This window comes from Perca flavescens, chromosome 15 (genome assembly GCF_004354835.1).
Source record: "Perca flavescens isolate YP-PL-M2 chromosome 15, PFLA_1.0, whole genome shotgun sequence".
Classification (NCBI taxonomy): Eukaryota; Metazoa; Chordata; class Actinopteri; order Perciformes; family Percidae; genus Perca; species Perca flavescens.
In genome coordinates this window covers 18,121,589-18,253,541 of record NC_041345.1, presented here as the reverse complement: position 1 = coordinate 18,253,541, position 131,953 = coordinate 18,121,589, and the positions used below count along the sequence as shown (strand labels likewise).

Below are 131,953 nucleotides of genomic sequence, written 5' to 3'. Positions count from 1 at the left end.
CCCGATGCCCTCCACATGCCAACCTCATGCTACATCGGTGGCAATCCTCAGACAACAATATGCCAACGATGGACCTCTGCTTGGCCCAGTGTGCAAATCCCTAGGTGGCAGGCACCGGGAGACACTGTATGGAAGTGGAAAAGGTCAAAAGTCACTAGCGAATTAGGGTTCAAAGACAAATCTGTCGTTTTGGTTCTTCTTCAGTGGGTGCAATTAGCAACGAAATCCAGCTCCCAAGCCTCGCTTAAGCTCTAATCTCAGAGTCTGTGGGTTCCTTCCAGTCTGCCTGTCTAGCAGCCTGTCTCCCACCAAAGCCCCTCACCTCTGTCTCTCTCTCCTGATGCCTGCTGGCACTTTGGGAGCAGTGCCCCTCCAATCCCTGTACCCCCCCCCATCCTCCCCTCCCTCTAACCCTCCTCCTCCTCTGGATGCCAGCCGACGGCCCTCACAGTGTGGCACGCCATCTGCTGCCGCCCGCCCCAGCAACCCATCCACCCTTCCCCTCCTCGCTAACTCTACAGCCCCCCCCCACCCCACCCCAGCAGACAGCAGCTACCCACAATCCCCCTCTGCCTCAGCCGCGCGGCACATAGAACAGGAGGCTTTCACACAGATCACTTCACCCCCCGATGCCCCCGCCAGAAAGGAGGAAGCTGGGTAAAGTGTGTGTGTGTGTGTGCGTGTGTGTGTGTGTCAGGGACCTTACAGACAAAGTAGTCAAGCTTTTAGTTCTGCTTGTAAATAAAAACACATGCACTATAAAACACACGGTACTACTACCATTTTTGTTTTCTTGCTGAACATGCATTTGTAATCAGAAGTTATCTATTATCTGTAAACATACACTCAGAGCCAAACACACCTTTTAATTTGGAAGTTTTTTTCAGTTTTTTTTTGGTTTGCACGTGCGCGCACGCGCACACACACACACACACTATTTGAACTACTATTTGGCTTCCTACTTAAAGGGACAATCAGTATTTTTGGACAATGTATTTTTACAGAAAAAGGAAAGTTTGACCTATAGATGCAAATTAAGATTTTTGTTTCTTTACTGATCAGAATTGGAAATATCCGTCTGTTTTACTGCCGTTTTATCAGAAAAAAATTAATAACAAATAAGATTTATTTGTTTATTACAATACCAGAAAATCAATTTGGGAATGAGAACAGGTTCCTGTCTGTTCCTACCTTTACATTGCATTTGGATCCCAGAATGTGCCTTTAAAGTATGTTTAAAATCTAGATGTTCTCACTGTCATACACACACACAATAATTATTTAGTTTTCCTATTTTTGCTGAACACAACACAAGATGCCTGCCACTGGGGTAGCTGACATGACAGTGAATCATAGAACCTCTCTATGGATACACACACACACACACACACACACACACACACACACACACACACACACACACACACACACACTGCTGCTGTTGTTTGGGATCTGATAGAAGCTTTGTGGCAGAGCTCTCTGATCACTGTTTAGCTTTGAACAAGAGAGAAATAAGATGAGAGACATCAATCTATAGCAGTAACATATGAGAGAGAGAGAGAAAGAGAGAGAAAGAGAAAGATAGAGAGCAATCCTCCATCCATCTTGTGTGGGTATGGAGCCTGATGGCTGGCACTCTATCCATCAATGAGCGCAACATTAACTCTCTGGATCAGAACCAACATCCCCAGATCTCTCTCCATCTCTCTTCTCCTCCCCTCACTCTGCTAAATACACACACACACCATTACATTAGTATTCCACTGCTATCCATAAAAAAAACTCAACATCCACCTCTACCTTCCCCTCGTACACACACACACACACACACACACACACACACACACACACACACACACACACACACACACACACACACACTTGTTTTCTGTATACATCCCAAACTCTCCCACTATGTGGAAAATCCAAAGCATATTTTTATATTTTTTTATAGTCTCTTGCCATCGTTACACACCTTCAGCACCTAAACAGCTAACCTCCTCAGCCCCTCTGATGTCTAGCTTGTCTCGATTCACCTCCTCTTTTCTCCTCTCCAGATCTCCTCTCCGCTGAGCTGCCTGATCCGCTCCTCTCTTTGTCTCTCTCCCAGTTGGTGTTAATAATTTAACTACTGAGCTGCTGCAGAGCTGGCTCCCATCCAGGCCTCAGATTGGCACTGTCTGTCTATTTATGACACTGTGTGGCGGCGCACATGTGTGGGATGTGCAAGAGTGAGAGGACTGTGTGCGTGCATGTGTGCATGTGTGTGCGTGTGTGTGCGTGTAGGTGTTTCCCTATTAGACTTCAGCCAAAAGCAAATTAGCCTCCAAAGCCACAAGACTGTCGCCTGAAATTGAAGTTAAAAAAAAGAGATGTGTGTTACAAACCCTAATTCTTCCTCCAGATTTCTCACTGTCAGACTGTATTACCTAACTTATACAACGTGGTTTGTATTAATGTGGTGAGTAGGGGACACCCATAGCATGCTGAAAATGATACTGTTTAAAATAATAACGCTGACATTTACAATCTAAATTTAATTTTTTAAATACTGTGTTAAAATGTGATGTCAATTATATTCTCATGTGTACTCTCCCCCTCAACCTGACAGATTCAAATCAAAAGGAACATTTATTACAAGAGAAATAAAAAAAAAAACCTGCAGAAAGACACCAAAACAATAAGGTGCCAATCTTTTGTAAGATGAACAAATTCATAGGCCAGATGAAGTGCTAGCACAATTCTTCATTGAATTTCACAGAAGAAATCATAGCAATCACAGATCAAGGTAATGGATAGAAAAGAGAGTTTTTTTAAGGGAGGAAAAGTGGAGCATAAGGCACAAACTTAAGGTCAGATTTGTAGCTACTGAGCATGGAATGTCCAAAAATCCAAGCAGCGAAGAGGAGAGGTTTTCATCATGCATCACAGAAAAATAGAAAATCCCTGATTTAAGGAGTAGCTGAGCAGAGAAGAGACTAGGTGACCTCCAAGAACAAATACGTTTTCCAATGACATGTACAAATATGCAAAATATAGTATGCAATATGCAAAGGACAGTAGTGTCATATTTTTTAGAGGAAAATAATAATTGATTTTGGAATATTTTTCTTGACTGACATGGATATATATTTTGAACAGTTTCACATATTCAGATTATTAGTTTATTCATACAATTATATTGTTCCACTTTATCTACAAAATTGCCCTGCAGACAGCCTCCCTTCACTAAAAGAGGTTGTACAATTTTGTAGAGATGTAACTTGTTTGTAATTTACCACAGAAATAATAAGCACTAAATTGTAAAATGCATCACTTCTTTCTGTCAAGACTCGCTGTGATGATCTCAACAACAATTCTCCCAAATCTGGTCCTGCGCATTACCTGAATACACTCAACACACCATGGATTCAGCTGATCTGAAAAAAAGAAGTGACATTTCAGAAGCAAGTATGTGACATGGTGTGAATCTTGATGACACCTCCCACACCTCTCACCCTCCTACAGTCCTGCCCACAAGAGATCTCTGCTGGGTAAAATCAGTGCAAGCCGCTCAAGATATTCATTTATTCATCTCTGGTATCATCAATCATCCTTAGAACCAGCAGTCATCCTTTTTAAACATCAGTTACATTACTGAGTAATGAACAAAATTTGTGAGTGCATTTCCTCAGATCTTCTTCTTCTTAAATCGTAATGCTGTAAACCCAAAGAATGGGAATTGTAGACTTTTTTGGATGTAATTTTTTTACCTTGCCTTATTTAATCTTTGCTTGCATTGCTTTACACTTTTACACTTAGGATTGTTTTGTTTACCACCAATGCATCTGTCAAAGTCTTAAAATATCTGTTCACTTGCAAAGCTGGTGTGGTGACTCAATGGGTTGATGTACTGTTAAGGCCTTCACGGGAATTCATAGTAAACAGACATATGCAAAGCCGCCCACCACTCCACCTTATCTAAATTTGATATTTCATAAGGGCCTTCCGCACTTGCCGGAAAACATAAACACACCGGGAATTGCTGCATGCACACGGAAACCTGCACTGTCATTAATTTCAGAGATGGAGGGAGGTCAGTGTACCAGGTGGTGTTTGTGTGTCTGTGTGCAGGCTCGCATGGCAGTAGATGCGTGCTCACATGTATGTGAGTATGCACGTCAGTGGGGGAGGGAAACATGCATGTGCGCACGCACATACATACACACACCGGTGTTGACAGGTGGCTGTGGTAAAAAGGTGGTCCCTGAGCTGGGGTCTGCCTGTCTCTGGCTGAGAGAGAGAGGAATAAAAAGCTCCCAGCAGCTGTCGCCCTAATTCCTCTAACACGGTGCTTGTGCTCTGATTAGAAAACAGATCTGGCCTCTAATTTACTCCTGACACCAACTAATTCTCTATATCTCAATCGCTCCGTCCCCGCTCGCCACTGGCCTCTATGGCTGGACACACACACCTAGTGACTCGCAGGGCTAAGAGACAGGTATAAAAGCACACAAAACACAGCAGCTGAGCATGACAGAGAGCCATGTACTCCTCAACTGGTATCACCTCGACATATCATATCACGCTCAGACCCACAACTATTAGTATGCTACTCAGTTAGCAACATAACTAACCAAGCCTGAAGAGTCAAGTGTGTTGCTTCATGGCAGCCTGAGCTATCAAATTCCTGTATGTGAAACCACTGCCACAAAAAATGTCAAAACTGTTAGAGCAGAGGTTCATAAATTTTTTTTTAGCTTGTAACACCTTAAACTAAAGCTATGTCTACTTTCAATACTTAATCAAAAGTTGTGTATGTCTAGGATGATTTCCTCTGATTGTTTTATAATATTTGTGCTCTAAAACATACCTTGCGGTATATTACATAATTCATTTGGCAGACACTTTTGTGCAAAGTGATCTCTTGACCCCACATTTTCAAATAAAACAAGCCCTTTATTTCAAGGGCTCACAACCCAAAGAGGTTGGGAATTGCTAATCTAGATTTTAAAGGGCTACATGCTGGTGGGTCTATCTTTTTTATTAAAAGCAGATTACTTCAACCCTATAACCCTTTTTTAAGAAATTCCTGTGGGAGACAGTTTAAAAAAATGTTAATACAAAAAGACAAGAAAGGAGAAAATATAGTTGCATATAGAAAAGTTGAAGAGAATGTTTGAGAGAATGGTAAGTAATCAGTGCTGCCAGTTTTAATGCCAGTGGAGGAGGAGGAAGAGAGGCTGGCTGGGTGTTTGGGTGCCGTGACAGGGTTGGCCCAGCAGGGGGCAGAGGTGTGATGCAGGGGGTGGGAGGTGACAGCTCAGTGTCACACTGCTCACTGGGTGTCACCTCACCAGGCCTGAGAGAGAGAGAGAGAGAGAGAGAGAGAGAGAGAGAGAGAGAGAGAGAGAGAGAGAGAGAGAGAGAGAGAGAGAGAGAGAGAGAGAGAGGTGAGAGATCTATCTCAATCTGTATGTGTGAGCATTCTTGTACTTCTATTTTTGTGAGGACATTTTGGATGGTCTTAACTTCTTCAAAAGGCTGTTTAAGGGTTAAGACTTGTATTTCGGTTTAAGGTCAGAATTAGATTTACATCAAGGTTAGGCAAGGGGAATGCATTATGTTATTGAGGTGAAGCTATACCTGATGATGTTACTGATAAGAAAACATACATCCCACCACCTTAAAAAAAAACCTAGCTTAATGTGTGTAAGCGTGTTGCTGTTTGGGGTTTGTAACAGACTTCTAGTAGGCTAGGTTTTTCTTTGTGTAAGTGACCGCGTGTGTGTGAAATCCTTTTTATTTCCTCTTTCTTCTCTCTCTGTCCCCGGTATCTGTCTCCAGGGACTCACTTGGCATCTCTCCCTACTTTTAATTCTCGCTCCGCAAACTGCTGCTGTCTGACCACAAGCTGGCAGCACACACACACACACACACACACACACACACACACACACACACACACACACACACACACACACACACACACACACACACACACACACACACAGTTGGACCCCCCTCCTCCCTCAAATAGGCAATGAAAGACACCCACACAGTTGCTCCGTGTTCAGTTACATACACGCCTCATTTTCACATCACTGTCATCTGAAATATTGGAAAGGAACTAACAAACACATACGAGGGACATCAATGATACAGTGCAAGTTGAATTCAAAGAGATAAACACAAAAACACACACAGTGATGAAAGACTGAGATGCTTAAAGCCTCCCAGGAAACACACACTCACTCCCAGACACACACATTTCATCACTGACAGTAGCTGAGAGACACAGAGAGACAACATCTCTGCCTCTCAGAATACAAATCCAGTGTGAAAGAAAACACAAACACACACATGATGAGCCCTTAAAACATAAACAGAAATCAAGGAAGTCAAAGGACATGAACATTCCATATGTATTTGTTTATTTCGATCACTACTAGCTCCTTTAGTTTCAAACCGGCATAATAACACAACTGTCAGCAGTGCTCACACAGCCAGACGCACGCATATAGGTTCTCACAACATACACTGACAGGCAGACGAGCCTAACTTCAAAAGCAAGAAATAAATAAATAAAAGACAAGTCTGATAGGGATGAATAAATAACAAGAGGAGAGAGAGACGAAAACAGGAAGGAAAGACGGAGTAAGAGAGGAAGCAAAGAGGGAGATGCAGTGATTTCTGGAAGGAGGCTGGAGGTGCAGGCAGAGAGAGAGAGAGAGAGAGAGAGAGAGAGAGAGAGAGATTGTCACACATACTTCTAATCTCGTTTAAGTTAAACTGGCATGCAGAGATGGAAACACACTCCAGAGATAGATATCTGTGTGCAGTTGAGCGTGTGCTGCAGGTGGAGAGTGCCTGCAAAACTCAGCGTGAGGCCAAGTGACTTTCTTGTCATTTGAGTTTCCTACACTTTGTCTTTTTTTTTTTATTATTTGGAGAAGGGTGTGAGTGTGAATGCAAATATGCAAATGTAACGGTTATTATTGCATTGCTCATCAAGCAGCGCGGAGCAGACATTAATAGGCTGATGAATATGCATGTGAATTTGTTAATTAAGTTAATTATTCTGCTGAAAATGCATTCGTCTTCCAAGGACATCTTCCCCAGGATTCCAACCTGCTCCACTCATTAGTCATGCGATATTTTACATTGGGCGCTGGGACAAGAGGTAGGAATGGGAGGGGCAGGAGGGGCCACTGAGGTTGAAATGTATACAATATAAGGGCATCATGAGTTTCAAGTCCACTTAAGAACGGCAGTAAGAGCCTGAGAAAGAGATATTATGGCATTATAATGACGCATAATCATTCATCAGCTCTTCAAAACTGAAGGGTCAGTGAAAGAGACAAAGAACGGAACCCAGCTACAGTAGGGAGTACACACTCTTAGTGGCCAGCCATTCGCTCCATCTCTGCCTTTCTCTTTCCTCTCCAGTAATTCCCCCTCTTCGCTGCTTTTCCTCTAATTGCTTATTAAAACCCTCTTAAATGAACTTTTTGTGCCAACTTTCCAACACATTAATTAATTGTTGTAGCCAATTAAGTGTCGCTGCGCAAATGAGCTTCAGCACAAATGGTCCTGCAGGGCCCGTCCACCCCCCCCACACCAGCACCAACACCACCCTCCTCCTTTTCCACCACCCTCACTGACTGCTTTCCCACCAGCCCCTCTGCCCTTAAAGCGGCAGCATCCACACAGACAGAGAGAGACAATCATTTTGCCTTGCTAATGAAGCTCTTTCAATTGAATCGATAATGAGATGCTTAGACCTTGGAAAAGTACTTTGGTTTGCAAAAGTGCAGCATCATGCAGAGAGGGTAATATGTCTGTGGCAGAAGTGGAGAGAACTGGAAAAATGTCAGAAAAAGATGTTTTTAAAGCCAGTGTCTTCTCCCTTTTGAGCTTTTCCCCCATTATTGATTATATTATGGAGCAGATAAAAGACAAAAAAACACTTCAGTGTAGGTGGAATTTAAACCAAAGGAATTAATATGATTATATTTGGCTTTATGACCTGCCACCAGGGAATCAACACATATCTGTATCATCTGGCCAATCCAAAAGCCTCCTAAAAACTCTTTGGTTGGACCCACTGCTGTTGAGCGATAAAGAAATTACGAGTGTGTGTGGCAGCAGTTTCTCACAAAACTATAAACTGGGTAGAAATGGAGATGGTGTTATGGCATCAATAAAGCACACTGTTGCAGCACTAAAGCATATATCACTGCTGGGATAAAGTCAATCAATTTTCGAAATATCACATAAATAAGGATGTAGCCATAAACGAAATAACAGACATAAAATTTTCTTTGATAGAAGACAACAAGGGGATCTGATGAAGACAGCACAATTAGCTCACTACCCAAAATGCATTCATAATTAAATGTTTTTTTTTTTCTGTTGTTCAACTATGGGTGAAAGGGTGTAAATGTCCCTTCAAATATATACATATTTTTTTTTTATCTGTTGATTTTTACATGTTCAGTTTACTATTCATGCTCTCCATTAGCTGATCACTCTGCATGTGTGTGTGTCTTTGATATGGGACTGCAGGAGTCCCTTTCTCCCCTCACTGAGTTTACACATAGTCACTGATCAAACAGCCTCAGTCATCAAACTCAACATCAAACCATAGCATGGCGCAGAGAGACAACAGCGGCCCAGATTTACACTGCACAAAGGAGCCCACACACACACACACACACACACACACACACACACACACACACACACACACACACACACACACACACACACACACACACACACACACACACACACTTGGAGCAAGAGATATTAAATTCTTTTAGTCAGTTAAGATATTTTACTAGTGCAGATCCTAGTTTTACCTTCAAATTAAATCTAGAATTTTATTACAGTAAGGAGTAAAAGTGATAAAAAAAATTAGTGACTGAATTTATGGAGTGCTTCAGCTGCAGAATTCATAGTTATGTTTTGTCTGAAGAAGCCTGCATCAGACACATCTCCAACTCAAACTCTGCACTTTTGATTGTTAACCTGGATTGAGTTAATACATCTGAATGTGAAAAGGAATGAGACTTATCTAAATACTATATAAATACATACTGTCTAAATGTTGTAAAAAGATTTTTTAAATGTTTCCATCCACTGAAAATTGAAATGCAGGATTACTTACTTTTCCTCTTCCAGAGCCAGTCAGAATTTGCCCTCCTTCCTTGTCTATCAATCTCGCTTTCTCCATCCCAGTTTGCCCTCTTCTGTTTTCTGCCAAATTAAAATGTAGCACCAGTTGAGACGGACTGATTTGCCAGGAGTTTTAGATAGATTCTTACATTGTTTGTTGTGGCAAGCTGAAAAACGATAATGAACTTTGTGGCTTAGAAAGTTTCTGCATCTGAAAAGTTACTATCCACTTTCACAGCTTCAAGTCAGACTTTCTACAACAACAAAAAAAATAAACTATGATTGACTGCTAGCAATTCTGGTTGTGAGTGGACATATTTCCCAAAATCCATCAGCATTTTGTCTAACGGCTGGTGTACAAGAAGGATACACATTCTTATGTGCTTTGTACTGTAGTCAGTCGGGGTCCAGGCAGATGTGTAATGTGAGAGCTGGCTGGGTACACCATTTTACATAAATTTAGAAGAAGCTGCTATTTGTTCAAGGTTGCCAGATTTCACATAGTGGACAAAGGATAACTAGCTGCTAAGATGGTGGTAAAATATGTTCCAAATGTGTGCTCTAAGAATCAGCTTGCACATGGACTGAGAAAATTAGACCAAGAAGTGATGCAAAAAAATACAAGTGCATGAATAAAATTTGGATGATTTGACTGAAAAAGACTGTCAATGCATTATTTGTCTGGAAGTCCTCCAAAATCACTGTATCTGACAGTGAAGCGACAGCATCCAAAATGGAGGCTCCATTTTGGTTGCCGCCTTCGCCTGTCTTTGCCATGGCGAGTACGTGCTTCAGACTGGCAGCGTGGCACATTTATGGGCATTCCCCATAAGGTGCCTTTCTGATTGATGGCGCAGCCTCGTGCACCTCCCTCTCGTCACTCCTCAGTCCTGATTTATTCGTCTAGTCTCTGTGACTTGGCACTGGCATTGCCCACTACTTCTGGAAACTCCCTGCGGGCACATTCACTATTATTTGGAGTCCCGATGGGCAAAAGCATCAGACAGAAAGATACACACCCGACACCATCTCATCTCACTCACACTGGGCCTGTGCTAGAGGGCAGGTGAGCCTCCCACTGCCTCCACTCTGAAAGGATCTTTCACCCAGAGGGTTCAGCTGCTTGGTGGGCCATAGGGGTAAGCAGCTCTGTAAGCCTGCCAAGTGAGGAACTGGTCACACACACACACACACACACACACACACACACACACACACACGTAGTTTGATGGATGTACAGCAAGGAACTCTTTGGTTGGATATTTTTCAGCACTTTTACAGCAGTTATTATCTACATCATTTAGAGCAATATTAATAAACGTTCAGAAACCCTGCAGTCCTTATTCTATGTATGTCACGAGTGAAAGTGTGTTTGGAGCCTGGAGCGATTATGAATTTTAGAGTTGACAGGGACTAAAGAGATGGAGCCCAGAACTTTGATCTAGATTGCAGCTGAGCACTTGATTTTCATATTAGACATTTGCCACTGGGGAATTAAGAGTTGGTGATTGACTAACAGATGCATCTTAAAGTTGCCTATTGGGACACCTCAAACATAGTTCTTGTTAAAACTTTAACCATTGTTATAAATGACAACACAAAGTATAACTGCAGGTAACCATAGTAACAGTGCTTTGTCACACACACACACACACACACACACACACACACACACACACACACACACACACACACACACACACACACACACACACACACACACACACACACACACCTCTTTGCCAATCGGCAGTTTATGATCCTTATCTGCCTGTCGGGATCTTCAAAAAGATCAACACAAGTGGTAAAGGAATCAACACATAAATAAGATTTATGCATAGGGAGCACCTTGCATCAGTCTGACAGGGTCAAGCTCATATACTTACAAATATTAGGCAGTGTATAGGAAACAATTAATTATAAAACCTACTGTTTCACAGGAAAAATTAAACTACACTTCAACTGCCACACATATCGTTAGTGTTTTAAATAAACCTCCAATCATGTGTTCAAAAGCCAAACGCGATTTGTAACAATAGTGTTTACCTCCGAGCATGATAGCAGACAGATTATGTGTCAGTTAACAGAAAAAAAGGACATACAACAGATTGATATTCTTAAAACGTGCAAAACTGTGGGTCTTAAGTAATGAAATGACTGAATAAACCACTTTGGATACGACAAAAGAATTAAACAAAATTAAAAACAACTTAATCTAACCTTAACTCTTTTCCATGTTTAAAATGTAGTTATGCATATTCTTTTAGATTTAAGTTATTTAGATTGTATTATTTTATTCAGATATGAATTAGCCTACCTCTACTTTCAATTCAGTTTTAGTCATTGTACTTGTTATTTGTATGATCAAGAACTTTCCTTACTTGATAAGTTTCTAGTAGACTGTAGAATGAAACATGAGTTTCCAGATTCTAAGAGTGATAAGAAACACTAGAAACGTTGTGTGTAATTTGGCCCAACTTAGATCAGGCTTTGCCAAGGCCCGATGGTGAAGACTTCCTGTGGTTTGAGCGGTAGCATGAGTGAATGCCTACCATCTAGTGGCAACGTTAGAGAAACATTTAGAGACGCCAGGATAGACAATTCAACTGGTCGCATTACTTCCTTTAATAAACTGAACCAAGAAAACACATATTACAAAATATTTTTTTCTTTTTACAGACACCATGAAACCATCCTCCCTTTCCAAAGCAAAACAAAAAGAAAAAATGAAAACATAACTGTGGACCATTATTTTTTTAAGTGTGTATTATTTTCTTTATGTAGAAAATAACTGCACCAAAAAAAGAAAAAGCTTCTGTTGCACAACTTGGCTGGGAGGCAATGACATATTAGCTGAGGGTTTCACAGCCCACCAGGAGAAGCCGGAAAAGTCAGTTTCTGTGTGTGTGTCTGTGTGTGTGTGTGTTTCTAGCTTTATACTTTAACTAGCAGTATAGCGTGTGTATGATGAAGCAGTCCGTCGTAATGTAGTGGTTTAATCCATATTCAAGACAGGAAAGTTGAGTACTGTAGGCTTAGGACACAGAGGTTAGCTGTATGTAAAGGAAGGAAAATATTCATGTGGGCCGAGAACACATCGCAATTCAGTTGAGTTGATGACAGACAGAATATAATATGGAACAGCCTTTGGGTAAAAAACAAAGAAAAACAATATACAGTCCTGCAGATGTACACTGTTGTAGGTGCCATCCAAAGCAGAAACTTAACCTACACTTCCCCGCTAGGCCCAGATCATTCAGGGGTTGCTGGGGTCACAAAGGAGGCACAAGGCTGAAAACAGGGGAGCTAGCCAGGCAGCATGTAAGGTTCAATGGGAAACTCATGGTCCTCCAGTGTTCTTATCAGTGTGCTCATTGCCTCAAATATACCCATACACAATATTTTAGCTCCACCTAATCTTCTATCACACTGTCACATACATCACTCCATCACAGAGTGGAGGACAGGTACTTCATTCTCCAAAACACTGATAACTTGGTGAGTAAGTGGGCACTGCAGTGGACTGGACAATCATTTGTTTTCTTTTGGAGAAAGAAAAAGAAAAAAGATCACAGCTGCTTTCTAAGTTGAGTGTCAGCTGCATGGCACTCAATTTGGAAGCTAAACTTCATTCAAGTCAAGACCTTCAGTGGAAGGAAAGAGCAAGGGATTGCAGGTGGTGGCTGTCCCTAAATGGATTGTTGAAGGTCCTACCGACCCCAGGTCCAAACACTCCCTCCGATACGACAGCTTGTTCAGAGGACAGTGAGGTTCATGACCTGAAAAGGCCCTTAATCTCTTTATTTCAGACATTCAATTTCAAAATCTTTGATTCAACTTTAGCTACCTGCTCATGGTCCAGTGATTCATAATGTGTAGGTGTCCCTCTGCATTCTTCCTCTGCCTTTCTCTTCAGGCCAGGACTGCTGGATCTGTCCCAAGATACCTAGGTCTGTCTCAGTGGGGGACTGAGGGTCAGCGGTCAGCTCCATGGGAAAAGCGGAGGTCCTGGTCCTTAGGGAACTGTGCTGCAGTGGTAGAAGCAGCAGTCCCCAGTCCTGCTGGGGCCTCAGCTGCTGCTGATGGTGTAGGCGAAGAATCTGCAACCCAGGGTGGAGGGGGCTGTGCCCGGGCCAGAGCATCCACAGGAGATGGGTCCTTGCTGCGCTGAGGGGCCCCAGCTTCCGAGTCCTGCTGAGAGATGAGCTGGAGCAAGGCAGCTGCCACGGCAGGGCTGATGTCCTGGCTGGGTTGGGTTTCAGACCTGGCCCGCTGGACATTTCCAAGGAGGGGAGCTGATGGAGGTGGCCCAGGTGGAGAAGGTGGACGCTGCTCACCAGATGGAGGTACCTGGTTGGCCCCAAGCGGTTTCCTTTTTGATCCTGCACCATCTGAAGGGGCCAAACAGGACAGAGGACAAAACGTTAGGTATCATTTGTCAAATAACGTTTAAATTCAACGTGGACTATCTATACAGTAAGCCTTAATCTTATTTGTCATCTATGTCTGATTTGCAGTTGGGGAAAAGTAAACCGGTATTTTTGTCAAATGGGCCTGACATGGAGTTACACAATGTTGACATTCCCTACCTTCACCACAAGAGGGGGAGCAGAGCACTTTAAGTGCATCTTCAAACACTATGAAGTACATTTCAGTACCATTATAAAGGAAAACGTATCTGTCAGTATTGTTGCAATAAAGTTAACTTGTTAACCAATAGAAACTGCATCGATATGGTAAAATACTAAAAATATTAATAGCTGAAAATAAATGTAATTCTAGCCAATTAAAAATCTACAATCATGCACCTATTCAGATATATCGCAATGTTGAAAAATTGAATAAATGCTGTTTTAATGTGTCTAGTTGTCACTGTTAAAGAATGTTTATTCAAACGTAGTAAAACATTGAATTTATTCCCTATGATTCCAAAAATATAATTGCATTAATGTATGCAAAAAAAAAATAAGATGCATCTGTATGTTTTTCCTCCAAACCACCTTGAACAAAAGAAAAAATTTTGGCAATAATTGAGAAAACATTAGGAAGGGCATGTACAGCTGGATGAACAGAAAGGGTGACTTATGTAGGAGCATATTAAGCATTATAAAAAGGTCATGACCGAATTACTAAACTTTTTTTTTTTTTTTTTTTTTCAATCTACAGGAGTGCAAGGTAAACCAAGGCAGAAAGGGTTTCAGAGGCCTTAACAGGAGAAATAACCAGAAGAAAACAGAACTGTTACCATTCCAGTGTCAGCAGCATAGTCAATCGTTTTATTCAACTTGCTAATCACATTTTTTTAATTAATATCGGAGTCAGAGTGAACAGTTTAAAACAAAACAAAAAATGTGTGACAAACCAAAGTTTAAAAGAAACGCATGCAGGTGAGGTCTAAAGATTCAAAACATTTATTTTCACTTGATAATTTATTATCACTTTCTTCATAAAAAGGCTGACATTACAGACCATTTAAAGCAACATCTCTTCCTGTGAAGAAACCATGACACCTGCTTTATAATGAAAATGAAGTGAGAACATGTGTGGAGATGGGACAGATACAGAAACAAAGACTGTGAGAAAGAAACAGGGAAGTGGGAGAAAAGTGGAAGGGAACAATATATAGTGTGAAACTTCACTCAAATTAATAACACTTAACTTTCTTCTGGTTTATTGAGTACACCAGAGAGACCTGTGCCTGGTTACCAGGGCCACATGACGACAAACGCTCCACAGACATTTTGTGAGGTACTGCATTTTTCAATATGCGAGGTGGTAAAAGGGGACAATAGTGAGCGTGTGTGTTTAAGGAAACGTGGGGGATGAAGTAAGGGGGTGGGTGATGCATAAGTCTAATGACCCAATTCATTTGGTTAATTGATAGTTTCGTTGATTTCATCAGGTAGTCTAAAGTGTAATTAATTTGATAGATATTTTGAAGCATACAGGAATTTTGAGTACAAAAACTCAGCTTCTGTTTGTTCTCTGCCCTGCTCTCCTCATTCGTGCAGTCTGCAGAGAATTTCACCTGACCCTGGTTTGGTTCCCCCCCTTTTTGCCACTCTCTAGAGACTAAACCCAGACTTGCCCTTGCGATCAGTAGTAGAGGCGGACGAGCCGCGCATTAATGCCTCCTCTGATTGGACGCCATTGCTCTCATCTCCTTGCTCCTCGGTTTGTGGCTTGATGATGTGGCCCAAAATGAGAGCCAGCAGGTTGGCCTGGTCTTCCTGGCTGAGTGGTGGGTCTCCAGATGCCGGCGAGAGTTCCTGGGGTTCAGGAGTTGGCTCTGGGGGCTGAGACCTGGGAGCAGACTGGGCCTGGTCCTCCGGAGCCCCCTGGTGGTCAGAGGCCTCACTGAGGGCAGACAGCGACTGGCTGAGAGTCTCTGGGTTGGAGAGAGTCTCTGGGTTGGAGAGGTTGAGGAGCTGGGCCACCTGGGGCAGGCTGAGGTCCGTCTGTCCCTGAAGAAGGTTCAGCAGCACGGCCAACTCTGTCTGGTTCAACTGCTCTGCAGCAACTCCCAGGCCTAAACACATTTATGCAACCAGAACACAAACTATGAAAATACAATACCATGCAAACAAAAGCTCCAACATTACTTCTACATCATATCTCAGTTACTTTTCACCTGCAGTGAAACAGTATGTCACCATACTGCACCCCATCTCTGTCAACACAGGTAACAAATAAGTACATATTTGGCATAAGATGGGACAATCCAAAAACATATGATATATATATATGATTTATATGCTATAAAGTGGGCGCCCCCCGTAGTTGGATTTTCGTTCCATCAATGTTACCCCGAATCTACAAATTTTTCCAACTTTGCCTTATTGTTGGTGAACAGAATATTGAAACATTTAATACAAAGCATATCTTATGTCCAGATGTGTTTCTGCTAAAGGCTTTTAAGATGCAGCCGTTACCTGACAACTCACTCTCTAAGTTGGCTGTGGAGGGCGGTTTTCCTGGTGGAGGCGGCGGGGCTCCAGCCGGACTGCTTTGGGTCCGGCTGTTCTCTCCGCTGGAGGTCCCAGTCACATCCTTACGGGGCACTTTGGGCACAGGCACATCCTCGGGCACCCCGCTCTGACGTGCGCGTCTTCTCTTCTTACTCCACAGCTCGTGGCAGTCCTGATGGTGAGGAAGACTGGAGACACAGCCAGTAGGTAGACATGCAAACAAAAACAAAACATTATAGCACAACCATGAATTACAAATCTGTAATCAAATAGAATTATCTATCGATCTATCTATGACACAATATAGATGAAAGGTGAAAGCAGGGGCCATGGGGCTACTGACTCTGGTGGCGGCATCTTGCTTGGCTCAACATTACTCAGAAAGTCACTGTTGAGAGCGTGCTCTGATGTGCAGCGCCGTGCAGGGTCGAGGGTCAGCATTCGGTCCAGCAAGTCCAGGGCGGGAGTAGGTAAACTGTGCAGAAGGGAAGAGATTTTTCAACTGTAGAAACAGATGAAGGGTTGATCACTGCTACTTTGGGGAAGCTCAGCATGGCTACATACAAGGCAAACTCCTCCCGCAGTCGCCGCCTGTACTGCTTCTTGGGTTTCATGGTGTTGAAGAGGGGAAGTTTAATGACGTCAGGCCAGGCTGCAGGACAGGGACTCCCGCACAGACGGCTGAGGGAAATGACAAAGAAGTGATGAAGAAAGAGAAAATGGGGTGTGAAGGTTGCAGCTCAGGTTACTACTTGAGGTGTTGTTTTCAGGAAAGGGCGGCCTACCTGATGAGCTCCAGCTGTAGAAGCTCCTGGTTAGCCTGGAAGATGGGCTTCTTGGTGAAGAGCTCTCCCAGGATACACCTGAGCATCACAGAGAATGGGTAGAGGTAGTAAGAAAATATACACTCCCACTCACCAAGCTTAAACTAAAGCATAAAGCAGTGTCAAAGTGTGAATGTCTCTGTCAGACAGGATGATTGTGACCAATAATTCATACTATATTTGATTTATTAAAAGGTGTGTAGGAATTTCTCCAATCTAGCATTGAGATCATATATCGCAATCAACTCTCTCGCACCACGCAGTTCAAAGTATGTATTACAGCTACGGTAGCCTTCGCGCTTCAAAAAGCCAGTCTTTCAATATCCTTTTTCTTTTTCTGGGCGAAGAAGAAGACTCCTGTTGCTGAAATTTGGATTTTGAATATGTGCGTGTGGTCCTCCATGTTTCCTTCTTCAAACTTGCTGGGGCCGGGAAGCTACGATACCCATTAGCAGCATTAGCAGCACCTGTGAGTTCATCATGTGACAGCGAAAACGCGAAAGGCAGAGCAGTAGGTCCTGTACGTCCCTTACCGGCTAACGTATTTCAAGATGGCGCATGAATATGGAGCGTATACCCAAAGGGGGTAAGCGAACATCCACAAAGCGTAGCTCCTATGGCGCCATTTTGATGCTACCTAGAACTCACCCGCCATTAGCATTCCATTGACTGACATTCATTTTGGCAGCGAGTAAATTTACATCTGAAGCGTTTAAAGACTCAATTTGTCCATTGTTTATTTCTAAAGAAACACAACAACGTATAAAAGGCTCCATTACCTTGTATCTCACGTTATGGCTCCGTATCAGACGTTTTTATAAAAATAAATAAAAAACAATTGTGTCATAACCAAGCGACTTACTGTTGCATAGTAGAGGAATTACCATATAGTACAGGAGAAGCTCGCAGGCAGTTTCGACTTAGCTGTTTAAGTTTAATTATTATTGTTAACTAGCATTTTATTTAGCAATAATTAGCCTGTGCCCATGTTATCTCCTTACATATACCTACGCTCTACGTCTCTGCAAGATTCCAGGGATCACAGATGTAAATTAGCTGTATAGCCAACTCTGGTACAGGGCCTGAACTGTGCATGGTCCCTGACAAATAAACTAATAAAATACAAAAAAATAATTCATAATGATTGAGATTTCTCTTGGCACAGCTACCAGAAGACTTACAACTTTCAGACAGGTTGCTCACGTCACATCTACGTCAGCAAGCTCAGTTTGCAGCTGCGCAGTAACGCTCAGCGCTCACCGGAAAAGTGCTTCTAATATCCTTCACTGGTCTCCATCCAGAGCAACGGGATCTGTTGGTCCATTTCTTGAACCGTCTATTGTCTACCCCAGTTCACACGAATGCAAATGTAAAATTTCAAGCCAAAAAGAATACTTTGAATTGATGGTGGTGGTAAATATTCCTGAAAAAGGTTTGTGAATGGGAGACACAGATTTTGATAATTAACAACTAAACATGTTACACACTGGACCTTTAAGATATATTTCCAGTTATACACCTCCTATATCATTTTTCATTTAGATTCTGACATAAGATGTGAGTATGAATACAAAAGAGTAAAGAAGCTGTGTGGAAGTGTATGCCTAGTGCAAAGGTTCTGACATTGTTTTTTACATACTGCTAAAAAGATTTCTGCTATAAACCAATTTCAAATTGGGCATCACAGCACACAAGTGAAAAGAAAATCAAGTATCACACCTGACTGAGCTTAGTTTGCCTTTTGGTGCATACGGTGCTTTAGGATTAAAAAAAGAAAATAACAGACTCCGTGTGCTGCAAACATCCAACCTGCTCATATTGTTAGAAATACAGTTGCTTGCCTGGCAGAATAAAAAAAAAAAAAAAAAAAAACATTAAATAGATTTATTTTTTTCTTCTGTTCTTAAGTTTTCCTATGATTCCATAAAATATATCACAAAACATTAATTAATGGTATCAGTTTACCATGGTGAGAGGGAAGCTTTCACCTAGTAAGAGGATACCGAGTAGGAAGATGTTGACACACTGACAAAAGGCCATCTGTGAATAACCTTTTTAAAAACAGACCGTTTTCTCATTTACTGCTTATGGACTTATTAAGTGATATAAGTATGAACATGTCAGATTTAATTCCTATTTTCCCAAAATGGGTAACTAGACAAATTTGAATGAAAGGCTGCTTAAACCAACAACAACGACATTAGTCCAAATCTACAGTTCATAAAGCCTACACATAAATCAAGTAGTATGTATGTAAAAAAGTAAATATGAACAACAACGATGTGCTACCATAACAGTAGTCTATATCGACGAGGATTTATTTAGAGGATTGCTCTGGTGCCGCCGGAAGATCCACCTGATGTTCCTCACCAAACCCAGACAGCTAGCTAGACTATCTGTCCAATCAGAGTTTTCTGTTGCACGACTAAAAACAACTTTTGAACCAGCACCTATTCCACCAAAACAAGATCCTTCCTGAGGCTATTTTGCAGAGGCATTGGTATTGCGTCCGACGCTTAGTGCCACCCATGACGATTTTGATTGGTTTAAAGAAATGCCAATAAACATGTTTTTCTCCTATCCCAGAATGTTGTGTGGACTAGCCAGACCCCCCTCCTCCTCCTCTGTGGAGGTAGGTCTGGCAATGCGAGACTACTGCAACAGTAGTCAGGTTTCCATCACAAATTTTCATTGAGTTTTGGCAAATAAAATGCAAAAGAATGCTGGTTTCCATCCACTATTGTTATGGGATTATTGGGAGTTGGTTTATCAAGATAAGCAGCAAGTCAGAAAATAATTATCGCTTGCTAGCGCACCAAGAGAGTAGTGGAGCCTCTTCAGCTGACGGCGGCAGCACCGGAGACCGTCGCTGTAGCAACTCAAATTCAGCCAGTTGAGCACAAAACCCAGCACCTGGTGGCCAACAGCAGGGCTGGCTGAAAGTTGCTGATCACAAACTTTTCCACCTCAGTCCAGCGTAAAAACGTTTTTGAGATATTTCAAGACTTATTTGAAATTACAGCGTTTCTACTCAGGTTTCTTTATGCGCAAATTGAAAATGCGCATTAAAAACAGGTGGATGGAAATGCACCTAGTGTCATACTCACCCACAGCTCCATACATCAATGGCTGGAGAGTATCTCTCCTCTCCCAGCAGGAGTTCAGGGGGGCGGTACCATAGTGTGATTACTTTATTAGTGTACGGCCGACTGGGGGCAAGAAAAGAGAGAGGACGGTGAGACAATAGTTTCTTTTCCATTCCCTTATAATAACTATGGTACAGTAATAGTACAGCAGGCAGTACATGTGACAAAAGGTTCCAAAAAAAAAATTTATTAGTGGACATTTCTGAATATTAGCAGTTACATCTTCAGAAAAAAGTCGCATGACTGAGCAAAAGCACATTGGAGAATGACAGCATGTTAAGACCTACATTTTATTTAAATTTCTTAACATGAATCCAACATATTAGCAAACATAAACCCCACTGATGTTAGGCTGATTGGCCTATAGGTAAGGTAGTCACTAAGATAGCCATTCAAAGATACAGTTAGTGTGGAGTGTTCACTGTGCCACATGTATTTTTTTTTTAAATCATGCCAACAAATATTTTAATAGCTTAGTATTTTATGCACTAAAAAGGTATGGCATAAAGGCTTTGGTCCACCCTACATGTTATTGCGGGCCCAGTTTAAAATGCAACTTAATTTTATACACTATATGTAGTAGGGGGTCCCTGCTCCGTCTCTCTTTCAGTTAAAGGGAAACTTCACCGATTAGCATTAAGCTTTGTATCAGTAGAAACCCGGTAGTATTTTTGAATGACCATGCTTCTCTCCCTCATGTCCCCCTGAGAGGGGAGATCTCTGTATTGTGGGTCTGGAAAAAAACCTCAGATGACGCAAAATGACGATTTTTGTGTCATCTGAGGCTTTTTTGCCCAGAGGCAAAAGACTACAGCCTGTATTAGGAGCCACTTCCGCATAGCCTAAAGGGGGTTGGACTGTTGGCTTTTTCCAGAGATTGCTGAGGAAAAAACGAGTGTCAGCCATCTTGAATCCTCGCTTAGGTTCTCAGCAGGAGCGTTCATCCCGACGGAAATTTTGGGACGCGAGCTTTTATTTTGAAAAGTAGATGGGACGGCATGATATGGGACGCTCCAGGCTGCAGCCATACAGTCTTGGTAATTTTTGAACAACAATTATGTGCATTCAAACTACCGCACACGTGTACCACCGGGATACATTGGAACACATCGGAGAATATGCAGGACACTTTATTACAGACGGAATACTCCACACACTACGCGAGCTTCGCCTGAACCGAGACCAGCGGTGGTGCTCTATTCCTCTGGCCGGTGAGGAGACCTCATCAGTGGGGAGCGTTGAACAAGTGTGCCGGTGGAAAGCTAACGCTAGCCGGCCACTTGTTCCACCAGTCCTGCTTGCAAGTGTCCGCTCATTAAACAAACTGGACTACATCCAACTTCCATGAAACTCCCAACGTTCAGAGACTGCTGTGCTGGGTTTTTGTTGTTGTGGAAATATTGCTGTGGACAATCCAGCCTGCTGTCACCGGGTAAGACTACGGTACTAGTGGAGGTGGGCTGTGTTACCCCGGACTGCCTGTTGCAGATATGGGTTGATTTGTATCCAACTAACTGCTGGTGGAGTTTGTGACTGTAAAATGCCGACAATTCTAGCTACATCCCACGCAAATGTACGGCTGTGTTTATACTCGATGTTTATACCACAGCCCACCAAGAGCTAATGCTAGTAGCTATGTGTTAGCCTTCTTTTATTACATGGCTTGGTTGAATTCTAATGTAGAATGCGGTATGTTATTTCTTGACAACAGACCGCTGCTAAGGATAACACACCGTTGCCATGCATAGCAGAGCGTTGCCATGGACACAGTTCTGTTCACTCTGGAGCTATCAATCAATCCGCTGAAAGAAGTCCGGATAACGTATCAGCTGTGGCCAAAAATAGCATGTTTTAAATGTGTAACACCACTTGAGCCACGGTGAAACGTTTTTCGTGTATATGGTTGAAATGACAATAAAACACACTTGTTGTGTTGATCGTCTCACTGTCTGTCTGTAGTAGGCGTGGCTTGGGAGTGGCCTCATACAGCAGCAAAGCAAGTGCATTCTGGGATTTGGTGTCTTTCATCCATATGAGCCAAAAACACATTTTCTGGTTTATCTCGGCCTAAAAGGCACCAATTTCAATTTTCTTTTCACATTTCTACTACATAAGTGACCCAATTTAAAGATATATTCAGCTTTCCAGCGGTGAAATTTCCCTTTAAGGGGTCCTTGGCTTAAAAAACGTTGAAGACCCCTGCTCCAAAGGACAACACTGTGACAGACACCACCATCTAGTGGTGACTCATTGTAAATGAAGAGGAAAATCCATGCTTAAAGGAACACGCCGACTTATTGGGAATTTAGCTTATTCACCGTAACCCCCAGAGTAAGACAAGTCGATACATACCCTTCTCATCTCTGTGCGTGCTGTAAGGCTGTCTGACGGTTCCAGCGGCATCAGGCCAGCACAGAACCTGCAGGTGACTGGTTCCAGTAATCCTACTGCTCCGAATAAGTGACAAAATAACGCCAAAATGTTCCTATTTACATGTTGTGATTTATAGAGTCACAGCGTGTACAAAAAACAACGTAACATGAGACACAGCCGTCCTCTAACTGTAAACAAACCGGGAACTATATTCTCAGGCGGAAGAATATAGTACTTGGGCGGAGTGATATGCTCGCAGCAAGCCTGTCTGAGAATATAGTTCCTGGTTTGTTTACTGTTAGAAGATGGCTGTGTCTCATGTTACGTTGTTTTTTGTACACGCTGTGACTATACAAATCACAACATGTAAATAGGAACATGTTGGCGTTATTTTGTCACTTTTGTCACAATTGGGAGCAGTAGGCTCGTTGGAACCAGTTACCTGCAGGATCTGTGCTAGGCTAAGCTAATGCTGGAACCGTCAGACAGCGTTACAGCACGCACGGAGATGAGAAGGGTATGTATCGACTTGTCTTACTCTGGGGGTTACAGTGAATAAGCTAAATTCCCAATAAGTCGGTGTGTTCCTTTAAGGTGAGGTTTAATTACTGCTTCAATCATCAAGCATCATAAACACATGTAATCATATAGCCTACTTAACAGAAGCAAGCAGATGAGGTTCCCATATATTGCATACATTTATGAAGAAAAAAAACACTCTTGTCTTACCTTTCCTCTGAATTGTAAAGCCGGGCCAAACCAAAATCAGCCAGTTTAATCTGACCTCTGTACAAAAAAAAGAAATCCAACATCAGAAGCAACACTACCAAGCATGACAAAACAAGCTCTGTCAACAACTACAAATTACTGAGACCGTAATCGCGCTTTCCCATTACATGGTACCTGCTTGACTCGCCTTTTTTCGTTTTCCATTATGAAAAAAAGTACCTGGTACCTGCTAACAGGTACTTTTTTTTAGTACCACCTCAGTTGAGCTTCCAAGCAAGCTGAGGCGATACCAAAAGGTGACGTAAAAGCGACAGAGGGGGGTGTCCTGAACAAACCCACCATTTTTAAAAAGTTTAGCCTTGGGTGTTTTTTTTTTTTGCTGCCTCCAGCTTCATTTAAAACAAACCGTGTCTTCTGGCTGTGGCAACAACAACACACCTTCGACGTTTTGTGTGTGCGTGTCGCGTTAGGTCATGGCAGTTTACTGCGGCGCCGCAATGATGACCAGCCACGCTGAGGCGGTACTAAAATCTGCAATGGAAAACGGACAGTGCGTCAAGGCAGGTACCACCTAATGGAAAAACGCCATAATTTAGGAAGGCAAGGAAGCTTATTTTAAATAACTAGTTTGCATTTAAACAAAAGAAAATTATACTGGCTCTAAATGCTCCATTCCACAGCAAGACCCACATTCCAGCGTTTTTTTTTTTTTATTAGCGTCTTAGCTATAGCAGCTCGTTCATCCTTGCATCCTGTAATGTTTTAGCCTCGTGAGACCGTCCTGATCTCGCAAGCTCCAGTTTTCCACTCGCAGATCAGTCTGGCATCTTGAGGCAGAGAAAATTTGGAGCAGTTAGCCAAACGACCGGGCCAATCAGCGTTGGTTTTGAGGTGGGTTAGGTGGTGATAGACCGATGGTTTATCCAATCAGCTAACCAGTATTATCAGCCAGCGGTAGCCCTAATTCTGTTAGCCGCTCGCTAATGCTTTTTTTCTCTTGGATCCTTCTTTTGGAATATGGTCCGGGAACCTGAAATGGTGCCTTTTATTCCTAAATTCTCGTTACACAAACGGCAAATCTCCTTTACCGACATGTTGCTTGCATGCTGAGCTTACGAGCTATGCTTTGCCTGCAGCAGCAGGGGCGGGCTTGTGGTTGTATTTTCATACGCTTCGTGGATCTGATTGGTTGATTTGGCCCGTCTATCACCAACATAGGTGATAAACAGATGGTTCATCCAATCAAATAACCAGTATTCCGCCCCTTCCCAAAAGTTCTCCAACGGAAAGTTCCCAGATGGATATGCCGAGCAAATGCGAAGCAATCCATCTGGCGGAGTCAGGTTAGTAATGTTTATCCATTGGATGCAGAATTAAACTGAGCAAGCATCTGGGAGAAGTTGCTGTACTCCTTTCATTGCTGTTATTTGAAGTGCCCAGTTTGTAGCAAAGTAATTAGCTTTGGTGCTGACGCACCTCAAAACACTTGCACTGCGATCATTAAAGTTAGCTTTCGACTGCTTTTGGTTTTGAGTTTACAGTATTTTCAGACTACAGCTGCATTTAAAACCATCTGCAGGAAAGTTCCAAGTTGTTGTTATGTTATTACAGCAGATATTGTAAATGTCCATTTGTGTAAGGGGATCAGAGGTACTAAAGTAAACAAACAAACATGAATAAAAAGTAGATCAAAATATCTGTAGGGGATAATGATGCATTAAAATTCACCTGAAACAGCAGTTACTGCTAAACAACTGATTGGTGATGGCCTAGCTGTTACTGCAAATGAACCACAACAGTCTACATAAAAGGACAATATTTTATTTCTGGTGTCCATGTCTTCGGTTTCTTACCTGTTGTTGAGCAGTATGTTGGAGCATTTGATGTCTCTGTGCAGGAAGTTGTTCTTATGGCAGTAGTCCAGACCCTCCATCAGCTGGCGCATGAAGCTGCGGACGTGCTCATGGGAGAACTGCACCAGGCCCGACTCCAGCAGGCCCATCAGGTCGTGGTCCATGTACTCGAACACCAGATAAAAAGCACCTAAACAGGGGAAGATGTATTCAGAAATCCGTAACTATTATACAGACATGAACCACAAGTCTGGAGGTTAGAAAAGTAAGCCTGTGATGAGATGGTTGCTATATACAGGGCTTAAAGTTTTAAAAAAAATCTTGAGCCTGAACCCTTTAGATTTTCATATAGTCATGCGGACTTTTAATTTTTTCTAAAAAATAGTCATACGCCAGAAATCCGGCACCAGGTTGGAGTACTTTAAGCCCTGGATGTACTATTACCAGCTTCCAAAATCTAACCTAGCTTTAGATTTGCTTCTGATCAGGTTGAACAGGGCAATTATTGTGCTTTGTCACAACTGCAAAGCCAACTACAGTACAACGCGATGTACATTTTTCAAAGTGTAAATCAGCCCTGCTCAACAGTATGTGGGTTAAAACTTTAAAAAGGGATGCTAAAGTGAATCATCACTGTGACCACATGAATTTCATCTGCTGCCAAATAACCAAACCTAACAATGGTAATTTTATCAGTCCTAGGTAGAAAGGAGAGTTCTCCGCGCTTCTGCAGACCACAACAATCCGGTGCAACCAAGGCAGGACACAACAAAAATTCTTCAGTTACTTTTCAAAATCCACATATCACTCTTCACATCAGCATGAATTAGATCCACCGCTTATTTAAAAAGAAGATATGCAACTTTAAAAGCTGGTTTAACTGTTACTTCCAAAACAGTGGTTAAGAACACCAGGAGCAAAACCCAGAATTACATTTTTTATTAAAATAAGATTTTTACTGGCATGTTAACTGCATGCCGTTAGTGTATCATTAACAATCAAGCCTGTCTCTAACAGGTAGGCTACCGACAATGTTATCTTCACTTCACTCGTTTCTCCTCCACTTGATCCGTGTGGAGAGGCTACTCGGTGAAAACACAAGCTTTCAAAACAACCATTAACCAATAATCGACTGCTAACGGTGGCAATGTCTGGGTGTTTGCTCTACTATGATACCAACAAGCTCTCTGTAAAGAAAGTGGAGACACTTTAATCGTTCATGATCTAATAATGTCATACACCACTACTTTCAACTGTGCATGAATTTAAATGTTTAAAGGACAATTCCGGCGCAAAACGAACCTAGAGGTTATTAACAGATGTGTATCCACTTGATCGCTCTCTGGGACGTTTTCATTCTGATCAAATGTGTTTGTAGCTTGAAAGAAGCTAGCGTGGACTGCTAATTAGATTACAACGCTAGTACTCGGGGCACAGGGAAAGTAAAAACAAATCGCTATTTATACCACTAAAAAGGCTCAAAATATCACCAAACTTCAACGATAGCATAACGAGGGTTCCTAAATGTTAACCGAAGCATTGAGAACATTGTGATTGTACAGACAGTTTATTGAACGAAGAGCTGCGGGAGCTTCGTGAAAGGGCTACGAGAGAGAGAGAGAGAGAGAGAGAGAGAGAGAGAGAGAGAGAGAGAGAGAGAGAGAGAGAGAGAGAGAGAGATATACCGGTAGTCAATGCCGCAACGCAGCCTCGTACTTCGGGAAACTGGTGGACATCGTGAAGCTATGGCCACCGAACAGGAGTGTCTGTGCTGCATGGAATGGGACCTGTTGCGTCGCGACACCCAAGACACGCAGTGTTTTGTACAGTCTGAAGATTTCCCCTCTCTGATAAACAGGGCTGTACTTGAAACTTTTTTCCATGTCCCAAAACTAAATTGGAGACGGCGACCCAGACCGGAGGGACCAGATGGACAGTTATCCACTGAGTAAGTAGCTACACTAGGACAAGTTATGTTTTACATTGGTGCGATTATTTCAGATATATTAAGCAAATTGCTTTTGATTTTAGTTTGCATCGCCAGCTGTAAGTCATGACTGGTTTTCAAGACGGAAGCCGCATGTAAACATGAACGCGAGTGTCTTTATATTCTATCTTTTTAATAAACGGCCTGTACACTTACAATTTTCTCAATGCTCGGTTAACATTTAGGGACCCTCATTATGCTACCGTTGAAGTTTGGTGATATTTTGAGCCTTTTTAGTGGTACAAAATAGCAATCTGTTTTTACTTTCCCTGTGCCCCGAATACTAGCGTTGTAAGCTAACCGCGCTAGCTTCTTTCAAGCTACAAACACATTTGATTAGCATGAAAACATGTCCCAGAGAACAATCAAGTGGGTACACATCTGTTATTAACCCCTAGGTTCATTTTGCGCCGGAACTGTCCTTTAAGTTTTAACTGACAATATCTATAAACAAAAAAAAAAAAAATAAGTGTAGTAATTTGTTTTTTGGACACCGTCTGTGGATTTTAAAAACAAGGTGTTGTCACAGGTCACATTATTATTGCAGCCCTGAGCCACATGCACAACGCTGGTGGAAGAAAAACCACACCATGATCAGGCCTGTTCAGACATGTTGCCATTCACAGCTGGTGTTTTAACTGACAGCTGATGGAAAACATGTCCATGTGTCACTTATTATAGCTAGAAGAACATGTCTGAAAGTTTCAGTCAGACAGCAGTGGAGCAGCACTGTTATTTTTCCATTTTACCCAGCCCTGGCAGATAATATCTAACCCGCTTACCTTTGTCCTTTTTAAAGTCAAGTGCATCCTGCTTGTCTGTGACAATTTCCTTCATGTTGACAACACTGCGGTGTTTGAGCTGCCGCAAGATCTTGATCTCTCTAATGGCTGTGATGGGGAAACCCTCCTTTTCATTGTCCAAACGCACTTTCTTCAAAGCCACCAGTTCACCTGCCATTTTGAAAAGAGTATTTTAAGAACCAGTCCCAATGAGATTTAGGTTTTTGCTTGTTTTAACAGGAAAAAAAAAACATGAGTACTACTAATACTACTAATATTCCCTTACCAGTGTCTTTGTCCTTGGCCTTGTACACTTGGCCGTAGGTGCCTTCCCCTATGATGCCAATTATATCGAATTTATCTACACAGCGTTTGCCCCAGTCACTCTGGGTATGCTTGCGCTCACCATATCGCGGGCAGCAAATCCTGTAAACCATCAAAATGAAAAACAGATTAGATTTAATGTGGGATTAAGAAAAGTAAGATTGGAAGTGGGTGAGTAATAAAAGAAACTGAAACTGACTTTGGTCTCTTCTTAAGGACTGCCTGGGGTAGCGGTGTGGCCTGGCGCATGGGGGACTGTGGGGGTGAGGAGTCACCTCCAGGCAAGGTGGGCGGTAAAGGAAGGTCTATGAGTGATGTCCGGCTGCGAACTTCCTTCTCCTTCCTAGACGGCCTCTGAGGAGGGGTGGACTTCTTTGGACTGACGGTGCAAAATACAAAGCGTTTTAGAGAAAAGTACAATTGATTAAAGAGACATAAGAGAAGCACATACTAGATATGTACTTGAGATGCACTCCTTGATTGTGTACCCAAAACACCATATTTTCACCCAGCTCACTCGCGCAGTTCTATGGGTGGGGCAGAGAAGAGCATGAGCCTTAGGGCGCTTTCACCTACAGTTCAGAAGACTTGGTGAGATTCAGGGGTGAAGTTGCAATATTGCTGCATTTTTCATTTGTTCGGTTTGCGTTCAAACGCACCAAATTTTGTAAACAAATGTCATATGATTGAAACAGTCACTTGTTTATTTGAGTGAAACTCGCAGACACTTCCTGGTATCGAAAACACTTAATTTATAACTTTTTGGTTTTGCTTTAGCGTTTCTAATATTTTATAGAAGGCGAAAAATATGAGCAGCTGACAAGACAGCGAGCGAAGAAGAGGGTGAAGAGCACAGAGAGAGATTTAGATTTTTTTTGTCCCACAGACAAGGAGCGATGTATGGTCATAATGGGTTATCGATTTGAAAAGTGATCATCCCTTAAATCATATATAAGCCCGCAAATTGTGTGCAAGGTTGAAATTGCTCGTCAATACACTGTATTTTGATCATCAAACTCTAGTGAGCTTCGAATGAACTCTTTGAATGAGCTTTCACACCACGCCAAATGAACTGACTAACCGACGAAACGCTCCAGGGTTCGGTTAAAACGGACCAAACTGCTCATGTGTGAAAGCAACCTTGGAGCTTACGTTAACAGGAGCTTTGTGACAATATTTGATCAAAGTTATCAGGTGCCTCTTACTCTTCGTTTATGGTAATGTTTATAGTAATGTTGACCATAGGGGCTCAACATACAGGAGCTTCCGTACAGTAAATCCAAAAGGACAAATTTGTGACATTTACAGAATATAAGTAAAATGACAACATTAACGCTTATTTGTGAAAGTCTGTTATGATCTTCATGCCAATGTGCTAATTGAACCAAATTACAAACAAGCAGTTCAGAACTGTAGCTACAGAGTGTGTAGTTACAGGAAAGTTAATGTGACCTTGTGTACCAGGGTAATTAACTAGAGAGGCACGCAAAGTGCCACCAACAAAATCATATGTTTATTTCCCCGGCAGGTTTTAGCCACAGAGGGAAATCGAGGGTGTCACTTTTATCCAGACTTTCCATTATCTTTTTTTGTAATGTGACAGTTATCATAATTAACCAACGCTTAAAGCCCAGTTTAGACCAAAGATTCTTGATGAGACAAATTGAAACTTGCAACTACTTGCAATGTGCGGGTCTGCAGCGCTCTGAAAGGCTCCTCGACGAAACGGTGTATCATCTCCAATGCAACGACTGTTGTTCCGTTATAACTTCTGACTTTTTTGTAGCTTTTTTGTAGTCTTAAAATATGAATGAGGATAGTGATAATGAGATTATTTCTACAGTTGCATTTCTAGTAGTGATAAAAAGGCGAAAAACATTTTTATTTCTCTGATTCACTGCTTTGTTTTAACGCCACTCCCTCTCTTCAGTCACTCTCTAGCTCACTTGACCATATACCGTGCTTGCGGGTGCTCGTTGAGCCTCCGTCCAAAACTCTGCCATTCCGACCAGTTGACAGTTTGTAACCTTGACTGGTGAACTTCGCTACTGGCTGTGGAAACGGGTGACGTCTATCTATGACAAGCTGAGTCGCAGGCACCACCATCAGCTGACTTGAGTCGAGCTGAGAAGGGCCAGTTCAAACCGCTGCAACTTTTCCCTGCAAAGTTCTAAAATGGTTTTGTCTCGTTGCAAATCTTTGGTCTAAACTGGGCTTAAAGTAGGCATACATAATACCATTTACACATCACAAGTTACCATATCTTAAAGTAATGTCCTTAAAGTTCTTAAAAATGTCTTTATTAGGGATAAACTTATTATCGGCCCTGGACGATAATCGGACAGTTTTTTTGGCAGTTTGCAGATTATCTGTATTGCCTGATTACCGATAAAGTCAACTAAGTAAAAAAGTGCGCTACTTTGGCCCTTTGCTTCGGTTTCACTCACCACTGAATCTGACTTAATGTCCCACAACACCATCGGACTATCTTTTACTGGGTATTATGTTGAAAGTTTCTAATTTATTAAATAATTAAATATATATCAAATAAAATCTTTATTTCGATTTAAAGATTTTCATTTTCACTGTATATGCATATTGGTTCCAAATATCGGTTATCGGTTTTATTGACTACTAGTAATCATTATTGTCTTTTAAAAAACGTTATCGGTTGATCACCTGTCTTGACATTAGTGTTGATGAAGGTATAACAACAAAAGAAAAAGTGATTATTTCCGTGTTCTATGATGTATGTACTGTGGGCTATATTTTAAGAGCAAAGATGAGCATTGCACAAAATGTGACCTTTACTCCGTAGAGATGTGCATGTACTGGGTCTAAATGTCCAATGTCTGTCTGTATCCCAGTTGGGGGGGGTACTCACCTGTCCTGAGCGTTTCCGAGCAGTGCAGGTGGTAAAGGCAGGAGAGGCAGAGTCGACGTCTTGTGGAACGGGATCTGGCGGACAGGGCTGCGTGTAGGAACCGGATCTGGCGATTTGGCCTGGGATGTGGTTGAGGGTGTAGGAGGCTGAATACTTGTTTCTGCCTGAGGTGGCGGTGGTGGAACTTGGATGGCTGAACCGGGTGGCAGAGATGGAGAGGGCTGAGGAGGAGGTGCAGGGGAGGTGGAAGAGGAAGGTAGAGGTGCAGTAACCTGATCTTCACCACTGGGAGCATCCTGGGGTAACAGCGCAGGTGGTGGGGGCAGAGGTTCTGCTGCTGCCGTGTCTCTCTCCGGCTGTGGAGCCACCGCTTTAGTGGGCTGTAAAGAGGAGGAGCCTGCAGATTTACGTGCTGGTGGAGGAGGGGAAGCACCACCACCACCACCACCACTAGCACGAGCAGCTGCCTCTGCAGCCTGGCGTTCCTTCTTCCTGCGGCTCAGCTCCGCTCCCAGGCTGGAGTTAAGTGGCAGACGGGAGGAGGGAGGGGAGCGGCTAGTTGGCCGGCTGCTGTGGGAGCTGGCCCCCGCTGCAACAGAGGAAGTATGCCTCTTGCTACGGGAACGAGAGGATGAGCGACGAGAAGACGAGTAGTGCATAGGGGAGCGACTCCTGGAGCGGCCAGAGCGGCTAAATAAAAAAGGAAAACTTTTATTTTAAATGCCATAAACAATGCCAAAAACATTTAATTCATGAAGTCAGAGAACAGGATACAACATGTTGCATGCTTTTTGAAAATATTTATTATTTTTAAATTATGTTTTATATTTAATATTAAGTCCATCACTAAATGAAATGGCAATTGATCACATCATAATGAAAACAGAACCATGTGGGCCTTTTGACATGGAATGTAACAGAAGTTAATATAGATATTTAGCTGAACTAAATAAATTAACGGTTGCTCTCAAAACTGAAGGGCAGATTTGATCTAAAACTTTGAAAGACGCTGGTTCCTTGTCTAATTTCCTAGTTTGCTTTGACTCCATTCCAGTCACAGATGTATGCCACTGTACTGGTCATTCAAAGAAAATATTTGAATGACCAGACAAATTATTTAAGAAAATGTATGCGACTTTCCCAGACTCACTCACTGCTATATTATTGGAAACTGGAACTGATGACTGGCTTTGTATGATAATGGGGGAAATATGAACACAGTATTATACATCTTATTATATATTATCTTAAGTGTTCTCACAACCAGATGCCAGGTTTTTGTCTTAATTTGTCTTTGAAGAGAACCATGGCTTATATCTACTGTACAACTTAAAATGTAAACATGAATGCAAAAGTCTCTGATCATTACATTAAGGCACAGACCAGGGCTGCTGTGCCCTTGCCTCATTATGGTAGCTAAAGCCCAATGGTTTACTGACATTTTGCACTGCAAAATAAAATGTCTGAAGCTGCCTGTCTTGACACTACCTACCATCCCTTAATTTGACTTGCTATGTGTGTGTGGCTATACAAAACACTACTAAAAGATGTCTTGATGGGTAAATTGGTCTTCTGTTCTATAGAAAAACTCATCATGGCCTCTGATATTCTACATATCAGCTATGGAACATATTCCCCAAGATTTTAGGCTGCTCTGCAACATATACTCACCGAGACATGGGGCTGGTGCTGGAGGACCTGCGGGTGCCATAGGGGCTGATGGAGCGTCTCCTTGAGTAAGGGCTGCTGTCCCTCTCATAGCTGGAGGACCTGTGTCTGCTGCCGTAGGGGCTGTCTGATCTCTGTCTGCTGCGGCGGGACATATCCCCATAAGGACTGGGACTCTGCTGGGCCACCCTCCGCCTGGAGTAGCTGTCATCCCCCTGCTGCCCATACCCACTGCCCTGTGGACTCTCGCTGCCAGCCCCTCTTCTGGGACTGGGCGAAAGAGCAGAGCTGGGGCCCTTTCTGCGAGGGCTAACCCTACTCGAAGACTTGCCCTTAGGGCTTGACTTGTGGCTCTTGGAGGACTTGCGGTGGTTTCTGTCTGCTCGGTTTCTCTGGGAGGAGCTGTGGCTGGCCTCCCCTCGGCCCTCTCTCCGCTGTTGCTTGTCCTTGCGAGCCTTCCCTGAGCGGCTGCTCTCCTTGCTGCGAGATGAGGACGTGGAGGAAGTAGTGCTACCTACACTGGCTGCAGGCTGTACCTGGGTGGAGAGCATCAGCTCCCCACGTTTAGACTCAACCTCTGGCTGGACCTGGCGTTTGGATGAGGGGCCTGAGGAGACCGCCTTCTCCTTGCTCTTTCCAGAACTCCCTTTCTCGCGGTCTTTGCTGCTCTTTTTCTTGTAACCACGTTCACCATTCCCAGGGTCTTTAACTTTGTTAGGGTCCTTAGACTTTTTTCGGGAGTGTCTGTGGCCCCTGTTCTCTCTACCGTCGGCTTCTCTATCGACACCGTCTCTATCGTAGTCTGGTGAGGGCTCCAGTCGGTCTCCGCCCCCCCTCTCTGAAGGCCTTGAGGACGGTGGGTCTGAAAAAGTGTCCGAGTCGGAGCTGATATCATCGTACTCCACCAGAGGCTTCACCGTGTTGACACCAGGTGGCGCCGTATCACCGAGGGTAAAATATTTGGGTCCCGGTGCCGACGAGGATTCCCGATTATGTTTGGTTGATTTATGCCGTTTGCGTTTTGAAGAGGAAGAGGACATTGAAGCTTTTACCTGCACCTTGCCATCTTTGCTCGTCTTGTCTCCCGCAGAGGTACGAGTCGAGGCCTGTGTATGGTGTGGCACACCGCTGGTGCTAGATTCCGGCTTCCTCTTGGTCCCATGGTGTCGGTCCGACCCAGGCATCCCTCACGCCGGCGTCGGTACCTCTCCTGCGACTTGGCCTCGGTGGTCCAAGCAATTCATTCACAGGAAAACAGTAGCTACTCCAAATGCCAAAACAAAAGTGTTACTAAGCAGAAACAGGGCAAGAAAATACACAAAATAAACACACCAGGCCGCTCACGTCCAGTCCTCCTCAACGCCAATTCATTCCATTGAGTTCGCCAACATAGTTCGTCAAAGCAGAAAAATGCCAAGGTGGTTCTCCAGTGCTGTAATGTATGTATTTAAGTTTGAATTAGTCAGTGAATGAAAAAGATCCCAACCAAACATCGAAGCATTGTGGTGTCGTATCCGTCTCAATTTAGCTAGCACCGCTAGCCAATGCTCGGCGGCTAGCGAGCTGACTCGTAAAAAAGAAAAAGTCCCTTTGTGAAAGGTGTCCTTGTCCGGTGCCAAGTTAAGTAAAGGTGCTTTTATTCCACAGAATTACGGTCTTAGCATTCAGAAACAAGCAAATGCCTTCATTAAAAGACGCTCGTTTCTCGAATAAAATGAAAACTTGACCCGGTTGGTACTGTTTACATGTTCCCTTTAATGTAAGTTTTATCCCCTATAAATTCAATATTGATTAGAAATCATAGTATTTTCGTGTGCAGTAGATGTTCCAGTTTATTATCAATGGCTCTGGGAATCAACCAGGCCTATATTTAGGGCGATGCTAGTGGATTTAATATCATCCACAGCCCTATCTGAAGGAGACTACAAACGCCATTGTGGCTCCTGTGACTAGCAACTTCTGCGCGCACAGCGGAATGAACCGGAAACCGGAACGTTGTCAATCTTTGGCGTATCATAGCAACGACCTATCGCAACACACAGCCCGCCTACTGTGGTCGTGGTCGCGCGCCAGCATCGCAAAAGAGATGCATCAATCTGCACAAGTTATAACAAGAAAATGTTTTAAATATTACATGAGTTTCATTTTAAATGAAAGAACACACAGCATCGATCTCACGGGAAATAGAAATAGTCTATCAGGATCATGGTGGATTTTAAATTGTAAACATGGCAAGGCTGTATTACCAACAGGCAAAGTGGGCAACTGCCCCTGGGCCCTGAAAGTGAGTAGGCTAGTGCAAATGGTGCAAATAAACAAAAGGTTTTCAAAAACCAAACCTTCACAATGCCAGAAATGTGAACGTGTTAACAGGTACAAAGACAAAAATATACACATGCCAAAAGTAAGCAGTTAAAGGTTGATAAGTTGCAAACCTAAACAGAGCTGAAAAAGGCAGCTGGAGATACCCATGGATGTATTAATGAAACCACGTCTGTCTCTCTGCGTGAGTAGATGAATTGTAGAGTTTGATACAGTGGTAGGAGTGAGGAGTTGTATGGAGGCTACTTTTTGATATTGCACAAAATATTGTATGTGACAAAAGCATATTTTATGTCTGTCTCAAGTCACAAGTTAGGTCTAGTAGGAAACAGTTAAGTCAGACTTACAGGGAAGAGTGGAAACAGGGATATAACATTTAAATACAGTTTTTCTTCAAGGAGTTCAAGTTGGTTTTGCAAACCGAATTAAAAAAAAAAAAGTTCATCATGCATTAAACATCAATTGGTTGAACAAGTACTATACAATAGCATGCTGTTTAGTATTTACTAGCTACTTTATAAAGTGAGCCAAGTCAAGTTGGTAACATCGTAAAATTTCCCACACTGGTACTAGATTTGTACTGTTGCAGTTGGGCCTTTTATTACAATGGCAAAAGCCAAGTATGACATCATATATTGCATTCTATTTATTCTAAATAAACATTTATTTCTAAAACCAGCACGATAGTTTCACATGCAGCAGCAATTATGCAATTATTTTAGGTGGTATTTCAAATACTAGAAACTAACTCAGATTTTTCAAAAGTGGGGAAATAAAACACAGAACAAATAAAAAGTTAAATGTCCGTCAAGCGTGTGATTACGCATTATGACGAGCTGCCGCCCTGGATGCTGATTGGCTCTGCTGTCTAACTGGGGCGTGGTCAATGAGAAAGAAGGAAGTGGCGTTTCCCACAGTAATAACAAGTTACAATCATTGACATATAGTTACAATCCTTAATACATCCATGGTTACAATGTATGTTTGAGAACAATGAATGCAATAGAATAGAGTTAATACGGTTTTAAATGTCTAATGTGTCAAAAAAGGACAAACGTTTCGCTTCTGTGGCCCTTATAGTACACAAATCTTATTGTGACAAAAATTATGAACGCTTAATTGGTCCACACTTCAATGACTGGCCATCATACTTTACCATATTACACATACATGCTATTTGTTATTTCGGTTATATCGGTTAAAGCATCAACTAGGCTATGTAGGCCAATATAGTCATAATCTCTCTTTGCATTGTGGTGTTAAAATCTATACACCACCTGGGATCAAACCTTTTTTTATTTTTTTTTATTTCATAGCCTATCTAGTCATGAACCCAGCTGTTGCTAGCCAGGTATTCGTGCTACGGGGACTGTCAAAAGGTTGACACCCCGCTTTGATATCTTTGCTCCTGCAGCTTTAGGCTACGCGGCCTGCACGAAGGAGCAGTCAACAGTAGGCTATTAGCAAGCAGACGTTTTTTTGTGCTTGGGCAATATGCATTAGCGCAGTTTCATTATATTTATTATTTCTAAGTGATGTAGGCGTAGTAGCCTACCAGCTCCATTTTAGGCTGCCAGGTCCTATTCCTGTAGGGCTATTGTGTGGATGGATGGAAACCTGTAGGGGGAGGAGGAGGTGACTGCGAAGCGAGCAGATAAGAGAATTGGCTTATTGGCTTGCTCCTGCCTGGAGCTCCTATTTTATCAGGAACAAGAGGTATTGCCGTTTGTTTTACAGGCCGAAAAACTACGACATCGCATCCAGCAGCATACCGAGAGGACGGTAGCATGATAGTCGTGGAGGGGAATCGGCAGGAAGAGGGCCCGTATCTGCATTTTACTTCGCCTACACCGAATTCATTGAGTCGGTAACCAGCGTCCGACATGGGGAAGGAGGTAAATGGTGTTTCGCGGAGCCGGTTTGAGGTGAGTTGACCATTAATATTACCTGACAGTCATTGACACACATTCAACGTAGCTGTTAAACACGTTAGGATATGGGCCTACATGGTGACTGTCATTGTATTTAGAGTAAAACTGCGTTTATGGTGAGGCTGTTGCAGCTTCCGCAGTCAATGTTTGGGATTAGGTCAAACGCTGTTTGGTTGAAAGAAAAGAAAAAAGGCATGTTATTTCAGTAAGGACATCCGTCGGTATTTTCCACCGAACCTATCGCGTTATTTATTCATAAAAAATTGAGGGCTTTTAGGGTCCTAAAATGTTATCCTCGGTTCACTTTGCACCGTCAAAACAAAGAAACTGAGGCTATAGCACGCCGAGGACAGCTCCGATACACATAATTTACCAGGAAAATACATTTGTTGACTTCACTTTTCTAAGAAGCTGTTTTAAAATTGTCATGATGTCTGCCGGGATGTGATTTTTATACTTTTGTTGGGTTGTCTGATGAGCAGGATTGTTGTGCATGTTCATGGCCGCTGCGGTTGTGGGGGCCTCGGGTTTTGTCTGCCATGCACCCCGTGTTAGCAGAGAAACGATCAACAGATAGGCCCAGACTGCCACAATATAACACACACCATAACCCATACAGATAGTTAGCAGAAAGGCCACGTTGACACACTAAGCTAATGTGTTAGTTCTGTAGCATTTACCATTGTGCAAACTTTGTGTCGCAGCCGCAAGCGTACGTAGCTAAATATTTTGGTGAACACTTGTATATCCGGCCGTGACATTGGGCTGTGTAGCCTGGACACTTGGTGTTGTTTAATCTCCAGCTAGCGTGGGATTTGTGTGTGGTTTTATTTATTTTTAACGGTGCAACAGCTGACTACTCAAAAGATTCAGGCCGTTACCTTCTGGCCCAACAGCTGCGGTAGAGCTACTGTGTCAAGTTAAGCGGATTTGGGCCAGGAGAAAACCGGAAGTGGCGCGTCCTTGACTTTAAAATAAAAGTTGCACATTTGCTATTAAATTCCTGTTGAGGAGGTATCTGCGCCATAGCTTTTATTTAAACTGGAGTAATTACCAGTCTTTCTTCAACTTATGGTTTTTAGTGAAAGGTGATTTAAATTGTCCATTTTGACACTGTATAGATTTAGAAAGTTACAGCCCTTGTCCCAACACAATTTCTTTACACGTAGACACTGTACGTCTAATACATGGACTGAATATTGATATGCCCATGTATAAACCTATTTATGCTTAGTCAGTCACAATTAGTCTGATAAAGGTACTAATCTTAAACAGCAACATTTTAAGTTTCTCTGAAAAATGCATGCAGTCAGTGACATTTACAACCAACATGATGGATGTGATACAGTTTGGTTTAGTCTAGTGTTTTTATTATAAAAGGGTCATTATGCTGTCAGTCCATAAGAAACATTTATTTAAATCTGATTTTGAAGTTACATGTACTGTACTGATTTTTTAATTTTTTTAGCATGTTTGTAATGTAAACATGCCATTTTCATTTATTAGTTTATTTGTCAGGGACAATGGTAACTATTTATTGGTGAGTCTTTATTGATGAAATTTAATAGAATTTATCCATGCACTTTAGTTGAAGGATATGGTATAAACACACACTACAACCTATTAGGTTATTTCAATAGAGTTAGCCCAGAAGGCTAATTGTATAAGAAGTCTGACAGTAAAGATAAAATAGTTATTGTAGGTCATCAAAAATGCACAGTGGTCAAACCCAATTGCAACATTGTATGCTAGGGAGAGTTTTATTTTGACAGGCATTTCCAGAAATGTCCTCTTGTATTTTGTCTAGCTTTACTGCTCTGCTGTAGATAGTGATCTGTTGTATACTAGCCTTAAACAAAGGACAGCCCTCTGAAAAGTAGACAGGCATTAATGAGACTGCTGCTATTAATCACACCACTGTCACTTCATTAGCACCACTCACTTTATCATGTCATCTGTCTCCAAATGCTCTGTATAGTTTATAGTTTCTATTTTTTTAATTCTATTTTACTTTATGTACCTTATTTGTTTTTTTTCTCTTACTTTCTATACTTATTTGTATTTTTGTACAGTATTTCCGTTGTACTGCTGCCAAACGAATTTCCCCGCTGGAGATTAATAGCGTATTATCTAATGAGCCCTGATTATATTTCCCCAATTAAAAGGAATATGAAAACAGTAATCATATTGTGATTGACATTACCACTACGTTGTGTATACTTGGGTGTATTGATGTAATATTTGTTATAGCAGTTTAAACTGTAGGCCAAAAAGAAGCTGTTAATTGCTGATGGCTTGTCTTCTGGGTATATTATGTAAGTTGTCCTTAACTACATCTGTGGATGTAGGGAAGGATAAATTAAATATCTGAACCAAATTTAGCCACTGCTTTTAATGTCAACTAATAGTGCAAGTCACAGTTACAAGTGTCAAACTGATTTGTCTTTTCAGGAAACAACATAAATAAGTGTTTTTCTAAAAGTATTATGACTTTTTTGCTTTAGCTGGAGGTTACAGCTCACCCAGTTTTTTTTCCTCATGTCTCACTGGCTATAGCTAACCAGTGGAGAAAACATAATGCTCACATTCATGCAGCATCAGGTTTATTTTATGTTTGATTACAAAAGGGGACAGTTTATGTCCGTTGAGCATCTGGTTCTTTGGAATTGGCCCTGGATTATTTGGCCAGAAAGGTGCATGTCAGACAGACACGGAGAGGCTTTGACCCAGAGCTGACTGGATTTCTAAAAAGGCAGACCTGTCATCTGTTTTTATGAGCTGATCAATAAGTTTTTCCATCAAAATCTGAATGTATTGTAAATGAGGTTTTAGGATAGACACACATAATCAAAATAGCACGCAGTAAACTCCAAGACCCATTCATTATTTATTTTACAACCCAAATAAACATTTCATTTATTTTGAGATCATGGAAGCTTCATATTTGTACCTATAAGGACATGCAAATTCTTTTTTGATCTTGTAACCGATGTTTGCCTCCTGTAAATAGCATGTGCACTTTTTATTTACACACTAAAGCCCCCACCTCTCAATTACCCTGTCACTAGTTTAGATTTATCTTTCTAAATATATGGAGGAAAATGGATTTGGCCAGATGTTGCTTCATTTTCAATTTTGTGACTGAGTGGATCCACCCAAACGTCTTATATTTTGCAATCTGGCAGAGTATTATTTCCCATAAATTATGGGAACCCTGGAGTGATCTAAGTGTGTGTGTATCTAAGTAGCTGTGTCTTAATAAATGCTAATTTATTTTCTCTTTATGTACTGAGGCCTTTTCTGTGGATGATAGGCTAGTTTTGCACTTACACAGCATGCGATAATTTGTGTGGAAATCCGTTGGTTATTTGCAGAATCTGGAGCAATTTCGTCTGAGAGTCACAAATGACATATTGTAACTTATTCCAGTGTACATGCTGATGTTTAACAGTGTAAACAACACAGTCAGGAGGTATGGTGAGAATATGTATGCAGAAAAGATCATATGAAAGCAGAGGCCATCCCAGCTCTGTAGTCGACAGTACAAAGTCCAATTCTGCTGATTTTGCTTAGAAGACACAAATCCCAGTCTCCTGTGCTGCTTTATCTTCGGTCACCCGAGTGTTTTCCAATACTTTACATTGAAGCTATCTCAGCTGATGAGATTACGATCATTTATCTTTGTTTATATGCTGGGGCCATCTTTGAGTGAGGTGAGTGGATTGAGGGGACCCTGGCTATGGTAAAACTGCCAGGACTAATATTATTCTCTGCACCCTTTTTAGATGTTCACAAACAGTGATGAGGCAGCCATCAATAAGAAGCTGCCTAAGGAGCTGTTGCTACGGTGAGTGACATTTCAGAACCCTTAAATCAGAATCTCTGTAGGTTTTTTTTTTTTTTTTTTTTTTTTTTTTTTTTTTTTTTTTTTGCAAGCAAAAATGGCATGTTGCATACTTACCTTCTTGGCTTCACTCCCAATCATACAGAGTCACAATTGGCCTTGCATCCCCCTCCTCCCTCTACAACTCCCAAACACAGACACACACATTGCACATCTCACAATCATATACTGTATGCTCACTTGCCTTTTAACAAATATTTCAACTAAACCAACCACCAGGATGCAAGTTTCCCCTCATTCCCCACCCTACTCTGCTCCTCCAATTCTCAAACTGTAATTTAAAAACCGGTACCTGAGGCTATAAAGCATTCAAATTGATATCCGGCAAAAAAAAAAAAAAAAAAAAAAAAAAAAAAAAAAAAGATCCTCTGAGCAAACAGAAAATGAAGGCCATAACTCAAGCCTCGGCCTTGCCAGCCAAGCTGCCTGTACTGCTGACTCTGTGCTGCTTGGCCAGGTTCAGTGCCCTGATTTGTGAGGCTGGCAGGCTGTGCTGGGACTCACTGCATCCCTGCTTCAACCCATATACAGTTTTTGCTGCATTGAGGGATCTTCTAGTTAGTTTCCAGCTCTGTTCCTTAGAAGCAGATTGTGTGTCTTCCTCGCCAGGACCCTACTTTGAGTAAACTCATTCATCCTGCCAACAGTCAAAGATAATATTAGCTGATTTACTCACGGCCCTGTGCTGTAAGTGAAAGCTGAAGCAGGGTTGAGTTGGTCAGTTTAGTGCAAAGAGGAAGCTTCTGGCAGCGGGGATCAGGGTCTCTAAACCGTCCCTGTCTGTCTTCCAGAATCTTCTCCTTTCTGGATGTGGTGACACTCTGTCGCTGTGCCCAGGTCTCACGGGTGAGTCTGTGTTCACAAGGTGTACGTGTGTATGCATGTGTGTGCGACTGTGCTTGTTTGTCTGTGTGTTTTGGTGTGTGTTCCTGTGGTATGTTTGAGAACAAACTTGACCCTAAACGTCCGTTTCTCCCTCCCTGCTCTCAGTCCTGGAATGTTCTGGCCTTGGATGGCAGCAACTGGCAACGAATCGACCTCTTTGACTTTCAGAGGGACATTGAGGTGAGTAAATCTTTGCTGTGTACTTTACCCCTCAAACTTTACTTATAATGTGTCATTCCTTTAAATGGAGGTGTAGAAACCAACACAGCAGGCTGAGCCGATTGTTTTTGTTACAGGGCCGGGTGGTGGAGAACATCTCAAAGCGATGTGGGGGGTTTCTTAGGAAGCTGAGCCTGCGGGGTTGCTTGGGTGTGGGTGACAGCGCCCTGAGGTGAGTTTGTTGAGAACTTGGCCTGACAGAAATTGTAGTTTAACTTCAGACCCTGGGGAGAGCGAAACCGACAAGTTCTGATTGACTGTTTTGTTTTCTTTCTGTAGGACTTTCTCACAGAACTGCAGAAACATTGAGCTGCTTAGTCTGAACGGCTGCACCAAGATCACTGACAGGTATGTGTGTTCTTCTGGGATGCCAGTGTATCATAATGCCACTTCTCCTTCAAAACGCTCATTGTCTTTCTCTTCTGCAGCACCTGTAATAGCCTCAGTAAGTTCTGCCCAAAGCTGAAGCACCTGGACCTCGCCTCCTGTACCTCAATCACCAACCTGTCCCTCAAAGCTCTGAGGTGCGTAGGGTCAACGTTGTGATGTATACTTCCATTGGACATACAATCCTTTATTCAACACCCTCTGATACCACTTATCCTCCCTTATTGATTTCCTATGTTTAACCTACACCAGTCACACATGAATTAAAAGTAAATACTTAAATGTTAGCATTTGATTTTGTATGTTGGTTGTTCAAAATTGCTGTCTTCTTTTGCAATTTTTTTCCTACCTCTCAACTGTCCTTTTTCTAATTTCCTCCTGTCAGTGAGGGTTGTCCCCTGCTGGAGCAGCTCAACATCTCCTGGTGTGATCAGGTCACCAAGGATGGCATCCAGGCCCTGGTGCGTTGCTGTCCTGGACTCAAAGGCCTTTTCCTTAAGGGATGCACACAGGTATGGTGTGTACTTAGTATGAGCTGGAGATGCAGACCAATGGCTGATGGTGTAGGTGCTTAGAGCATAAGGAGTTGCAGATGATTTAATCCAGTATACAATTTAGTTGGATAAATCTGAAAAGCAACCTCATTTGTCGAACTTTGTTTGGTTCCATTGGTGACTTCTTAGGTGCTCTGTTCTTTTTGCTCAACATGCACTCGCTCATCACACTAACTACCAAGTTCCTCTTATTCCTCATTCCAATAGAACACAGTTGCTGCTACCGCAAACATGAAATGCATCACTTCCTGTGTAACAGAGGATTTTTTTGTGGAAGGGCATGCCAGACACTGTTTACAGCAAATGTGAACGCTTTAATATGTAGCACTATCCTGTTCTAGTCAACACTATGGTGTGAAAATACAACCGCGTATTCCGATGAAGATGTCACAGATCATTAATTTAAAGGGCAAAACAAATCACGTGTACTGTCAGTTGCCAGCGGTTTTAGAGGTTGATTTGTCGTGCTGTTGGGTTGTATTGCGTTATGCCAATAACAATCAGCAATCCTTTTTTAAATCCGTGACAGTAGAGGGGTTTGGTGGGAAAATCTTAATGTGCTTGATTATACATTTAATAAGTGTAGTTTAATGTCAGATGACTTGTTTTCTCTTCTCTGTCAATCTCTTCTGCAGCTCGAGGACGAGGCTCTGAAGCATATCGGGGGTCACTGTCCAGAGCTGGTCACACTCAACTTGCAGACATGCTCAGTAAGTACGCTTAACCATGCTAGAAGATGAATCCCAATAATCTGGAAAAACACAACAGTTTTTTGCAATTTCAATAACATTCTGTAGTCTCATTACATATTGTCTAAATTGAATGCATCGCTGTAAACATTTGTTATAAAACCCCTGCATCTGGACTTTTGGCATAAAGTACACAAACACTGTTGGTTACTTTCCAGTAAAATTCCCCTCCTTCATCACCACCTGAATTCTCTTGTCATCCTCCTCCTCCCTCTCTCCATCTCCTCCTCATCTCACACCTCAGGAGCTCGTTGTCTCACCTTGTCCCAGTTGTTCCTCCTCCTCTTCCTTTTCTCTTGCTTAGCTATTTCTTACCTGTTCTTCCTCTGCCTGATCTCCACAGAGCAATACTTAAAACAGAAAATGCAGGAGAAAAGAAATTGCTCTCATTAGCTGGGTGTTAAGGTACATGAATATATGTCAAGTCACACACTGATTGCGTTTGATGCAAAGTTACCAGTGAGCACAGGAAAAGTTGGTATGTTTTCACATCTTACAATTGTTTGGGATTTAGGTGACCCCATCACACACACACACACACACACAAATACACTCTCTCTTTCTTCAAGCAGCAGATCACAGATGAGGGTCTCATCACAATTTGTCGGGGTTGTCACCGCCTGCAGTCTCTCTGTGTGTCGGGCTGTGCCAATATCACAGACGCCATCCTGCACGCCCTGGGACAGAACTGCCCTCGCCTCAGGTAAATGTGCACGCAAACACACACATCCTCACTCTGAACTTAACTGTGCACCGCTTCCCAGACCCTGCAAGAGACCCTAAAAAAAAAATCTGTTTCCATTTAGTCTGAAAATCTTTTTCGTTTTACTTACTAAGTAAGTCATTATCCACCTTATCCTGTGAAGCAATTTCGCTTGAGTACAGTGTACTTAAGTTGATATATTGACAATCTTGATCCTGGCAAACGGATGTTGTAACTTTCTTTAAAAGACTTCTCACTTCCAATTTTTTTGCAAACTATTTTTTGCAAGCTTCATTTTAAGATGAAATGGCTTGCAGGGATGGATTGTCATTGTAACATAATTAGCATAAAAACTTGATTATTTAATCCTGCAGTAAATACTAAGGTAATAATGGAGAGGAATATAAATGGACCTTTCTGCAGTTAAAGTTATCTCAAGCCTCGCTAGATCCAGTTGAAGTCCCAAAAAGTGACAGACTTCAAGTGATGCCATTGTACAGCATAACTCTCTGCTCCTCTTTCTCCTTTTTAGAATATTAGAAGTGGCTCGCTGCTCTCAGCTTACAGATGTGGGCTTCACTACATTAGCAAGAGTGAGTGTGGCATCTACTTCTTGGTTGCATGACTTTATGCTTACAGGTTCAAATATTTGAAGTTGATGTCACATTTTGTTTTATTCCCAAAACATCTTAAAAACAAAATATTTCAAGATTTCACACACTAGATCATATTGTTTCTCTCTGTTTGTCTCTTTCTCCGCTGCAGAATTGTCACGAGCTTGAAAAGATGGATTTAGAAGAATGTGTGCAGGTAAATAAACCGAGCAAATAAAGTCCGAGCAACACACAAATACTGTTTCCACCGTCGTTGTATGGAGACTACAGTTATGACCTTTTTCTTTTTGCATCAGATCACAGATGGAACACTTATCCAGCTGTCTATCCACTGCCCTCGTTTGCAAGTCCTGGTGAGTGTATGGCTGCCACTCCTGTAGTATTTACAAGCACCACATCACAGCTTGTTCTAGCAGACAGTTGAGTAATGGAGCTCCTGTGTTGGTACTCTCGTAGAGTCTGTCTCACTGTGAGCTGATCACCGATGACGGCATCAGACACCTCGGCAGTGGCCCCTGTGCTCACGACCGTCTGGAGGTGATCGAGCTGGACAACTGCCCCCTGATCACAGACGCCTCCCTGGAGCACCTTAAGAACTGCCATAGTCTGGATCGTATCGAGCTCTATGACTGCCAGCAGATCACCCGCGCCGGCATCAAGAGACTAAGGGTAAGATGCGTTGGCTAACAACAAGTAAGCACTGATTCATATGTAGAATGTACTGTAAACACCCATTTTGTGAGCTCATCATATGTCATTCTGGTGCAAAATTGTATCCGATCAGTGTCACAAATGTATACATTTTAATTGGCTTTATGCTGAATGATGTTAAGATGGTTTGGGACCTCTAAATGTTAAAGCTCTGTTTTATCTCTGGCGCTGCCCATTGGTTGTAAGTCCGGGCTCAGCCATCCAGGTTAGTTTTAGACTCTGGAATGGAGTACAGTAGACCTTGCACAAAACAGCTTCCCACTGCGTATAGATGATTAGTAGAAGTCAACTCTTTACCTCCATAAAATCACATCTTTTGTGCAGCCACTGCACCTTTGGTAAAGGCATCTCACGGAGCTACATAAACACTATCCCTGATCAGAATTGGGATCATATTTATTACCAAAGTTTTCAATTGCAAGGATTTTGCCCTGGTGTATTTGGTGCATGCAAAAAAATATGGAAAAAGGGAATAAACAATATGGCAAAGTACTGCTACAGCCAACAACATAAATACAGAATAGATATATTACAATTTAAAAAAAAAAAAAAAAAAAAAAAAAAAAAAAAAAAAAAAAAAAAATATAAAAAAATATATATATATATATATATATATATATATATATATATATATATATATATATAATAACTTTTAGAAAGGGAAAGAAGAGGATGTACAGTTTACTGCAGGGTGTGCAAAAATATTGATCAGGGGATGTTTAAAGTTTACAGTATAGATGTGCAATTGTCAACGAGAATGGTCAGTGTAACGTGTAGTGACTAAGGGTGGGGGGGGTTGAGAGTATGTCAGTGGGGATCCTGGGCCTTGTTGATGATGCCCACTCCAAAGGGGAGTGTATCAAAAAGTTTGTGTCCAGGGTGGGAGCGATCAGGCACAATCTTTCCTGCACGCCTCAGGGTCCTGGAGGGATGGCAGATTGCAGCCAATCACCTTCTCAGCAGAGCGGATGATACGCTGCAGTCTGCCCTTGTCCTTGGTTGTGGCAGCAGCGTCTTGGGTGGTGATGGAGCAGGTGAGGATGGTATCAATGATGGCAGATGATGTAGAAGTGCCCCATCATTGTCTTTGGCAGGTTGAACTTTTTCAGCTGCTGCAACTCCCCCTGTTCAGCCCCCCCTTAAGGTACCCTGTGGACCCGGTTTCTGACCTCTACTAGAGCTATCTAGCAGTTTTTTGGGTGGGTGGGTCCCCGTTTTTGTTTGCATGTATGCACAGGTGATATGATATACGTTCCTGCCAGTGGTTTTACACTATTCCACTGATCAACAGGCGAGAGTAACCCACCAAGAAACTCAGTAATTCAACGGCTAAGGTAGAGAAGAAGACTGCTTGCAAGTAAACATGTATATTAACAATGAGGTTTTTTTAATTAAGAAAACAATCAGCTTTGCAAAGTGTTATAAGGAAGGAAATATGTCGCAAGGGGAGCACAGAATGTAAACAAAACTTGTTTGTTTTAAAGGAAACGCCACAAGGCACTTGTAGTTCCTTTTTACTGTAAGGCCATCCTAAATACAAACTTCTTAGCGACCTATGAAACATGTAGCATATTTGATGCAAAGGAGTCCGAGTGATTTTAATTGAACCGAACATAAAATTCAAGATGGCACTTCATTCCAGCAGCATGTCACTCAGGGCTGCCACTAAATGCTGTCTTACAACAATACTAAGGTGAGAGCAAAGAGCAGAACTGCTGAGCAGCACTACAGTCTCTGCAGCTGTTCTTCCTGGGGTCTGACACATATTCACAATACATTACATAAAGAGAACATTAAAATCAAACAAAAAGAAGTAGCTTTAAAACAGAACCAAGAAAAGAAACAAAACGATACTAGAAACAAAAGATCAATAAAATAAAAAGATAAATAGACAATTCTATCATTAACACAGTTAAATGAAAGGTTATAGTCCTGCGGACAAGATGATTTTCATCCCTTATAGTCCCAAACCTATCAACTGGTGCTGCGCAATTCATCAACTCCAAACCATACACATACATCACCAATAATAGCCTTGTGTTCTCAGAGTACCACCAATCGATCTCAGCTAGTCGATTATTTTAAATAGTTGTTGTTTGACTAATGGTGAGGAAGCAGGAGTGTAAGTGGAGCGTAATAGGCAGTATGACGGACCTGGATCAGGGCTACACAGCCACATATGTTTGGGCTGATTAGATATATATGTTTTGTCCAGAGTAAACTCTGGTGTTGGAGTCACCGCTCCACCCACAAGATGTGATGGATCAAAACTAAGGTGTGAAATGCAAACAGTGAGTGATCGCTCTGTCCAGAGAGAACTGCTCTCATCAGCATTAGATCTCATGCCTGTCTTTAATTTTAATTTAAATGAATCACAGCCTGACTGGAAACATTTGTTGTAAATAACTTACATTTATTCAAAGTATTTGTATGATCCATTAACACATTTCAATCTGTTTTTCCTTCCCTCCTCTCCACAGACCCACCTGCCTAACATCAAAGTGCATGCATACTTTGCTCCCGTCACTCCGCCCCCCTCTGTCGGGGGCAGCCGTCAGAGGTTTTGCCGCTGCTGTGTCCTGCTATGATGTAAAGACAACAACCCCCTCCTTTCCTCGTACACGCTCCCTTCAGCCTGTCACTTGACCCCTGACCTGCTGCCCCCCTCCCGGCGCCCTGTCATAGAGTACGTGCTGGTGTGTCCCCCCTTTTGGAGCTGCAGAGAGAGGGACAAAGCCAAAACATGCTACAAGGTCTTCGGTAACGTTCCCAAAAACATTCCCGAATCTCTCCACCACACAAATACAGTATAGACACAACATACTACCATGCACAGATTATCTCTTAAAAGAATGCCAGAACATTCCTGGTCTGTGTTCAGTGGACAAATCAGTATTACAAAGAGGGTTATGTAAAAATCAAATGTGGTCACCACTTTTAAGGAATTCAACTTTTCATCAAATGGAAGTAAAGAAGAATCTTCACATCTAAAACCACTGTTCTGTATTTTAGGGGAAGTGATCCTCTTCTCTTATTCAACACTTTGAGACAGATTACAGGTCTAGCCTCTAAACAGAATATTGAAAAGGCTGAAAAATCCCTCTTAACCTCTCACACATAGTTCCCTCTGTGTTGAAGGTCACTTAACAGCTACCTCTAGATGGGAACTGCTTTGTTCTGCTGGCTGTTTATTTCAAAAAGGAGCAGCGATGCAGCCAGTAAACTGCAGACACCTCCAACACACAGAAAGCAGGAAGAAAGCCTAGTTTGGGGGATTAAAAAAATAAAAAACATACTTGCAGCTATTTGCACTTACAGTAAAGCAATGATGAGACACTTTACAAAGACAACCATCTCAGAATTCAAGACTGCGATTTACTAACACACACAACACATCTTCATGCACACACTGAGCTTGCTACACCTGTACCCTCACCTCTCTCTGTGTCTCTGTTACAATCAGAAGCTTCAATATACTGAAGACAAAAAAAGACAAAGTTTAATATTTTTCTAAAAAAATAAAAAAAAAAAATAAAAAGAATGGACACCAATTTAGACTCACAAGTGGGGACTTGAGAAGATGCCAAATGTTGCATGTAACAACTCTAGTTTTTTAAAATCTAATTGTAAATATATATGAGGACTGTGGAGTCTGAGAGTCGAAGCCAGCTAAACGACAGATGATGATATGAGATGGGGCAGAGATTTCGGTCGATGGGTCTTTCAGAGGGAACTATGGTGAAGCTCACACATGTTTGTTTTAAGTGTGTTAGATTATGTGCTGGAGCTTTGGACAGTCAAAATGAGCCACCACTTAATCTGGAGTTTGACAGAAGAACTGATGCTGGGCTGGGAAAGCTCATGTCAACAACAGAAAAGTTGAGTTCTGACAGAATGGAGAAAAAACAAGTCTGACATCACTACATGAATTCATGCTGTCAGACCAGAACAATGGAAAGAAAAAGCCAACTGAAAACAATCAAAGTTCGTCTATTTTCAGTTGGGGAGATTTCATTTAGTTGCTCTTGTTTTTGCATCGGTGACGGTTCTGATGACAAGGAACTGGTGAACCACGCACAGCAGTGAGAGGATGTCGGAGTGGCATCAGCGACTCCTCGACTCCTATGAGGCCTTGCAGGGGACAAAGTGACAGCGTGTTACACCCTGTTACCACCTGTTCACTCCTCCGTCTGTCTGCTACCAGTGACGCTGCCGGAGGTATACAGCGCATCAGACCAATGGAGTCACTGAAAGAGGAAGTCAGCTGAATCTTGAGCGCGCAATTCTGGCCTGATATGACAGACTGATTAATGGACTTCGGCCCCCCCGCCCTATAAAGTATTGAAGCCTTTTCTTATGGATTATCTTCTCCTGCACTTGCACCTGCTTTATTCTCTTTTTTTTTTTTTTCTTTTTTCTTCCCATTTCCTTTTTTATAAATGTCTTTTACTGCTTTTCTTTCTGATTCCCTCTGGATCTCTACCTTTTCTCTTCTTTTGCATTTCTGTTTTGGTGTGGTTTGAATTGCGCCTGCTTTGTGTTTGAAGTCATGAGTTCAGTTTCTCCAAGTTGAGTTTGAGCCCTCTTCCAGTCCTCAGTTTTGATCTGATGGTGTTTGTGTTTTTATTACGAGTTTATTGTTACTAAATGTCCAGAGTGTAGCCTTTGTCCAAGGTAAGAGTTGGCGCCAGTGCAATTGTAATAAATGTTGAAATTTGAGTTGGATTTTTTTTTTTTTTTTTTTTTTTTTTAAATGCAAGAGTTGAGAAGTTTATGTATGATGTAGGTTCTACTTATTGAATGTTTCCATCAAGGAGAAGACCTCGGGATGGCTGATCTGGCATTATGTGCCACTTTAGCAGAATCAGATTTTTCTCCCATATGTGGGCTTTCCTCTTCGTAAAACAAGACTGTCATGGGTAAACCCAGTGTGGAATATTGACCACTCACAAATGTCCTCGTTTTGGTTTTAAGATGCAAGCCAACAGGCAAAACACTGAATGCTGATTCTATTCAGTTTGATATTTGACAGCTATGCCAGGCTGGAGAATACAAACTGAGATGAATCCGGTGTAATCCAGTCTGATCTGTTTTGTTGGAATGGGGATTTATGGGGGATTAAGTAACAACTAAGAGTCAAAATGGCAGATATATCTAATGTACTCTGTCATTGTGCTCCGGGGTTAAGACCGTTAACTGGAGGTAAAAGGAAAAGTCATAAGCTTTAGACTGAGCCTGATTGTAACACCTGCTTGCCCTTGTCATGCACTGGATGTGTGGCACAGGCTGAGTCATGAGTGCAGACATGTGCTTTTAAGGCAAAACACTTTGAATGGATTACAGGTGGTAATATTCAACCTGCTCCTGATGGTTTCATGTGTAGAAAAGAAAGCTGTCCTCAATCTTCATGGTACAAAATACTCTACAGGCTCTACAAAGCAAAATACCAGATTTATTCTTCCTCAAGGTATCAAACACCTCCTTGTCCTTCTGTCAGACCTTCACCAGTTTACACAGAAGTCACGCTACTATGCTCTGGATGCGTTTGTTTCATGTCCTAATGCTGGACTAAGGTTGAGGATTAGAACTATAAGTGGTGAATCTACAGTGTGTGTGTTCATGGTAGAGTGACACCTGAGAAATTTCAAAAACAATTTTGACAAGGACTGTAGTTCATACAATTACTGTAAATCTTTTCCTTTTTGTTCTTTTCTTTCATCATTTTCTTTTTTTTTTTTTTTTTTTTTTTTTTTTTTTTTTTTTACAATTAACAGATTATAAATGAATATGTACGTATGAATAAATATATACCTATATTATTAAGCCTTGTCTGGTTTTCTCTCTTGTTGAGCTTGTGTTCTCATTTCATGGCTAAAGGTTGTTTAGCAGCTCGGAGCAGCAGATGGCAGCAACGAGCCAGCAGTTAGGATTCCTCCATCACTGCTGGTCTGATTTCAGCTCCCAGCTGGTGGCAGGGCTCAGGATCTATCAGCTATTCAATGAGTCAAATTTGAATTTGCTTTCAGGAGTAAAATGTGGAAAACCACCAGTTCGCAGACTGGAATACATTGTTTATTTTAAAGGAAATCATTAAAAGGAATAGTTCTCATATAAAGAACCAGGCAGTTAAATAATTTTTATGGTCAGTCCTAGTATTACTATTTTGTTTTTTAATTTCTGTGTGTATATGGAGCTATTCTTTGAAACACCACTTTGCAATGTTTGTTAAATAAAAATAAAAAGCGTGTTAATTAGATTTTACAATTTCTTTTTCTTTCTTTTCCCCTCATTTAACCAGGGTAAAGTTGCCATTGATGACCAGGTCAGGTAGGCTAAGCAGCATCAGAACACAGTGGACATGCTTAACTTTTCTTTTTCCTTATAGCAATTTAGATGAAACTATAGTGCTTCTGTGTCTCTTGCAAGATAAGAACTGGCATGGGGTGAATAGATGCTGAATTGAAATATTTTCACATTTGTTCTAGTCTTTTAAAAACGATAGTCAGGTGCCCATATGAACATTGAATCATTTGCTTGTTCTAGATATTCCTCCTGTTCATATTGGCCAATAAAAGATTCCATTGTAATACACTTCCAATGTAAGTGATAAGGAAGAAAATACTGCACACAGTCCTCTTTCTGTGCAGGAGCATATTCCAAAGTTAATCTGAAGATAATGTGAGGCTTCATCAGTCTGAATTTGACAAAGCAAGTAGATATAGTCTTTTTTTTTTTTTTTTTTTTTTTTTATTAAAAGAAGGGTTTAAAAGGTCTGAATTTTGATTCAACATAATTTACTCACAAGCACAGCTAGCTTGCTAATTTATCTGCAAAAGTCCTAAGAGCACCACATTTATCAGATGGGTGTGGTTAAAAAATGTGACTCTGGGTGTTTGTGACATGATAGAATTTTGGAGCTGTGTTTTTGTGTGCTTACATACACGTCTTGAGGGTGAAAACACAGATGAACAATCAGTATCAATTTATTCCAGTGGAAGGAGCAGCAGCTCTGGTCCTGTCACTGCACCATGACGACCGCTGTCAAGGCTGGGATCTGTCTTCCGCCGCATGGGACTCATTTTGTTCCTCTCATCCTCCTATTGTTTCCACTGTTTCTAAATCACCGAGAGATCGATGTGTTTCCACTCCTGTTTTAATGTTCATTTTTAGCAGCCGTGTTCTGGCACCTGTGGGATCACATGAAGGATGAAAAGTGGGTGGCTTAGAGGGAGACATTTAAATGTAGCCTGTGTGTGTGTGTGACTGTTTCCCTCCTTCAGCAGTTTCTCAACTTTTCTGGGTTTAAACACAGACGGATCAGACCACAGCTCACTGCACACCGCCCCACCAAGTCACCGTGTTTTGGTTTATTTTTGACAGCAAAGCCACAGCTACACACACTAGAAAAACTTTTGACTTGGCTTTTGTTCTTTTCCGCAGAGTTCCTTTCCGCAGACACTCTGCTATCTGCTGTGCCCTGGCTCTGGGTGAAATAATTAATGTGATAACCAAGGCTCTCTCCCTCTGTCTTCCTTCTGTCTCTTTTTCCAACACACCCACACACAAGGACTTTCTGAAAGCTTAGAGCAAACTTTGATGTCAGGCTTAGGTGAAATAATGCCATGCAGATAGAAAATACCTATCACATTAAGAAGTCTTTCCTCCCTGTCTCACACTGTGAATGGTGCAGTATTTGCTTAGAATTTGCTTTAAAAAAAAAAAACACTAATTACCTAAACTCTCCCTGTGTTTTTCATTCAACAGGTTAATACAAAAATCAGTAGCTGTGACCACAACCTTATTGCTTCATCTGATGTGTTCTAAAGGGGGGCAATCAATAGAAATGCACCCCAGGAGGCAGGTAAAACCAGGTAATAGATTAGATTGCATGTGAAAGTAGAGGTACCAGTCCTATAGCCTTATTGTAGCTGCTTTAAACCAATCATAGCAGCCCTGATGTATCTCTAACCCTGCAGGGCAGCACGTACATAGCAGCTACTGCTTCTGTTTTAGTGCTTGGAGGACAGGTGTGGACATGACAAGGAACTAATGATAATGGAGTAAAAGTGTGGTTAAAACCTGTTTCCATTTCAAAAACAAACTGAAAGTAGTGCAGCTCATCCCATATGGGTCAATTTTCTGCTACAGGAGGAGATCATTCATTAAATAGACTGCAGGAAGTTCTGCATCCTATGTCACTACTTTAACATTCCTCTTACATTGATTCATAATAATGACATACTTTATGTCGTTTTTATATGGTATTGCATCATGTAGTGTCCGTGGGGGCTTTAAAGTGGTCTGAAACCCCCTTTAGCCTGAACTATAGACAGATACATGGGCAGGTACATGTGAGTATTTGATAAAAGCTTAAAGGCATTAATAGACCTTGGAACTAGTTGGAATGATGTACAGTTCCCTTTCATATGTATTTTGAAAAAAAGAGCGAGAAAATGAAGAGGGAACGTCCTGCTTTTGTTACAAAGGTAACAACATCCAATTCAATTCAATTTTATTTATAGTATCAAATCATAACAATAGTTATCTCAAGACACTTTACAAATAGAGTAGGTCTAGATCACACTATAATTTACAAAGACCCAACAATTCCAGTAATTCCCCTACTAGTTTCCATCCCCTCCAAGAGAAAGTCAGCTCTCTGTTTGCGAATTGGGAAGTAGTCTATATTTGGGCTTAAAATAAACCCATGGCCGTGAATTCTAAATGAATCCTGGCAGAGTTGTAAAAATTGACCCAATCATGCGCCTCAGACGCACGGGAAGGCGTGCCTCCGATTGCGCTTAAATTTAAGTCAGTGCTGTGGTGAAGGGCACAGTTCGCTTTGGATTTACACCTAGCCGCGTTCAGAGCACGAGATTTGTTTGGATCTGACCTAATACTAAGATGATATTTCCACATCGAGGTTTTGGTGTTTGAACCTTTTTTTTTAAACTGTAGGACGGAATTGTGCCACATTGGAGTTGTCAGATACGCTATAAGGGACGATACATTTACCCATATACGTGAGCCTCAATCCTAAATGCTTGTCCTTGCATGGCATGAGCGAAATATAAACAGCTGGCGTGTGTGTATGTGTGTGTGTTTATGAACTGTTTAATCAACCTGCAGTTGGAGAGCAAATGACCATAAGGCGTCCACCTCGCAGCGCGTCCAAATCACTGTGATGTGGATCTGTTTCACTTTGCCAAGCTGTGTATGGCTAAAGCCGGAGATTTCCGACCGACTGGACACAGTTTGAGGAGTTACAAGTTTTTTTGTTTGGTTTGTGTCTTGAACGACTTTTTCCATTCCGGTGTCGATGATGACTGAGAACAATGAGATGGAGAGCAACTCTCAGCTCCAGCGCTGTCCAAGCACCATGTCCATCCAGCCGATGTCATCCAAGGCAAGTATCCACATTGAGCTTTGTTCCGTAGTTTACACTCATCTCTATTGGCCTACAGTGTATGCTCTAATGTCTGTAACGTGGAGAAATAAGACACTTAACTTTGCATTGAAGCTTCCTCCACACACGGAAAGCAACAGTTGTATTGGCTAAATAAGAAGAGAGATTATTTTATTATTACCTGTTATTTTGCGATTTTGTATTCCTCCTCCTTATTATTCTACCGGTTTTTGCAATATTGACGTCAATTCTTTACAGTTGCAGTTGTATTCATTATGACTGCGTCATTGTAGTGTAACATCACACGTAAATTGTGATGTCACTCTGTCTGCCCATCTCTGTCTGCCTCTTCAAATTCACTTCCTGCACACACACACACACACACACACACACACACACACACACACACACACACACACACAAACAAAGGGGATTTGTGCTGTTAATTCATAATATGAATTTTAATCAGTGTATTAGAAGAATGGTTACAGTTAATGCTTTCAGATTTATTTTTGGAGCTATTTGCTTTTTCGGTGATTACTGACAGTCATATTTTCCCCCACATTGCTGCACTCACACACTGTCAAATAACTTGTTCCTGTATGCAGCAAGAACGTTTATTGCAATAAGGATAAATGACCACATTTATTTATATGCGCGTTTTGTGCCTAATACGCAGAACTGGATCCCTTTTACAGCGTGGGCCTGCCTGAGCCTCAAGTGTCCTTACAAAGTGTCCTTATGATTCCATTCAATTTGTTGACTTGACTGTCTAAACAAAGATTTCAAGTGCAGGAGCTGTGAAAGCTTTCTCAATACCGGCTTTTTAATGGAAGGCTTTTAGGAAACTTGATTAATTAGGCCCAAACACTTGATACAACTTTCTCTCAGCTGAGTGTTTGTCTCCATCTCATGCCTCCTCTCGCCACCCACACACAAACGCACACATGCTGTGGACATGTTTGAAGCAAGGTGGCACCTTGTCCTCTGTGAGAAGCAGGAAAGTCTGCAGTTATAGTGAGCTATCTTCAGTGTGGTCCACTCCAGTTCTCCACTCTTCACCAGCTGCTACCAAGAAGAGTAAGGCGATATTCTGTGCCAAGCAGGACTGATTAGTATTCACATGTATCACTGGCCAGTTTAGCCACTTCACAACCATTTACACCACAAAGTAATCTAAACTAAACAGCTAGTAGTAGTCATGAATTTCTAACCATATATGAGTCTTTTAAGGAATCTTGTAGGAGAATCTTATAGTTAATGTCCGCTTGGCTCTTATATGTACAGATGTGGTCCCAGTATATTAAAAATCCTTTACATCAATATTCCACCCAAATCTATTTTAAACACTTAATCAAGACCATTTCTGAAATTAAAAAAAACACGCCACAGGGTTTAATTTTTGAAGGAATCTAATCAGACACATAGCTGTGTGTCCATGGTGTTTTTAATTATAAGGATGACAAGGAGCTTGCTCTGATAACAGATGCTCCCTGACGGTGCCAAAGGATTAAGAGGAAAGGAAGCATGGACTTTCTCTCTAGCTCCCAACAATGTATCATAGTCTACTGTCAAGGCTGGCAAAAATGTGATTGGTGGAGCAGATGAGCTGTCTGAGCAGCAATCGGCAGCAAATAGTGTCGTTCTTTGTTGAGTGCTGTTTGATCTCTCAGGGTTGGTGATGTTTTGGGAGCCCTTTGTGATGTAGGGGCAGGTAAACCTCTTTTTTTTTTTTTAGATGAGTGCACAGGAAAATCTCTGAACGCAGAGATATAAGGACTTAATTGATTGGCCCATTTGTCAGCCTGCCAACTGTGTGACAAGAACATCACAATTCATTCATGTGTCCCCTTGGGATTCTTCACCAAATCTTCTTCACTCAATATGAGCACTTAAACACCCACACAGCTGGTTGAGTGATAAAAGGTGACTGGAATTGCCTCAAGTGTGAAAATAAGAACTTGCCGCAGCTCCAGAGCAAAGTGACAAGTAATCGTAAACCACAACAGTTTGTGGCCAAGTCTAGCTGTTTTGTAAAGGGGATATTTCAATCTGGTGCTTTTTTTTACACAGGACAGTGTTAATTGTAGTCATCTACAGTCACTCAGCATAGTGAATACTGAAGTGTTGCGAATGATCTACAGGGTACACATTGATGATTTCTAGTGTCGATGCAGTTATTGCACAAGTTCATCCCCCAACATCTATGAAGCCACACACACTTTTAAAGTCACTTCACATTTCATTAACCATCAATTCACTTTGTCTTCAGATGAAGGGAGATGACCTGATCTTGAGTGACTCGAGCAGGGGAGTAAGTCGCAGCTGGGAGGCTGAAGTGGGCCATGGTCCTCATCGATTAATGTAAAACCCTTACTCCTGTGATGTTTATTGATGTGACACTGCAGGGAAAGGTGCGAGCTGTTGAAATACTGGACACTCGAAGGCTACAAGTAGCTTACAAAGATAACTAGCTGTGTATCTATTTGTGTATCACTGAGGAGGGGAAGAAAAGTAGCTGTTGGGGAGATTCATTTGTCGCCACCGATGCTCACTCAGAAATAACATCCTCCTCCCCTCGTCAGATACTGACATTGTGTTGTGCTTGGGATGTTTAGTGTAAACAGTGATTGGGTGAGTAAAAAATGGGTGGATGATGAGTTGCCAGGGCAAAGCTCCATGGCGGGGTTAGCTAAATGTTGGGGCTAGGAATTGCACTCCAATGAGGGAAGTGGTTATAATCCACGCTACTATTTCACACAGTTTCTCTATCATTAAACAATCATAGAGGGGGAGAGACGTCTGTCTGTGTGTGTGTGTGTGTGTGTGTGTGTGTGTGTGTGCGCATGTGCGTGTGTGTGTGTGTGTGTGTGTGATAGGGACAGAATGGTGGAAGCAGCCTGTGATTATGCATCTCTTCTCTCGTATTCAAAGAGGGAATTTGCCAGGCTGCCGAGCATGACAATGACAAACTGTAGCCAAGAAGGGAAATGTTGGGACATAAAACTGGTTCACAAAATATAGTTGTATGATAAAGACTAAATGTTAGACTAAATGTTTCTGTTCCTTTTACCTCTGTTTAGTCACAGTTTCCTGTTTCCTCCCTCTTTATTTAAGTTTTACATCACCTGCCCAAAACAATTGAAGCTACACAGTGAGGGTGTAAATAATTGTATCATGTACCAGGTACCTCAGGATGATCATTTCCTCTGAAAGCACTGACGTAGAACTGGATTGAGCCAGGAAACTGCGTCTTTCACAGCAGGGTTATCCTTCTTGAGACTGAAATATCCTCACTTAGAACGAGGTCGGACACTGTGACGTCTACCATGGAAGAAAAGAAATTATAGAGTGACTAGCCTCAAAGGTGTGGCACAACGCAGGGGAGAATTTTAAAGTGGAAATTACATGCTACACAGTAAAATATTGCGTTCACATTCTCTTTTTTGAATTGATACTGTATTAAAAACTGTGGAATGGAGTGTGTAAATCCGTTGCAGTGGCTGTTTTTTCCCCCCATTTCCTGCTTCACTTTTTCTCTGCTGCTGCTGACTACACAAAGGTGATTGGCATGTTTTAGGAGTGAACACTGATAGTAGTACAATTAGAGAAATTTTGAAGAATTAGCACAAATCTGTACATTTTAACACCCATGCACACCTGGCCACTCTAGTGATGTGCCTGTTGATTTTTAGAAAGATGCAACCGTTGGGTGATGCAGACCCTACCACCAAGACCTTTTCACCAGATTCCACACTGAGAGAGTGTATATTTTGACCTTTACTACCTCTAAATGAAGAAACAGCTGGACTTACTGGATAACCTTCATTTGAAATGTTCTCTCCTGGGTGAATCATTCAAAACAGTCCACACTAAAAGATATTATGGCCACAAGCTGTATTTATGGTCACATTCCCAGTGGGACTATGCTTTTGTTGCTCATTCTTGACCTCTGGACAGGCTGGAGCATCCCATATATATCTCAGCCCTGTGGGCCCTGGTCTCACTAAATTCTGATGGAGGGAGGAAGAGCCACATATTTGGATGAAATAAAAGCTATATTATTGAATTATGTCTGCCCAAACCCTGCTGTCCCTACATGTGAGAACAAGTTGGAGTTGTTATATATGGATCGAAGATGTGAGAATTATGGGCTTTTACCCATCTGCTGAGACAACTCGTCAAAATCAGGTCGGCAGCTGTGAGATCGTTGCTGCTTGAAGAACATTGACTGTGCAGGTGCGTGTCTAGGCAACGTGTTGCATTTTGCATAGCCTTGTGAGTCATTTTTGAATTATATAAATCATTTATTGAGAGAGAAACTTAAGTAAGCTGAACTCATCCCAAATGTTTCTTTTTTGTTCTTTTGTTTCATTTTCTGCAGATGAAAGGCTTCACTTAGTACTTGTAAGAAGTGCAGTTAGTAGAGACATGAAGGGAGATTCAAAAAGGCAGTTCTCTTGACAGGCATTGTCATTAAATTACAGGGGATCAATAACACATATGGGCCTAGATCATACATCACAACCAGGGTATAATCTGGGCCAACAGAAATGACATGTGACCCGAATTGAATGTGGTATCACACTGGCTCTAACTCAGAAGTATGACGCCCTCAGCTAATGTTCAAATGGAAGCTAACGGGAATGCTTTTTAGGCTCACACACTGACAGATGATTAGATTAGCTGTAATTGAGACATGTGCTCTAGCCGAAGCTGCTATACCAGCACTCATCTGCTCTGATTGAAAGAGCTCGGCTCAAGACTGTGACGAAAACATTGAGACGTGTGTCAAGGCGTTGCACCATTAACAAACATGATTTAAAAAATTTCATACCACCTTCTCATAAGGCATTCTTCATAAAGAGTTTATAGGTTTCTACAGTAAATAGATTGTTTCTAAATGTTTTATAAATCAGTAATACAAACAACATTTGGGTTGCCAGGTTGTGAAAAATCCTTTTGGCTGGTGTATATCCTCCTTCAGCCCAACTTAATCTAGCTCTTCAATTCATCAAGATTATTTACTGGAGAATGAGAAATCTCTGAGCCTTTACTAATGATTTACTAACATTTCTAACTGCAGAATTGATGGCTTTTTAGAAATTGAGTATCACAAAGGGTCATGAGATCTTTAGAGCATTATTATTATATATTATATTCTATAATAAAGTATAAATGAATGTTGACAAAACTCAAGTCTCACCACAACATCCATTTGTCGCTTTCGGGATCTTTTGATTGTATCACACTATCTTCATCTGCAGATGGAGTTTGCCCAGTTACTTTTTTTTTTTTTTTTTTTTTTGATTGATCCTTAGTGGGGAAATTACAATTTACACTCTTGGTTAGAGCACACTACACACAGGCCTGAAATACACACACATGCTCAGATCCTATACATGCACAAATGGAGAGATGTCAGAGTGAGTGGGCTGCGACTGCTGGACAGGCGCCCTGAGCGGTTGGGGGGGTTCGGTTCCTTGCTCAAGAGCACCTTTGCAGTGCCCAGGAGGTGAACTGGCATCTCTCCAGATACCAGTCCACACTCCGTACTTTGGTCCGTACGGACTGAGCTACTGTGTATCAAACAATACAATGACAGATGTTGAAATTTCCATTTTTCTGGGCAACTTCAAAGAAACTAGTTTGCTGATTTTACACATTAAAGTCTGTTTAAAGGGTGTAAAAAAGCCTTTTGTTGCTCCAGAGTGAGCATTGTGAAGTCTGATAAATACCCTCAAGTGAGTTGTATTGGCGTTGGTTGGGTCTGAGCAGGTAACAACACATTTTATTTGAACTGCCATAGGTATAAATGATTGCTGGTAGTTTTTTTTAGATTACACTGAATATTTCTGAATCTTCAACTAGAGGGTAAACTGGAAATCAACAGTCAAAGTCATGAGTTGACTGTTTGTATCAAGTTAATTACAACTTTTTTAGTGACAATATACATAGAATAACATAGGAATAACCTACAGCTACAATAGCAATATAATGTATTAATTATCTTAGCTTGGCTTGTCTTCATCAGTGTAATCTAATGATGGGAAATGTCTAATAGAGATTTACAGGAAGCATATGCACTCAGTTACATAGACTTTTGTTTATCTTGCTCTACCTCCATGTGTGCCTCACAAACACACACACAGACTCAAATAGACAAACTGTTTTCATATCTTATTCCCAGACACGCAGAGCTGTAAACAGCATGTCCCTGTAAAGTGATTATGTTTGGCACTGAGCAGAGAGCAAGCGCAGACAGGCAGACAGGCAGAGAGTGTGCATGCAGAGTGTCTGTGGCGTGCTGATTATCTGTCTGTTTGTCTGTCTGTGTTGATCCATTCTTCCCCTGCGACACAACCACGCCCTCACACTGCTATCCCGCTACCATTGCATGTCAGAGTAACAAATGGCTGCCTATCCTTCGGGAAACGAGCATCATCATCTGTTCACAGAGCCGGAGGGAAACGTCAGGAAACATGCATTTATCTAGCCAATCAATGATAGATGCTTGTTCTGTTTTTGAAATGCAGCAACCATCAATTATTGAATACTGTTTGAATGCAGCTTACAAGATACATGCATGGCTGGTTATGTCAATACACATGAGAGAGGGTACATGTAGTTTTAAGTTGTTGGATCTTGTAGGCATGTGAGGAGGGATGCAACGACCCTGTAGTTCAAGCCTGTGGCACAATCAATCTGTCCAAAGAGCAGACTTCATCAGATAAAGAACCCTAGAGATAGGCTGTTTATAGATGATAACACTGTGTAAACTGTCTTGTTTCATTTCCCCACAATAGCCCCCCTGCCACCACTACCAAGAAAATGCCATTTACACGCAGCAGTTCTTGGTGTAAGGCCCTGGGTGGCTTATCTTGTTTAACCATGGGCCAAACGCACAAGTTTAAATGTGACTGTGCGAAAGACATGTTTGGTCTCATTGAAGGGAACATACAGGTATCTTAGCTCTTAATGTGTTGTTTCCATATGAGGTGATATTGCATTTCATGAGTCATCCTCTTTCTCCATGGTGTACAGATCAGAGCAGAGTGTTGCGTTTATGGATGCCAGAATATTGCCTGTGCTGCCCTGAGGGTGTATTGGACATTTGTTATTGCTCCCAAATGTGTCGCTGCATTCTTGCTTATCTTGTGTTTATTCTTGTGTGTACCCTCTTATTCTTTGTCTCTGTCAATGTGTGTGTGTGTATGTGTGTGCAGCTCCAGAGACTAAAACGCTCGCTGTCCTTCAAGACCCTCATGCGCAGCAAAAGTGTGGAGAACTTCTTCCAAAGGTCCTACAGTGACGCTCGCCTGCCTGAAGATTTCATCACTGACCTGCCGCCTCCTTCTCCTCCACTACTGCCTGGCTCTCCTCTCGTCGGCGACCGCTCACGGTCCATTTCACCATCTCTCAGCCCCAACCCCTCCATCTCCTCCCACTCCCCCTCTCTCAGCCTTTCCCCATCTTTGCCCATCAAGCCGCCCCGACCTCAGATTACCCACTCTTTCCAGGACCATGTCTTTCGCAAGCCCACCAACTGCCAGCACTGCAAGCACATGATAGTGGGTAAGGTCCTCAATCTACTCCCTGGACTGGTTTTCACATGATTTCCGGCCTCCCTGTCTGTTTGTTTATGTGGCATCCCATCTAGTGCAAACTGGAGAACATCACATATTAAGACATTAAACATTGTTATAGATATAGGGACCACAGCAGGATTTAGGAGTCTACAACTCCTTAAAGTAAAAATATCGATCTTTTGGGAAATACTCTTACTGTATTCACTTTATGGCAGAAAATTAGATGAGAAAATTGTCTCATCTAATTCTCCACCAGGAAGCAAATATAATATGCATATTTACCAAAATGTCAAACTACTCCTTCAGGTATGGTAGCATGAACATAATAGCGTCATAATAGTCCCAAATTACTTTTCAAATTATTACTTTTTTTCTACTCTATTTAAGGAAAATTAAATATTTGAATTGGACTGTGTCTTCACTGCAGCACTCTCTGTTTATATCTGTGAAGAAACCATTAGATTACAACAGTGATTTCTGTGGTGCAGATGTGTGAAGGCTCTCATCCCTAATTTGCCACTTGTATGAACTACTAGCTGATGCTGGTATTACTGCTGAAATCTACTTTCTGTCACTATGATTGATCACAGACTCCAACCTGCTCTTCTGCTTTTGCGCCTTTGGTATAAATTCTGCATGCATTGTGAGTTTATTTGTGTAATGCATCACCTCGCTCAAGCCCTACTCCTCTGCAGTCCCTGAACACAGTCCAGCCTCTGTCTCCTTGTTAGGCTGATGAAGCAGAATCCATTTTTCCTCTTCAAAGTAAAGGCAGTGTTTTCCTTGAGCCATGCATTTTGTTTTATCAATGTTTTTGCAATGTCATCCCCATCTTCAACAAATCCATAAATCTATTTATCTTTTGTTTGTAGGATCAACCCCTTAACCTTTAAAAACATTCAAAAATCAGAGGATTTCTCATTGCCTAACAAATGAGGGAGAAACATCTCAATATTCAGAGGCTTTTATCACTGAAGTGCTTGAGAACAAAGATGAAATATGAAGATGACTCAGTGCCAAATCGATTTTGATTGAAATATCTCCTGCTGGTTTCCAATCTCTCCAGGTTGTTTTGGAAGAGGAACAGTTGATTATAAAGCTGTTAGTGTCAGTGCCAGCTTAATAAAACTGGGACAACTCTTGATTACACTCTCTACCTGAGCGGAGGGAAACCTGCTCATATGATCTGAAGGCCACATTGCTTTGTTAGGACTTTCTACCTTTTGCAGATTTGCAGCCTGCTGTGTATTTCTTTTATAGTATCTGCCTCCATGTCTGTGTCCTCTGCATCCATTCTCTTATCTCTGTCCCTCTCTGCAGGAAACTCCAAACAGGCCCTGCGGTGTAAAACATGTAAGATGGCTGCTCACCTGTGGTGCACCTCAGAACTATCGCAGCAGCTGTGTCATGGGAAGGTGAGAATACACTCACAGAAGTTTTTGTGATTTGATTTGATGCCCTTATATATAACACTGGCAGGTTTTTTTTAACATGGTGTGCAATGTACTTCACATCAGACAGGTGGGCAATAATGTAATTTAGATTTCCTGTTTTTTAAGTTTGTGTGTGGTAATTCATGTCTGCCATGGTGTCTACCCAGTTCTTCAAACACAACAATCTAGAAATCCCCAAAAAATAATTTCTATATGATAGCATAAAGCATCTCAGGAAAATATTCAGTTATCTTCAATTTTAGAAGAGATATCCTTAAAGGAATCATCCATAAGCCAGCAGCGATTAGCTTAGTTTAGCACAAAAACTGGAAACAGAGGAAAACAGCTAGCCTGGCTCTGTCTGACGAAAACAAAATCGGCATATTGTCACCCCTAAAGTTCACTAATTACATACAAAATTACATAACCCGTAACAATATCCGTCAAAACAACAAATTAATTTTCATTTTAGGGAGGTTATGTGGCAGACTCTATCTTGGCTGGGGACAGTTACTTTCTGGAGTCTTTGCTAGTTGCCTGGCAACTGCTTCTAGCCAAGAAATTGTCCAGCTCAAACCCCAGCAAAACGACAAATTTAAGGATAAAACAAACAAGTGATTCCCTTTTATGATGTGATTTGCTGATATGCAGATTTTGTTACCTTCAGACAGAAGGTTAGCAGGCTAGCTGTTTCCCCCTGTTTCCAGTTTTTGTGCTAAGCTAGGCTAAGCTAACCTTTGACTGTTTTTGATCTTATGTACGTTTTTGAGGCTACAAAGAATAGTTTAAAGGTCCTATGACATGGTGCTCTTTGGATGCTTTTATATAGACCTTAGTGGTCCCCCTAATACTGTATCTGAAGTCTCTTTCCCAAAATTCAGCCTTGGTGCAGAATTACAGCCACTAGAGTCAGTCCCACAATGAGCTTTCCTTAGTATGTGCCATTTCTGTGTCTGTAGCTATTGAGGAGGAGAGGGAGGGGGTATGTGGCCTTGACCAACTGCCACTTTGCTCGTTTGAAAGCCATGATGTCTCTCTCTCATGGGTGGGCCAAATTCTCTGGGCGGGCAAAGCAGAGAAATGGGACGTAACCTTGCTCCTTATGACCTCATAAGGAGCAAGATTCCAGAACTGCCCATCTGAGCTTTCATTTTCTCAAAGGCAGAGCAGGATACCCAGGGCTCGGTTTACACCTATTGCCATTTCTAGCCACTGGGGGACCATAGGCTAGAATATTAATGTTAAAAAACCTCATAAAGTTACATTTTCATGCCATGGGACCTTTAAATTGTGTTGCAAAATGTCCTTATCAATTAAAATAAGGGAAACAATAGATACATTCAGTAACAACTTATCTCGACTAAAGAGGAAGCAAAATCTTTTTTTGCATTGCTGAAGTGAATGAAAATGTGCCGCAATGTCTAAACCATAGAAAAAACTAACTCTCTGATAGTGTGTTTATCTAACAACACAAGTTCCTCCTGTTCAGTCCAGTCTAACCTCCGATTTCTCTGATTTCCCCGGACATTTTTAACAGCCAGATTACAAAAACACCAGCATCAATAACAAGCAATCATGATTTGAATAACCTGAGCAGAAACATTGTTACCATGGTTACTTTACCATGAACCTGGACTTCACAATTGTACCTGCACTTTAAAATTAATTAGGGGTCCAAGCCCGAGGCTGTAGGAACACAGCAGGCTGTGGAACCCTATTGTTTTCGCAAAAACTTTTATTTTTCTGCCCAGTTTTTTGTTAAAAGTCATACTGCAGCCTACACCGTACAAGTTACACAGGTGAAACTTTCAGGGGTGGGTAGAGAATGGGGCCCACTGCTCAGATTCCAAAAAGTACACATATCCACCACTAGGTGGCACTATAGCAGAAAAAAATGCATATCACACATTCAAAAAACATATCCTGTGTTCTCTGGATCCAACTGAATCTAGGCCACGCCCATTTCCACCTAGACGTTTATGCGTGAAAAATCGCAATTTATCAAAAACCTACTTTGCCGAACTCCTCCTAGCCCGTGCGACCGATCTTCACGAAACTTGGTAAGTAGCATCTCCAGACCGACCTGAAAAAAAAGAGAATTTCTATCGGATAAAAATTACGCAAATTACGGACAAACAAATTTGTGCAGCTAAGTATGAAAACACCAGCTTCGCCATATCTCGACCAAAATAAATGCTATCAATGCAAAACTTTAGATTCTTGTTTGCCATGACCCTCTGGAGGTCCGCCACACATTTTACAAATATTGGGGCGCTACTAGTGCAAAAGTTTATATCTCATGAACGGCGCATCCGATTGTTACGAAATTTGGAGGGTACGATCTAGGGCCACTGCTGAGGCCAACCATACAGTGGGGTACTGATTGGTCAAAGTGGGCGTGGCCTATGGGACCCATGTTTGGATTCACCACTTACACTAATGTGAGCAACTTTAAATTTACAGGATCGGTGTACAATGGTTCATGGACCTCACCTACCAAAAATTACACATGTGAACCACTAGGTGGCGCTAAAATGCTTTTTTGCCTTTAACTCCCATATTACACATTGCACATTAGAAAATCTTACATCCCTGTGTTCCTTGAATTAAGCTGAATCACATGATGTAGGCCTTGCCTTCCGCTAAGAAGTTTTTTTGCAAAGCCAACTTTTTCGAACTTGTCTTAGGCCGTGCGACCGATCTGCATGAAACCTGGTACTTCCAGATGGACCTGATCAAAAGTTATTAAAATAATTTTGCTACGTTAAACTATGCGCATTGTACTACCAAAAAAATGTTTGTAGCTAGCTACCAAACATGAACTTTACCATATCTCTGCCAAATTAAATGCTATCTTCAACAAACTTTAGATTATTGTTCACCATAGCAGTACGATGCTCTGTACCAAACTCAGCAAATATCAGCCATTAGGGGGCGCTATAATCAACATTTATGTGTTTTGGCCAATAACTCAATGCATGCAAATGGGACATTTGCGATTGCAGTTTCTCTGTCGTAGTAATTGCTATCAACATGAAATTTGTGAAGCTCGTTCGGCATGCCGCTCTGAGGCTATGTACCAAATTTGGTGAGGATTGGCCATTAGGGGGCACTATAGTCAACGTAGACCAGTTTTGGCCCTTTTACTCAATCAATGTTAATGGGATATTTGCAACAGCAATGTACCACAGACCTTGCAGCTCACACCTCTCAATATTTCCAGACTTTTGCCTCCCCACCGTTCCGCTTTGGGTTCCGCTTTGGGTTCCGCTTTGGGTTCCGCTTTGGGTTCCGCTTTGGGTTCCGCTTTTGCGTGCTCCCTGTCATAACTGGACCCTGTCATAACTGCTTGCAGTTCTAGTTTGATTTGTTTTAAGCAACAGTCTTACAGTAAGTAGCCTACAGTGTTTAAATAAAAAAAAAATTAAACAAATTTGACACAAACGCTGGAACCCTCTTAACCTGGGGATTATAGTGCACCAGGCAGCAAATTGGGAGTGTTTCCAGACATAGCTTCTCTGTTCATCCTCTAGTGCAGGACATTAGCATGCAGCAAGATGCGAGACCTTCTGAGAGCACTTCTTAGGAGCACTGTGTTCAAAACGGCTGTGCAGTTTGATAGAAGACAAAGAGGGAGAGATAGGGGAAAGGTAAAATATCATAGGACCAGAACCCGGGTATCTTTACAGGAATAAAGGTGTCACAGAGTGTTTCTCTCATCTACATAATATGACAAACTGAGTGGTTCATTTGCAAGTCAAGGCAAACTGATAGCTGAGTGCGAAATTGCACCCATGCGGACACACACACACACACACACACACACACACACACACACACACACACAGAATCACATGTCCATGCCTTTGTGTTAGCCATGTGCATATTAGTAAATGGTTAAGTGAATTTATTGTTCGTAATTAGCAGCAAAGAGAGCTACACGTTGCTTCGATTTGTGACTCGATGTCAGAAATGAGTTCTTTTCCTGCAGCATGTGCACCATACTGTGTGTCTTGATGTGTTTCTGATTCAGTAATTTTCAAATGACTCCATGAATGTCCTAAAACCACTACATAGAGCCAGTTCCCCATCAGCTCAGCCTATAAACAAGAAAAAAACTAAAAATAATCTTTCTGTTCTCCTCCATTAGTCTGGAGCGTTCAAGCGAAACTTCAGCTCGCCAATGCTCGTCAATGACCAATTGTCTGTCGTCAAGGAAGTTAAACCAAGCCAAGGTGAGCAAACCAGAGTGTCTGTGTGTGTGTGTGTGTGTGTGTGTGTGTGTGTGTGTGTGTGTGTGTGTGTGTGTGTGTGTGTTTTATGGGTGAGTGCACAGTGCATCGTTATGTATGTGTCCCACGTGCTTTTGTTTTGTGATGTTGCTCTTGTCTAGCCTTTTGGTTTTTTTGTAGATTTTTGTGTGCTTGTGCATGCACTGTAATAAAACCAGAACTGTCTCCATCTCACCTGACACCCGAGGAGCATGAAGTGGGAAAATATAAAGAGGAAGAACAAATTCAGCTTCTCTTGGAGGCTGGTGGACGGTCTGCACCCTGAAAGTATGTAAAAAAAAGAAATATAATATTATATATATATATACAGTATCTATATATATTATATTACAATTTACCACAAAAAGTAAGGAAATCTCTGTTTTGGTAGATTATTTCTCTGTGGTAACATGCATTTAATGTGGGATGAGCAGCAGCGCAGAGTATGTGGGTTGCGCCCATGAAAAATTTGCCAAATCTTCTCTGCCATTGCCAAACAGGTTATTTTGCTGTTGCTATTGACACTTTAGAGATGAGATTCTGCAACCAGTGGCAATGCCATATTTCCAGAGTCTGGGACCGAACTCTATCCTGATCCTCCACAGGGCGAGGTTTATCAGAGACTACCTCCAGAATGTGGGAGTGGAGAGGATGGATGGCCTGCCAGCAGTCCTGACCTCAACCCCATTGAACACTTATGGGATCAGCTTGATCAGTTTGTACCAGAGTGACCAACACAACCACGTTGGCCAACTTGCGACAAATGCTGGTTGAAGAATAGGATGCCATCCCACAGCAGTGTGTGACCAGGCTGGTGACCAGCATGAGGAGGAAGTGCCAGGCTGTTGTGGCTGTGTATGGTTCTTCCACACGCTACCGAGGATCCTGGTTGTGAAATGAATAAATTGTTAAATTGCCAATATGTCTTACTGTGTTACTTCAATCATCCCATCCACCAAACACCAAACAAGTCAATGGCAGAATAACCTGTTTGGCATTGGCAGAGAAGATGTGGCAAATTTTTCATGGGCGCAACCCACATACTCTGCTGTTGCTGCTCATCCCACAAATGCATGTTCCTTACAAATGGGACACAATTTGAAAGGGAACTAAACAGGCTTTCCAATGGTATAAGATTTATTGCCAAAAAGCATTGTTACCACAGATAAAATTATATATATATATATATATATATATATATATATATATATATATATAAGTTCTAATGTTTATGATTTTATATTTCTGTTCATGCTTTGTACTGTATATCCTTGGAGAGATGGAGGGAATTACTTTATTGTCTGGCACTTCAGTTTGCTGCCGATTGGTCTAAGTCCTGTCTAGCTCTCTTTATCATTACATTCACCTCTATTTCACCAACAATTACATTTTGAATACAAATCACATTTTTACTTAGTGGCATACGATTACAGAAGCGAACAAATCTGACAATTGCTTGTTGTCTCTTTGTCAAGTAAATGCGTTGAAAGCTAAAATGCTGTGGTCCAAGCTTAGACTGTGTCCTAAAAGTACCTGAATCTGTTCTTCCTTTCATCATCATCTCTGAATACCAGCTTGATCTTCTTTGTCATACATTTTGGATGAACATCTGTGTAAGTGATACAGTCCTTCATCTCACATACTGTATGCCTCGCTGAATCAGGATTAGCCACCTTATGCTGTCACTTCCTTGCACTATCCATGAATCAGGGTACAATTAACCTACAGCTCTGTTATCACCCCGAGCTGCGCACCATGACGCCTTGGACGCTGCCAGGGCCAGCTGAGACTGCAACCTGCCAACCTCACAATCACACATTGCAAAGAGACCTCATAATTATGCTAACTAAAGGCTTGGTAAAATACAGAGCTCATGTTTGCACACATTACTATTAGATGACATTTGTTTTAATGAAAGGATTTACTTACACACCCTGTGATTTCCCATCAACTGCCTTTTGGCAAAGCAGTTTATTGTGTTATATTAAACCACATTTATGAGGGCGAGAGTCTAATAGCTGCAGGAGTGAAGTACTTATAACAGTCAATGCTCTAGGTTGCAATTTTTCGGTGACAATTAAATCTGATTAACTACCAATTGAAATGTATGCAAGGATTTATTTCTCTATTTAAACAAGAACAACAGCTTTGTTGTTAAGGTGAAAAAAAGAATTGCCTTTGATTCAGGCAGAAGGACTAGTTTAAGAAAGAAGACCCGTATGAATAATGTTGTTAGGTCTAAAATATTATTCACTGGTCAAATTGTGGTTGTTATTGAATGTTTAAGCTTATAGTTTGTCATAGTTTGTAAGTAACCTCAAGTCACAAAGTTCATTAAAGCACATTATGAAGACTGATGAAGCCAAATCACGTATAGAACTCTCCTTTCTGCACTGAAAAAAAGCTGAAGGTCGGAGAATAATTATTTTTTATAGAGGATTATAGTGTCTGAGCACGACTTTTCCACTGTTTACTCTCTTCTCTTCACCTGTAATGAATTGCTCTTTGTAGAAATGCTTCCTCCTTGCTACAGTCAATTAAAAACACACATAAGCTGTATCACCTCAAAATACTTACACCAGTCAGACTAAAGGCATTCTTGTTGCAGAATTTATGTTAGCATTCCTGTTTAATTTATCACCTATTTGACGAGAGCATGGAGACACTGACCTTAATATGAAACTGCAAATCATTACAACTTGATCCTCTGCGCACACACACACACACACACACACACACACACACACACACACACACAGCTTCTGGCCCCTCGGAAAAAATCATTCTGCCTTCCATTCAACTCGTGTTGAGCTAGATGGAAAAAGGAGCAGGACATTTAATTCCTAACTTCAGAAATACTCTGCTCACCCAGCACTGCCATCTACATGGAATGTAGCAATGAAGGATTTCCATATTTTAAATCATCTCTTATTCCCTTTCTACTCAACTACAGCTCCAGATGCTTCATTTTACAGCTATTAAAGCTATAAGACACATGTCCTGCCAATAAGTAAATGTATAAATAAATCAAAGCATGTAGAATTATTGAAATATCTCCATGTCTCCTTAACTTTTGACTGCTGTCCTCTGCTTGATCTAAAGTGGGTCACTTTCGTCCAGGACTTAATACAGTTAAATTTAGACCCTCTGGTTTCTCCAGATTGGCACAATAATAATGATGTACAGTGTAATCTCATTGTGTAGTCCAAAGTGTGTATGGAGTTGTGTCTTTGCGTAAATCTTTTTTTATTTCTTATAATAAAGTGAAAATAATAGTGTGTGTGTGTGTGTGTGTGTGTGTGTGTGTGCGTGCGTGCATGCGCGTGCGTGCGTACACACGTCTGCATGTGTGTGTGTGTGTGTGTGTGTGTGTGTGTGTGTGTGTGTGTGTGGTTTCAGAGGCTGCGCGGATGCGTGTAGACCCTGTGTATGCCGCCTTGCGCTACGGGACGTCCTTGGCACAGATGAGCCGCTCCAGTTTTGGCAGTTTGTCAGAGTCCCCTACACGCAGCCTGGTATGACATCATCACCTTGTGGTTGGGGGTTGAGGACAGTTGCCATAAAAATGTTACGACATTGGTCAACTCACTAGTGAAGTATTGGGACCATAGATAACTGCATTGCTGTGATTTGTTGCACTACTCTCCCTAGTTTTAATTCTGTCGTATTTTGTAAAAACTTTACAAATCATCGACAAATATTTGCCAAAATTGGCTGGATGATATTAAATATTACTAAGGATTAAGCTTTAAAGGAATATTTTGACATTTTGGGAAATACTTGTATTCCCTTTCTGGCAGAGAATTAGATAAGAAAATTGATAGAGTGGTATCAATCTTCGAGACTGTCCTCCCCCAAAAAACGCTCCCATAGGTTGTTTGATCAAGCAGCAATTATGACTCATATTTACCTTTAAAGTGGTGGAGCCCTGTAGTGGCTGTAGTAATTATGATGGTAGCAAAGCAGAAAGTAATGTGATAAAGCATAAGAGTGCCAAGTTCTGCATTAGGAGGGGTCAAACACGAGTTTAAACCCTGTTTGAAAATAAAAGTAAACAGTGACTTTGTTTTAACTTTACAGAACAAACAAAGCTACGGGTTCAGTGTCACGTGCGTATATATAAGTGAATTAAAATCACATTTTAACCCAGACCACGATGTTTTTCAATTTTAATGAAGATGTTTTTGTGGTTAAACATAACCAAGCTGCAACCGTTTCACAACGTTAACGACATTAGAACCACCACCGTAACGTCCTCTCACAGAAAACGCTCTTGTGGGTCGTATTAGAGGGAATAAACAACCTATATTGTTGTATGGTTTGGAGGACTTGTTGCAATCTCATCATCTAACGAATGAGAAAGATAAGAAAGCAAATGAGGCAACGTAATTCCCAAAATGTCAAACATTTGCTTGAAAATTAATTTCAAAGCCTTTCAAAAGTTTCCTCTCTTTGAGGTCATGCTAGTCCCCTACTTACTGTAAATCTAACTTTACCCATGGTGTGTTATAATGAATCTATGAGGAGCATAATGGATGACACTGATCTCTGTGTTCTTCTCATTAACTCTCACATGGAGTTGAACCAGTGTGCAAATCTTCCTAAACCCCCCAAATATGCAGATCGCGCTACACCACTGAGAACTACTGATCTGTGTGCATTCTTAATGATTCAGAGCAGAGAAAAGTGTTACTACCACTATCAAATGCATTCTCTTTGACATCCCGGTGCTGACATTTAATTTTTTTCCTCTTAATTTCCGTCTTTGATAAGGGTGAGGGAGGTGAGGAGATGCAGCAGAGACAGTGCAGCATGGAGGAAGACATAACTCAGGAGACAGGGGGTAAACACTGCTGTGTGTCTGTGTCTCCATGTATGTGGATAGGCATATGTGCTATGTGGGTCTATGTGTGTCTATGCATATGCTGTGCATGTGTGTGTGTGTGTGTGTGTGTGTGTGTGTGTGTGTGTGTGTGTGTGTGTGTGTGTGTGTGTGTGCGCATGTGTGTGAGAGAGAGATTTACTGTGACAAATGACATGCCTGATTGCATGTGTGGGTGAGTGCATGCCTGGCACCTTCAAAGAAAATTTCTCGCCACCCTCAGACACCCCTGTCCCCGACATCGAGATCGAGGAGGAAGGTGAGAGTGGCAGCCAGGCTCAGACTTCAGCAGAAGATGAGAGTCCAGCAGAAGATGAGACTCCTGCAGAGGAGAGCAGTGTGATGGTACCACTCTGTTTAATCCCCCTGTGGAGACTGTCACCCCTTGTTGTTTTCCTCCTTGAGCGTGTATTCCTATCTTACTACCTCCCCGTCCCTGTGTCTCTCTGTGTCCAGGTGCCCAAGCGCATTGAAGTTCACTCCATCCACACCTATGTAGCGCTCTACAAGTTTCTGCCTCAGGAACAGAATGACCTGGAACTTCAGTGAGTAAAAGCCAAACAGACTGCCTACTGCACGCATTTTCCTTTGTGTGCACAGACAGGAGTGCTTGTGTGGTATTTTGTTTTTTCTATTGTGTGCGTGAGTGCATTTGCTTTGTCTGTATTTTTGCATGGTGTCATGCAGGATGAAAATGTCCCCACCATCTGCAGAGGACAGTGCCAGGGCGCCCTTAAGGACGACTAATTATAAACTGGAAGCCCATCACTGTCCCCTTTACACAGCTAGCAACTGAGCTGTGTTCCCAGCAGGAGAGAGGATAAAGACAGTGAACAACTGAGAGATGAAAGGGCGGACAGACATAAGGGGAGATGGCATGGAGCTGAAGATTATCATAGGCAGAGAGAGAGAGCGAGAGGATGGGAGAAATAGGCAGAGAAAGTTAAGTTTGAATGTAGTATATAGTATAGTAAAAGCTATATAAGATGAAGAAGGATAAAAAAATAGAAGAACAGAAGGACAGAGCAGTTAAATCAGGGCAGGATATGTATGTGTGTGTATGAATGGTTTGCGGGACAACAGGTAGATCCATGGGACTGTGCTATGGCTCTGTGTGTGTGACTGAACAATATATGTGAACTAATAAAAGCATAATGTGTCTCTGTGCTTCTGTCTGGGTTTGACTAGTATGGACTGCAAAAGACAAAACCTATTTTATTTTGGAAAAAGCTCATACAGAGTATCTTTAAAGAGTCAGTTTACAGCACTTCAGCACAAGTACAGAAAATGACTGTCGATAGTCTTTAACAGTAGCTTTTTATAGGGAAAAGGGAGTAATATCACACAAAGAGAAACTTTCTAATCTCTGGTCAGGCTTGATGTCTCCTCCGACGATAGCAAGCATAACTTTCCCACACAGAAGTGCATTTGGGACAGCAGTTTCTACCTGTGTAACTAGGACAGCGTACTACACTGTGTGTGTGTGTGTGTGTGTGTGTGTGTGTGTGTGTGTGTGTGTGTGTGTGTGTGTGTGTGTGTAGAAAAGTGTTATTTAAAAAAACTGGTTGCCTCATTAGCATGCAGGCCAGGTTGGCTGCAAAATAGGTCCAGCCGTCACCACTGCAGTAGACGCTACAGAGTCGTATTTCACGTAGACCTCATGACTTTGGTGTGTTGGCTGCTCTGTAACCTCTGCAGAGGAACACAGAGGCATTTTAATCTCCACAGCTTTGTAACCGTGTGTACAACAGCTTTCTGTGGCATTCTGGCAACGTAATCCTTTGTCCTCACACTCAACTCTCTTTTATCTTTTCTTTTTTTTGCTTGCCGCTTTCACTCTCTCACCCCCTTCATCTCCCCATCATGTATCCCACTCTCGTCTCCCCTTCTCTTCTCCGCCTCAATCACTGCTCCCCTTCATGCCTCCTTTATTAATCTTCTCTCTTGTCTTTTCTCCTCCTCTAGTCCCGGTGATCGTGTGCAGGTCACTGACGACTCTAACGAAGAGTGGTGGAAGGTGGGTAATAAATCATTCGCAACCATCTGTGTGTTTGTGTGTGTGTTTGTGTGTTACCTGTGTTCTTCATAATGTGTATTTGAGTGCACAGAAACGTGTGCATGTGCATTTTTTGTGTTAATTCAAGTCTTTAAAAACATCCCTTTAGCATTACACCTAAACATGCAGGCAGCTACAGACAGAAATAGAACATAATTTCCTCTGAAAATTACCAAGAGTTATCACAATGAACTTGACTAGTTTTGCAAGCTCAAAGAGGTCTTTATTGACTCTGTAATGAGCTTCTCTTTGTCCTGATGGAAGCAAATGTGCATCTGTGTGGGTCTGGGTTTTCCATCACAGACTAAGGAAAATGCACGCAGACTTAACTAAAGTGCGGAGTCTTCCATCAGTGGACCAGTATTTACTAGCACTTATGTAGCCTAAAGTGAAGCTGCAGTCATTACACACTTTAAATCAACACTGTCGCACTGAGGAACCATTAAATTATGTATAATTTGTGAATCATCTGTTCATCGCTAATGTATGGTTTGTGATTCACTTAATATACATAATATAAAATAAACACATCAACACCTAAGGCGGAGGGTGATAAACTGTGAAATATTGCTGCATAATTAGGTTTACTCAAACATCATCTGTTTTCACCAGCAAGCAAAACGCCGTAATCTGCCGTTTCTTGATTTGCATGTAAAATAAATCTGACATTAAGGTAAAGCAATTTGTTTGCATTTAAAAACAATAATTATAATACGTTTTAATTTGTGTGATTTCAGTGTTCCTTCTTCTTAAGTTGCTTCTACACTTGTCTGTGCAGCCACAATGAGTCATCACTGCACAGACAGAAATGTGTTGCTGTCTGTGTCACTGTGTTTTGCATTTCCCATTACTATTCAGAATGAAGAAATCTGTTGTTCCTACTGACCTCACAGATGATGTCAACTCTGAAACATATCAATAAGTTCAGAAATGGTCAGCCAGTCTAACCGTCTGTCAAGACAGACATTCATCTGGCTCATCATCAGCCAAACAATGAAAACTAATATAAAGGGACAGACCCAATGAATCAGTAACCGTAATAAAAACCAGCTGTGAAACTAATTTATTAATTTATTAACAGTATGTATTGTAACGTCATTGTAACAACCAGTTACATTTCAAATGTTGACAGATTGTGTACTGTTCTTCCGTGTTTTTACAGGGCAAGAGTGGAGACAAAGTTGGCTTCTTCCCTTCCAACTTTGTGCAGAGGGTCCGGCCAGGAGAGAGAGTGTGGCGGGTCGTCCAGGGCCTTCCTGGCAACCGAGAGAGAGGACACATGGCCGTGAAGGAATCCCAAGTACGCTAATGTTATCGTATTGTTTAATGACTTATTCCGCTGTTTTTCTTACTCTAATTTATGTTTATACCCCTTAAAGAACTACACTGACATTTTGAATCATTTAGTTTGTGATCATAACGTTCCATCTATTTGTGGTACCCACAATATCCTGTGCCCCCTCCCAGTGTGCTGGGAGGGGGCTGGAGCCCATCCCAGCACACTCTGGGTGAGAGGCGGGGTACATCCTGGGCAGGGTGTGATCAAAGGATTGGCACCAAAATAATCTCTGTGTCTGTGTGTTGACACTATAAAGCTCATTATTTCAATTTTTTTTTTTACGGACATTCAGCAAGAAAATACACTAAAGGTTGTTTTTTTTTAAAGATCACTTTAAACCAGTTTTTACTCACAATGTATGCCCCCCTCCAAATGTGTTGTAGTGCATTGTCACCATAGTTTTAAATTTAGAGTTTCTCTTCAGCACAGGTCAGAAAATCTCATCGTACACAAATAGGTTGCTGATTACTTATTATTTAGTATAGTGTTTTTAAATTCCCATTGTTTACCCATGTTTTGTGTTGTTGATTTTGCTTATAATTTCACAATTTATTTCTATTCATAATGATTTCTGAATTAAATTGAGATATACTAAGCATAAATACGTTGAATAACTGTAGGCAACTGGCACTAACTGTCAGCATGTTCATTCATTCTGTTGGCACTGTTCAAGCATACAAGATTATGATGCTACATTAAGTCCCATAATGTTCTGCCAAAATGGATATACCTGTTCGCATTTCCTCCATACCCACCTATGTTCTCGAAGATCTATTAATGTGTCAAATTTCTTAAATTTAGAAATAGTTTTTTAAAAGATAAATCTGGTCTTATATTTCAGAATCTGTTACTTTATTGAAAGTATAGAGCAACTGAGCGTCTGCCTTCTCCTTTCAGATCTGTGTGGGGAAGCGAGAAGACGGCGAGGTGTTTCTGAGGCTGAGCAGCGGGAAGAAGAGAGGGCTGGTCCCTGCTGACTCCATAGAGGAGATCTGAGCCTCTGTGCTCAAATCACCATCCTTCCACTTCTACTTCCCCCTGGGAGGCACCCGTCTTCATATCCCCTCCTCCAACCTGCGCTCGTCAAAACGACAGCCGCAGCCTTTCCAACCAGTCCTGACTAACTTTAACCAAACACACTTCTGCAAAGAGCTGGAACCACAGCCCCCTTGAACATGTGGTTTCCCGTTGATTTCATTTACTTTCTTTAATAGAGTGTACAGTCATGCAGTAACCCTGCTCTTACAAAGGAACTGTTTTTCAGCAGTCTAGTTTTATCTTTCCAATACAAACATCAATGTTTAGTTAGAAAAAGGGTGCACAAGTCAAAAATGCTTTAAATATGCTTGCCAGATGCCAGTTCACATCTCTTTTTCATCCATCAAAAAGATGTCTACCAACGTGGGAGGAGGCTGAGTCCTGTCATGGGAACATGATGCCTCTGTCAGTGTCCTTTTCTTTTTACTGCCCACTCCGCATGTCTCATCCCTATCTGCTCATGTCAGGGTCTCTGGCCTGAGGACTGATATCAGCTAATGGTAGCTACACAACATGAGGCACGTGCCAAGGACAACGACTGCCAGCCAGAGAACACTGCTGCCATTCAGACAGAGAAGAGAATCAGATGAAAGGAGTAGACCCGATCCAAAAAACCTCAGCAGTGTCAGGCTGAGTTTTGACTGCATTTAGTCAACTTGAGAGTGCAGAAATCAGAAGATTTTCAAAGGAAATGTGAAGCCTCTGAGGATCTCTACGCAGGAAATTTAAAAAAAACATTTCCCCTGACTTTTTCAGTAAAAATAACAATGAAAATATGGAACAAAAATGCATCAGCTTTATTTCTGGTAAGAGAGCATAAATCAGCCGGTGGACCCCATGCTCCACAGAAAGGTCAACTCAACAAATTTTGCAAAACAAACTTTCCCTTTTTTTCTTGTTTTTATCTATCTACAAGACAGGAACTTAAACCTGAAGGAACTGCTGGAAAAAAAAGTATTTTTAGTTAATGGCATATCCATACAGGAATACATTTTGGTGCAAAGCATCTTGTTGATAACTCAGCGGTGATTGTCTAGGGTCTAAATCTGTTGTCTTACTGTTTTAAGCAAAGGTGATGCAGGGGAAATCAAAAGGAAGGGAGGTAAAACTTGCGAGTCTCTCTAGAAAAAACAGGGAGGGTGGTCCTCCCTCATACGGCTGGTTGTTGTGAGCACTGAGCAAGACCTCCCAAGTGTAGCAGTGGCAGTTTCTGTTCTCCTGTTTTCACATAAAGGAGCTTGACGGGCATTAAAGGGTTGTTTTTCTGTCTGCAGAGACCCTCCGAAGAGCTGCAGTGGGTGTTGCACAGCATTATTACATGACTTCACTAAAGCTGGAACAGTGGGAAACAAACGGCGGCCAGTCTGCCAGAAAAACAACACAATGGGGATCTTTCTGACCATGACAAGGAGTCTAAGTTTCACTGACAGCTTGGAGGAGGATGCAGGGAAACAGAGGGAGGAGGAGGTGTAGTGAGAGGAATGACATCAGTGTTGAACCATTATGAGTCAGTCTGTGCATGCAGGTAGTGTTGTACACATGGATGCACCAGTCATCATTGATCAAATGTCAGCCTGTCATCTCCATCTTCTGCTCCCCGTTTGGCATCTCTCGTCCTCTCTTTCTTTACTGGTCAGTTATGACATAAAGTGAAGGCATTTTTCTTTTTTCTTGTACTGTACATATTGATGTTTTAGACACCTTTTTCCAGAGAGAGGACACTCCACTTGTGTCACGAACATAAAGAATGCAACAGTAGAATGATGGCAATGCAAATGATGAAATAATTTAACTAAATAATTTAACTCGTATGTCTTTCAGACCACAGAGATTAAGCTAATGTGATCCTTCTTTAGTCTACATTTTAATATATGTGAAAGTGTTTAGAGACTGTGAGAAATAAGCTTCTCTTCTTGTAATGATGAGAATAGCACTTTATTTTGTGTCATCTTAATAAGTTGTCCTATTTGTTGAGGTATCTCCTTCATAGTAATAGCTTTCATATTTAACAATACTTTACCTGCAACTTCACTTCCCTATGGAGCTCTTTGGTCAAAGGGCTGAAAGCTTGTCTATGTGCGTCAGATTTATAATATATAATATCAGAGATGGAAAAAAACTGAGAATTACACAGCAGCATAAACAATATGACCATCCTGGAGAAAAATGGCATCAGAGCAGAACTGGATTTATGATTTTTACCCATGTAAACACTTTGTTATCTTACATTGTGCCTAGTTTTCTGTAACATCACATGTTCACACCTTTTAGAATTCAAAATGTTAAGTATGTGTTTGGATGTATCCTGAGTCCGGAGTCATTGGTTGGCCACATAACTTAATAAAAGATATTTACAAAACAGTCTCTGCCCCTTTTATGTACGCAGATGACATGATTTGCACACTGGCACGTTGAAATATACTGCTGCATGTGTGAATGCTGTTGATCACGTAGGTCTGCATCCAGACAGCACCTAGCTTTTGGTGTTTTTCTCTATCTGTAATTATATTCAAGGCCTGAAATGTAGCAGGGAGCTGCTAAATAAGGCTGCTCTAATGGTGAGTCTTAGTGGCGTCAATACATAATGCACCAACCTCTATCTTGAAACACACTGCTGGGCACAGAGGGATGCCAAAATTATGTTGAAAACATAGCTGCAACATAAATGATCACGTACTGGCACTGCTGGAGGGAGAGTAATTCAGACCTTTTCATGAAATCACACACTGCTCCATATACCAGAGGAAAAGTAATGACTTTTTAAGCAAACAACAGCCAAATCAAGGAAACCAACACTGATTGGATTTACTGATTGTCTTTTTTTATTTGTACCAAAAAGGAAAATTTTGTAATTATGCAATTCTCAAGAGTGCATGTTATATAGCCAAGCATCCCGAAGCCCAAAAGTTGCCTTTGAGGAAAAAAAACAAACAAAAACATATTTACACCAGAATTTACAATAAGCTGTTGTTGAAATTGTCATTTATTGTGCTCCACGCTGCTGTCACTATTGTACCTATCAATGTGTATCAATGACAGTTTCTTTTTGTGATTAACAATCTTTTTTTTTTTTTAACAAACTCGCAACAAGAAAAAATCCCACCTCTTCTGTCATCACCAACCGCCCAGACAAAAATCAAGAAAAGATGACACATTAACTAAAATATTCCAGACCATTCAACAAAATAGTAACAAAATAGACAATAAACCAAATAAATATATGTACACTGTAAATGACAACACCATAACCCCATCAGACACGTCTCTCCCCAGCATAAAGCTTTTTAGGAGCCATCCAGAAATTTCAGGAACTTTCCCCATTTTCTAGAATATACATCCAATCTGGCAAACCGTTTATGTGACATTTTTTCAAACGCCACCCCCCTAGCCATCTCACAAGCCCACTCTTGAATTGACGGCACCCCTTCATTCCTCCATCCTCTTAAAATAATGTGTCTAGTCTGGACCCAGCTTCTTATGTGCATATCCATCCCGTTTAGGATTGACCCATCTCCCAGAACAAATAATCTTGGGCTGAATGGAACCTGGGTCCCTGCAATCGGACATAGGTTATCATGTATCCCAGTCCAAAATTCCTGGACCTGATCACAGGACCACAGGACATGAAGTAATTGGCCGTCCTCTGTCTTACATTTGCAACAATTTCATGTGTCTTTCATACCATTTCCAAAAAATCTGGAGGGAGTCCAATAGAAGCGATGCATAATCTTGAACTGAATGAGGCGCACCCTCATGCCGCGTGACATACAGTAGTTTTAATATTCCTACAGATTTTGTCTCATTCCTCATCATCCAGTGTAATACTCAGATCCCTTTCCCATGTCTATTTGAGGGCTGTCCAGGCTCCATCTCCCATGTTCTGCATCAATGACAGTTTCTAAATATTTCCTGAACAGGTTGCTCCTTTCCTGAATGATACAACAGACTGAATCTTGCTAGGCTGAATATGTCTTCATCATGCTTTTAAGCATTTTAAAAGTGTGTTCAAAAGCGATGCAACTCGCACAGATGCACCTTTGCCTCAGCGAATTTGCATTTCCATTTCAGTTAACTTTTACATGCAAACATGCCACCATCATCATTTATTATTTCTGATCAACACTTTTTTAACCTGCTGATTGCCTGTGTGTGTCCCTCTCCTATAAATCCCGATGTAAATTCTTCTTTCTTCGAAAGCAAGTTTAGTGCTACTGAAAGTGCTTTGCATTATAAGTTGGAGCAGAGATGTCACTGTTTTACATCATGTAAACTTGTGCTTTCGAGTGTAAACACACAGTGAATTATTACCATGTAAAGTACAGCCTTAGCTTCAGAATACTTGGATTATGCTGCTGACGGATGTTGAAATAAGAGATCGTTTTCTGGGCCTTCTTTGGAATTCTGAATAATTAGTCCACATTCTGACATGGAGCACTTGCCAACTAATGTTTTGACATTACAGTGAATAAACAATGCCAACATTTTCATTTTTGACTGAACGTTTTACTTTTAAAGCCAACTGTACTGGTGCATATGTTTGATTTTTGGCTATAAATTTGGCTTTGTTTGACATCAGCTAAACAATAACCTGTATCTTCTTGACAGGAGGGATTTTCGGTTGGTTGATAAACGGCTGAGTTTCGCCACCAACAGTGGCTGCTATACCTCTATTAACACTTGACACTGCTTCCCATCTGCTGTGACTCAGAGCACGGTGTCCTCTGTAGCTGAGGAAACTTTGCCAGTGTGTGGAGGAGCGTTGTTGAACACTTCCATCTTAGTCTCCCTCTTCTAATCCTCTCATTTCATTTTCCTGGCTCGAACTGCCTCACCCAATCACTCCGTGTCTCCTTTCCTAGTTCCTACTCTCACTTTACAGACATTGACGCAGACCCTCAAACTCTCCTGTCTTTCATTGTCTCACTTAATCTTCTGGCTCGTCTCTCTTTATGTCCCTCTTCTCCTATCGTTTCTGTCACAGCCTTCATGCCGCTGTCTCTCTTTCTTGTGTCAGTCTGGTTGAGTTGAGTTGAGTTACTCTTGAGAGAAGCAAACCATGGAATGACCTTACCTGTTTCTTCCCAGCTCTTGTTTTGAAATTTCTTATGATTGAAGTTATTGTAAGGAGGCTCTAACTGGACTTGTCTCACCTGATTTGATTATGGAGAAATATCTGAGGAGGTGAAGCTGCTGAATGTAAAATTGCTTATTATTAATGCCTCATTTCTGCTGGCTGCTCCAGCTCATCTTGGCCATAATCACAACTTTCTAAGGTACTAAAGCAACAGGAGGGGGACAATTATGGCTGGGTGTAAATGTTTATTTATTCCTGAAATCTGGCCCAGTGTCATATCTGACCGACCCTGCACGGACCCTGCAGGGGTTTACTTGTGCTCCTGTATAATAAATGTCCACTATCATTATTCAGACTGTCCCCTGCTGTTATTATTACGTCTCATGACCTTTCGCTGTGCCTCCAAGTGTCAGGACTAACACTGCCTCTGCGCTTCCTGTCCCGGTCCAGGTGAACAGAGAGCCATAACATCAATAGAGACAGGCAGAAAGAGAGAGAGAGAGAGAAACTGAGAGAGAATCAGTGCATGGTCTGAACATTGTGTCCCTCGTCTTTTTTTTTTTTTCATCCATGTGGCTCATTTGAGTTAACATCAAACTGTTTGTGCTGTAGGTTCCAGTGTGGTTTGGATGAGGGCCAGAATCACAATATGAGGGGAAAGAACAAACAAAAACTAGTTTTGCTTTAGCTGAGCATCTTCATCACCAGGATCAGCAAATGTTTATATTTTCCCTTTCTTTACCTTTTTAAATAGGAATATATATATTTTATTTTTATTTATTCTTTGTGCCTTAAGTATGCCAAAAATCAGAACCAGGATTCGATTAAAACCGCAATTATAATCAGTATCAGATACAGAATTTACAAAACCTAAATAATACCCAAACCTAATCCCTCATTTGCACAAATGACAGCAATGTAAGCTACAATGAAAAATAAATTACAGTTACAATGAGTGGTGTTTCATGTGGAAAAGTCGCATGTTTATTTACCATTTCCTTCTTTAAATCCTGAGCAAAATGGATTTTAATCCACCCCCAACTCCAATACACACAGAGAGAGAGAGAGAAAGAGAGAGAGAAAGGCTCTCCCCTCCTTGGTGTTTCTTTTTATAAGTATGCAATTTTCACACTTTCTGTTTCTACAGACAGGAAGCGAGCGGTTATTGAAGCAAAGCAAAGCAAATCACAACAAAAGCAGCTGTCAGGGAAATCCAATTACAAAAATAGGGGTGATTAAATGAATAGTCATTCTAAAAATAGAGGTAATCACAGGTTGCTAAAATACACACACACACACACACACACACACACACACACACACACACACGTAAAGACCTGTCACTGATGCTGGCTGACAGAAACATAAAGAATTATTTCTTCAGCTGTAAGTACAACATACCATTACCATTTCTACTTCACCCACACAGGAACTAATGCAGTGCAAAAATCCCAGACACACACACACACACACACACACACACACACACACACACACACACACACACACACACTTAAATAAATATAGAGTATGGGCAGATAGAGAGAAATAGAGAAAAGCAATTTCTAATACTCTCAGTGTTACATATATAGTTTACAGATGGTACATGGGCTGGGTTGAAGTTCATTCTTGTTTTGCAGTTAGGCCTACACTCCCGTTTCCTCTCCCTGATTACACATAACAGAAGAACACAGAAAAAGGTCATCAAAGTACGGTGGCCGACAGGGGCAAACGCACTGCAATTTAATGAAACACACGCAAATAGACAAAACACAAGCAAATTAAGAAAACATCTTTTTTCCTCAAAATTTGACAACACATGCACAGCATTTAGCAAACGCGCTGCAAATACACACAACACAACCAAATACACAAAACATGCAATAGAAAAGCACACAATAGATTTTGAACGTTGAATGTGCCCCGGCTGTCAAATTTTTCTTCCTACTATGGCCACGCCAAGACCCGCCCTTCAATAGTAGCTTGATTGGTTGGGGTTAGGCATTGACCTCGAGTGGTTAAGGTTAGGATAGCCGATTGGTCAGGGGATAGGACCTGTACAAATCGGGTTACGTTACCTTGCGTAAGCATGGAGGCCTGGCCAATAGCAGTGTGTGAATGCTATTGAAGGGCGGGTCTTGGCGTGGCCAAAGTAGGAAAAAACATCACGCCGCGGCTCACTCTCTCTCTCTCTCTCTCTCTCTCTGTCTCTTTAGCGCTCCCCCTAAAGGCCTGGAGAACTTCCATTGTGTAATCTAGATGCAGCATTTTCTTTCGGAGATTGTGTGCTTTTCTTTTAGCATCGTTTCTATTTTCAGAGTTTGTGTGCTTTTCTTTTTGAATCATTGTGTATTTGCAGCGCGTTTATGTATTTGCTTGTGTTTTGTCTATTTGCGTGTGTTTCATTAAGTTGCAATGCGTTTGCCCCTGTCGGCCACCGACAAATGCCAACACTGGACCGTGTTTGTAAAACAAACAAAAAAACACACACAAAAACATGCTCGAAGTGCCAAAGTCCCAAAAGAACAAATTTGGAGAAGAAACAAAAGCAATGCAAAGTTTTGTTTTGAAGTGGTAAGTGAGATAAAAGGACAATCAGTGGTCCTTTTTCTTTTTTTTATCTCACTCACCACTTCAAAACAAAACTTGTAGAAGACATGATACCTCTGTCTTTCAAGCAACGTGGGCATGTAAATCAGGGATTACCGAGTGCTGTGTGACAAAGCAGCAGAGAGCCATCACAAAGATAAACTAAGTTTTGGGGGAGATTGGACCACCGGTCAATTTTGCTTTTAAGAGAGAAGAATATAAACATCATCATTCATTGTTTCATAGATTGTTTGCTCTGGTGCTCTCAATGCTTACAGTTGAGCATACATCAAGTTCAGTGACAGCTGGTTACTATCTCAAAAGTTAGCAAATTAGATTTGAAATGTAGACGCTACAAAGCTAAATGATAACACCATTATCTTGCCACAATTCTGTCAAGATGCGTGCACACTGAATTGGAGTGCTTTAACTGCTAAATGCTCCTCTATGTTCACCAGCTAGTCTCTAACTGTATGTCTTCTGTTTGGTGCTGAGCAGGAAGTGTTCAGTGGGTTTTTAGAGCCTTTAACTGAAAAAGAATCCCTTGCTGCAGCAGAATACAACGTTAAGAGAGTTAACCAAAACAGTAAAGTTGCGGCCGGGCAGCTAAACAATGAAGCGCCATAAAGCAGAGTTGAGATTCAGGTGATAATTCTCTGTATAAACATATTGATTATAATAGCCATAAGGCATTTTAAATAAAATCCAAACAAGTCACAAAAAATACTAATGACAGAATTACTGTAAGCAAACATGACAATTACCAGCTGCTTTGAAGCTGAAAGATTGTACATGAACATAAATCGATGGTTATTTGTCTTATCAAAAAATACATTACAGTAGGCCTATATTTCAAAGAATGTATAAACACAAGCGTTCCTCTGATAACAAGACTCTACAACTTTGCTAACAGCTCTGTGAGGCTGCCAGGAGATCATAAATGTGAAACTCCAATTCATTGTCTAGGAACCATGAATGCCTGCACAAAATCTTGTGTGTGAATGCATCAAGTAGATGTTAAGATTTATAACTAGGGCTGTCAAAATTAACGCGTTCATTTTTGCGTTAATTTTTTAATATTTAACTCGTTAAAAAAAATTAACGAAATTAACGCAGCTGTGTTTGTTTACTTCATGTGGCGGCTGAGAAACGTAATACGTCTCCATAACACCAGGCGGCGCTACTCTGTATTGTTGCCCAAGTAATGAAAACCGGCAGCTGATTGGACGAACGCGTCACATGGGTTTGTTTTCTCCGGATATTGAGAGCCAGACTGTCATGGCGGCCGTTCAGAATCATAGACAGTATATAATGGACCAATAGACCCCGTTGCTCTGGACGGAGACCAGTGAAGGCTATTAGAAGCACTTTTCCGGTGATGGCCAGCTTTACTGCGCAGCCTCCAACTGAGAGAATGTGACGTGAGCAACGTGTCTGAAAGTTGGAAGTCTTCTGGTAGCTGTGCCAAGAGAAATCTCAATCATTCCCAATCTTACAGATACGGAGACTGTAGGTGGATGTAAGGAGATAACATGGGCACAGGCTAATTATTGCTAACTAACATGCTAGTTAACATTAGTAATTAAACCTAAACAGCTCATGTAAGTCGAAACTGCCTGCGAGCTTCTCCTGTACTATACGGTAATTCCTCTATGCGACAGTAAGTCACTTGGTTATGACCCAATCGTTAGCTTATTTTTACAAAAACGTCTGCTACAGAGCCATAACGTGAGGTACAAGGTAATGAAGCCTTTTATACATTGTCGTGTTTCTTTGGAACTAAACAACGGACAAATAGAGTCTTCAAATATTTCTGATGTAAAGTTATTCGCAGTCAAGTGACGTAAAAAAAAAATGGCGGTCAGCGGAATGCTAACAGGAGGTGATGGCCAGTTAGCAACAAAATGGCGCCATAGATGGCTCGAGTTCTGAAGCGAAGCTTACCCCCTTGTTCAGAATACGATTTAGGCTATACGAGTAGGCTCGTTCGAGATGAGCCAGATCTGTGCAGAATCGATCACCGGCGATCGCCGCCCAATGCATGCCGGTTAGATTTGTGTCCGACTTGATCCCGACTTGCTCTGACGTCATGCACACGTGGGCAGCGATAATCTCCACGAGACAAAGGCGGCCGCGGTTCTGAGGCGCAGGTAAGCGCAGTTGCTTTTCACCAACTGCAAGAGCCAGGCGGACGCAGGTGGACCCACTGCATGCTGGGAAACGCCGGCCTCTCAGCTGATCGAACAGCTGATTGGTTCAGAATCGACTCAACATGATGACGTTTTATATAAACTTTATTGATTTTTAATCGGAGGGATTTTAACTGCTATTTGTCTGATTTAAAGGCTTATTCTGTACAGAACACCTGTTGTGAGGCCGATAGTTACGTTTAGAAGTTAGAGAGACTAAATCTGTTCAGGTTATGGATCATCTACAGTCTGTTGGTAATTAAAATCAGCAACAGATCGCATGTAGAGAATTTTGACAGCTACTCTGTCATAATAAAATCAACTGGAGACTGTGTAGGAGCTGATATATGGGTCTGATAACATTTTATTAAATCGGAATCGAACCACAGTGTTTGTGTCACTTCTTGTTCAGCCTGAATGCTGCTGGAATCAGCTGGAAAACTGTCAGACTTGAGAGCGCACTTTTGTCACCGCCCCCGGCTGCTGCCGCCTGCTCTCGTCTACTTTACAGGCGAGGCGCAGTTCATCTCGAACGAGCCTATTGTACTAAGATATTTCACTGAAACATGTTTCTGAAAACATTTTAAGGGAGAAATAGGCCGTGTAGTTGCTGAATCTGTCTTCATTTCAGCTCAACAAAGGTCAGTTTAGAAGATTTTCGTCAGATTTTGAGAGACTAGTTACGTCACCTCACTCCCCTCGCCATTTCCGGGTGAGTCCCGACTGCCCTGCCGGCGACTGAACTCTTGGCTCGTTGGAGATGAACTGCGCCTCGCCTGTAAAGTAGACGAGAGCAGGCGACAGCAGCCGGGGACGGTGACAAAAATCTGCTCTCAAGTTGGACAGTTTCTAGCCGTTTCCAGCAGCCTTCAGCAGGATTAAATAAGCCAAATTGTTGCTGCTGTTGTTCTGAAAGATATTAAACATTCTGAACTTAGCAGAACCTTTCCTTGTTTGTTTTTTTCTTCATATTTGCAAAGTTAAATGATTTAGCATTTAAATATCCATTATTATAAGCTTCAGTCTCAATTTAAAAAAGCGATTAATCGCGATTAATTACAGCAAATTGTGCAATTAATTAGTTAATTTTTTTTAATCGATTGACAGCCCTATTTATAACTGAATAAATGGGAACTTTGCCCTTCTGGTGGTGCTACAGGAAATGTCAGAAGATCACCAAAGTCGGTAGTATTCATCCTCTGGGGACCATGACTGTCATGGCAATCAATCCAATAGTTATTGAGATATACAGTATCAGTCTGCACCCAAAGTGGTGGACAGACCGGCATTGTCATCCCTAGAGCCATGCCACACAAAAAAAAGAAGCTTTTTTACTTTGAAAAAGGCAAGCCACATTCTGCATGTTCTCTTGACAACGTGCATGCTAAAATGTTAAGTATGAAGCACTAATCAACAATAATCTAACCGCAATACGTGCATGATTTTGGCATCTTTATTAATCAACAGGTAGGCTAAGTACAGAACTAATAGACCATTTTCCTAAAACTTGAATAAGAATGTTGCTGTTCATCTCTGAGGAGCATGGCTCAAAATGAACACCATCCACCAGCCAAATGCTGGCAAAATATGCAAGTGGCTGGTAGATTTGCTTCACTCACCAGCCAAAAAAAACTATTTTAATCTATTGAGTGGCTGGTAAAATTTGAACATTCACTTGCCATTTGGCTGATGGACAAAAAAGTTCATTTTTAACATTGAGGAGGCTGGCTGTGAATGTTTCTTAGCAGCAGAGCCAAGGCTGCTCATTGTCAACAATAAATCCTGCCAGTAGAGAGACAGGATGGACAGGCAGGCAGAAATGCAGACAGACAGAAAGACAGACAGGTGGCTGGGGAGGTCAGTCGCTCCATGACTAGACAGGAGTCAGAGGTTATTACAGACATGTTGATTGGAAGTGACTGACAGGCGAGGAGGGAGATAGGCAGGGCAGCTTTACCGTCCCTCTGTGGAAAATAATACCACAAGACGTTGGTCTGACTGTGATTCAGCACTCTGTCAGTAATGATGACTGATGCTTTAAACAGGCTACTGACTCATCAGTCTTCTTCAGTGTCTCATGACTGGTGTACTCTGCCCCTGATCAGCGCTGATTAGACTAACATGGACGCCATGCTCCTGTGAATCAGTGATTGCCCTACATTTGTTTAACACATTCTCCCTCTAATTAAAGTCAACTGTGACTCTGCATCCCCCCATACACATACACATGCACGTACACATACACACGTACACACACGCACACACTGCATGATATGCCCTATTAATGAAACATGAGCTTCACCTGCCCCACTGAGCCCTCTTCCTCTCCCTCTCACTTTCTTGTTGCTCTTCTCTCTTTCTCCCCAAGAGTTTGCAGCCTGAGGCATCACTCGTGACACACACACACACACACACACACACACACACACACACACACACACACACACAAATATAAATATCAGCGCTTGAACAATTCATGTCATCCTTCTCTCTACACAGCTGACCTTTACTTTAGTCGACAGATAGATGAAGTGAAACTGTGAGCGCCTGGTGATGATGAAGAAGAAGAAAAAGGAGTCCACTGTTTCTCAGAGCCTGAATCTCAGTCTTAAGACTATTTTCTTTATACAATCAATTAAAATGATGATGTATAATTTACATTACATCCATTTCATTCCTACACTTTATAAAGATCTAATTAAATGTGTTTCTTGACCTTGGGTCAGGACGATATGCCAGAACACAATGAATAGTTTGACTATATAGCGTATCACTCTTCTCATCCAACTCTAGGCAAGAAAGAGAATAGGTGTATGTCACAAAATGTCAAACCATTACTTTAAATGGTTGAGCGTTGGGAACTAAAACTAGATTTATCAGCCCTAAAAGTAAAATCTGAGATAATGTCACTGCATTTAGGCCTACTACTTTCAAACTTATTATTTTCTATTTTGCCCTATTTTCCTGTTCTGGCCTTAACTTACACTTCATTTGATCATTGCTGAATTACTTTTGCTACTACGATGACTCAATTTCACCTAAGGGATCAATAAGGTTTATTTCATACGAAACTGCATATGAAGCAGGCTTCTCTCAGACTGCTGGTTTCATGTTATTGTAACCTTTTCCTCCTCTCATGCTACTCAGCTCATGTAAACTAATCATTCAGGATTACATGGCTGGTAATTGAACACACTCTGTGTGCATTTTCCTTTACGATGATAAAAGGGCAGGTTAAAATCAATCAGTGACTCTGCACGTTTTAAACATGGTAGACACTTTGACACACAAACTCTAGCTTATAAAAAAATGAATCTCATCAGGAGAGAGATAGGTTCGCAGCTTTGATAAATGATTATAATGGGCGGAATGTTTGGTCGGTCATTGTAAAATGTTGTAAAACAAGGTAGCTGTCACATTTCCTGATTGCTCCCTTGCAGCATTTATAATTACTGGTGAGGCTTGACTGGAGCACAAGACACTAATCAAAAGCCAGGCTTTGATTGATGAAGCCGCAAACATGGTGAATATTAGGCAGTAAGGGCAACGTTGGATGATGTGATGTCAACAAAAGGAAGTGCAATCAACCATAAATTGTCGTCTCTGTTAATCATGTCTTATCTCAGGCAACACAGATCACTGGCTAAGAAAATCACATCTAATCTGATCAAAATGACTCTGATAGTCTGTCAAGATAAATCATGTCAGTGTCTCATTTTCAGAGACTCTTTTTGCGAGCATGACTGTATTATGCAAATTCTTGTCACAATGAAGTTTTTCTTTACCTGCATCATCAATCCGTTGTCAGCCTGTGGAAATGTGACTCACTGCAATGCACTTTAATCCGGTGCGCAGGACTACCCAAGTACACAACGTAATTTGCACCATACCAGGACACAAAGCAATTTGTTATGCAAAAAAAAGATATATAACCATTGTCACTGTATCTGCCGTGACAGAGAAATACCTTATTGTGCCCTCTTCATGGAGTCTTGTCTGCACAATTTTTCATGAGGACAGGAAGGGAAACAAATTGCAGACGCAGACAAAGGAAGCATGGGAAAAAAGTTAATGTTTTGCCCCAATAGAAGTCAGAGAGAAGACCATGAAGACAAACAGCAGAGAAGCAAAGGATAGCTGAGAGAAAAGATGATAGACAGCCTACTGCTAATGGTAAGTCACTGAAGGACGTTTACAATAAAAGGACGAAAGGACAAAACAAGATCTCCTCTGTGATACCAATAGAAAACAATCTACCCGACAAAGCAGTCAATTAAGAAGTGGTCAAGCTGAGGGAAAAGCTTTTTCTCTGAATTCACAGCTCCCGACATAACGTCAAAGGAGTCTTAAAACAGACACTATCAATCTACAGTTTTTTTTAGATGATTTTCAGCATCCTGGCCACTGCTGTGCCTGCTTCAGTTTCCTAGGAACTGGGACCTCCTGCTTAGCCAGTTTTGAGAACCCATTGAATTTGCATAGGCAAATTTTGCCAGCATAGATAAAGAGCCACTGTGCCACTATGTGTGTGTGTTTTCGGAGTCTCTTTCTGCTGCTTTTGGTTCAATAGCAAATTTGTATCAGTGTCATGGATTTACAACATCATTAACTTTGACTGAAGGCAGGCAACCTATAACAGCGGGAGGCAAAACTGCCCCTTTCAGACTGTTCAAATATTTATGAAGGAATATACAATCATCTAGACGTAAAAGTTTAGTGAGGTAAAAGGCAATGGCATGATTGCATGAGTACACTAATGCATTATATTTGCCCAAAGGTCAGTGTTGACGACTGAGACAAGTACACAGTTCATTTGAAGGACTATAAGGTCATGTTGGTCTCTTGGCAGGTTGGAGCAGATGTCCTTATAGAATAATACAACAGGTAGCCTATGTATCTGGTGTTGATAGTCACCAGGTTCATGTCATTGATCAAATAAAACTGGACCGCAGGTGGCTCATCTGTGTGTAAGTAAAGCTTCAGAGGTTAAACACTGAAATGTCATCCCTAAAGTCCCAATCTATTTCTTTAGCTGTGCTAGCAGCATGGCTCTAGGGATGGTCAGTCCACCACTTTGGTCCAGGCTGAAATATCTCAACAACTATTGGATGGATTGCCATGAAATGGATGATTTGTAATAACTTTAGTGATCCTCTAACATTTATTAGGTCAAAATTCCAATTTACTCTACTTACAATACTTGTAACTGATGGCATCCCCCATCAGCCTCAGCTGTGCTTTGTATTTTGTACTAATAATCAAATGTAAGCATGCTAACACGCTAAAAGATGGTAAACATTGGACACATTGTAGCCTACCTGCTTATCGCATGTTAGCATTGTCATTGTGAGCATGCCCACGCTGTGCCTTTGTGCAGCCACACAGGGCTGCAAGCATGGCTGTAGACTCTTACAGTTTTTTTTTTCCGATTGCTAAACGACAGTGGGCACAACTGGAGTCACGTGCAAAACTCTAACTACAGTCTGCACAGCAGCAGGTCATGTGGACCAAACTCTAGTTCTTTTTCATTGCTTGAACACAGTTTTCAAAACTCTACACACTTATCCCATGACTTTAACCACAACGCGCACAACACACAAAGTGAACATATATGGTATTTATACAGAGAAAGCTCAGAAAGCCTTTTTTTGTATACAAACACCAAAAAAGAATGAAACAATTATACAATGTACCATTTGAGAGAAACATGTAAAAGAGCAGAGATACCAATATGTCCAGGTAAGATGTCTGAGGTTATGTACACAGCTATAAAAAAAATTGAAAAACACAAGATATTTACAATAGTAAAACTGCGTTCTTACTGTTTTTCAGAAAGTAATGGCGGTGAAAGCAATAGAAACACCACATTCATTAGTATTTAGAGATGATGCAGATATCTGCGATGAAGAAAACTTGCCACATGATGCTGGAGCGAGGCAGGATTAGTCATACTATTCTTTGTTACTGTTACGTATTTACGCTTTAGTTTTTTTCCCCAGTAATTCCATAAATTACTAAAAACAAAATACTATATTGAAGAAAACTGCTGATTTTCATTCCTTCTTCTTTACCTTACGTCAAAATTGGTATATTATACAATCTTTTCCTTAAATAAACTATTGAGTAGTGTCAAGTCACTCAAATTGTTCAAACTGTAAAGATGAGAAAGTTTGTAATTTGTGTATTGGTGTTTGATGCTAGTGTTTTTACTCTGTGTGTTCTAAGTGACAGTGTATGTTATCTCAGTGAGGCTTGTGCATAGTGTTTGGCTGCACTGAGCCTGTTTTGACACGTGTTAAGACTTGTGTTGCTTAGAATTGTGTTGTGTGGTTTGAGTTTTGTACGTGACTCCAGTTGTGCCCACTGTCGTTTAGCAATCGAAAAAAACTCTAATTCTTCTTTGGAGCGATGGCTTCAAAAGCAACAGAACCAACATTTCAAAACACAAGTTGTTCATTATTCTTCATGTTCATTTATCTTGATTTTGAACCCATGTTCTACCATTAGTCCTGGCTCAAACTTTCTGTCAGCTCAGGTTCAGGTGAATGAAAGCTTCATGATTTGTTTTCTTGTGGCAGTGGTCTTGCTAACATCCAGACTCATTAAACAAGGTTTCAACATTAACACCTGTATAGAAGCCTCCCTATTTTAAGCGTATTTTGTTAATCCTGTCAGTTGAGCAGGCATGTAGTGGTGTTCCAGCTCCGAAAAGCTCTCTTCAAACAGGGCCATGGGAAAAGGGAGGGGAGAAGAGGTTTTGGGTCATCTATTCTGGAGGAGCCAGGCTAAATCAGGCCACGACGACTGTATACGGTTAACCTACTTTGATTCATCTCCTTGTTTCGGGATTTTCTCAAGCAAGCTTTTCTCCTTCGGTGACTGCCTGATTTTTTCTCCTGTATGTTCAGTGAATAAGAATGGAAAAGAGAAATGTGGGTTACTACTCAAATTGGAAAATTATCCCGTGTGGAATAAAGGATAAGACTGTATTAAAAAAAATGTGAAAAACCAGGAACATCAACACCACAAACTACCTCCAAATTATTTCAGAAATAGTTGTATTAGTAACTTAAAGCTTCAGAGAAGTATTTATTATAGCGCTACTACAACCATCTATATTGTTTCCTGGCAGATCTGTAAAAGTATTACAGAGATAGAGCTCCAATGTCATGATTTATTCCTTTAGTGGTAAAAGCAAAAAGTGATGTTATTTACAGGACATTAGTTGCATCATTTTGTTGCTTGTGGAGCCACTCAGTGAGTACTTGTTCATGTAGGTCGAGGCAATTTTTATCTAAGCTGTCATCACTGGGATAAAAATGGTTCACAACAGAATCAAAGTGATTCTGAAGTGTTTTATTTGTGCAATTTTGCTCGAGTGGGCAAACAAACAGGGAAAGGTATACCACCTGCTATTAAAGCTGCAAAGATAAGATTTAGGTTAATAGATTTCAATGTTTTTTTTCCAGCCTGTTTCCAAGTGTGGATGAAGCAGAGAAGTGTCCCATCTCCACAGATACACTAATACACTAAATAATGTCAAAATTAAATAATTTCTCTTTTACTGCTTTTTGAAGCCACTGGCAGAATAAGGTTAAGCGTGACCATTTGCATAAAGTCCATACAACCTGATTATTGAGGCTTTTCCTTTATTTTAGACACTAATTATACATTCTGTAGATAAACTGCAAACATCAGCAGCCAAAATCCATTGCAGCTTTGGTATCACAGATGTCCACTATTGATTTGCATTAACCTTTTCAGCCCTGTCAAACTTTAGTTACAGTCTTTAGCACAGTCTATAACACAGAAGCCAACGAAACAGCTCCCATTTGATTAGAAACGTGAGGACTTTTTCCACATACATGAGACTGGTATACAGTACAGGCCAAAAGTTTGGACACACCTTCTCATTCAAATGTGTTTCCTTTTATTTTGATGACTATTTACATTGTAGATTCTCACTGAAGGCATCAAAACTATAAATGAACACATATGGAATTATGTACTTAACAAAAAAGTGTGAAATAACTAAAAACATGTCTTATATTTTAGATTCTTCAAAGTAGCCACCCTTTGCTTTTTTATTAATAAGGGGAAAAAATCCACTAATTGACCCTGACAAAGCACACCTGTGAAGTGAAAACCATTTCAGGTGACTACCTCATGAAGCTCATTGAGAGAACACCAAGGGTTTGCAGAGTTATCAAAAAAAGCAAAGGGTGGCTACTTTGAAGAATCTAAAATATAAGACAATTTTTTCAGTTATTTCAAACTTTTTTGTTAAGTACATAATTCCATATGTGTTCATTCATAGTTTTGATGCCTTCAGTGAGAATCTACGATGTAAATAGTCATGAAAATAAAGAAACACATTGAATGAGAAGGTGTGTCCAAACATTTGGCCTGTACTGTAAGTCGAAATCAATGTATGGAGTATGATAAAAAAAAATAGTGATTACAAACATGTATAATAAAGTGAATTGTTTTGTCACTGGATAAAATGTGTATCTCATATCTCAAGGACATAAAAACTTAATTTTCCCTAACTGATTGACTTGCTGTTTCCGTAGGGCCACAACTACTCTCTCTCTCTCTGTGCCATTATAGGGCACGTATAAATAAAACTTTTTTTAAATCCATCAATCACCTATTAAATCAGGGCTATTCAGGCAATCATAAATGTGGAATTTCCAATGCTGTGATGGTATTGTTGTACATTTTCTTTTTGTGCTGCTCTCTGATGCACATGTTGCAAAAATCAAACTTGACATGTTACAACAAAGGTCATGCTCACACAGCAGATAATACATACGCCAATTCATAAGATCAGTCTGCCTTTCCAGAGAGTCAGAGAGTGATGGTGAGGTTTGTGGTTAAACATATGTGACTCAGTTTGATAGTGTTGCTAGTACGAGTCCAGTGCTCCGCCCCTGTGACACCAGGCAGCGTAATCACTCTTAATGTAGTCTATATACTTCGCATTCCACTTCCGAGATTGCTTCGGTGCTGCAGGAAATTCTGCCGGATGCATGTATTTTCCATTTCCTTCCGCTTTCTTTGTGTTGGAATTTTTAAATTTGGTGGATTTATGAGGACTATTGTTGACTGCTCCACAGAACTCTGCATGGTAAATTGAGACAGCTAGCTAGACTATCTGTCCAATCTGAGTTTTCTCTCACAAGACTATTTTGCAGCAGCTCTGTGCGGAGTTTAGCACCGGCCATGACGATTGTGATTGATTTAAAGAAGTGCCATTAAACCAGAGCACATTTTCCTTCCATCCCTGAATGCTATGTGGAGTAGCCAGACCCTCCTTCAGCGCGCTTTGGAGGAGGGTCTGGCAAAGCGAGACTACTCTTATGGGACTTCATGGCACCAGTGGAACATCTCACTCGAGTACTTTTCACACCTGCAAACACAGTGCCTTGTTTTCTAAAATCCCCGCTGACAAGACAAGGAACACAACAAACATTTGAGAACTGTGTTGCATCACCATGGAAACAAATCCATCCTTTCAAATTCTTGCTCAGCTGAGAAGTGTTGACTTTGAAAGCCTTGCTACACATCACATCCAAAGCAATGCCACAATCTTAAGAGGCACTTTGTGTCTGATTGACGCTTTTATCTGCACTTTTGACATTTCACAAAAGGCAATATACAATAACTACAGCCCAAGCCAACATAAGGGATGTGAGACACTGCTAGCTGTTGAGGCATGTGTTTCTGTTGAGTAAAGCTGTGCGCAGATCCTTCAGTTCAACAGAACTTGCAGGTCAGCTGTTGTAGGATAGGTTAATGTATGGTACCTAAAGAGGCAGAGCAGCAGCTAGTGAAGGAAGGAAGGTCGCCTGAGGCTGCGAAGCCAAGAGAATGACCTTTGGAAGACCAAAGAAAAGCACTGCAGTGAAGACACTGTCCGAACTCAAACTGACAGGCTGTTGCAGAGCTTAGCTAAAGCTTTGAAATGGACTCTGCCTTGCTCCACTGGAACAGAAACTACATTAATTGTTAAACACAAAATGGTTAAAAAAAATCCGTTAATGCTACTTAACGCTGTGGAGAGGTCTGGCAATGAGAAACTAAAGTAGTATTTAATGGCTAACGCTGCTAGCTTAAAACATGGGTAACGTTATATGGCTGAATAGTTCGGTGATATGTCGAAGTCTGTCCCCCCCGGTTTTCCTCCTGTTAAAATGCAAAGCGACCCCTCCGTAGTTGGTTAAGGCTTGGACCAGTGACTGTACAACTAAAGATCGACAGGAGGAAAAAAATAGTTTGATACACTGGTAAACTGGGTTAGCCCTATGATCCCACATTTAAGATTTTTCTTAAAATTAGGCCCCATGTTCCCACAGCCCTATGTTGTCCCATACACTGCCAACCAACTAAACACAAACCCACTATTATAGGTGGAAACTATAGAAAAGAAAAAAGAAAAAAGTGGTAAGTGGTAATTTTACTCAAATTACACAGTACCACCATTCCCTTTAGTGTAAACTGCAACAGCTTAAGCAGTTGAACAGATTTAACAGCTGATATATCTTTATGTTCAAAGTCTCATCCAACCCCAACAGTGACTTGCTTTCTGTGACTCAGCCCTTACTCATGTATAACTTCTTTTCTTCATACTTAATGAGCTCCCAACATGTTCTGCAAATGTCCACCAATATGTGAAGCCAGTGAGCACAAAACATGGATGCTTAAGGAGGCCAGTTGTGTGCCAACAATGAAATGAGACTGAACAAGCAAGTAGTCCTGGAGATGATACCTCTCCAGAAGCTGCTATTGATGGGCAAAAACATGAAACAGCATTCAAGCCACTTTGATCAAAATGTAACTAATTTTATTGGGTCAGCAAATTTCATGTTAGAAAATAAACATTCCAAATAAGATTTGTTGTCTTGAACTAGAATTCAATGTTTGCAATTCAAAAGCTTGACATCCTAATCAATGTGTCGAGTGACATTCATTTAATTACTTACTTTGAAATTAAAATATTTAATGTTTGTCATCTACATTAAAAAAAACAAAAAGACCCAATTTCTCAAAAATGTAAGAAAAACAGTACAGCTTAAAAGCCTGCACAGATTTCAGGAAGTTCAAACTTAACAGTCAAAATGTGCCGCTAGTCTGGATTGATTTTTATTTAACCTTTTAGTGGTACGACCTCAGGCTTCTCCAAAGGGCGAGGCTGTTTCATACTAAACAGATTGCGCAGGTTGACTTCTGGGTCAACATAATGAGGGATCTTGCGTTCATTGAAGAGGCCTGCAAGGTTGGTTTCCACTTTGGCACGTCGGGAGATCCGCATTCGCAGGGCAAAGAGGCCACGCAAGTTTTCCTCCACAAGGGGCAGATGGTGTCCATCCAAACGCTTCTGCCAGGACTTCTTAGGCCGCTGACGTTTCTAAATAAATGGAATAATGTCAGTTTTTGCAGTTTGACACCAACTATATTGTTTGAAAAAACTTTGTAGAGATTTTATTTGCTTGAGCACAAAATCAGGTAAAGCCCTGACACTCTAGCTTCAATTGGCCAGAAGCACAGAGGAGTTTTGATTTCAACAAGTTGAAAAGAAATCCAAAATCAATTCCCGTGGCCAGATAGCTTTAGAGCTCAGCTCACTGCTGTATGGGGCTTTAGTCCACATATGTACTGTTGGATACTGACGTCAGACTTACCTTCAGAGTGGTGGCACTTGGGTCGTGGCGAAGCAGGTGTCTCATCATACTCTCCTGTGTAATAGAACCAAGCCATAATGTAATCCAACATTGGTTGAAACTTTTGTTCAACACAAAATGGCAGTAAAATGTGCAGAAATCCTGTCACTCTGTTAACACTAAATTAGATTTATGATTGGATTTGGCATTTTCAGAAATTACATTTCCTTGGCTGAACAGTGTCAGATTTGGAATATTAATGCTGTTCATTAAATGACAGTTGTGCATCATGCAAATTACTCAAGGTAATTTAAGATCTCCTTAGTCTTTGAATGCAAAAATACCTGATATATCTACTCACAATAGGATACATGTTACTTACCCGCATAGCAAACATGCGCGGGCAGTCAGGGAAGGAGCATCTGTATTTGAGGAGCTCGAGGTGCACCTTGCGGATGTGGTGTTGCAGGTTAAAGGTCGTAGAGAAGTAGGCCTGGCAGTTGTCCCTGGGACAAACCAGCACGGGCTTATGGGAAGCATGGATGCGTTTGTGCCGCCGCAGAGCATCTGCTTTCTTAAACACCTTCTTACACACTTGGCATGTGAATGTGGCTGCAACACATTATCAAAATGTAAAAAACAGAAGCAAAACATTTAGGATAGATTTCAGTACATTTGTACTATAACTTCAACATATTTACCTGGATGTTTGGCCATGTGCTTCTGAAGTTTCCCCCAGGTGTGTTCTAACACCTGGCAGTCGGCATGAGGGCAGCGGTAACCTGCATGGACCAAACCAGGCCAGTGAGTTTCAGGAAATCAAAGGCTCATCACCAGTTGGCTCCCTTGTGGGCCCCTTGATCAACCATATACCATACATGTCATGCCCAGAAAGAACTTCGAAGCACAAAAGGTCACATGCAAATGCAGGGACGGAAGACCAATGAACTGTCATTAAGATTTAAATAGACCAACCTGTGTGCTTCTTCTCATGGGCTTTGCGGGCGATATGGGAGTCGAATGTGGCAGCGCATCCATCCTTCGAACACCTAAGCACCCCGACAGGGACAGGCAGAGGTAATACAATTAACCAAGTCAACTGGGGCCACACCCACACACCCTTTAACCACTCCTTTATCTCTGCCAGAGCCTGTACTCAGGCATCAAAGATCTGATTAATTAAAATGGCAAGTGCATTATCTTTGACAGGCTCATTTCATTAACTCACAGGACAAAACTACAGAGTGATCTTACACCACACACTTTTACACTACAGCTAAATCTATGCCATCTTCTGAGATGTGATTTACTACAGACATACTTGGACTTAATAGGCACGTCATGCTCCTTTAAGTGCAGTTTAAACACTCTGCGTTTTTTGAAGGTCAAGGAGCAGTTTGGCTGGTTGCACTGTGGAGGCGAAAAAAAAAAAAAAAAATCACATTTTAAAAGACTTGACTGGCTATTCAACATCAAGAGTGGGGACTTTTAGAGGATGCGGTTATAATGTGGCCTTTTGGCGCCATCTCGTGGATACGTGTCTACTAAGACAAACCTTGAAATACTTGTTTTTGTCTCCGTGGGCGTACAGCACATGTCTTTTCAGCTTGCCTGCGTGGAAAAAACTTTGCGTGCAGCCCGCGAATTTGCATCTGCAGAAAGCACAGTTAAAGTGAGGTTGTAGGCCTAATTGTGAGGAGCATCAGGAGCCTACAAATGGGACTTCTTGTGACTTACTGAAATTGCTTCACTCCTCTGTGTTGAAGCATGTGGCGGCTCAGGTGAGATTTTCTCGAGAAACGACGACTACAGCCGGCAATTGTGCAGAGACACGGGCGCTGTGGGCATTTGGTAATAGTTAAGACAGTTAACCTACAACTTCAAGTAGCATATATTAACTTTTTTTTTTTAAATAGTAACATGGTGTAGTAAAATAGCGTCTTTATTTAAAATATTTTGAAAATGTATGCAGTAGGCTATAGGCTCTCTTTTTCTCACCGCTCCGGTGTGCACCGTCTCGTGCTCTTTCAGTCTCCACTGTCGTGTGAAAGTTGCTCCACAGTCAGCGTGGGCGCAGTTGAACAGCCGCGGACCGCCAACCGGTTTCTCATTGGGCACACCATTCATTTTCCTTGTTATCTTCTGAACACTTGTCCGAAGAAAAAATGTTTGGGAAAGGCCGCCAGTCTCTTTGCCTGTCTTATAGCCTATTGAAATAACCTAATTTCTTAATTAGCAACGTCGGCTCACCCGCAGTGTTCACTGATTCAACGCTTTGCAACTCTCAAAAAATAAAGCTGAAACTAATTAACCTAATTGCACTGCTAAGCTCAGCTGTGCAAACAAACGTGAAACGAGGGCAAGCCAACACATGCCTACCAACTACTCAGAGCCAGACACTGTTACCTGGAAGTGTTACATGATGAGCTGTAAAGTAGCCTAGGGTAGGCCTAGTTTACAGGAGACATGATGAAGAGAAGAAAAATTAACAGTAATGTGTTTAATAGCCTGATTGATGATACTGTGTATGGGCGTCAGTCTACTATAGAGCCTGTAAACTATAACAAATTACTACATGACTTATTTTCCATAAAATCTTAAATATTTCCACTAAATTTCTCATAATAGAGCAGTGACTGATACAATGCTGTTAACTGGCCAGTATATGACAAATGACATGATGAAGAGAAAAAAAATCACAGCATGATATACAAAACATAAAAAAAAAACAATTGATGATAGCAATACATATGAGTCAACATAGAAATATCACTTCCAGCTAACATGTCATAATAGTAGCCTAAGTGTGATACAGCTATTCACACAGTAGAGGGCAGGGTGCCTGTGCATTTGGTTGACTGTACACTTTTCACATTTGCTTTATAATATATCTCACTCTGCAGCAAATATAGCCTGTTGAGCCAGACACATAGTCTATCTGATATTTCAAATATAGTAGGGAAATGGCCTTGTGTCTTTCTCATGTGAAGTCAAAGATGGTACAGATGTCAAACCTCTGTTACCAAAGACTTTGTCTGAGGAACAGACATCTAAGAAAACTTTTTGGCAATATCTGCTGTAAATGGAGACAGTTAGTTGATTCAAGTAGTCATTCTTATACATTCCTATCTTTTAGCCCTCTTCAGGGTTCCCTTAAATTCCTTAGACCCCACAGGAACTACTCATACTAATGTCCAAGTGAAACACAGCCAGCATATACTCTGCTGCCCTTCCTCTGCGCAGTTTTTGTTACTCAGCTGTACTACTGCTGAATACTTAACTGTACACCAGTATACTGTGGGATAAGATGTTTTTTACATTATTATTCATGAAAATCATAAAAGCCATAGTAGTGATGTTGATGGTGATGTTGTTTGAATTCAGATTAACAGTAGGCCAGTCTGAACTGAATTGGTGTCTGTTTTGAGTTTGATATCTAAAATTTCTATGCAGCCTTCCTATTTTTGGGGAGGAGGGACAGGATGAGCACATATTTGACCCTTTGATGCCACACTCTTCCTGCTGCTCTCCCCCTATGTTTTCCCCACTATCTCTTGATACCTGTTAGTCTCAAAGGGGAGTAGATTAAATATCCAGAGGGGGCTGTCAGTGTACAATGTGCCTCCATTAACGGGATGTGTTGCGGGATGGCTGCTCAGCTGGAAAACTTAAACTGGAAGGAAGGAAGCAAACCCTGCAGGTCACAGGGCTGAGACAGCAACACATAGAGCACTGTCTGCAGGTCTCCACTTACAAGGTTTGATTGATCTATGGTTCCTAATAAGAAGTCAATTGCTTGTGTACTGGTACACTGTCTTTTGGACATTTACAGTTAAATTCATAAATCACACAGGACCTGTCATGTTTACCTAAATCACTACTAAACGTGTTGCCAGTGTAGATCTGCACAGTAATATGTTGATATTGATCATGTTTTGGAGTGTTACTAACTTTCTTATAGGGATATTTACAGTATTTTTTATGATGATTGGCTGGTCATTTTGGTGAATACCAGTGTACCGATATTGCATGCTTCAAATGAAGATGCCTGGAAAAAACTGCTTTATCTGTCTAGAATCTGTTCTGCTTAATTTGCACTAGGCTACACTGCCTATTTTTGAATTCACTTAAAGAGAAGAGCACTTTACTTTAATAGATATTCTAAAGACAACATTTTTGTTGCATTTTTTTTCTACAGCTACTAGATCCTCAAACGCTTCCATGTAAGATAAGCTAAATCACACTGAGAAACAGTTTTGTAAATAACAAAATGGGGAAATCTACCTCTCTTCAATCATCACAATGGGTTTTAGAAATGCAAATATGGTTTAATATTATCATAGCAGACCCCGCTTTTATTTTATCCCATATAGGCTAAATAGAACTAGTTATGGAACTGTTGTTTTTATTTAAAGTTATGGCACTTGGATTTATTTCATATTTCACAGCAGAGAATGAGAGGGATTTGTCTCCACGTGTAACAGCATAATTACAGTCCTTTTGTAAAACTATGAATGAAAAAATATCCTGAACTGTTTGAGTTGGTTACCGCAGAGACAGGAGGAACATGAGACTACATGACGATAAGGCCTCTGATCTGTGATGTTTCTCTCGGGACACACATTCATCCTATTCATGCATTCCGAGATATTCCGCCTTTCATACCCGTACATCGAGTAAATGAATGAATTGTGAATCCCAAATCCCTTTTATGGCTTCTGTTCGGCCGTGCACCCCAGCATCAGCCGGGCTGTCGCATTCTCTCCCTGGCAACGGGAGGAGGAGGCAGCTCGGGATGAGGGAGGGTACCACGGTTCGACGTGTCCTCCTCACCGCAGCAGACCCAACTCATTTCTCTTCGCTTTCCCATCCCTTCGTTTCCGCATACCGCAGATTCGTATAGGCTATACCATTTTATATATCTACACCCATCGCGCAGCCTTGCGGAGCTGCATCCGCGGTGCGCACTCTCGCGTTCCTCACTATTTCCTCACTGATCAATCTATATACGCATGTAGCCTATTGATGATCTCCGTTTTAGGCTTATGATTCATTATTATGGTATGTTAATCCAAATTCTCAATAGCGGTGTTTGCCGGAGCTGAGAGAGGCAGCGCGTGCGAGAGAGAGAGAGAGAGAGAGAGAGAGAGAGAGAGAGAGAGAGAGAGAGAGAGAGAGAGAGAGAGAGAGAGATGAGAGAACGCGCATTATCAGATGTTTAGCAGATTCACTGTCGCTCTTCCATCATTACTGCTGTGCGTCTATTTGGTCTTTTTCCTCCCCTCCGTCGGCCGGGTTCGTGACATTTTGCGGCTCCCGATGTTGTAATCCGGGGGAATATGTGAAGATCATGCTGGCGGTGTGGTGCTTCATGGTCTTTGCTGCAGTGGGCGAGAGGCTTGCGGCGGTCTCAGGTAAGAGATAGAGGGAGAGAGAGAAGATAGAGAGAGGGGGTTTGGATAAAGAGCGGGAGCACCTTTTTCGTTTCCTTTGCATCCACATTTTTCCCCTTGCACCAGCACTTTTCTAAGGTGTAGGCTGTGATTTAGTATAGCGGGAGCTCGGTCTGAAAGCACTTTCCAATGCGGTAGATTTGCTGCATCAACACATTTCCATTGCAGCCCCATCACCTATATCCAACGTACATACAACCATTTCCAGGGTATTTAAACTAATACACATCTGAGAGCACTATGATATAACTTGTCAATCACCAAGGCAATGTGTTTAACAGCCTTATGATTGCTGAGAAAGGCCCTGTGTATATGTCAATATGGGCGTCAGTCTACTATAGAGCCTGTAAACTATATGACAAATTACTACATGACTTATTTTCCATAAAATCCTAAATATGTCCACTACATTTCTTAGGATAGAGCAGAGGCTGATATAATGCTATTAACTAGCCACTGTGATTAATTAGGTCACCAAACCATTACCTCACAGTAAGAAACATTGATTTGAATGCTCACACAGTGCAACTTATTAAATATATATCACTTTTAAATCAACCAACATACCATTTGCTTTGCTTACTACACCACTACCAGGTAGAATTTAGACAGGCTCAGGTGTGTCCCTTCTTTGCCAAGCTCTCTGTACACTCATGAGTCTATGGTGAGAGTGTCTCTGTTGTACTATCTGCAGGTGTGGACAGGAGCCCGGTGCAGGATGGACACATCTGGGACTGGTTTATCCCGGCAGGGGACACTGCCACCAAGGTCACCTATCCAAAGCGACTGGTGCAGCAGATCGAGTCGGAGGAGGAAATGGCTCATGACTACTTGGATACCAGGGTGAAGAACAGCACCAGGAACACCTTGGTAAGTTGTAACTAATTGTAAAGCCCATCTTTTTGCCAATTTCTTACTCTCATATCCCTGATTCTGTTTATTTTCACAACAGGTTGCTCTGTTCTCTGTAATTCTCAGCCCAGTGGTCTTAATTTGGGGGCCAGATACACACAGACAAAATTTCAGGAATCTTCCAGAAAAATTAGGAATAGATTAATCTGTAATTTGATTAAAAGTAAAGTATCCCAGTTGGACAATGTATAAGAATAGGAAATGGGGGGCAGGCAGTTTCATGTGTAGCTCAATAAATTCAGGAAACTTTTGAGAATTTGAAGTCCAGTGCTCAGCATGCATCCTTACTAAAGAAGATTGGTGGCATTTCAGCAAGTAGGGATGCAACGATTTATTGGCCAAAAATCGGTAATGGCTGGTATTCGCCTTGTTGATTGCAATCGGCCTATTATTAAAAAGGCTTTTAAAGCCGTTTTCAAATAAATAATCTTTATAATGTGAAAGGAAGAAATATTAAAGGTTGTTTGGATGATTGAATTTGTGCTCATTCAAAGATAGTGAAATGAGGGCTAAATTACTTCAAAACATTTCCGTTATTTAAAAAAAAAGAAGAATTCTTTGTTTCCCTGGCACAAAAGGGTGAGCAACAATAGCAAGTAAATCAAAAAACATCTGCATCGGGTATTGGCCAACTTGTTATTTTGAACATTTAGTATTGGCCCAGCATTTTACCATCGGTGCGTCCAGCAAGTCTGTCGACATTTATGGGCGTGACGGACTGTCATTCTGCTGATGGGAACCTCATTTTTCATTTTTCCAGTGTTTTTCTAGTGCAGCGCTCAGCTCTCTGCAGCTCATGCAGCTCCTGCTACACAGGGATGACAGTGCAGGGTGGTGTCTTGCAGCAGTCTCCGCTCCTCGTGATTTTGACCCAGTTATCACTAAAGAATCCCTTCAAAAGTCCACAGTGAAGTAATGTCAGCTGATATGAAACCAAGACAGACAAGTTGTTGTGTTACAGCCATTGATTCCTGCCTAATCTTAAGCCGTAACATCTGGCAACAAGTTCTGAAACTAAAACCTTCTGACCTGCTTTGTATACTGTGCAAGTATTGTAGTAAATGCACAGTTCATCAAAGAGCTGTTTAAATGTTTGCGTGTGTGTTTGTAGTGGCCCTCATCTTCACATGACAAAGCTTAGCTCGTCCGATCATCCGGCTGCCGTGCTGAGCCCTCAACTTCTTCATTATTCAGTGGTGTGTTGAAGTATGTCCCCATTAATTATGAAGCAGCTCTGTGTTAGAAGTGCTGCATGGTCCAAGAGGCTTGAGCACTCCCCATCCCTGCCCCCATAAGTCCATTAATCACTGACTGTGGGACCAATTCCCATATACATCTAGCAGTTTGTTGTTTAACATAAATAACTCAGACACAGTTTTTGGCATTACTATGATTATAATAAAAATGTATATTGACTAGGCCTGTCACAATAACAAATTTTGCTGGACGATAAATTGTCCCAGAAATTGTGATAAACGATAATATTGTCGTTGAGAGACCATTTGCATCTAATGATAATGGCATAATGCAGGTATACCTTTTCAAAGATCAGTACACTTTTATTTCTCAAAAGTATTTAACACTGGAACTGGAAGACATTTTAAATATCCACAATATGTCTTTGATCTCCTTTTAGTATGTTGTCTTTCACGCTGATGTACAGTTGTGGGATTGCCGTTTGTGACACATATGTTCTCCCAGGCAATTCATAGCCTACTGGCTGTCACACGTTTGCTGCATGAGTGTTTGTGTGATAGACTACAGACTCTTTACTACAGTTTACAATTATTTAACATTATAAATATTAAATTTAAATAATATATAATTAATAAATTAAATCTATCTATATGGCTATCTGCCACATGGTGAGTAAATGTTTGTACCAAAATAGTTCTGTTTTTCAGTCTTCATTTTGGCGAAGGTGCGGCTTCTGCTCCTCTGCAGGTCGGAGCTTCGTGGGGGCGGGCCGACACAAACACACACACACACAAACACACACAAACACTCAGAAACACTCAGAAACACTGGTGCAACTCTGACATACTTTCCACACTCCGTGTCCGTGGACAGCTGTAGACTTGTACCGGTTAATGTTCTGTGCATTGTCGGACACATGCAGCCACTTTCCTGAAACCACTTGGGAGACTGACAAGTCCACAGTGGCGTGTATGTCCGAGCCTAGTACCCTATATTTATCCGAGCCTGTCTCCACCGCCTCCACCTGCAGGTTGTCAGCTGTGTGGTTTGGAATGAAAGGGAGAAAACAGGACGGCGAGTAACACGGCGGATATTGCTCATATACTTTTCTTTTTTTTTTTGACGGCGCCTTAACTGCAAAGTGCTGCGGGAAACCCTGCTCCAACTCTCAACTAGTGTTTTCTGTCTCTGTCTCTCTCTCTCTCTCTCTCTCTCTCTCTCTCTCTCTCTCCCCGCCTGGAGTCCCGCCCACACAAAGACCACGCGACTGACAAGAGGGTTCACTCCTCGTTACGCTAAGGAACCGAGAGTGGTCCTCCAGTCTCTTTGGTAGAGAGAGACGAGGAAAACAAACTAATGCAAATGGAAATTATCGCGGCTGGAAAAATGATTGAGCTCATTTTTTTTTTATCGTGCGATTAATTGATTTATTGACTATTGTGACAGGCCTAATATTGACTAATGAGTAATTTACATTTGAATATGCATCATGGCTCAAAAAGGCCTATAGGAAGATGGATGGATGATGTAATATGATCAAAAGCTCCAGAGCAGCTTGAAAAAATAATCATTTTGAACATCTATAATTTCATTGCCACAGTGCAACTCCTTCCTCCTTCAACTGAGGAAGATTAAAGAAAATGGTTTGTAGAGCTGTGGAACAGCTTTACTGTACAAAAGTACAGAAGCCCTGATGGACACCATGCATCAGCCTCCTCAAGTGAATTCTGTTGTCCATACTCACTGGAGGGAATCATTCCTGGATAGAGATGCATTTTATTGTAAAAGCCCAGTGATTCACTGTAGCTTGGTTCCCCCAGACTGAGATCAAAGCCATGCTGGCACAGTCAGAGCAGCTGAAGAGACACACTTTTTAGTCTGCAGTAAATCTCTCTCTCTCTCTCTCTCTCTCTCTCTCTCTCTCTCTCTCTCTCTCTCTCTCCTGGCCCTGCTGTCTCCTCACTGCCCTGTCCATTAGGGGCATTGGCACAGCATGACTGAATTTAGACCACACCAGTAACGTTTTCTCTTCCTCCTCTTTCCCTCCTTCTGCCTCCTCCATCTCCTTACATCTCCATCCCGCAATTCTAGATTAGCTCTTAAACAACCATAGTTCTCTGCGGTCATGCATGCCTGAATGCTGGCAGCCTTTGTCGATCAATAGAGACTTTATCAATCATAATATTTCAATTGCCGAGTTGCTTTTAGAGCATACACACTGTTGATTCTGTTGAATTATTCATAGAACCTTTTCACAATCACGTTGTGGCATTTACAGAGCGACACTCTTAACAATTGTTTTGTTACACTTTGATTTATCAACTGTGAAATCTGTCTGTCACTGTGGGGTTGTTGTTGTTTTTTCAGCCTGTCCACTTGGCCCAGAGCTGTTTCCAAGTGGAAGCCTTTGGACACACCTTCACTCTGGACCTGGAGCTAAACCAGTTAGTGTTACTGTTCAAAACATATTAAGATCTGCCTTTTCGTACACACTTGTATCAGTAGGTGTTCTTAATTCACTACAGCTGTTCTCATTAGCATTTCCCATCACTTAAGCAAATGCACTTAGCGTCTCTATTATCTTGCATGACAAGATGGGGAATACCAATGTGGCAAACACAGAGACACACACTGCTGCATGTTTATGAGGTTCCACTGATTTTATTAACACCACATGTTAATATGTTCACTTATTCTTTGTGAAATACATTTGAGGGGAGAGCAAGAGGTGGAAAATAAGCAATTTGTATTACATAGTGGTGATAGAGATAATGCTGTTTGAGATGTTCATGCTATCTCTTTTCTCTTTGCAGTCATCTCCTGTCTTCAGAATATGTGGAACGACACTTTAACCAGGATGGGAGACCTTCACAATCAGTGGTAAGACTGTTTGCGTGGGGTGGGGGATGTGTACTGGCAGGATTTAAGTGAGTGAACTTTTGGCACAAAGAAGGCAGCATATTAATGAGATGACCAGAGCGGCGGTGCAGTATTCAGTTATTTGGCTGCAGAAACTGAGTCAAACTTTGTCCCATTTTACACTGGTGCTGTTGCCAGTGAATCTTAGAATTAATTTCAAGTTTTTTTTTTCAGACGCAATGCCTCACTAGAGCTCATCATGTAACACAATTCCTATGTCTCATATATATTTTAAGGTCATCTAATGCAGATCTGTTTGATTAATGTCTCATTTTTAGAAATATATGACGTGCTTTTTGTTTTGTTTTTATCTTTTAAGGCTAATCTTTTTATGTGATGTTTTATTTATGTTTTTACAGTTTGACATCATCTTCCCATCTTATCTATTTATAGAGAGGACATTGTGTGCTCTCTGCTTTAAAAGTGGGCTGCCATGTAACTGTTTATGATTATGTATGTTACTGTGCTCTACATACGTGGGTTTTTCCTGTCAGCGTTGTGCATGCATGCCTCTCTGCTGTGAGAGCAAGAAGAAGTCAAGACAGACAGTCAAGAAGAAAGGCAGCAGATGCCTGTAGTGTAAAACCACAAGCTCAGAGAAAGAATTAAGAGATAACAGAAACATGGATGAAAGCCTTGACATCTAATGTGACGCGTGCTTGTCAGGACAGACCAGAAGAATATCACTGCATTCTGCTAGCCAGAAGGAAGCGCTAATGTTATTATTTTTTTTTTTTCTGAATAAATGTGCCACTCACTGCCCCCCCAGCAGACACCCACTCACCCAGCCAGCACTCCATGTCCCCACCCATAATCATTCCAAACTCTACCTCAATCCTCCTGGCCAATCACAAGCCTGTTTCCATAGCAACGAGTTAGCTCAGCAGTGTCATTAAGTTCTTGGCAGCGAGAGAATAAAAGAAGAAGAGCGAGAGGGAGGAGAGCTGGTGAGAGAGGAGGAGGAGGGAAAATGAGGAGTAAAATGTCAGTTAATACAAAAGGCAAAATGAGCTTGAACGCTGGAACAGGGAGGAGTCATTTTGGGGGTGTATGTGTGTTCATAGACAATTGGTTTGTTCCCAGAGTGGCGGGAGGAAGAGGAGGCTTACAGGGCCGGGGATGGAGACCTGTAGTCAGGCCAGATTGTCGCCCAGCTGGACAGAGGCTTCACATGATGCCTCTGATGCTGACATTTTGTTTCCATTCAAAGCACCAAGGTGTTGTTTGGCTGAGCTGTTGTGGCAAGGCTGAGACACCCTGCTGAACTTAGTGTTATTCAGGTGAAACCATTTTTCTCACTTTTCCTGGTGGTTCATCTTCGCCGCTGTGACCTCGTGAAGCAGTGCGCCCACTTTTTAGGGAGTGTTAGCTGGAGACAAAAGCTAGGGCTCTTTGGTGGTAGTGAACGTTGTTATGAGGAAAGGTAAGAGCAGAGCACAATTCTTTTTTTACTCTCATCTGTGTTTTTCAGCTGCAGCCTGCCAATTTTACAGTCATCCCATGTTAAATTCTCAGATCTAACTGTGTGAGCAACATGAGTGTTGATTTATTGAAGAGATCCTTGTCCTGGGTTTACCTTCACCTCTATTGTCAGTGAAGCAGAATAGAGTGGAGTATAGCACAGGACACAAGTAGGTCACAAACTGCCATGAACGTGATAGTAGGGAGAGAGGAGTGACATATGCAGAGGTTGTGAGAATTATTTTTCCACAGAGCTGACCTTTTACAATACCCAATGAAGTATAAAAAGGGCCTGTAAAGCCTGAAGTGTGTCAGTAGAGCTGTGGTGTGCCCACAGGGAGGGGAGCACTGCTACTACCAGGGAAGGTTAAGAGGTTTACCAGAGTCCTGGGCAGCTCTCTCCACCTGCCACGGCCTGCGGTGAGCCTGACAGTTATTTATAAAATCACATTTGTTGTCCTGCTTAATTTCTGTGCACACATAATTACTTAAGTTTGCGTATTTGTTTAAGTTTTCTGTTTTTCTGCTCTGCATATCACTGTCTTTCTCTTGTTGTTGGTCCTTAGCGGTATGTTCTCTGACGGCTTCTTCTCTTACGGGATTGAGCCTGTTCACAATGGGAGCAATCAGGTAAAAGAGTGGATATTAGTTGTAGTGATAATTATTGAGTTATTGTGAGTTTGGATGCTGATTTTGTTGTCTTTAGGTCCTCATGTGTCTAATGTCATCTGGGTGTATTCTGTTATAGGATGATGGCGCTCACATAATCCGCAGGATGCCTGATATCAGACTCCCCCCCCACTGCCCAGGTACATAAATGTATTTAAAACATAAGCTATTGACACTCATATCACATCAGAATAGTACTGCTTTTAAGTCTTTTCTTATTTTCTTATCTTTATTACATATTTAATATAACCCCCTTGCCTCAGTTGGATAAATTAGACCCAACCTCCTGTGTACTGTGGCAGTAATTTAAATTACCTAATATTCCATAGGTACTGCTTATGTTACTGTCCAATAAACCTCCAACACGGCAGTTGTAGTCTCTCCTATGTTCAAATAATTCAATTTATTTTCTCTTCACACCAGATAGAAAGGACAATTCAGACCAAACAAATGTAATAATTGAATGGGATGTAATCTTTAGTTAATTCAGACAGGGCAATACTTACAGTCAGAGCTTTTTGGATTGGGAACTGAAATGTTTTGAATGAGATTGTGATAGCAATGTTTGCACTGCACAAGAACCAAGTAATATTGCTCTAAGTGCCTGCAGCTCTGCTTCTCTGTGTGTCCAGACTGTACAGAGCACAGTGAGTGGGATAGCAGAGGAGGTGATGGTGATGATGACAGACCGGACCAAATGAGGGAACAGCAGGTGTCTGGGGGGCTGAGGAGATCTAAGAGATATATTCGCAAGCCCTCTGTTCAGACTGAGACCAAATATATTGAGTTGATGGTGGTCAACGACAATGAAATTGTGAGTTAAATGTATTTTTTGCTGCTAATTATGTGGATGTCTGATCTGGTTGGTGCTCTTTGTTGTTAGAAATTAAAAGTGTCTGGCTCATACAGGCTGTCCTACAGTGCCTCGATCTACCAGCATGGTTTTGCGTGGCTAACCGTCTACCAGCATAGCTTGGGGATATGTGTATTAGCCTGGTTGTTATCATGTTTTCTTGTCTTTTAAAATCTTTCATTGGTATCCACTGACATAGTTTCTTTCTTTTATTTGTCAGAGTATATTGTGGTGTAAGTAAACTATGTTGTTACAACTGCCCTCACAGGTATAAATGTACACATGTTGATTTGTAAACTGTCTTAAAGTTTTACAGTCAAAATATAGCTGGAGTTTAAAAAAAAAAGAAGTTACAAAAAATGAATACAAATACACGCCAGCATTGTGGGCTGCCGATGCCAGTAACTCAAGGAAATAAATTCAGTGAAACATTCCTATAAATGTATGTCTCATGTCAGGATCCCTATAAGTATAGAAGTACAAGTGTGTGTGTGTGTGTGTGTGTGTGTGTGTGTGTGTGTGGGTGTGTATTTTTGTGTGTGTGTTTGTGTATCAGAGGGTAAATGTGATTCATCTCTTACACCATCTGTGTATCTCTCCACAGTTTGTACAGCTGCGTCGCTCCAGCAGCCAAACCAAGAACTTTGCCAAAGCAGTGGTCAACATGGCAGATGCAGTAAGAGCTTTGTTTGAAGGATTATAATCCTCCTACTCCTAAACCTTGCATTCACACACCGCCACCTGTCAAGAAGTGTGCGTTTATTTCCACATTTGCAAATGATTTATCCCAGATACCACACAGTGTCCACAGCACAGGTGTCACGCCAATAAAGCGGTAAACTGATGAGCGTTTTTGGTCCCCAGATCTACAAGGAACAGTTGAACACGAGGATTGTGCTGGTTGCCATGGAGACCTGGACTTCTAAAAATATGATGCCAGTAGTGGAAGATCCATTGATAACGCTGCAGAACTTTATGAAATACAGGAAGGACAACATCAAAGATCAGAGTGACGTCGTCCATCTTTTCTCGTAAGAAGACAAAAATCTAATATCTTGAGAATTAAGGCTTCTTTGATTTTTGGGTGTTAGGTTTTATTTTAAATTATGGTATCTTTCCTTTGCACCTCAGAGGGCGAACATTTCACAGTAGCCGCAGTGGGACGGCCTACTCAGGAGGGGTGTGCTCTCTAACAAGGGGAGGAGGCATCAACGAGGTGAGGAGAATCTAAATATCTGTTTTCTGTTGCCACAAACAAGGATTAAATTAAAGATTAGGGTTAAGATAAATGTAGATACAAATTATTTTAATTGAATCCATCTTTGTTGAACAATCTAAATGAAACCATTGATTAATTAAAAATTTGTTTAATGAATGATTAACGAATTTATGTTGAACCACCTAACCTGCCATTTTAAAGTAAGTTCAGTAAAATTGGTGTTTAAGGGCCCTATTTTAACAATCTAAGTGCACGGCGTGAAGCTAATGGCGTAGGTGTGTTCTGTGCTCCGGGCGCATGGTTCAAAAGGGTTGTACTTAGTGTCTTCATTAATTCATAGGTGTGTTTTGGGTGTAACATGCAATAAACCAATCAGAGTGTCATCTCCTATTCCCTTTAAAAGCCAGGCACGTTTGTACCTTGGCGCATTGCTATTATGATGGCGAATTTGCACCGTAATATTTTTATTTGTAATCTTTTGCATGTTTGTGTGCTGTGTACAAGCATAGTGTGCGAGCGCTGTGCATAAGCCTGGGCACATTTTACTAATGTGCTGTTAAAATAACAATGAAAGGTTACACTTTACTTGAAGGTATCTACGTAAGAGTGACATGACACTGTCATGAACGTGTCATAAACATTATAAGCAAGTCAAACGTTTATGACATAACGCTTTTTTTAGTAAGTGTCATTCAGTTTTTGTCATGACAAGTTAGGGTTAGGGTTCATGTGTCATGTGTTCATGACACTGTCATGTCACTCTTATGTAGATACCTTCAATTAAAGTGTTACCCAATGAAATGCTGCGCTATTGACTTTAGACCAGGTTTTTGTTGGTCAACTCCCAATCACTTCCCACAGCCTCAAGATATTAATACGCCAAGAATTCACCTGAATACACCTCCTTTAAATGACGTGGGCGTCTTTTGTCTGGGTTTGCGCCGCGCTGCACCGGGTGCAAGATGGGGCCCTAAGAGTCTGGAGCAACATGGTCAATTTTAATTTAGCTTGTGAGAGGACTAAACCAAGATATGAAGAAAAGTTTGCATAACCATAAACCTGTTCAATTACTTAAATAATATTAAGGTTTCAAGTTTTGTTGCAACATAAATAGTTAAACCATGATTTAAAGTAATAGTTATAGACACAAATAGACATTTTGGTAAATGTACTTATTCACTTTCTTTTTTTTTCATTTGTACGACTCTCACGTTTGTATGGTAAATATGTAGTTTAAGCCAGCAGACAGTTAGTTCAGCATAAAGACTGGAAACCGTAACAGCTAGCCAGACTCTGTCCAAAGGTAACAAAATCCGTCTACCAACACCTTACTGGTCCCAGCCAAGAAATAGTCCAGCACATAACTCCTCAGTAAAACGATGATTTGTTTTTACACTTCTGTTTTTGTACAGACTTAACAACTTTAAACATGCTAGTAGGTGGCTATTGTTACCTTTTTGATAGAGCCAGGCTAGCTGTTTCACCCTGCTTCCAGTCTATATGCTAAGCTAAGATAACTGGCTGTAGCCTTTAATCTATCATAAAACAGTGGTATTGATCTTCTAACTCTTGGCAAGAAAGGTAATAAGCATATTTCCCAAGATGTTGAACTATTACTTTAATCCTGGTTTTCTCTACATCATGTTTGGTGCAACCCAAGTTACCTTTAGCATTGTATATCGACGTTGTCCCCATCTCACATTAAAGCTTTCCTATGTGTATTCGTTCCAGTATGGGAATGTAGGAGCAATGGCCATCACTTTGTGTCAGAGTCTTGGCCAGAACATCGGTATGAGGTGGAACAACGTACGCAACTCTGCAGGTAAAAGATAACAGGAAAGCCTGATAATGCAGGGGGGAGGATAGAGAGATCTAATAAACCAGGCATTAAACTGAATAAATGATCAAAGCAAGATCAGTGTGGGAAGGATTGAGGCAAGGAGGGATGGTATTGAGGGGGGGTGTTGGAGAGAGAGTTGGGTGTTGTATCCGTGTCCAGCAGTTCTCTTCTGTAATTAGACTTCTCCATTAGGTGATAAGTCACCTGTGTCTAAGAAGGAGGGGGCGGTGGTTAGAACATTGCTGCCACTGAACAATGGGCTCAGTGATTAATGTTGAAGAGCCATCATGCCTATTATTTAATGTCCGGACAAGAACTCCGTGCACACACTATAGCCTCTCCATACCTCTGTCACTAGGTACCAGTTTTATGGGAAGTATATTCTTCTTTGCCGATCATTAAATCTCGCTGCAACGTACAGCTTGGGTTGTAAATGCCAATTATCACATTATTCTTTTCCTTTACTTTACTTTCCTTTCCTTTGAGTCACCTTTCCCCTCTCATCTTCTTCCTCCTTGTTTTCATTACAGGAGACTGCAGGTGCCCAGATGCCTGGTTGGGCTGCATCATGGAAGACACGGGGTAAAAATCCACATCATAGCACACTGAAGTGAACAACAAAAACAAAACACAACAGACCTGTAAAATGAATCTCTTCTCTGTTTGTTGACAAAATTAAACAGCAGGACTGTTTTCTTGTCGCAATCCCTCTTGTTGCTGCAATTTGTTCCGTTCATTTCATTCGAGTAGACAATTAAACACCTGTATCAGAGGGATGCTTTGACTTTTACTCAGTCTTCAACGAGCCAAGCCTGTGATAATCACAGCTTGTATTTGATGCGTTAAAAAACATTGTTGAAATATCAGACATCCTTGAAAGAATTACAAATTGAATTTAAAGTCTGTACTGCACAGAATGCGTTTTGTAATGTGATTTGAATTATTCATTTGAGTAATATCCTACTACAGATGGTAACATTTCTGTCAGATTGCAAAGTGATGGCACAGACACCCACATTCCTTACTGACAGAAAAGCATTGTACAGTTTTTTATTTTTTGTTGCATGTGTGTGTGCGTGCGCGCGCGTGAACGCAGGTACTATCTGCCCAGAAAGTTTTCTCGCTGCAGCGTTGATGAGTACATCCAGTTCTTGCTCCAGGGGGGCGGGAGCTGCCTCTTCAACAAGCCAAACAAGGTGAGGGCCATGTGGGGCCTCCGAGCATCATTTATAGACTAATTAATTATTCTCGAGGTAAAATCTTTACACATACTTACATGACCATATCATATTTTTTTAATATATATATATATATATATATATATATATATATATAGCATATTAGTATCTCTGTACTTCCAGCCAACAATTTCCTATATTACTGACACATTTCATCTCTCCTCCATCTGTCTCCCACTTATATATATGTGCTCATATATGTTCGTCTCTGTCTCCCTCAGCTGTTGGACCCTCCAGAGTGTGGGAATGGCTTTGTGGAACCAGGGGAAGAGTGTGATTGTGGATCCCAGGTGGTAAGTATGCAGTTGGATGTCATTTATGAAAGCCAGCTATTAATCTGTTTTCTGAGGCAGAGCTGAAGGTTTGTTTTCATTTCTGTGGCTGCAGGAGTGCGCCCGTAATGGAGGAGCCTGCTGTAAAAAGTGCACACTTACCCATGATGCCATGTGCAGTAACGGACTCTGCTGCAGTGGCTGCAAGGTAAGCCTGTATAACAATTGTCTTTATATAAAAAAGAAAGTATTTAACAATGAAGAGTGCCAAACCCCAAAAATCGTATATTTGTAATGTATATAATGTAATTTATTATAAACAATTAGGATTGCAAAATAGGGAATTAGAAAAGAAACAACAGGAAAAGGTACCAGTAATAGTTTTTGTTCTGCATGCAATATGTTTTTTGCACCGACTAACACATCAGTCATCCTGTTTTTCGGTTTTGCTTATTAAGTTGGCAGGAGTAAGACATTAGTTCTAGAGATATTTCATGTGTTGAGACTTAAACCTCTACAATCTTTATCTTAGTGTCAAGAGCTTTATGGTATGTGCCCAAGTATACAGTATTTCCCCCCAAATATAGATCATAACAAAAATGAACTGTGTGAACTGAATGCAATAAAATGCAAAAAAAGAAAAGTCTCTACTAAGTGCTACTTATCTCTACAGCGTGTATGATTACTTATATGACTAATCCAAAATGTACCTGATGCCTTTTTATGCTGTGACCTAGTATGAGTTGAGAGGCGTGGTATGTCGAGAGGCTGTGAACGAATGTGATATCCCAGAGACCTGCACCGGAGACTCCAGCCAGGTAGGGTTTACTGGAACACTGGGGTGGAAAAACTGCATGATCAACCAGAGTATTCAGAATATTAAGTACTTTTCTTCTTTCGCAGTGTCCTCATAATGTGCACAAGCTGGATGGCTACATGTGTGATTCTACTCAGGTAAGGGCTGGTTTGGTTTAAGGATTCTTGTCTGAAGCTCACTCTGATGTAAACTTAATTATTGTTGTCTTATTTCTTCAGGGCCGCTGTTATGGTGGACGATGCCGAACTCATGATGGACAGTGTAGGGGACTCTGGGGTTATAGTAAGTATAGAACATGTGCAGCTTGCACCTGGAAACTGTATTCTGTATGTATGGCGTTATAGTCTCATTCTTCTTGCAACAGTCTAATTAGTATGTCTGTTTGCCCTCCCAGATTCAGCGGACAGGTTTTGTTATGAGAAGCTGAACGCTGAGGGGACAGAGAAAGGCAACTGTGGTCCAGGTCCTGAAGGCCAGGGCTGGCTGCAGTGCAACAAGCCGTGAGTCTCACCATCCCGATACCCCTTGCTGATATTCTCATAGAAGAATAAGAGTGTGTTCACTCTAATCTGCTTTTTTGATACAGATTGTTCTCTGCCATTTACTTTTTCCTGTTTAGTGACGTTTTATGCGGCTTCCTGTTCTGTGCCAACGTGACGACAAAACCAAAGTTTGGAGACCTGCAGGGTGAGGTGACCAGCTTCACCCTCTACCACCAGAACAAGTACCTGGACTGCAAGTAAGTGGGTCACATCTATCTGATCAGCTACAGCTAACATAGTGTAAAAATAAGAACCTTGTGTTCCTAAATGTCTAAAGGTGCTATCCCTCTTCTCCCACCTGTCTGACATGTTTGGATGGTTTTTCAGAGGTGGTCATGCTCTGCTGGAGGACGGATCAGACCTGGGCTATGTGGAGGAAGGCACTCCTTGTGGTCCCAACATGATGTGTTTGGAGCGACGCTGCCTCCCTGTGGCAGCGTTTAACCTCAGCACCTGTTCTGGATCCAACAATGGACGCATCTGTTCCGACCACGGGGTAAGAAACCCTCCTGAAAAGTGAACGTATTTTAGACACATTAGTTACGTGCACTGAGGGGCCACTTTAGTAGGTACATCAGTGCAGTACAGTGCAACAGCCTTGCCATAACATCTATCTTTCTGAAACTCATAATGTTTTTGGTGACATTGTTGTGTGTGTGTAAATTAAATTATATGTCTATTACTGAGGTCATAGTTGGGGGTGGTGTCGTACTGGACCGACTATATTGAGAAGGGTTTCAAATTGTTTGTCCCTTTTATTTACATATATTAAAACTGTTGTTTCAATTGCATTTAAGTAACGGTAATCAATGTCATTCGGACCTGTTTTACATTTAAATATATGTGGTGACATATAACCATTGTTTTTCCTTCAAAGATGTCCTCTTGTTATCTACCAAATAAACATTTTCATGTCAAAATCTGTCAACTGTTGTTTCAACAGCATCTAAATGAATGTATTTCAATGTGGAACAGGTTGAAACTACTGTATGTGTTGAAATACTGTCATTGAAAGGCTGTTGAAACACCATTGCCAATGTATATGTTACCAATATGACAGCCCAGTTTTAACATAGATTCAAAAATGTTTTTTGACCTGTAAATCACCAAATCCATGCTTACTGGCTATACATTTAACATCTTTCTCTTCTCGTGCTTATGGCACTTGATTTTCTTCTCTCTCTCTCTCTCTATCTCTCTCTCTCTCTTGTAGACCTGCAGTAATGAGGTGAAGTGTATCTGTGACAGGGACTACACAGGAAAGGACTGCAGTGTCTTTGATCCCATCCCTGAGCCAACCGTCCCGACAGACCAAGTGAAGAAAGGTCCATAGTGCCTCTCAACCTGCCCATGTCTCTTTTTCTGTCTGCCTCTCATATCCCCCTCATGGTCTCTACCCATCATCACTGTAGCTTCTCTTTGCACTGAAGCAGAGCACAGTATCTTGTCCTCAAATACAAAGAGTAGTTCACCTGATTATTGTGAAAAAGTTAACATCATTATATAGACCACACAGTGTTTTCCCTCCTGGCGAGTCTTGGTTCCAATGTTGGAAGAGTGTAGGTGTGTGTTGAGACATGTTTATCCATTAGAGCATATGTGCATGTACAGATCATTTGTTTGTGTGTGTGTGTGTGTGTGTGTGTGTGTGTTTGTGTGGTGATACTGAATGTCTTGCAAACACCGCCATCTTCAAGTGTCTTCCTTACTTTTTTTGCAGTCTGCCAATGACACAGAGCAATTGAGCAGCTGCTCTCATAGGGCCAAAAAAGCCACCCTGAGCAAGAGGGTGTCCATCTGAAAGAGCAGGCGAGGGGGAATGAGAACAAAGTAATACAACTCTCTCCTTTGTTTTTTTTTGTGTTACTGTTGTCTCCCTGACCTCCCTTGCTCACCCGCCCATTCTCCCACCTCCAACCCATGTGCTAGTATCCTCCTCCTTCCCTTCATCTCTCTTTTTCTGTGTGCAGGTATCTTACCATCTGCCTTTCTCTCTCTCTAGTTGTTGTCGTTGATGTACAGTGTTGATGCTGTCCTCTGACGTGTGTTTTTTAGTGGTGTTGTTTTGTTTCTGCCCCCCTACTCCTCTTCCTCCTCCACACCCTTCCTCCTTCCTCTGCGCAGGTCCCAGTGGCACCAATATCATAATAGGGTCCATCGCAGGTGCTATTCTCCTGGCAGCTATAGTCCTAGGGGGAACAGGATGGGGATTTAAGTAAGAGTTCTGGCATGCCTTTGTGTACCTGTCTGCTTCTACGTAAAGGAACCCCCGCTCCTCCCACTCTCACCCCTCTGAAATAGATCCTCGTTCGCAACTCATCGCCCAACCAGGGGAAGGGAAATGGGGAGTGAAGTCTGAGTTTAACCGTGCACATATTTGAACTGCTTTTAGCGTCAAAATCCGTACAGAACATAACACCGCTTTTGTTTTCTTTGATCAAATCATTAATTAAACATGAGCTCTATCCTTCACCTCTTTGTCCCTTTTTATATAGCTATACAGTATTTATATACTGTGTGTGTTTTTATATATATATATATATATATATATATATATATATATATATATATATATATATATATATATATATATATATATATATATATACACACACACACATATAGTGTGTGTAAAACAGGGCAGGACCGAGACGTTAATCTGCCAGGAACACTAATCCACTAGATTTATTAGCCTTTTAATGAAAAGTGTAATGGTTAACAGTTAATTACCACAAACACCCTTTTTAATATGTTTTACCTTTGGTGCTTTTTTTAGCCTGCATTATACAGTATAGTTTTCCTCCGACAGGCAGCATCCTATCCCCAAATGCCCTCGCTGATGTTCCACCTGTGCATGCTTGCTTTTGTTCACTCCTTATACTCTGACATAAAAGGACTCCTCCTACTGTGCTCACAGTTGGATTCATAAGATAATTGTGGCTGACGAAAAGCTGTCAATTGAAAAGCATGTAATAACCTATAAGTTAGTTAGTTAGTTATATTTTATTTCTGTGTCATGCCAAACATCTTGGCCCATCCCACATGGGATTACAAGACACGACAAATTCACTTATTCAACAAACATCTTCCCATTGCATATACAAATCCTTCGAACAAATACATGAATACAAATATATAGACATACACATACATACATGTATATACACGTACACACATACCACACACAAACAACTAGTTCTCATCTACACTCGATAAAGAGCTTTTTTCCTCTTCTCCCAGGTTTTATCTAAATAATTAGCCAATTTATATGTTTCATATGTGAACAGCCATCTCAATCTTTGAGCATCATCCATATTTACCAAATCAATCTCTGCTTTTATCCTACAAAACAAAAAATCACGCTGCTCACGATAAAAAGGACAATAGAAAACAAAATGGAACTCACTTTCTACATAATTCAAACAGCACATAGGACAAATACGTTTTTCCTCTTCTACATTAACATATCGTCCTGTTTCAATAGTCAAAGGCAAAACACCAGATCTCACTTGAGCGCATAAGGATCTTTGCCTTTTTGACAAATGGGTCAAAATTTGAGGTCTGTGTACCTATAAGAAGGGAGCATGTAGGATGTAGTCAGTCCTTTTAGGGCCAGAGGTAAGAGTCTGTGCACGTGTGCATGAGCTGTAAGAAGTTTTCACTCTGTCTTAGAGGGTGGATGTAATAGTTTCTGGTGTCAGACTGTATGGGGCTGAGAGGGTCAGTGCCACGAGTACTGTAGACCTGCTGCATGTGCGGTCATCACTATAATCTGGCAAGGAAGATTTTTGAGAGCACTGGGGAATGAAAGAAAATGATTCAAATATTGATTCATATTTTATGTCAACATTAAACAATAAAGTCTATTTATGCTGGGTTTTACCAATTCCAACTGTTAATGTTTTTTTTTTTTACTTTTTCTTGTGCAGTTATACTGTTATTTGTTCTTTAAATTTCTTGCAATTCGAATGCAGGATGATCAGCTTTATAACATGCTTCTAAAAAATAGTTTAGCTTATCATTCATTTGATTGTCATTTTTCCTATTGTCATTGATATGTCTTGACATTTTGTCTTTTCTCTTGATGTGTGCTCACTGGATGCAGGAACATTCGAAGAGGAAGGTATAACTTAGGACCACGACCATGTGATATTGTGTTGGTGGAGTCGCATCACAAAACATCCCATGTCATTCCACACTTGCTCCTTCATCCACCATCTGAAGTTCATCCTTTGGCTCATCCCCACAGAGCACCATGCTCACCATGCTTTACTCACTGCTCCTTTTGCTTGAATACTTCATCCCATTTAATTTTCGCTTAAAACCCCTGCAAAAAAAAAAAACATCCCATAATATTCCCTTTATCATTGTAAAGCAGAATGGCTTTTTCCATTTCTCAAGCATCTTCATCTTTTGTCGCCTATGCAACAGTCTGTTTTTCTTCCTGTTAACTATCCATTTTCACGTCTCTTTCAGATCTGGTGGAGGATAAGATGTCTGTCTGTCATTCTGTCTCCGTCCTGTCTAGTCCTGTCTTCCTCCTCACACTGTCGTTTCCACATCAGAGAAGAGGGGAACAAAAAAAAGTCTTCCACTCCTGTCCTAAAATTTTGCCAAACTTCTTCTGATCATTGTTTCCTCCACGCTCCGTCTGCTCCTATGGTCTGTCCTACTGCATGACTCCTCTGGGCCTGTGGAGCTTCTCTCACCATACCAGCCAAATCATACTTGTGTGGCCGCTTCCAGCAGACCGCAGAAGACCGTGTCTGTGCCACGCCTAGAGCAAGCAGGTGGCTCTCCCTGTGGGAGACACTAGGGTCTATCTCCAGTCCGGTGGCTCTAAGAATGGGATTCGGTGTCTGTGTACCTCCTTTACTCACATCTTGAACAGTCTGATGAATAACATATCAACAGTGGACCAATTTAAAATGAGACCCGTCTTTCCAATGCCTGCCTGCCTGCCTGTATACAAACTAAACTGGCCAGCAACTGAGCCCACAGTTAAATGTTGGACTAGCACACAGACTGGCCATCTAACAGACTGAAATAATGTTAGAGGAGCTGAATAGTTTCCTTTTTTCTTAAAGGAGAAGGACCTGAGGCACAGTTGCTCCCAGGCCAGGCCTTGACATGTCAAAGTGGACAATTATCTGTTTTAATCTACAAAGTCTGTCAACATGTATATAACTGAAAAGAAGTTGTGCATTGGACTGTTGTTTTCCAAAGAGAGACAAAGGAAGGACAAATGATCATGTACTGTAAATTGATGGCTCAAAAACCAGTCAGCCACTGGCCAGAGCCCAGACTAATACCTTTTCATTGTTATTTGTTCTTTTAACAACCAACCCCCACCCAGAGGTTTTCAGGTACAAAGAGGGAAGCTAGGTGTTATGGTTTTGGGATCATTTTAAACCACTGAACCTTGACGCAGCAGAGACCGTAACTTAGTGTTTTCAACCACAGACTGACCAACACACATTCCACAATATCTGTCGTTGTGCGTGCTCACCACTTTCAGGCCCAAAATTTGTACACTTGAGGTTTAATCTGTATGTCTGTTCACGGGTGAATGTACGCATGTAAGAGATTTTTAAAGAAAGGAAGAATGTATGCGTGTTTACATTAGTGTTAGGGGCAATTGTGTCCGTGTATACCTTAACACTCCTATCACAGGTAGAAGGGCAGATTTTTACCTCTAGAATATCATCTCTTTCTACAAACTGTTGTGCGCTGCAGCCATGGCACCATAAAGGCAGCACATTAATAAAGTATTCAACAGTTTTTATGTCCTGCATCTACAGAAAAACAAGCACTAACCAACTGTATGCACACCTATTTGTAAATATGTGCAAGATATACTGAATGTTAAATGCACTCTATGAAGATTTATTTAAAAGCTATGTTAAAATAATGAGTTGTAGCTGTTAGTCTCTTGACAGGACCCACATTTGGAAATCTCTCCTGTAGTCAACACTGTCCATGCATCTTTAAATGTGGCGTAACAGCTAAGCTAGCTGTCTCGCATCTCTCTTATCATTCCAGCTATCACTTAAATAATGTTGTAAATCTTTTGTACATTTGTTGATGGCCCTGAGTTCTGGGTGATCGCCTCAGCCCAGAGGCTTTGTAATGATCCCGACTGTAAATGAGATTAAAGAGATCTAGTCTGGGGTCCAGGAGGCAGCTCGTCTGAAACTGTATGCGTCAGTTTGGTTCATTTGAGCTTTGCCCTACTGACAGATGCACTATTGTTATTATTACAATATGTACAGAGTTGGTATCAAATACAATCTGTTTGATTTTGAGGTTTAGGGGGAAAGCAAAAATAAGATGCATCGTATCCCATATTTCTAGACACTATCTTTTTAAATTTAAACAAAAAGAAATGAACTAAGGCTTGTAGTTTGATTGAAATGGAGGGAAAATAAAAAACAAAAAAATGAAACCACACCTACTCTCACTACCTTGCTGCTATGGTATTAATATTTTATGGTTTTAATAGATGGTTAGACTTCAGAGTTCTATGCTTTGGTTTTCTGCTTTTGAAAAACAAATGTGAAGTGCTCATTTTATGCTCATTTTCAGGTTCATAATTGTATTTAGAGGTTGTACCAGAATAGGTTTATGTAGTTTAATTTTCAGAAAACACCATATATTTGTTGTACTGCACATTGCTGCAGCTCCTCGTTTCACCCTGTGTGTTGAGCTCTCTGCTTTAGCTACAGAGTGAGACATCTCACTTCTGTACCATCTTTGTTGGGAGTCGCACATGCTCAGTAAATACTGCTAGCTAGTCAATTGCAGAGCATGAGGGCGTGCCACGGTAGCAGCTAGGCGAGCATTATAACGTGTGTTACAAAGTGACGCACGTTTGTCACAGAAGTAAAGGCTGGACTACAATAGAGCTGTTTGAAGCAGTTTGTGAACAGTGTTTTCTGTTGAAGATGTTAAGTCCCTTTGGGGTGGACTTTGGGCTTTTTCGCTTTGTAAACCTATAACATGCACAAAAAAGATAGAGAACACAATAAGGGAAAGGGGAAAAGCCAAAAAGCATAATATGAGCACTTTAAATATAATCATCTATGTTAAATTACAGCGGGTTTGAAACACAGTAACTAAGGGCAAAATATTGTGAAACTATACATTAATATTGTTTCCTTCAATTATGTACCACAAGAGGTACTACAATCTGAGGCTGCGACTGCCGATTATTTATATTAGCAATTAATTTATTGCTTATATTTTTAGTCTAAAGAATCAAACAACAAAAATCGCTATCAGTTTCCCAGACCCCCAAATTGGTATCTTTAATCAGACTATAACCTGGTATTTCATTTACAATATAAAACCTAAATAAAATCCTCACGTTTTAATTATAAATTACTCCTCGATAAATGATTAATTTGATTATCTAAATGAATCAACGAATCAATTTAACACTACTACAATCAAATTAGTTGTTGCACCTCCTGCATGTTTGATGATCTTAATGATATTAAATGACAAACAAAAAAGTATATTAAAATATTACTTTTATTATGAGCAAATTATTACAACAACTCAACTTGGTGGTTGACAAATCGTTAAGCATAAGAAAAGCTTCATGTCACTTTCCTTATACCACGGCACAGATGCATTTAGCTTTCATTAAATAAAAACTTTTTTAAAAGTCATTGACAAGTGTTGGCACACAGGCCAATGACTATAGAAATAAACCTTTTAAAAGGCTGATGACAGCCAAGACACAATATGTCAATCTCTGATCGTGATCGACATGACGGATAAGTTCAACCTATTATTCTTCAGCTGGGTGAAAGTACACAGCTGATTTGTGCTTTTTCTGCTAAAAACTATTAATAATGTCGGTATCTGTATGGAGGTCAACCTTTTTTGGTTTGTCATGAGAGGTGGGACAGAGCCGGATGAGGACGCTTTCTGCACAGGAGACGAGGAGGACAGATGTCAGTCTGCAACCTCTCCGGTGTCCCACTTAGTTTTGGGTTCTTGCCACCACTCAGCCAGGAAGGACTCCTCGTAGTCTCCCATACCATCAAACTCAGCGTCGGGATGCACCGTGTGAGAAGAAGCCATTTCTTCTGGACTTACCACGTCCTTAAAGATAACACAAAACACACACAGTCAACAGCAAGCAAGAATGTGACTATCTTTCTTCCATTCTATCTGGCGAAACATACTTTATGCTTTTCCTGTCTATAAATCTGTCACTTGTGCAGCCTGTAATTCAGCCTAAACCATCACAGTCCTCCCCAACTCTCAGTTCCAGGCAGTGTGTAGAGATGGGAGGGGTAGACCTGACTTAAATGGATGTGGCACAGCCTCAGTGGCCAACACCTCCCAGCCACATACCACACGCTGCTGGCGGAAAACACAGCCCCCACCTCCTGCTTTCTCTCCCGCAGCCTTCATCCCCTTTTTCTCTCCCTTTCATCCTGAGACTTTTTTTTCTTGTGTTGCCATTTCCACAACCGCAACAGCAGCTTGCACTTAGTCTGCTAGTTTACTCCTCCAAAGTAAAAGTTTATATCTCCAAACATGCTTTAGAAAGTTTGATCAACTTAAATGAAAAGGTGGAATTTGCACTTTGGAAAACAAGGGCCCAAACTCCAACTAGATCAGCCAATTTAGTTGTTGTTGAGCCAAGTTAAAGTGTCATTTCACAAAAACATATTTTTCTACGTACCTACGTAGGGTTGTCTAGTCATGCAGACAGTTTACGTTTTATCTGCTAAGGGTTTTGAGATGTCTGTCTCTGCCACCACCCCATCACAATGGAGGTTGATGGAATTTTGTTTGTGCAGTTAAAAAGAATCTCGAAACCTCGTCTGATGAAATCAGCATAGCAAGATACCGCTACTTGGAGTAAGAAAAAAAACATTTTGATTGAAATGGCCCTTTAATCTGCTTATTTTCCAACTAGCACATTACATATATAATTATGATATATTCTAGTGTCTTTAAGGACATTTCTATGTGTATAGACATTGAATGCACTCAACAGTTTTGCCCCTACAACCTGTCTGGTAATACCAGTAGCTTATAGTGGCTAATGTTAGCTGAGGTTTGGGTAGATATTTGTATACACATTACTGAGTCGGTTCACTGACTGTGCTACTGCCACAATGTCTTTTAGCATTTAACGTTATTTTATAATTGTCACTTGTGGCTACAGTGACACTGTTTCAAAAAAGTTACTCGCTTTAAAGAGGTTTTTTATTAATTTAATGCAAGAAATGTATATTCGGCTTAATTATTAAAAGGACAATATTATTTGCAAAGAGGGTTAACTAAATGTGACTTCAGCTGTACTTTGCGTCATTGCTGTGCTCACAATTTCACTGTGCTGGCCAAAACCAATGCTTCCTGTAAACGTGCCACCATCTCTGCCTCATACCTCATCGTCAGTTTGTAGGTAGTTCAGTGCAAACTCCAGCATCTCTTTCTGCTTGGTTGTCTCGTTAAAGTACCTCAGGGCCTCCTGAAAAACAAAAGTGGCATCAGCTCTTATGTTGACGTTTTTTTTTGGGGGTTTTTTTGCCTCTTAGTTTGGAAGCCTTAAAGTGTTTACAGCAGTACCAAATTTATTTGAAGTAGGGGCAGCTTCTGAAGTCAAAGATGTTAACCACACAGAGCTGGTACACTGCAGCTGCTGACAACTCTACACCAAGCTGAAAAGATGGGAAAACAACTCTGCCTTTACGGGAGCACATGGCTTTCTAATTACCACCCTGAAACTGTGTTAATGTTCACGCCAAGACCGCGTTATGCTATAGATGCTACTGTGTAGTTTTCCTGCTTTGGTTTAGTGCAGCCAGTGTGAACTCTTTCTGCTGCCTCTGGGTCACCCACTGAAGTACATAAATTATAAAAAAAGAACAGTAATGAGGTCTTTGTTTTACTTACGGGCCGAGGCTGAAAGTCCCTTTCCTCAAGTCCCCACTGCTCCCTGTAGAAGCGATAGTACGCTACATTTTGCTGCATCACCTGGTCTTTGCTGTCAAACAGGATGTAACTGGCTGCACACGGAGCAGCGTTCTTTACATCATTCACTGTAGAGGATCACAAGATAATACATGTTCAAACAGTCTTACACAGATTGCTGAAGTCTGAATCCAGAGTCTTTGTCATGGTTCTTACATTTATAATAGGAAAACTGGAGGTAGTGATACATAGTGGCTACAAACTTCTCCACAAAGAAGCCTCCAACGCTGGGTGTCAGGTGCTCTTCGCATTTTACCTTACATTTCAGCACATCGGTGTAGAGATCTGAGGGAACAACAAGCATATTATTTTCTTCTCTTAAACACACTGGACTGAAACAGCTCTTGAATTGCTCTCTTGTTACCTGCCAGGGTGGGATAGAAGTCTTTGAACTCTAAGATCTCATATGAGCCTTCACAGCCTGCCAAGCAGAGACTGTATATATCAAAGTACTGCGTGATGGCCTGCTCCATGTTTCGGGCACTGCTGCTGAAGTCACCGTTGTTGTAAAGCGTCACACTCTTCAGGAAAACACTCTGGATAACAAAGAGTTGTGGTTAGAAAAGTTTTAATAGTTTAGCATGAGTTGCACACCGGATAAGGAAGAAGATGTTGATCTACGAACTTCATACGGCTGCTCCTCGTGGTCGATGAGATATTCTTCCACATCAAACAGCGTCTTGTAATAATTCATGTTCTTGGTCAAATAGGGATCATTTGGGTTCTTCTTCAGGAAGGTGTGAGCCGCTGACACAGCCTTCTCCAAGTTGTTAAGCTGAGGAAGAATAGATAGCTTTACAATCAATTCCACAGTGTTTTGGGGGATTTCTTCAAATATGAAACGCCATCTCTCCCACTTGCGTGAAGGGAAACGGCAGCTCCTGTCATTAACGTGACCTCTGACCCTTTTTCTCCAACAACTACTGACAGATGCAGATCACTGATGTCAGAATATGAATTCTTGTGAGTCAGTCAATAGAAAACTAATGTGGTGCTGTATGCAGAACTGTGAAATAAATAAGGGGAAAAAGTCAGGTATATAGAGAAATACAGCTTTATTTTAGCACATTTCAGTAACAAGGCAATTTAAAGTGCTTTACATAAAACATTAAAGAGCAGTTAAAAATATAAAGACAGATATATGAGAATAAAAGTTACAGTGCAGTATAAGAAATGAAGAATTATTTAAAGAAAGGCAGCATCAAAAAGAAAGGTCTTCAGCCTTGCTTTAAAAGAACTGAGAGTTGCAGCGGACCTGCAGTTTTCTGGGAGTGTGTCCCAGATATTTGGTGCATAACAACTAAACGCTGCTTCTCCCTGTTTAGTTCTGACTCTGGCTGTCCCCAGAGTCAGAACTAAACAGGGAGAAACAGACCTGTCCCAGACGACCTGAGAGGTCTGGGTGGTTCATAATGTAGCTGCAGATCAGAAATGTATTTTGGCCCTGTGATTTATAACCCAAAAGAAGTATTTTGAAATCCATTCTTAAAAAGGAGAGACCCATCTTCAAAGAGAGTCAGCAAAATCAAAGTCATGTAAAATCCTAAAAGCCTGCTTTGTTGATCTGGGTGGCTGTTTGATCACCAGACAGAGAACTTTGATTCACCTTTTAATTTACCAGCCAAAACTATAAACTACTCCAATTTCAAGCTGTCAGTACTTTGATGTGGTGAAAAAATAACCCCTCCAGCGCCTGAAGGATCACAGCAGTGTTAAAGCAGTGTTGTGATGGTGGCTGTTTATTACACACTAATATAATGAATGTTGTCTACAATAACAAGGAGATTATCTGGAGATCTTTACACACAGACACAAATGAGATCACTAGGCTATTTTGGCCAACGCAAACATATATATATATAATATATAGCCTATATATAGTCCCCATCACCCTGCCTGACAGAGAAGAAAAGGGGATTGTGTCAGGGGGAACACTGGAAGAGACGTGGCACATGCTCAACTACTGCTTGGTCTGCAGGAGGGCGCAAAAAAACCCAGCAAGGAAACGGTACTGCACTGAGATAAATTTCCTCTCGGTGAGTCAAACCGAGTCACTCTGCCCCGAAAATCCGACAGCAGATACTTTTGTTGTGCGATTGCGCTCGTTACGCACAGTTATGGTAGTTGCTAAATCCACATCCTACTGTACGATCCTTATTGTACATATTCCATTGAGTTTATTTTACATTTTTTTACATTTATTTTGCACTCTAGTTTTGGGCACAATTCGATACATCAAGCACATTTGGTCTCACCTGGTAGTGTGCATACTGTATGTACCGATACGGGACCCTTTTCTCGAAGGTTTCCAGTAAATCCCTCTGTGGATAGGAGATGTTAAACACTGGGAAATCTGCCTTGCACTTTTTAAGGCAGGCAGCCCTCAGTAGGATGTGGCGCATGACGCGGAGGGTGCTGTCCGTGAATAGGCTTTCGTTGTCCCGGCTGACGGAGCTGCAGTTGCGGCTACAGAAAACCTCGCTGTCCCGCAGCAGCCGGTGGAGCCGCAGGCTGAGCTCCAGGAACTTGATGCTCTCTGCCCAGTTCTGCGCCCCGTACTGCTCCAGCGCGTAGCTGTAGGCAGAGTCCAGCGGCATGATGTCCTTCTGAGGAAAACTTTTAAAGCTGTACTTTTCATACTGAGCCTCCACCAGTGTCGAGGTTATAAGAGCCAGACCCAAGATTTTCAGGAGCATCGTTACCTCCACCGGCTCCAGCAGGAGACTGTTCTTGTTTTGAATGGATCAGGAAACGTCCTCTTTCTTTAACATGGAATGCTCATGTCTGTCTGCACGTAGCGTAGGATGTAGAAGCCGCGTCGAGCTAGATGCTGAAAACAAGAACTTCTGATCAGAGCTTTCAAAATAAAAGCCCAATGGATCTTCTGGTATTTATTTTTTTTTTTTAAAGTTGAGCCCATTTTCGCCAAATTTCACATATTACTGACAGCCATCCTTCAAAGAATGCTGCAGAGCTTGAGATTTGTAATTGTTTTTTTAATTTCCACATGACATAGCTCAAGAAAAAAAACGTGGAACATATTTCTCTCAGTTATTGTTTTGAGCTGCAATACAGAGTAATGTGTGTGTGTGTGTGTGTGTGTGTGTGTGTGTGTGTGTGTGTGTGTGTGTGTGTGTGTGTGTGTGTGTTGCATGCATATTTGACAAAACAAACGCACATACAAGCAAGTTGTATGTGTGCAAAAAGATTTTTATCCCAGTGTAAAAACAAGAGGCTGTCATGTATGCAATGTCCATGCATGTTCCAGGTTAAGAATGACTAGATCAGCTTGCTTTTCTAGTTTATTATAATTATGAAATTTATATTTTTCTGTCTGAAGATAAGACTAATTGTAGT

General features: G+C 41.3%; 6 protein-coding genes across 16 annotated transcripts; 3 read left to right on the top strand and 3 right to left on the bottom strand.

The window, feature by feature from the left end:
* Positions 1-11,760: 11,760 nt before the first annotated feature.
* Positions 11,761-34,760, bottom strand: cdk12 (cyclin dependent kinase 12). 2 transcript variants are annotated; one of them, XM_028598789.1, is made up of 14 exons: positions 32,701-34,760; positions 31,030-31,719; positions 28,345-28,524; positions 28,108-28,247; positions 27,822-27,992; positions 25,053-25,242; positions 23,200-23,256; positions 20,059-20,160; positions 16,913-16,990; positions 16,692-16,808; positions 16,471-16,602; positions 16,092-16,315; positions 15,248-15,688; positions 11,761-13,550 (listed from the first exon to the last, which is right to left on the bottom strand). In XM_028598789.1, the coding sequence occupies exons 1-14, from the start codon at positions 33,879-33,881 to the stop codon at positions 13,135-13,137; spliced, it is 4,119 nt and encodes a 1,372-aa protein (XP_028454590.1). In that variant the 5' UTR covers positions 33,882-34,760; the 3' UTR covers positions 11,761-13,134. The 2 variants fall into 2 exon arrangements, with proteins under 2 accessions (XP_028454590.1, XP_028454591.1); XM_028598790.1 differs by having other exon boundaries at positions 16,104-16,315.
* A 243-nt stretch (positions 34,761-35,003) lies between these two features.
* Positions 35,004-50,395, top strand: fbxl20 (F-box and leucine-rich repeat protein 20). 4 transcript variants are annotated; one of them, XM_028599573.1, is made up of 16 exons: positions 35,004-35,070; positions 36,757-36,944; positions 40,736-40,797; positions 41,646-41,700; positions 41,845-41,919; positions 42,036-42,130; positions 42,238-42,306; positions 42,387-42,482; positions 42,731-42,857; positions 43,535-43,609; positions 44,221-44,351; positions 44,884-44,944; positions 45,117-45,161; positions 45,262-45,318; positions 45,422-45,634; positions 46,555-48,148. In XM_028599573.1, the coding sequence occupies exons 2-16, from the start codon at positions 36,903-36,905 to the stop codon at positions 46,852-46,854; spliced, it is 1,503 nt and encodes a 500-aa protein (XP_028455374.1). In that variant the 5' UTR covers positions 35,004-35,070; positions 36,757-36,902; the 3' UTR covers positions 46,855-48,148. The 4 variants fall into 4 exon arrangements, with proteins under 4 accessions (XP_028455374.1, XP_028455375.1, XP_028455376.1 ...); XM_028599574.1 differs by lacking the exon at positions 35,004-35,070 and adding an exon at positions 48,157-50,395 and having other exon boundaries at positions 36,352-36,944; positions 46,555-46,710; XM_028599575.1 differs by lacking the exons at positions 35,004-35,070; positions 46,555-48,148 and adding an exon at positions 48,157-50,395 and having other exon boundaries at positions 36,352-36,944.
* Positions 50,396-62,323: 11,928 nt separating this feature from the next.
* LOC114569460 (SH3 and cysteine-rich domain-containing protein 2) lies at positions 62,324-79,962 on the top strand. The gene is made up of 10 exons (XM_028599276.1): positions 62,324-62,657; positions 63,992-64,086; positions 68,255-68,339; positions 71,796-71,890; positions 73,149-73,218; positions 73,481-73,602; positions 73,714-73,802; positions 75,223-75,274; positions 76,476-76,613; positions 77,550-79,962. Exons 1-10 carry the CDS (start codon positions 62,348-62,350, stop codon positions 77,646-77,648), a joined length of 1,155 nt encoding a protein of 384 aa, XP_028455077.1. The 5' UTR covers positions 62,324-62,347; the 3' UTR covers positions 77,649-79,962.
* An 18,703-nt stretch (positions 79,963-98,665) lies between these two features.
* 42sp43 (P43 5S RNA-binding protein) lies at positions 98,666-101,502 on the bottom strand. 2 transcript variants are annotated; one of them, XM_028599715.1, is made up of 9 exons: positions 101,204-101,497; positions 100,943-101,043; positions 100,761-100,857; positions 100,527-100,615; positions 100,181-100,254; positions 99,907-99,987; positions 99,588-99,817; positions 99,227-99,280; positions 98,666-98,952 (listed from the first exon to the last, which is right to left on the bottom strand). In XM_028599715.1, exons 1-9 carry the CDS (start codon positions 101,330-101,332, stop codon positions 98,692-98,694), a joined length of 1,116 nt encoding a protein of 371 aa, XP_028455516.1. In that variant the 5' UTR covers positions 101,333-101,497; the 3' UTR covers positions 98,666-98,691. The 2 variants fall into 2 exon arrangements, with proteins under 2 accessions (XP_028455516.1, XP_028455518.1); XM_028599717.1 differs by lacking the exons at positions 100,527-100,615; positions 100,761-100,857 and having other exon boundaries at positions 101,204-101,502.
* A 2,903-nt stretch (positions 101,503-104,405) lies between these two features.
* On the top strand, positions 104,406-124,142 carry LOC114569692 (disintegrin and metalloproteinase domain-containing protein 11). Of its 6 annotated transcripts, none has more exons than XR_003694415.1 (25): positions 104,406-104,619; positions 105,353-105,528; positions 109,135-109,211; positions 109,581-109,647; positions 111,485-111,567; positions 111,714-111,777; positions 111,896-111,956; positions 112,449-112,630; positions 113,274-113,345; positions 113,534-113,700; positions 113,801-113,885; positions 115,620-115,710; positions 116,259-116,310; positions 116,825-116,924; positions 117,188-117,259; positions 117,354-117,446; positions 117,976-118,056; positions 118,142-118,192; positions 118,274-118,337; positions 118,450-118,555; positions 118,675-118,794; positions 118,925-119,093; positions 119,811-119,922; positions 120,318-120,812; positions 123,074-123,139. XR_003694415.1 is itself a non-coding variant. In XM_028599714.1 (25 exons), exons 1-25 carry the CDS (start codon positions 104,556-104,558, stop codon positions 122,917-122,919), a joined length of 2,517 nt encoding a protein of 838 aa, XP_028455515.1. In that variant the 5' UTR covers positions 104,406-104,555; the 3' UTR covers positions 122,920-123,165. The 6 variants fall into 6 exon arrangements, 3 of the variants coding, with proteins under 3 accessions (XP_028455515.1, XP_028455512.1, XP_028455514.1); XR_003694416.1 differs by lacking the exon at positions 123,074-123,139 and adding an exon at positions 122,703-122,715; XR_003694414.1 differs by lacking the exon at positions 123,074-123,139 and having other exon boundaries at positions 120,318-120,427; positions 120,722-121,079.
* Positions 124,143-126,112: 1,970 nt separating this feature from the next.
* On the bottom strand, positions 126,113-131,408 carry p3h4 (prolyl 3-hydroxylase family member 4 (inactive)). The gene is made up of 7 exons (XM_028600018.1): positions 130,852-131,408; positions 129,222-129,371; positions 128,961-129,132; positions 128,753-128,881; positions 128,519-128,664; positions 128,010-128,093; positions 126,113-126,709 (listed from the first exon to the last, which is right to left on the bottom strand). Exons 1-7 carry the CDS (start codon positions 131,290-131,292, stop codon positions 126,560-126,562), a joined length of 1,272 nt encoding a protein of 423 aa, XP_028455819.1. The 5' UTR covers positions 131,293-131,408; the 3' UTR covers positions 126,113-126,559.
* Positions 131,409-131,953: the final 545 nt, after the last annotated feature.

What these genes read in the sequence shown, in the direction of transcription:
- cdk12 (XM_028598789.1), bottom strand. Translation starts at nt 33,881, where the DNA reads ATGCCTGGGTCGGACCGACACCATGGGACCAAGAGGAAGCCGGAATCT. An exon ending in GGCCAAGGACAAAGACACTG is followed by an intron (nt 27,993 to 28,107) that starts GTAAGGGAATAT and finishes TCAAAATGGCAG; the next exon opens with GTGAACTGGTGGCTTTGAAG. An exon ending in CTACAGCTGGAGCTCATCAG is followed by an intron (nt 16,809 to 16,912) that starts GTAGGCCGCCCT and finishes CATTTCCCTCAG; the next exon opens with CCGTCTGTGCGGGAGTCCCT.
- fbxl20 (XM_028599573.1), top strand. Translation starts at nt 36,903, where the DNA reads ATGGGGAAGGAGGTAAATGGTGTTTCGCGGAGCCGGTTTGAG. An exon ending in TCCTTAAGGGATGCACACAG is followed by an intron (nt 42,858 to 43,534) that starts GTATGGTGTGTA and finishes TCTCTTCTGCAG; the next exon opens with CTCGAGGACGAGGCTCTGAA. An exon ending in ATTTAGAAGAATGTGTGCAG is followed by an intron (nt 45,162 to 45,261) that starts GTAAATAAACCG and finishes TTTTTGCATCAG; the next exon opens with ATCACAGATGGAACACTTAT.
- LOC114569460 (XM_028599276.1), top strand. Translation starts at nt 62,348, where the DNA reads ATGCGCAGCAAAAGTGTGGAGAACTTCTTCCAAAGGTCCTACAGTGAC. An exon ending in CAGAATGACCTGGAACTTCA is followed by an intron (nt 73,803 to 75,222) that starts GTGAGTAAAAGC and finishes CTCCTCCTCTAG; the next exon opens with TCCCGGTGATCGTGTGCAGG. An exon ending in CTAACGAAGAGTGGTGGAAG is followed by an intron (nt 75,275 to 76,475) that starts GTGGGTAATAAA and finishes GTGTTTTTACAG; the next exon opens with GGCAAGAGTGGAGACAAAGT.
- 42sp43 (XM_028599715.1), bottom strand. Translation starts at nt 101,332, where the DNA reads ATGAATGGTGTGCCCAATGAGAAACCGGTTGGCGGTCCGCGGCTGTTC. An exon ending in AGAGGAGTGAAGCAATTTCA is followed by an intron (nt 100,858 to 100,942) that starts GTAAGTCACAAG and finishes TGCTTTCTGCAG; the next exon opens with ATGCAAATTCGCGGGCTGCA. An exon ending in ACAAAAACAAGTATTTCAAG is followed by an intron (nt 100,616 to 100,760) that starts GTTTGTCTTAGT and finishes TCGCCTCCACAG; the next exon opens with TGCAACCAGCCAAACTGCTC.
- LOC114569692 (XM_028599714.1), top strand. Translation starts at nt 104,556, where the DNA reads ATGCTGGCGGTGTGGTGCTTCATGGTCTTTGCTGCAGTGGGCGAGAGG. An exon ending in CTGGACCTGGAGCTAAACCA is followed by an intron (nt 109,212 to 109,580) that starts GTTAGTGTTACT and finishes TTCTCTTTGCAG; the next exon opens with TCATCTCCTGTCTTCAGAAT. An exon ending in TGGCTGCAGTGCAACAAGCC is followed by an intron (nt 118,556 to 118,674) that starts GTGAGTCTCACC and finishes TTTCCTGTTTAG; the next exon opens with TGACGTTTTATGCGGCTTCC.
- p3h4 (XM_028600018.1), bottom strand. Translation starts at nt 131,292, where the DNA reads ATGCTCCTGAAAATCTTGGGTCTGGCTCTTATAACCTCGACACTGGTG. An exon ending in GGGACTTTCAGCCTCGGCCC is followed by an intron (nt 128,094 to 128,518) that starts GTAAGTAAAACA and finishes TTTGTTTTTCAG; the next exon opens with GAGGCCCTGAGGTACTTTAA. An exon ending in ACCTACAAACTGACGATGAG is followed by an intron (nt 126,710 to 128,009) that starts GTATGAGGCAGA and finishes GTTATCTTTAAG; the next exon opens with GACGTGGTAAGTCCAGAAGA.